At 43.2% G+C, this 144179-nt stretch overlaps 7 protein-coding genes across 10 annotated transcripts in view; 5 read left to right on the top strand and 2 right to left on the bottom strand.

Annotated features, from left to right (window-relative positions):
• Positions 1-5456: 5456 nt before the first annotated feature.
• On the top strand, positions 5457-18804 carry rgn (regucalcin). The gene is made up of 8 exons (XM_079511689.1): positions 5457-5585; positions 6657-6820; positions 7930-8115; positions 8406-8506; positions 8945-9059; positions 14557-14688; positions 17480-17634; positions 17912-18804. Exons 2-8 carry the CDS (start codon positions 6658-6660, stop codon positions 17960-17962), a joined length of 903 nt encoding a protein of 300 aa, XP_079367815.1. The 5' UTR covers positions 5457-5585; position 6657; the 3' UTR covers positions 17963-18804.
• A 3870-nt stretch (positions 18805-22674) lies between these two features.
• Positions 22675-32970, top strand: eif4e1c (eukaryotic translation initiation factor 4E family member 1c). The gene is made up of 7 exons (XM_079512722.1): positions 22675-22834; positions 24277-24407; positions 27655-27750; positions 29201-29264; positions 31240-31353; positions 31467-31606; positions 32475-32970. Exons 1-7 carry the CDS (start codon positions 22817-22819, stop codon positions 32587-32589), a joined length of 678 nt encoding a protein of 225 aa, XP_079368848.1. The 5' UTR covers positions 22675-22816; the 3' UTR covers positions 32590-32970.
• An 8240-nt stretch (positions 32971-41210) lies between these two features.
• LOC306931315 (transmembrane protein 150A) lies at positions 41211-58463 on the bottom strand. Of its 2 annotated transcripts, XM_079512660.1 has the most exons (8): positions 58354-58463; positions 50761-50831; positions 47741-47788; positions 47554-47619; positions 47357-47424; positions 46895-47025; positions 43452-43629; positions 41211-42452 (listed from the first exon to the last, which is right to left on the bottom strand). In XM_079512660.1, exons 2-8 carry the CDS (start codon positions 50823-50825, stop codon positions 42244-42246), a joined length of 765 nt encoding a protein of 254 aa, XP_079368786.1. In that variant the 5' UTR covers positions 50826-50831; positions 58354-58463; the 3' UTR covers positions 41211-42243. The 2 variants fall into 2 exon arrangements, with proteins under 2 accessions (XP_079368786.1, XP_079368785.1); XM_079512659.1 differs by lacking the exon at positions 58354-58463 and having other exon boundaries at positions 50761-51047.
• On the top strand, positions 57591-62260 carry LOC306931314 (NFU1 iron-sulfur cluster scaffold homolog, mitochondrial). The gene is made up of 8 exons (XM_079512658.1): positions 57591-57711; positions 58122-58213; positions 58378-58513; positions 59239-59305; positions 60081-60192; positions 60555-60618; positions 61293-61467; positions 62105-62260. The coding sequence occupies exons 1-8, from the start codon at positions 57644-57646 to the stop codon at positions 62171-62173; spliced, it is 783 nt and encodes a 260-aa protein (XP_079368784.1). The 5' UTR covers positions 57591-57643; the 3' UTR covers positions 62174-62260.
• A 1728-nt stretch (positions 62261-63988) lies between these two features.
• Positions 63989-111841, top strand: ccar1 (cell division cycle and apoptosis regulator 1). Of its 3 annotated transcripts, none has more exons than XM_079513360.1 (27): positions 63989-64128; positions 69297-69483; positions 72313-72479; positions 72580-72789; positions 75181-75213; positions 75361-75447; positions 76339-76535; positions 77438-77564; positions 78204-78323; positions 79907-80099; positions 80559-80703; positions 81180-81335; positions 82290-82515; positions 84836-84949; positions 88886-89052; positions 89954-90164; positions 91477-91560; positions 92343-92531; positions 92719-92910; positions 93784-94077; positions 95832-95961; positions 98106-98191; positions 105509-105655; positions 106335-106458; positions 107487-107663; positions 109271-109476; positions 109914-111841. In XM_079513360.1, the coding sequence occupies exons 2-27, from the start codon at positions 69369-69371 to the stop codon at positions 109998-110000; spliced, it is 3984 nt and encodes a 1327-aa protein (XP_079369486.1). In that variant the 5' UTR covers positions 63989-64128; positions 69297-69368; the 3' UTR covers positions 110001-111841. The 3 variants fall into 3 exon arrangements, with proteins under 3 accessions (XP_079369486.1, XP_079369487.1, XP_079369488.1); XM_079513361.1 differs by lacking the exon at positions 63989-64128 and adding an exon at positions 64357-64560; XM_079513362.1 differs by lacking the exon at positions 63989-64128 and adding an exon at positions 68861-68983.
• LOC306931218 (kinesin-like protein KIF14) lies at positions 65208-68603 on the bottom strand. The gene has a single exon (XM_079512477.1). It carries the CDS (start codon positions 67749-67751, stop codon positions 66168-66170), a length of 1584 nt encoding a protein of 527 aa, XP_079368603.1. The 5' UTR covers positions 67752-68603; the 3' UTR covers positions 65208-66167.
• Positions 111842-133901: 22060 nt separating the features above from the next.
• Positions 133902-144179, top strand: part of stox1 (storkhead box 1) — a 39258-nt gene continuing 28980 nt past the window's right edge. Inside the window, exon 1 of the mRNA XM_079511561.1 lies at positions 133902-134653. Coding sequence (XP_079367687.1) covers positions 134245-134653 — 409 coding nt within the window. The 5' untranslated portion in view covers positions 133902-134244. The remainder of the gene's footprint in view (positions 134654-144179) is intronic.

The following is a 144179-nucleotide window of genomic DNA, read 5'->3' on the forward strand; positions in this document are numbered from 1 at the left end:
CTGTATTTAGAGGCCTCTATAAGCCATTATTATTATTATTATTATTATTAGGGACCAAGAAGTCACGCAGTGACTTTGGTCACTTAGGTCACTTATTAGGGACCAAGAAGTCACGCAGTGACTTTGGTCACTCTTTGTTTTTGTGTTTATTTTTCTTCTTCTTCTCCTTCTTCTTCTTCCGCCAAAAATAGCTGTTCTGACTGAATGGTGCAGTCGGTTTTCGCGAAACGCGGTAATCTGGTAGAGGGCCATGCCAAACGGTGAATATGCGACGCCCAAGACGATTGGCCAAATGGTGGCGCTATAGCGCTCAATTGAAAATGCTAACTTTGAACGTGCATAGCTCATGAACCGTTTGACCGTTGGCAATGACACTTTGATACCCATATGCGTATCCTCGTGCTGAACAACTTTCGTGTTCTGACTTTTGACCTCTGACCTTTAGATCACCCGCCATTTTGAATTATATGATCAGTACTTTATTTTATTCTCCTTCTGCCAAAAATAGCTGTTCTGACTGAACCGTGCAGTCGGTTTGCGCAAAACTTGTCAACATGATAGAGGACCATGCCAAACGGTGACTATGTGAAGCCCATCATGATTGGCCAAATGGTGGCGCTATAGCACTCAATTGATGCAAAACTTGCAAAACTTGCAAACTTTGAACGTGCATATCTCATGAACCGTTTGACCGTTGGCAATGACACTTTGATACACATATGTGTCTCCTCATGCCGAACAACTTCCGAGTTCTGACTTTTGACCTCTGACCTTTAGATCACCCGCCATTTTGAATTATTTGAAAAACAGTTCAAATGTAACTCCTCCCAGAATCTTTGCTCAAAATGCACGAAAACTTCTACACGTGAACTTTGGACCTATACGGACAAATAATCGTAGCACATTTTTGTTAAGTGAAAAAATGAAGTTTTTATGAGCCAATGAAAATTGCTGTTTTGTGAAAATTATTCTTCTGCCTCTAATACACACACATGCTTATGTCACTTTACTATGCGAATCCCATCATGATTGGCCAAATGGTGGCGCTATAACACTCAATTGATGCAAAACTTGCAAACTTGCAAACTTTGAACGTGCATATCTCATGAACCGTTTGACCGTTGGCAATGACACTTTGATACACATATGTGTCTCCTCATGCCGAACAACTTTCGTGTTCTGACTTTTGACCTCTGACCTTTAGATCACCCGCCATTTTGAATTATATGAAAAACAGTTCAAATGTAACGTCTCCCAGAATCTTTGCTCAAAATGCACGAAAACTTCTACACGTGAACTTTGGACATATACGGACAAATAATCGTAGCACATTTTTTCTAAGTGAAAAAATGAAGTTTTTATGAGCCAATGAAAATTGCGCGCGCACGCACACACACACACACACACACTAAAGTTTATACTGAATGATGTTACTGTTTAGAATGAGTCAACTGACTGTGTCTGCATAGCTCAGTTGGTAGAGCTCTCGCCGTTGGACCACAAGGTTGTGTGTTCAAATCCCGGTAAAGACAACTCAGTGTATCCATTGTGTGCTGCAAGATTTGTGATGACTCAACTATATAAATATTGAAGTAGATTACATTTGACCCATCAGGCACTAGGACATGGCATCACAATAATAGAGATACTAGTAACTGAAATAGTGTAATAAGTGTAATAGTGTAATTGTGTAATATTGAAATAGTGTATTGAGTCAAATTTTTTAATAGTGTAATAAGTGTGTTTAGTGTAATAGTGTAATAGTAGTGTAATAGTGTAATAAGTGTAATAGTAGTGTAATAGTGTAATAGTATAATAGTGGAATAGTGTAATAGTGTAATAGTAGTGTAATAGTGTAATAAGTGTAATAGTGTAATAGTAGTGCAATAGTGTAATAGTATAATAATGTAATAGTAGTGTAATAGTGTAATAGTGTAATAAGTGTAATAGTGTAATATTGAAATAGTGTATTGAGTCAAATGTTGTAATAGTGTAATAAGTGTATTTAGTGTAATAGTGTAATAGTAGTGTAATAGTGTAATAGGTGTAATAAGTGTAATAGTGTAATAGTAGTGTAATAGTTTAATAGTAGTGTAATAGTGTAATAGTGTAATAGTGTAATAAGTGCAATGTGTAATACCGTACTGTACTGTACCACACTGTGCTGTACCGTACTGTACCATATGGTACTGTACTGTACTGTACTGTACTGTACTGTACTGTACTGTACTGTACTGTACTGTACTGTACTGTACTGTACTGTACTGTACCGGGACATGTTATGAGCATGTAGATCTGCTAATTTCTAAAAGTTTGAGTACTGCTGAACTAACACTGAATGATTTTCCTGTTAACAATGGAGTAACTGATTGTCTCCGTGTAGCCTATAGTCAGTAGAGCTCTTGCCCTTGGACCGCAAGGTTGTTGTTTCAAACCCGGGTACAGACAACTCAGCTCGTCAGTCTCATTTGTGCATATTGTTCTTATTGCGCATTGTTCTTCTTCCATCTTGGTCCCGCTTTATCGCTGCTTGCAGCTATATTTGTTTTTGTGTTTATTTTTCTTCTTCTCCTTCTTCTCCTTCCGCCAAAAATAGCTGTTCTGACTGAATGGTGCAGTCGGTTTTCGCGAAACGCGGTAATCTGGTAGAGGGCCATGCCAAACGGTGAATATGCGAAGCCCAAGATGATTGGCCAAATGGTGGCGCTATAGCGCTCAATTGAAAATGCTAACTTTGAACGTGCATAGCTCATGAACCGTTTGACCGTTGGCAATGACACTTTGATACCCATATGCGTCTCCTCATGCTGAACAACTTTCGTGTTCTGACTTTTGACCTCTGACCTTTAGATCACCCGCCATTTTGAATTATATGAGCAGTACTTCTTCTCCTTCTCCTTCCGCCAAAAATAGCTGTTCTGACTGAACCGTGCAGTCGGTTTTCGCAAAACTTGTCAACATGATAGAGGACCATGCCAAACGGTGACTATGCAAAGCCCATCATGATTGGCCAAATGGTGGCGCTATAGCACTCAATTGATGCAAAACTTGCAAACTTGCAAACTTTGAACGTGCATATCTCATGAACCGTTTGACCGTTGGCAATGACTTTGATACACATATGTGTCTCCTCATGCTGAACAACTTTTGTGTTCTGACTTTTGACCTCTGACCTTTAGATCACCCGCCATTTTGAATTATATGAAAAACAGTTAAAGTGTATCCGCTCCCAGGATCTTTGATCAAAATGCACGAAAACTTGTACACGTGAACTTTGGACCTATACGGACAAATAATCGTAGCACATTTTTGTTAAGTGATTATGAGCCAATGAAAATTGCTGGTTTGTGAAAATTATTCTTCTGCCTCTAATACACACATATGCTTATGTCACTTTACAGTATAGTAGAGGGTCATGCCAAATAGCACTGAAAGCGTACAAAGAGAAGTTTGCGCGCACGCACGCACGCACGCACGCACGCACGCACACACACACACACACACACACACACACACACACACACACACACATACACACACACACACACACACACACACACTTTAACTGTGCGTGAAAACACACTGTAGTAATGGATAAAGACATGTCCAAAATGAGGACACACCTTCTTTTTACCAAATCACTGAATGGTTTTACTGTTTACAATATAGTCACTGATTGTCTCTGTGTAGGTCAGTCAGTAGAGCTCCCGCCTTCGGTCCACAAGGTTGTGAGTTCAAATCCCGGTACCGACAACTCAGCTCGTCAGTCTCATTTGTGCATGTTGTTCTTATTGCGCATTGTTCTTCTTCTATCTTGGTCCCGCTTTATCGCTGCTTGCAGCTATATTAATTTACTTGTATTGATCCAATGATCCGATGAACAATTTAATATAGGTCTAGTTTTTCCACCGATTTTGGAGCTCTGGCTCATGGACTAAGAACCAAAAAGAACTGAACCGGTTCCCATTGGAAACCAACCGGTGGAAAGGGGGTCCTCGTGTGTGTGCTGGGCTCCGCTCTTCAGGCTACAAGCAGCAGCCAGCACTGCATACAGCAGCAGCAGTCAAGCTTGAGCACCACGGCGAGCGTTGCGACCGCTTCCGTCGGTAAACCAAAAAAAGCGGTTTGGTCGGTTTAAATACATTAAAACGGTTTACTAGTTGAAACCGGATTGTACCGGTTGAACCAAAAACCGTCACATGCTTATAGGCTATGCACATTTTACATTGATGCCATACACGTAATTGTATTTTTTCACATGACATTTGAGCCTTTTGTAGATGGAAAGGTAGGATACTCAGTTTTGGTTACTTTATAGGCTACACTCTTTACCAAGATATATGAATATGTCTGAGGAGAATGTAATGTCCCTATGCTGTGCTGTGGAAATCGCACTGTGGAAATCGCACAATCTCTCTCTCTCTCTGGACGCATCCTGATGTTGTTTCCACACACATTAAATACAGATGGTCACAGATATTTACATTTCATAGCACAATTCTGGCAGCAGCTCGTTATTAATTCATAATGTATGAATTCTTGTTTTTTTTTTTTAAACTTGGAAATAATATACACAATCAGTTTTACTGTCTTGTCTTTACGTCTTGTTAATATTAACCATTTTAAACTACTACTAGAGTTTCTATTAAGAACTTCTAAATGGAAAAACTAGTATACGGTAAGCAAGCATGCATTTATGGCTGCATTTATTATTCATTCAGTCCTTCATGCGGCTCAGCGGCTGTCAGTGTCTCTGCTCTTTATGCTTTGTGCTGACGGTGTTGAACTGAAATCAGTGACCCAGTAAACTCTGGGCGCGTTCGGAAATAGCGCACTGAGCGCACTGTGCAATGCAAACTAATAGGCGAGTGCGCTCCCGGTGCGCAATTCCGAACGCACCCTCTGTGTCCAGAGCAGAGGGGATCGACGGATACACCGAAATCTGTGACCTGTGGAATTCCGGGACTTTTGAATGGGATAGGCCGCCCTACACTGTCTGATTTCTATTAAACTAATGTGTCAGGACGGACAGGACAAAATTGTAGCCTGGCATGACCAGACTAACATTATCACTGCTTATCACTATTTTTAGTCCTGTGTTTGTCTGGTTTCCCAAATTCCCAGGCTTGCTGGACTAGTCATTTTGATTCCCCACAGAGTCTAGATTGAAAGAGTGACGATCCCTTTTGTGTGTTGCAATGTTCCTTTTATAATGGTGGTGATGATGATGATGATGATGATGATGGATTAATCATGAATGAGTGAACGAATGAATGAAATAAAATGCCATTCTCTTTAACCACAGGTGCGTCACGGAATTCGATAGAGTAGCAATGTTGGTGAAACACCAGGAAGTAACCGTTTGGGGGTGGTAACCTCCTTTATAGCTCTTTGGTGGTACTGGTAACGCGTGATCAAGTCAAAATAATGACCAGCGACTGACTGGTCATTATTTTATTGACACCACAGATTGTTAGCCAGTCCGACACTCAAGTGACTCCGCCTGAACTTTCATTTCGTTTCCTAAATTCAAGTAGGCCTACTTATATTAGTTGCAACTTGTTGAGCTGACATCTGCGGTTAAGGTAGGACATCATCGAGTCTCTCATATAAGTTAAAGTCCGTAGAACTAACATAAACAATAATGTTGTAAAATTTAAACAATAGCTTCAGACAACACACCAACATCGAACAAGTCAAAGACTTGTAGCTTATTGGTGTTTGCATAGTAGTAGTATTTCAATGTAATGTTACTGGAGTTGGATTGTAATAATTAGAACAAAATAGTTTTATAATCCAGTGGTTTTCAAACTTTTTCATGTCAAGGGCCCCTCATTAATATGTATTTGGTTGAAAAGATGCTGTGCCAGGGGACCCCCACAGGGGAATATTCGTGTTATTTTTGTATTGTTTTTATTTTCAATATTTTTCATTTATTTTCAAGATTTAAAAAAATATATTACTCAAAATTGAATAATCTAATGATATTAAAAATAAATTATTATTATTATTATTATATGGAGATCCCATTTTTAAATATATGTTTATTGTTAGCAGGTTTCAACAATTTAAGTTTAGTTTGAACATACCATTTTTTTCCCATTTTCTCCCCCCACAGTTATCGTCATCATTAAAACAATATAAAAACAACAACAGTAATAATTGAGTACAGGATGTCATCAATATTGGCCAGAAACTCTACATCTGATCTGACCTCAAACCCTTAGATCTCCACATGGAGCTGACCTGTTCTAAACTTCTGACATTCCATATGTTGATCCTTCCCCATCCATCCTTCCTCTTCGATGTCTCCCTTTTGACTGATACCTGTCCATTTAAACTGTAGACGGTCACAGGCCTGCCCCAAAGTTATTAGTGCAGCTACGCCCAGCAGCCGGCGAAAACTAGAATTCTCAACAGGCCCGAGAATTAAGGCCCGGCCCTACCTGGGCACTCATCAAACCCTGTACACTCAAGACACTGCCCCCGCTGACATCCTTAGATCTCCATATATGGAGCTGACCTGTTCTGACATTCCATATGTTGATCTGACCTCATCAAACCCTGTACACTCATACATAGTGTAATATGCATAGTACATTTGCATGAAATATGTGCTTGTCTTTCAATCCCCTCTTACACACACACACACACAGCATGTCTTCCGTCAAGGTTGAGTGTGTGGTGAAGGAGAGCTGTGAGGTAGGGGAGGGGCCAGTGTGGGAGGAATCCGACCAATCGCTGCTCTTTGTGGACATCACAAAGAAGAAGATCCACCGCTGGAACTCTGCAGCCAATAGCATCCGGTCCATGGACACAGGTCAGCCAATCAGAAGCTATTCACAAAAGTAGCGACTGCTCTTATTTTTGTGTTTTATTATTCTTAATTTACGTTATTATTCTTTATCATCTGCTGTGTAGTTTTAGGGAGCCCGCAAATAGGCTCTATGGCTATGCGCACATGAATAACTCTTCTCCCTTCCCTGCTTCCTTCACAGGTGTTATCGACGATACTATTAATGAAGTCTCTGTTCTATTTGGTGTACAGTGGTTCTCAACCTTTTTAATTTCAAGGACCCCCTAACTCTGAGAGTGTACAAATGGACCCGTGACCGTCCATTTGGTTCCATTTGTACACTCAGAGTTTCACACCCATTTGGAACCCACTCAAGGACACATTTGAGAGCCACTGGTGTAGCAGAGTGTTTCCAGTGAGCCAACATGCACAATATCAGCACCCGGACTCAGTTTGACCAGAATGGAACAGATCCTTCATTAGTATCATCATCGGTAACACAGTAGGGAGGGCGCCCGGAAGTAGGAAGAGTTATTCTGTGTGCATAGAGCAAGCCCCCAGAACGGCTCGCCAACGTTGAAGTCGTCAGCCCTACTGGTCAAAGGTGGCACTGCAGGCGGGCTTGTGCATTTAGCACAACTAACATTGAGCGCTCGTTTGCACTTCCGCAAGTAGAGCGTTCTTCCGGGTGCTTCAAAACGCCACTGAGCAACTTCCATTGAAATGAATAGCGGGGGGGGTGGGGCTGTCGCTCCCGGTCCGCCCTCTATCCTTTATAACTCACTAACTCAAAGAGTTATAAAGGCAGCATAACAGTTACAAAGGACAATATAAAGTAAATAAAGTTATAAAGGACAATAGAGCCTATTGTCTGTCTGTCTGTCTGTCTGTAATGTTTTGACACAGACACAGAAAACCCGTTGGCTCATTCAATTTCAACATGAGGGGACAATAAAGTGTCACTAATGTCACAAGATCCTCACTTTACACTGTCAATAAACCGACATATCTCTCTTGTCACTTTTATTTGCACCCTGTTATAATAAACTAAGGGCCTAAATCGTCTGAGCTGCTCCAGTACCTTCTTGTTCGCAGACATATCTCTCTCTCTCACTCGCCATCTTCCTCGTCAGGTGACATGGTGGGCTGTGTGTTGCCGCGGCGATCGGGTGGTTACGTGGCGGGGGTGGGGCGCCACTTCGTGGCAGTCGATTGGTTGGCTCAGAGTGTGATGTCATCATTGGCCGAGGTGGACCAGGACAAGCCCACCAACCGTTTCAACGATGGGAAGGTGGACCCCGTCGGTCGCCTGTTCGCAGGTACCTCTGCTACCATGGGCCTCGTTTAGCAGCGTAGCAGTGTTGATTTTGACAGGAACATTTGAATCTAGTTTAATTTAGTCCTACTAGTCTTTTGAATACACTGTCACAAGCCCTGAAAACATACCCCTGCTTTTATCATCAAATGTAATTTAAAAGGTATTTATTCTTTTGTTTTGTTTTACTCAATCCAAATGTCCTTTTATAATGTGTTTTCTTTGCCTACTGTTTAATTGTGAATTGCCCTGCAGTTGAAATTGTCTATACAAATAAACGTGCCTTGCCAATAGGTACGATGGCCACAGAGACGAGTCCTGCTGTTCTGGAGAAGAACCAGGGATCCTTGTTCTCCCTGACCTCTGACCTCAAAGTGGTCAAACACTTTGACCAGGTACACACCTCCTCTCCTCTTCTCTCCTCTCCTGAATCATGGTGATTATTATTATTATTAGTCAATTTATGACAAAAATGTAATTATTTTTCATTCAAAAGACTATGACTACAACTAAATAGAAATCAACACTGCCTGCCACCTTCTGTTTCAATGACGCTAGCACTGGCAAAGATATATTAATAAGTGGTCACTTATTTCGTGTTGTCTATAAACAGGTGGTTTATTGTTTACCTGTATCCTATAGTTTCAATGTACGTATTGTTTGTTGTTTCCATTGTATATTGTAGACGGATACTACTGTAGGGTCTTGTTCTTGGTTTACCTGGGTTCCAAGAGACACTACAGTAGACTGTCTCTGTGCATTATTGCAAGTCCCTCTGGAAAAGAGTGTCTGTTAAATTTGTCTTGTAAATTGCTGTGTTGTCGTGTTGCAAGGTATCCATTTCCAATGGGTTAGACTGGTCCCCAGACCACACAACATTCTATTACATCGACAGTCTGAGGTTCTCTGTGGATGCCTTCCACTACGACATACACACTGGAACTATAAGTAAGACACACACACACACACACACACACACACACACACACACACACCCCTTTCATTTTAAGGGGCTCTAGCCCCTCCTATATCATAGTGTCTGAGCAAATTGGCTTAGTGTCTATTTTTGTCCTACAAACAAAGCATTTTACGTCATAGTGTCTGAGCAAATTGGCATAGTGTCTATTTTACGTCATGATGATGTATGATGATAAGAGCGCCCCTCACTTCACACAGGTGTGATTTTTCAATGTAGTTATTTGGCAGACATTCATATGCAGGGAGACTTACAATCAGCACGGTAAATAATCATATGCAGTGCATAGAATGCTGTGTGTGTAGGATACCTGGTCAACCATGAACGTAGCATCTGGCTAAACAGCATGCTATCTAATCTGTACATTGAAACTGTAGGACGGCAGGTAAACAATGAGGCTAGTCTAAACAATATCTAAATAACAATCTTTGCATTGAAACTAACCATGATCTATAACCATGAACCTAGCATATGTCTTTAAAATAATGTTGGTGTAGCGTCAGTCCTGAACTGACACCACGGACTGGTTACTGAAAGCGAGATCTAGTTTAGACGTGTATATAATAAAAACCAAAAACTGATGACCAAATAAACGTTGACTTCGTTTGAATTCATTTATTTACCGTCACTCCAGCAGGTTAAACAATGAGATTATCAACAGCCTTTGTTCTCATGATACAGTCAACAAACTGTTGCCTCTTTCACTTCAGTAGCACTTGTGCCTTGTAAGCCACTCCCTCATATAGCCTAGACAAGGCCAACACCTTGGCCTTGACCGTGACGTCAATTATAGAAATAAAATGCATAGAAAAGAAATGGATAGAAAATAAATGGCTCTTACACACCAGCCCCTAATTGCTACTGGTAGGACAAAACAGAGCAATTCAAAGACAAAAAAATACAAAAGAGCCATAAATCAACCCAAAATAAAAAACCTTTAAGTATCCAATACCAGGGCAATATTCCATATTCATTATTGCCATAACAAAACTCAAAAGTTTAATCCGTACCCTCACATAAGGCAGATTTTAGTTAAGGGCCCTCCTCTTCAGTCCACTATTATTTTCTTCTCAGTCTCTTTAGATTGGAATCCTTTTCCAAATTAGACTTTGTTCCTTCATTTCCCTTTTGTCTGGCCTTTGAGCCTTTTCTTTCTCAGCCATTTTCCTTTCTTCCTCTTTCTTGAGGTCTTCCATCTTTCTTTTTTCTCCAGCGGCAGTTCTCTCTTGCCATCATGGTCGGATGTTGTTTCCTTTGGGTGATGCCTTTCTTTTACCACTCTATGCAGCCTTTTAGCAACAGCCGCTTCTGCAGTATCCTGCTGCCTTGCTTGCATCTCCTTAGACTCAGATTTGATCGCCACTGGGCTCTTCCTTTCCTTCTTCCTCTGGCCTTTTTCCACAGAGGAATAGAGCACTTCAACAGGTGGTACCTCATCTGCATCACTTTGATCCTTGACCTCACTGACAGTCACTGCCTTCCGTTTCCTTTTCTTCTTCCTTTTGGTGACAGTAGAGTCTGCTGCTGGTTCACCACCATCTTTTGTAGACTCTTGGTTTACCACTGTGCAATTAGCAGTAACTGTGGGGCCACTCCCACTATGCATGCCATTGGTTTGTAAAGGACCATTGATTACCCATCCCAGTAGGGTTCTGACAGCATAAGGTCCCTTTCCATGGCTGTTAATCACCTCCCTCGGTTCCATTAACTTTGAGGTATTGGTACCAATTAACAGGTCCACATTAGCTGCAATTCTAGGGATCTGGATATCTTGGAGGTAATGCCACTTATCCAGCTCCTCTTTACTGATCAGGTTAGCAGTAGACACAGGCATTTCCTTTTGGGTGAACACATCAGGAAGTTCGAAAAATAGCTTGCCGGTAAATTCAGATACTTCCAGGCCATTAACCATGCAGCTGGGTACCATCTTGCTATGACCCATGGTGCGCAAATGGACTTTGGTTCTTTGGCCTTCTGTGTTCAGTTTGTTCACCAGATGTTCTGAACAGAAAGTACCGGTGCTTCCTGGATCCAGAAAAGCATAGGTCTGGATGACCTTGCTGCCCTCTGAGCATCTCACTTGTACAGGCAAGATGGGAAGAATGCCGTTACTGTTGCCAGCCCCTGTATGTCCACAAGTAGTTATAATGCAATTCTCAGATTTTATAGTTTGCTGCTCATTGGTAGCTCCAAAACTCCCCATTTCATGTCTCTCCATATGCAGAACACTGGGATGTCTCTTGTTGCAGTGGGAGCAATTCATGCGGCTGCCACAAGTCTTGTTCAAGTGCCCTGGGCACAGGCATCCAAAACACAGGCCTTTCTCCCTTAGAAAGTCAAGCCTTTCTTGATGTGCCTTCTTCTTCAGTTGCGGACACTGCTCCAAAGCATGATCACGTTCACAATAAAGACAGGATGGGCGAGAGTCTGTTTCAGATTCATCAGAAAGTTCAACATGAGTTGCAAAACTGTTTCTATACAGTGATTTTGTTTGAGGTTGAGGTTTGGGTTTGATAATTGGTTTACCCAGAGGACTGTCCTGGATATCACCGAAAACAGGGTCGGAGGCAATTCTGACCTGCTGTTCGATAAATGTCACAATGTCTGGGAAACAAGCTCTTCGGTCATGTCTGTCAAGGATGTCACATGCCTTCCCTCTCCACTGGTCTCTGAGCTTGTATGGGAGTTTCTGTATGAGGGCCTTCATGTTAGCAGGCATGTTAAGCTCCTCCAAGTACTGTAACTCCCCCATAGCATTTGCACACTCTCTCAAATAAAGTGCATAGGATTTGAGACCTTTAAGATCCTCCGTTTTGACATTGGGCCATGTCCTGATTTTTTCCATGTACGCTGCTGTTATTTTTAATGGGTGCCCAAAATGTTCCCTGAGAAGTGCTTTGGCAGAAGGATAACCCTCTTCAGGTGGCATATGAAGGCAACTGCGCACTAGGTCCCTTGGCTGCCCCCTAGTGAACTGCTCAAGATAGTACAAACAATCACCAAAATCACCAGTTTTAGCCTCCACACAGTGCTGAAAAGCCTTAATGAATGATTGGAACTTTAGTGGGTCACCATCAAAAAATGGAATTTCCCTGTGAGGCAAGTAGTGAGAGGTTTGGGTTTGAACCAGGAGTGATGTTATTTCATTTTGCCTCTGTAATATGTTGTACACATCCCCTGATACCTGGTTATGGACTTGAGATGGCAAAACTGGTTGAGGTAATTTTTGCCTTGCTTGTGTTTTGACAGGATCCAGAGTGGCTGTGTGCACTGATTGTTTATGATGCTTGTGATGTTGAGAAGTGACTGGGTTTTTCATTGATTGACGCTGTTGAGTTGAGGATTGCTGTGTGACGATAGGTTGGCTTTTTGGTTTAGCACCTTGTCTGAAATAGGACTCCATTCCATTTGACTTTTTGCTAGTGACACTGCTGCCAGCCTCCTGTAGGACTGCTATTTTGGCAGTAGAGGCTGCTATTTTGGCATTCAACTCCACTTGCTCTTTTTTCCTCCTTATAGCCTCGCCCTGTTCCTCCAAAGCATGTAGCTCTTTTAGTGCTGCAGCATGAGCCACAAGTGCGGCCTTATCCGCCTCTGCTTTGATGCGTGCAGATGAGGTTGAGGATCTTTTGCTGGACTTTGAAGCACTGCTTTTATGACCATCTGACACATTGGAAGTGACATTTGAAATACTGTCATGTGGCTCAACATCAACCACATCACTGTCACGGGCAGCAACAGAACTCTCAGTTTCAATGTTAATATCATCACCTTTATTGTCGCCTGTGGCAACAAAACCCTCACTCCCAGCATTTACATTTTCATCATCATCAACATCATCATTGTTATCATTATCATCATCATCACCTGGAACATAAAACCTCTCACCCATTTTCTTCATAAATTTATCAAAATTAAGCATTTTTGCATCATACCAGGTTTGTTGTCTTATGGCTTCATCAGCCGGAACAAGCCCCAACAGTTTTGTGTGAACACCAATTGTTTCATCATATAACACTTTGAAAATATGAAATGCATCTTTTGCCTCGTTTTCACGTGTCTCATCCCACAAGGCAGTAACATTTTCCCTCAGAGTTGTCAGCTTGCTCAATTTGGCCTTTCTTTAGGTGCTGCCACACGGTCAAAAGAGCTGCGCACGTTCTCGGCTGCGCGTAGCTTAAAGCTTGAGTTTTTAGACAGCTGGTGGATGGAAATTAAGCTCCACCTCCGCCGAATACTTGCGCGACGGCCAGATTCCCGGAAACGCTCTCCTCCGCTCAAGTCTTCCGCGGAGGTGGAGCTTAATTTCCATCCACCAGCTGTCTAAAAACTCAAGCTTTAAGCTGCGCGCAGCTTAAGAAGTGCGCAGCTTAAGAAAGTTTTGCGCTATGGTGTGGAGACGACTTTTCCCTGTGCAAGCTTTCAAGTTTCTCACACAAAGCCTTAGGAGTCATTTTGACCACCCGTTTTCCCATGGCCATTTCCCCAGACTCAAGTTCAATTTCAACTTCATTGTCATCACCAGCGCTCTTTAGCGCCTCCACTTGATCCATGTTAATTCGACCTTGTTTGTTGTTCAATAATGTACTTGTTGTTCAACTTGTTTTTAAGTGTCGGTGCTGTGCCGCTAAAGCATTTAGCCTACCACATGCACGTTGCTGAACGCCGTCAGCGTTGATGAGATGCGAATCATGCGATCCCGATCGCCGTGCGCCGCGGTCCGGTCCGGTCCAGTCCGCTGCTGTCAGCGGACAGCTGCGGCGGTCGTGGCTGCCGATGTCCCCGTAGCACCCCTGTAGCTTGGGTTGACACCGCGCTGCTGTGTCCGCCGTGGAAGATGATCCCGTCCCGTCCGCCTTCACAAACACACGCTGCTCTGCGGCCCGTGTGATGTGTCCTCCTCCTCCTTCCAAACGAGCCTCGCCGGTTCGACTTGCTTCCCAATGGCAAGCGGTCCGGAACCGAGGCAGTTTGTTGACCAAATGTAGCGTCAGTCCTGAACTGACACCACGGACTGGTTACGTCACTCCAGCAGGTTAAACAATGAGATTATCAACAGCCTTTGTTCTCATGATACAGTCAACAAACTGTTGCCTCTTTCACTTCAGTAGCACTTGTGCCTTGTAAGCCACTCCCTCATATAGCCTAGACAAGGCCAACACCTTGGCCTTGACCGTGACGTCAATTATAGAAATAAAATGCATAGAAAAGAAATGGATAGAAAATAAATGGCTCTTACAGTTGGTATCTAAATTACATTATTATAAATGTACCTTATTGGTCAAGAAAAAAACAAATCTATGAAACCAAACAATGAGAACGAGTGACCAAGATACACCTGCATAGTAGTAGCCATATCATGTCAGTTGGTAGCATCAATCGTGAGAGGATTCTTAACTCTCTTATTCAATACTACTAATTTGTGTGTTGGCTGTGCGTGTGCGTGCGTGCGTGTGTGTGTGCGTGCAGGTGAGCGCCGTGTGGTATACAAGCTTCAGGAGGATGAAGGCATCCCAGATGGAATGTCTGTGGACGTGAAGGGCAACCTGTGGGTGGCCTGCTACAACGGAGGACGGGTTCTGAACATTGACCCCAACACTGGTCAGTGTCCTGATCTATTTACTGAACATGACATGGCATGCCACATATACCGGTCCGGCATACGGCGTATTATGCAGACAGGCGATTGTCTGTGTGTCCGTGATGGACGAGTGTTCAATGGACTGCAGCCCAGCTATTGTTGTCGGGGGAGGCATTACATTCATTCCATTTCTTTGACGGCACACTTGGGCATTTCAGGCGGCACGCTAAAGTGCCGCGGCACACAGGTCGGAGAAACACTGCCATACGCCATGCCATATGTCATGCAATTATACTATGCCATGTCATGCCTTGCTTCCTTTCGTTATCTTACAATAAATGCACCACGTCTCTGCACGTGTGTATGTACGTATGTTCGTCTGTAACCACATAAATACACGGTTGTCCAGAATCACCACGCAAGGCTCTGGTCAGCCCCTGCCACTGCACCTAATGAGCCGTGCCCCCTCACCTGTGGAATTCCCAGCCTCTGTCTCGGCCAATTGATTTCCATGGCAACTCCACACCTGCCATTTGATAACCAGTCCACTTTTCACAATCAGTTTTCACTCTTTGCACACACGGGCAGACAGACAGATACAGAGATCTCATCATTCAGACGGTTAAAACGGGTGCTATGACAACATGTATTGCATACTACTGTCAATGTTCCTCCTAACGCACGTGCACGGCTTGGGAACGTCCCGCGCAGAACAAATCTGTGTAGCACACAGAGCGCACATTAACCACACCAGAGATCTATTTGTGTATTGTAATTGTAGTTGGGTTGCTTCTGTTGCGAGTGCGTTGGTCCAGCTGCCGCTGGACCAACGCACTCGCGAGTTATGATTTTCACCAACGCACTCGCTGCCGTTGGTCCAGCTGCCGCTGGACCAACGGCAGCTGGACCTACAGCAGGTTGCACCTGCTGTAGGCTACTAACAAAACAAACACATTGTGTCGCACATGGAAAGCGACTGAAAAAAGACCATGGATATAATTAAACACATGGTTCCCCTGGCTGTGCACAGCAGAGATAACGCACGTACTCCTCCAGGTACAAACTAAAAAACTGACTGAAGCTGAACATCCTCAATTCACATTGTATTTGTTGTGTTGACATATCGACAGACAATGAAGGAGAGATAATCTCATTTCTCACTGTAGTTCACCTTGATCACTACAATGCCAGTCTAGCCTATAAAAACCTATATTTATGTTATTCAATATATTACTTCTAAACCAAGACCTGTTGTTATAGTCTACAGTTTAACCAAGTGCTTCTCAGCCATTTTAATTTCAAGGACCCCCGGAAATTAAATTGATATAAATTAGCCTAGGCCATTTCATTATGATTTTCATCTTTGGACTGGGACCCTCTGATGAATTGAAAATGGTGGACCCTATTGTAAACAAGTGTAATGGTGTCGTCCATAGACAGTTTTTGTAGCCCTATAGAGTTGTGCTTGAAATGTACTGTAATTCTGCAAACTGTTAAATACTTCAATAAATCAAGCCCAATCTGTTAATTTAACTCGGAGTGTAGGCTAGTAAGGCTACAAATGGTAGGCCTATAAATGCTCACATCATATAGACATCATAATGCATGCATAATGTCTTGTATTAATCATAATGCCTGTCAGCCAGGGCTAACCTTTTTTAGGCATCTGTCAATCAGTATGTTAATGCATTGTTTTGTTGACTCATTTAGGCCTGTTGTTTATGTACACACCATTTTGTCAACATTTATTCCTCTACATGTGTTCAAATAACTATAATACTGAATAATAATGGATATGCTTTTTTATTGTTTATGTAACTGCCACTACATTTTATCAAAAGTAATGCAACTGTTATTCTATAGGTTTGAATAAGCCATAACATGACATGAGCGTAATGTACAAAGTGCGCTCATCATATAATTATGTTGCTCAGCAACATAATTGAGTGTTTGCTCAGACCGATGAGAAATTAGAGGGAACATTGACTACTGTAGGTTCCCAACTTGCATTGTTCCCAAGTAGGCCGGTGGTCGACGGGCACAGGTCTAGTAGTTCAACTCGTCCTAGGCCAGCATGTACATACTGTATGCTGCATTCTTGGATTTTTGTCAAAATCTTTGTCGCACCTCAGACGTTCGAACAACCTTACTCTATATTAGTGGTTCTCAAACATGTTGTCAATGTCAAGACCCACAAATTGATGTTTGATGATGATTTGTGTTCGTCTGATCAGCCAACGCAGGGAAGCTGGAAGTACCCTCAATAAAAACGCCGGGACAACGCTCCACACGTCCCAAACTCTTCTCCCTTCTGGCCCCAAAACTGTGGAATGCACTTCCCGTTGCAATCAGAACTGCAGCATCACTCCCGATCTTCCGCCGTAGTCTGAAAACCCACCTTTTCAGACTCCATCATGGCCCATAGCACTTACCCTACCCCCCTTAGACAGCACTTCTTAGACTTATATAGCATTTGAAACAGACTTATAGCATGTCATGTAGACAGCACAATAAGTGCATTGTATGTAGTCATAGCACTTCATAGTATATATGTACAGCATAGTATAGCATATATGTATAGTTTATATGTATAGTGTCATTATATAGATATGTTCTAGTTATAGTTTATATGTATAGTGTCATTATATAGATATGTTCTAGTCACGTTCTTAGCTTACGCATGTTTCGCGATAAATGCATTTTACATATGTGATGTATTCCCATGCTTTTTGTTCTTGCTTAATGTAAATCGCTCTGGATTAAGAGCGTCTGCTAAATGCCTAAATTGTAAATTGTAAATTGTCTCTCCAGGTGTGCGTCTCAGTACAGTCCTGCTTCCCGTAACGAAGACCACTTCCTGTTGCTTTGGGGGCGCGTCCTACAGTGACCTCTATGTGACCTCTGCCTCCCTGGGTCTCACCGCCGCCGAGAAAGGCCAACAACCCCAGGCTGGCTGTGTGTTTAAGGTGAGGTGTGTGTGTGTGTGTGTTTGTGTTGGGCAAGGGGGGCAAAATTCATTAGCCCCAGCTCTAAATAGCCAGCCCCCCATAGCACCCCCAGTTTCTGGAACCGTCGCTGCGTCTGCCTGGCTACATTCAGTGCATTGGCAGTGTTTTATGTCCTCCACAAGGCGTTCTTGTACCTCTGTTTATGTGGATAATATTTTCCACATAAACGATATGGTTTAATAAATAAATATTTCAAACATGTTACTGACATGACATGCGTGTGTTTTCTCTACAGGTGACAGGTTTGGGTGTTAACGGATTTCCTCCAAACTCATTCGCTGGTTAGCCCACAGGAGGCGGGGACCACAGCCTGCCAATCATTCCACAACCAGTAAATGGAGTACAATTTAGGCATTTAGCAGACGCTCTCATCCCGAGAATAAGAATAATAATTTAAACAATCACATACTGTACATATAACATACCAGATAAAAGCACATTATCTAAGTCAGTGGTTCCCAAACCTTCTCATGTCAAGGACCCCCAAAATAATACTCATTAGCCTACAGACCCCCCATTTGAAAATATAAGCCAAGGACCCCCATAAGAGAGGATTTGTATGGCTCTAGCAGTGATTTTCAACCATCGGTTTGACTTGGATTAGCCTACGGTCCCCTATTTAAAGGCGTTTCTATCTCTGGGCTCCCAATGTATATTGTAAAAGTTATTTTTGAGTGGTGTAAACCACTCCTACAACTGGCTTTTGTGTGCAGAAAAAAATGAGCATGGTTGCTATGTTCAAAATAATTTCTGACGTAATTAAATCACACCCGGGTGAACTGGATGACCGTAGCAACCATGGTCATTTTCTCTGCACAAAACAAGCCAGTTGTGAAATCACATCCAGGTGTGATTTCATTACGTCAGATCAGAGCTGATCAGGCTATATAATACCTTGCCTTATATAATACCTCACATCGGACAAAAACTCCAGCTGAATCAACTTCATGGTCACAAATCATCACATCAGAAGACGAGTCTACCTAGCCAAAGATCTTTAACGTCAGACATTACGTCAGACCACAGCTGATCATGCTATATAAAACCTTACACCACTCAGTTCACACGGGTGTGATTTTTAACTCTGAGAGTGTACAAATGGTTCCATTTGTAAATGGTGATATCTGATCAGAGCATAGTAATGTTTCTACTCTGAAAATGCTGTAATTTGTGATGTTTTGGGTTATTTAGTCAAATTAAACTGAACTGTTTATGTTTTTACCAAACTAAACTTTTATAATGAAAAAATAATTAAAAATGCACGATTTGCCACAACCTTTTTAATGTGTATTTTATTTAATTGCATTTCTTATAGTTGTCAGTGTCTGCATTGAAAAGCTGATGTGTCACCACGACTCACCAGCAGGGGTCAGCAGTGTTTTGTGTCTACATCAACATTGTGTTCACCATCAGTGAGGACGTGAATTGTGATTGGCCGGAATGAGATGATGTATGATGATGAGACACACAGGTGTGATTTTTATTTTTTCAGGGCTGGTACGGCTGACTTTTACCAATTTAGACATGAGGCCAATTCTAAAAATGCCTTCTAAATCCTTACCAGTTACGGTTTTGAAAAACTCATCAGCCAATCAAATCATCACATTCCATGCTACAAACACACAACGCTGTGCATAGCGCCCCTCAAAAATTACAAAAAAAAAACATACGTTGCTATTGTACATGGCAAAAACAAGCCAAACATGGGTTCCCGTCTTGAAAGGTATAGTTTCTTAATAACTAACTAATAACAATAATGTAATCATGTAAGCTGAGGCCCTGAACAGCATGACCAGTGTATGGAACTCCAACCACCCCCGTCAAGTCAAACTCAGCGGCTAACGGTACATACTATATGGCATGTTGGACCTGGAAGCTACACCAGAATGTTGCGTGCAGTACTTAACATTGGCACATAGGCACATTTTCATGTGCCAATTCTACGCAACGGTAGAGTCTGTTCTCCTATACGGCAGTGAGTGCTGGACCCTGAAGCCAACCCTGCAGAAGTCTCTAGACGGGTGCTACACCAGAATGCTGCGTGCGGCACTCAACATCAGTAAGAACACACATGTTACCAACACACCTCAGTATAATGGAATGCCAAGGGTGAGCCAGAAAATAGCAGCCAGGAGAATGAGACTAGCAGGACACTGCCAAAGACACCAAGAGCTGCCAGCCAGCAAAGTGGTGCTGTGGGAACCAACACATGGTCACGAGGACGTCCCACACTGGATGTATTCAAGAACGACGCAGGAGTGCAAAGCACCAACGAGCTGGCCAGATGTATAGAGATTAGAACCGGGATGACTGGAAGCAACGATGGAGGGCTCGTCTGAGGACGACCTAGAGAGATGCCCTACATGGGGCCCTGTTCCCATCAGGATAGCATTATGTTCCATCGTAGGATATAATAGTGGTGATTGCCTGACCAGTGTATGGTCAGCCCGTTGCAGGTGGACACAAACCATCCTAGAAAGATCACACTCGTGCAAAGTGAGCGCCGCCTTTTATGATGTATGTATGATGATGATGCATTGACCCACATGACATCACAGGGGGTGGAATAATAATGCATAGACACACAAACACACAAAGCCACACGTTGGAGCCACATGGAGCCACCAGTGGCCCTCGCTGGCTGTGGGAGTCAGGCTTTTCAGGCCTGTGGTGTATGCCATGCGGGTAGGATGGCTCATCTGACAAGATGACTTTCTTCCACGTCTCTGTAGTAGTCATTGCCTATGGTTTGCGCACCACTGAACTCTCAAAGTCTCCATGTGCGTGCCTCCGGCCCCATCACCTCCACCTTGGCGGCCACCTTTGGCCAATCCTGTGAGGCTGCGTGCACGCCGTGGCCCTGAGCTGGGTGGACAGGGCGGTTTCCGATCTCTCCGGCGGCATAAGGGTCAGAGTACAGACGCTGCTTCTGGGAGAACCTGGGGATGGGTTGATCCTCCATGTGTTCTCTGAAGGTCTGCCCTGTGTGAGGCTTCCATGCTAATTCCCATGCAGATATTTGCTTTGTGTATTCAGGTTTCCTCATTGTTGGAAGTCCGAGAAAATGGATTTGCTCTTAACTACTCTACGTCGCTGCCTAGCCGACCTGTTTCCTGAATGAACTCTCAGAATCTTACAGTTTTCTTTATATGCACCGCCACAGTGACGTATCATGACGTATGACACATACGTCATGGTCTACCTCCTGCGCGGAGGAGGACAACTCAGGAAGATGCAGAAACCAAGTAAAAGAATGACATACAACAACAATTAGCTTAATCCTCTATATTACAACCTCTTTATAACGTCTATATTACGTGGCTGCGTGCCATTTTTTAATTCATGACGCATCTATTCATACAGTATAATTAATACATGATTGTATTGTTTCAGTGATGAATAAAGACAAGAACAAAAACAAATCTGACATTTTGTGGGAGATTTTGAAGAACGTATTGTGACACATTGCAAGCAAAAAAGAAATCCCATGGATAGGTGATAGTCTCTCTTCATATATGAAGATGGCCATATATGGTGGCGTCATCATGAGGCGTGACCATATATGGAGGTGTGATGTCACAAGGTGTGACCATATGAAGATGTGATGTCACACACACACACCAACATTGTCTCATCATGATTACCTCACCTTCTGACGTTTGGCAAATACTTCAATTACCTCAATTCTTGACGTATTTCGGAAAAATATTACGTCATGGCGTGACTTAAGTGTAAAAAGGTCACGCTCTGACGTTTTTTATTTTTCTGTCTAAAATAATCTGAAGCTATATTATTATTCATGTCATGTTAGAGCAGGTCTGAAATAAATGTCAGAGCTGATATCGACATATAAATATGAAATAAATGCTTAAACATGTCACTATGTCTAATGTTATAACCATAAGGGTTAACCAATGCTAACAGCTTCCCTGCTAAAGTATGCAAATTCCGCTAAAATCCGCCTTTTTGTACACAATCGTTTTGGAAGATAATACTAGTCTTTTATTAACTGGCTAACAGAAATAGCAGATAAAGAAGTATTAACACTGATGGTTTGTAAAAAGTGTGTTTATTTTGGTCCGCCTAAAGCTAATTCATGCTAATGTTCCAGCTGGGGGCACTGGTGGAAAATGCGGAAATGGCTTCCTATTTCCAATAGCAGAAGAAGAAGACTCGAACGAATTTAGTGTAAACATTGTAACATTATGTCACCATAACGTGGTTATTATTAGTTGCTTTGGAATGTACCTGCCATGAAAATTAAGGTCATAATAACGCAGATCGCATCGATATGTAATATAGTGCGATAATGTACTTGTTTTAGGCAGCTACAGGATTGATATAGCTAAATGTAGCTAACGGCTATCGTTGCGGCGTTGCCAGTTTCTGCGAGAGAAATAAGCAACCCGCCCGGTATATGAAAACAAGCCCAAGCCCCCCAAAAACGTAGTCTCTCAAGACCGCTGTTTTCCCGAATATCTGACGATGGGATTCTCAGATTGCCAAAAATGCAACCTGCAAGGCTGCAACTACCAATAAGCTCAAAGTCGCTTATAATAAGAGGACTTGGCAACCCTCGCTACAGGAAGTTGGTTCTACATGTTTTTATTATTATTTATATTCACCCATAGAGTATATAGTATTCACCGAGTAGTGTCAAATGACTTAACTTCCTGTAGCGAGGGTTGCCAAGTCCTCTTATTATAAGCGACTTTATTTATTGAAAAATAAAAAACGTCAGAGCGTGACCTTTTTACATTAAAGTCACGCCATGACGTAATATTTTTCCGAAATACGTCAAGAATTGAGGTAATTGAAGTATTTGCCAAACGTCAGAAGGCGAGGTAAAATTAGTCATTAACATGACTAATGTTACACACACCCTTTGCGTTGGGCAAAGTAAAGGTTTGGGTACCAGTTGGCTGGCCACTGGGCCCAAGTGAGTTTTCATTTTTTGCGTTCGCGTTTTTTTGGGTGTGTGTGTGTGAACCTTGGGGCTTCCGTAGATGCGTGAGTGGCTGGCTGGTGACGCAGCAGGCCAGGCCAGGCCCTCTGGGCCAGGCAGCGCACACTGAGCGACGCGCAGGCGAGCGAACACACCAGAACCACACAGAGAAGAGAGAATCTCTTAACAGTCAAGATGGCGACATCGGAGCCGGTAAGAGAGCCAGCCGCTGCTCACACCTCACATATCTGCCAACAACACACACGGAGAGAACCAAAAAAACCCACATTTGACCAGTTCGATAGATAAACGCCGCGTGACTGACTGGAGTCATATATGTGATATTCGGGGGCGAATTGTCGCGCGTTTTGGCTGCTGTTGTGTCACTTTAATGTGGATGGGTTAGCTTAGCTACCGTTAGCACAGCAATGTGATGGATGGGGGGGTGGATGGATTTTATTGCTTGACTTTGTTGGAAGGGAGGGACTGCTGGGCATCGTCTGAGCGTATCTCCATTCATTGATTGATTTTTTTACTCTTATCTCTCGCTTTGTGTGTGAACCCTTTGATGTTGATTTTACAAAACAACACACCCCGCCCGGTGGCTTAAAAAAATGAACGATTGATATCGATATCACGAAATCAAATAAATTGTGATACCTGGGAGGACACGTGTGTGTGTGTGTGTGTCTGTCTCTCTGCGCTAGCTAGCGTCAGCTAGCACAGCTATGTATTTTCTTGGTTGTGGTTGCCGGTTGGTTAGCTTACATTATAAATGTAATGTATTTATTGCCATCCTTCGTGATCTATCTAATCGGGGGGCGCTGAAACGTTACGTGGATGAATTTAGTAACTGGAGAAGCCACTGCCTTAACAGTTGACTTTACTGATTGACACTGCACTTTTTGGGCGAATCCTTAAAAGCAGTGAGACTGAAATAGGTGACTGTAGTCATCAACAGGAGAAGAGATGGATGGGTTACTCTATAATTCAGTGGTTTTCATTTCAACCAGTGGTCCTTGAGGGGGTTCCAGGTGGTCCCCAGTTCAATTCAAATTAAATGATGGAGACCAAATCGACCCTTGTACATGTAGAGCTTTAACTCTTGAGTGTGTGAAATGGCTCTCAAGAGTTACATTATGGTTAAACAGACTTCATTACTTTAATTTACAAGAAGTCTACACAATTCAGTGTTAATTCTTTCAGCAGATTTAGTCTGAGTCCTATTTAGTCTTCTGACATTGTTTTGTCTAGTCTTAAGACGACTAAATGTCAAAAACCTTAGTCAACAAAATGAACACTGACACAATTAGAGAATGTTGAAGAATGTGCCAACATTTGCCTGTTATCTATCCTAGGAAAGATAACAGGCAAACGTTGATCAAAAATAACAATGGAATGTCGCATGAACCCCCCCCCCCCCCTACACACACACACACACACACACACACACACTATTGTGTTGGGTGGATCTATGGACCCACCCAACACAATCGTCAGTCGGGATGGTGGTCCCTGGGTCAAAATCTGTTGAAAACCACTGCTCTATATCCATTTGAATAGTCTTTTTGTTATGATTTTCTTTGCTGTCTCTAACGTGACGATGAATCAGATGGCCACTGGCTGCTGTTAACATTTAATTTTCTCCCCAACAGAAAGCAGCAGCTGACACTGAAGAAGCCCCAACCATAGACGTAGACGACACCCCCCCTGGCCCTGACCCCGTGGCCCCCCCACCTGTGGTCGCTAGTTCTGAGGATTATGTTAAACACCCGTTGCAAAACAGGTACGGATCTGGGATTCACAGCCTTTTTTTTGTTTCAAGTACCCCAGGTCTGTTTGTTTCCATGTTGTAGAGTTACAGACCCATACGAGTCCATTTGGACCCCTGTTGGTCCCCAGACTCGGTAACGTGTCATTGTTTCCGACTTCCGACCGCTCATTAGCCCGACCCATACTAACCCTATCCCTAACTAACCACGGGGTGAGTCTTAACCGTGGTAGGTTTTTGTGTGGCCGGTTAAGAATCACCCGTGGCTCCCCACATGCTTGGCTGTTTAAGACATGCGTGGCCGGTTAAGATTCATTCATAGCCGGTTAAGACTCACCCATGGCTGTAAAGGAGCTGAAGGCCCTTCTTGATGTCAATCAAGCTGTAAAGGGAGCTGAAGGCCCTTCTTGATGTCAATCAAGCTGTAAAGGGAGCTGAAGGCCCTTCTTGATGTCAATCAAGTCACCTTAATTCAAGTGGCAGATGCCAAAAAGACAGAGTTTTGTGGGGGGTTTTTTGTTTCTAATTTATTTAATATTTTAATTACAAATGTTGTGTGGAATATCTTGTGTTCTACCTGCACAGCCTTTATTTGTGATCTACTGGTAGATTGTGATCTACCTTTTGGACACCCCTCATCTAGCCTGTGGTGCTGCTTGCATACATACAGGCAGATCAGTTTGCCATACTAGTATTGTTATAGTATTGCCACAGGAACTTAATTAACATGGGGGGGGGGGGGGGGGGGGGGGAACTGCTGGCTTTGCTAGTCGGTTAGTTGCCACACCTGATAGTTATCTCACTGTTGGCATAAAATTCATCCTCATTGTCACTGAAAAAGGACTTTGTCATGCTAACGTAGTGGCTCTTTACATATGCGCTGTGGAGCACACCTCTCTAACGGCCTGTGCTGCACCAGGCCTTTCAAAGTGTGTGTGTGTATACATACTTTTAGATACCAAATGTAAAGTCTGCGTATGCACTAGGGCTCGCGTATCCGCGTATTACGTGTAAAGTAGCACTGTAAAGTAGCAATGGTCAGTAAACAGGTTTTATTTGATTTACGACTTCCTGTGATTATTTAAGCTTAAAGCTCCAATCCTGTATTTCTACACGCCTCCTCAACGGATCTGGTGATGTGACCCTGTATATATTATTTACTGAAGTGATGACATTATTAGACACTAAAATAGCATATTGTAATGTGACAACAGGCTAACGGTCATGTAGACTTCTAGCTGTGTATATAATGTGTGATTGGCCAGCCTGATCCAACATTTACCAATAGCAGAGTATGGAGATTGTCTCCAACCACAGCAAATGGGCCTGTTTTTATCATATTACCACACGCCATGACACAGATAAAATGCACTGTTAAATAAATTCCAGATTGGGGCTTTAAAATGCAACTTACAAGCAATTGATTATTTGCCACATGGTGGATATTATTGTCTTGTTGAAATGTGGCACAGAAAAGACTGACAGGCGACAGCTACTAAAAAAAAAAGATGCATATGCTCATCTGAGAGAAGGTTGCATTTCTGGTGGTAACATTTCAAAGAGGGGTCAGTATAAAAGTTCATGGCCTACTGATCGATTTACACACTGTTGCCGTTCACAGGAGTCCTTTAAAATAATGTTAACTATAATCCTGTGTTGGTGACAACTGACAACCAATTCAGCAGTACTGTAGTGGAGCTGGAAGGGAAATGCTGAGTGGACGGAGCCCTGCTTCAGTGGGACACTTCTGGGCCTTTCTGCTTGTTCAGCCTCTCAGATGAAGGTTGTCCTCAACTGTTCTAGCCTTCACAGTGTAATCCTAGCATTAGAGCTTCTGCTCTTTCAGTTTCTTTTGGTGGGGGGGGGGGGGTCATATTGGGTGTTAGTGTGTGTTAGTGGAGGAGGTTGCACCATGAAACTTGTCTCTCAGGCTGAGGGTGGGGAAAGGGAAATGTTGAATCCACTCTTGTGTGTGTGTGCCTTTTGTCTGCATTGTGGTTTCACCTGAAGGAAGTCTTGGGGGAGGGGGTTCCAGATGGCCTAGAATTGCCTTGAGTCGCAGTGTGTTGCGAAACTGGTTTACAAATGTGTGTCATAACTAATCTCGTGTCAGTGTTTCCTTTTGGCATCTCCAAATAGTAGTGATTAATCCCAAAATGGGTCTGCCATTCATTGGCTTTACGTCGGCTGACATATATGTTCACACGCATGGCTGTCTGTGTGTCTGCCCTCGGGCTGGGTTCATCAGAGGAGTCACGCCGCTCTGCACCACCGTTGTGTAATATCTTGTGTCACACACTGGTGGCAGCAGACCCCCACCCTGTGCTTGGCTATGATGTGCTGCTCATATGGTAGTGGTGATAAGTACACCAGTCTTTTTAGGGCATTATGCACTGGCTAAAAGAGGGAGTCAGTTCATGCCCCCTTATGCCCTCATAATCCCTCCCTTATTAGCCCATTAAGACCTGAGGCCAATTCTACAAATGCCTTCTGAAAATCAGTAGTTGGAAAAACGTTTTTTGTTCCAAGGAAGGGCCACAGATCCCCCTCCATCTGAAAATGAAGAAGAGAAGATTTGTGTGATTTAAAAAAGAAAATTATTTAAAAAAATTCAAATGCTTTCAAGATTTTTCATTTGGTTTTAATGTTCTAGACATACCCTTCCTGAGAACTGAAGACAAATGCCACCCCTCAAAAACAATGGATGTGTGTGTGTGTAGGGCAGATGGCTGCCTGGCTCCTACTGATATGCACGCCACTCTGACTGGATGTTGTACTGTGGTGAAACATGATTCATGACCTAGCTTATTTGGTGTATTTATGTTTTATGGTCTCAACTCTAAATGTGTTCTGTTGTTTTTTTTTTGAGGGGCGCTCAATGCATGGCTTTCCGAAATTACATCATAGGCCAGGCTATTCTATGGACTTCTAATGTTTGTTTAGAGTAATTATAAATTACCCGTCCCAGCCAATGTCTGGGCGTTTGTTTACAGTAAATATAATGTTTAGGGTAAATTATGGTAAGGCATCGCTGATTATACATGATTATACGCTGATTATAAATATATTTCATTTTTATCTGCTCACTTAACACAAGTGTATATTTATTATGTACATCTCCTGCTCTTGTAACATTATTTATTATTATTTAAATGAGAGATTATTTTCTAAGGCAGAATACATTAGTTATTCTGACTTTTGTATTTAACAAATGCTTTAAAAGAATTGTATTAACTGTTCTTTTTATTTATTTATTTCTTAGATGGGCCCTGTGGTATTTCAAAAATGACAAGAGCAAAAGCTGGACGGAGAACTTGCGTCTCATCTCCAAGTTTGACACAGTAGAAGACTTCTGGGCGTAAGTGTTTCTCAACAACTCTGTAATGATCGGTACAATGTTGTAACCGTGGCTTTATTATCAATATGCTGAATGGAAAAGCAAAGACCATGGACGGTCCATAACTGCCCTCCCATTCAAACGCAGGGGAGGGCAGACGGGAACAGAACAGACCCCCCGGGGCTCCTCCAGCAGCTGAGTCTGCAAGCGCGTTTATACTCTGGTAGTAGACCACGAGAGAACATATGCCCAACGACTCAGAATGTCTGTGTGAACGTCTGTGACTACAGTGGAGGGTGGGCTTCACCAGAGTGTGAATGGGAGTAATTGGTACTGTACACCTACCTCATATTATATCACATTTAACAAGGTTACAGCCAGGTCACCGAAGTAGGTCCTGAAGTAGGTGAATAATCACAGGTAGCATTTTCATATTTCCCCCACAATCGGAGCTTGGCGCTTTCAGAATGGGTAAATGGTGCATTTATACAGAGCTTTTTTTCCCAGCAGTTTACAATGTGCATTACATTCACCCATTCACACACCGACGGGTTCAGTGTCTTGCTTAACCCATTTTGGGCGGGAACCCCTTTTGGTATTTTAATAATTCTGTTCTACTTCAGCTATTGAAAAATAGCAGATCTACAAGCTCATAGCGTGCCACCAAGTGGCACGCTACGAGCTTGTAGGTCTGCTATTTTTTAAAAGTCGTGAAAATGTGGCGCAAATCTTTGAATATATATTTCAGTCAGAGCGAACATTTCAACAACTAAAATATTGGCTTCTGGGGGGTCCCTGGAACTACATATTTTGAGATGGGGGTCCGTGGCCCAATAGAGATAATTCTGCGGGTCCTTGACATGAAAAAGGTTGAGCACCACTGACATAGAAACATGGGTTTTTCAGAAACATTTTAGGATTTAGAAGCCTTTTTTTTTTATCGACTTCATTCGAAATATGGGTTAAGGACACTTTGACAGTAACACAGGGGGAGCCCGGCATGGAACCAGGAACCTCGCGATTCCTAATCAGCCGCTAAATTCCCTGAGCCACTGTCGCCCCTTCATAGGCCAATATACTAGAAACAGAAACGGGTCACTTCTCAATAACTGAATAAAACACTGGAACACACAATTTACATTGTTTTATAAATTAGGTGCAAATGATTTTGGCTGCCGACCAGCACTGTATCTGTGAATGTCAATAATCTAATTGTTGTGGTGTAATAACATGGCAACTTGGCGGGGGCAAATTCCACTATGCTTTACGTTGTCATTATTGAATTATCTCCGCCAGGGATAGACATTGTTATTATGAAATAATCTTTATTGATCCCTGGTGGGAAATGCAGGTGTCAGCAGTAGGATTGAAATACAGGACGGCTGTCACAAATTATTTGTCCTTTTCCCACAGATTAAAATGTTCTATACACTAGTAGTGAGTAACATAATCTTTCTCCTTCTTCTTCCAGGTTATACAACCACATACAGCAACCAAGTAAACTTGGCTTTGGCTGTGACTATTGCTTATTTAAGGTAAGGGCCTTCCACCAACCTGAGCCCAGTATACTATGTCCTAGTGTTCACTGGTGTTGAGCTAAAGCTTGGGACCCTTTAGGATTTGAACGATTCCGGTTCCTTAAATGGAACCCTGGTTGATAAGACTTGACCCCCGCTGGTCAAGTAAGACAGAAAAGCAACTCGCTTTTCCGTTTGTGACGACGTCGTGCATATGAAGAGACGAGTTGAATTCATAACGTTTCCACCAAAACTTTTCCCCTGTTCATGGGGGACATTTTATAGTGCCTTATTTGACCAGCGGGGGTCTCCTTTTTCATTAGAAACTGTAGTAGCATATACAACTTTGTATACGTTGCAATGCACTACTGGGTAATTTGGTTGTTTGTTTCTCTGAACAAATAGCATAGCGATAGCGTGTCTGTTCAGCTTTTTTAGATTAGGGTTTGAGTGGTTTGGCCGAGCGCAGCCCAGACAGAGACATTGCTGCTACATGGTGGTAAAACGACCTAAAACGAGAAGGACAGCGAGTGAGAACCGCAAGCACTGCAGACGAAAGATGCTCTCCTCAGGCTCCTGGCTGGTAGCCTACTACTGGTCAACCCTCAGGCTCCTGGCTGGTAGCCTACTGCTGGTCAACCCTCAGGCTCCTGGCTGGTATCCTACTGCTGGTCAACCCTCAGGCTCCTGGCTGGTAGCCTACTGCTGGTCAACCCGCAGGCAGCCTCAGGCTCCTGGCTGGTAGCCTACTGCTGGTCAACCCTCAGGCTCCTGGCTGGTATCCTACTGCTGGTCAACCCTCAGGCTCCTGGCTGGTAGCCTACTGCTGGTCAACCCGCAGGCAGCCTCAGGCTCCTGGCTGGTAGCCTACTGCTGGTCAACCCGCAGGCAGCCTCAGGCTCCAGGCTGGTAGCCTACTGCTGGTCAACCCGCAGGCAGCCGGTGTCTTCCCGGTTCTCACTCGCTGTCCAGTGTCCACCACCAAGCTCAGTCTTGTCCTAGTACACCACCATGCAGCAGCAATTAAACTCTGTCTGCGCTCGGACAAACCACTCAAACGCTAATCTAAAGGCTGAACAGACAGACACGCTATCGCTATGCTATTTGTTGACGACAAGTCAACGAGACGAGTGACGTCATACATGCACCAGACACTGTAAAATGGCGCCCCTCTTAGGATGAAATATTAACTATTTTTAAAGCAAAGAAGATGTGGCATGTGTTTTACATTTGATATTGTTATAGAGGGCAAGTATAATGTTTAAAGGTCTGATTCCTTAGCGGTTCCCTTCTAACGATTCCTGTGTGTTCCTTTATATATTCCTCGCTAGTTCTTACAGTAACCCAGAGGGTCCACTGTACCCCACGTACAGTGGACCCTCTGGGTTACTTCAGGGGGTTCCAAAATGGACCCTTAACAGGTCTGTAACTCTTGAAAGTGTACACATGGAACCAAATGGATCCCTCACGGGCCCATTTGTTTCCATTTGTACACTCAGAGTTATGGTGGTCCTTGAAATTAAAATGTTTAAGTAGAAGGGGTTGGATACTTATTTTCGACAAGACATTTATGATTTGACTTATGGGAAAACTGGCAGAAAAAGACATGCCATTTTGTTTTAGACTCCTTCGACCAGGGGTTCTCAACGTTTTTGGCTGGAGACCCCTGGAAATGCTTTGGCCATGTCTCCTTAATTTGTCATGCAGCGAGCAAGTCTTTTTCTGCCAGTTTTCCTTTGTTTTAGACTAGAAACCTGCAGTTTCTAGTCCGTCAGTATATTGGTTCCCCCATCACTGACTCCCAACGTTAGCCGAAATCTTCCCACCCTTTTATCTCTGAATCTAATCCCAGATTCAGATTCGAATCAAAACAACCTTTATTGACGGCCGGTCACGTCGCTAGCTAGTCTCGGTAAAATAACTCATGCCTCGGGTGGTCCGTGACCCGAAAAGTGTTAAGTGGTAGTGCTTGTGTGTGTGCGTTGTGCTTCAGGATGGGATCAAGCCCATGTGGGAGGACGACAGGAACAAGCTGGGAGGACGATGGCTGATGACCCTCAGTAAACAGCAGAGACACAACGACCTCGACCGCTACTGGATGGAGACGGTAAGGCTACCATGCACACGCTGCTTCACAATGGCACTCACTCGCCTATTATTATTATTATAGTCAGTTTTTGGCGGAACGCAACGCCAATGTCACCTGGTGTGTTTTCGTAGCTGTTGTGTTTAGTCGGAGAGTCGTTTGACGAGGCCAGTGAAGACGTGTGCGGCGCCGTGGTCAACGTTCGACCTAAAGGCGATAAAATATCCATCTGGACCAGCCAGTGCCAAAACAGGGACTCCATCATGACGATAGGGTAGGTGTACCTCATGTTTTTAACGTCGTTTATCATCTAAAAATGTTATCTGACCCCTTTCGGCATGTTAATGTTTTTTATTGTTTTATATTGTTCACTCACTGTACAGCACTTTGTAACTTTGTTTTTAAAGGTGCTTTATAAATAAAAATGTACTTTTTATAAATAAAAATAGTGCTCTGTGAGTTTCCTGTTCAAGTTGATTTTCCTGCAGCTTTGTTGTGATTGGCTCAGAAGCAGATTTGAACACATGACATGTGAAGTTGTCACGTGTGTCTGTGGTTCAAGCCGAGCCAATCAGACAAAGCTATCAGAAAATGAACCGGAACAGAAACTTCTAGAAACCTGGGACTACAGTTATGCATAGAAGGCTGTTATAAGTTGTACTGTTACATCATTTTGACCACTGGATGGCGCCACAAAGTCACTTTGAAAAATGTAATTTAGCACTTCAGCATTCTGAAGTTTGATACTTTGAAACAATTTGCGTATGATACTAGAACCAGAATCTCACTCTTAACAGCCTCTCTATCTCTCTCTCTCTCTCTCTCTCTGTTGGCAACAAAACATAAATTATTTGAAACACCTAAATCCTGACTCAAGTTTTCTGCAAAAACGTTTCTTGGCCAATACCGAATATGGGAAACAGTTGGCCGAATAGCAGAATATGATTAATATTATATAACGTTTATTATTATTTTTTACCAGTCTTTGTACCATTGCTGCCATGACCGAACATGCATTTTTTTGCCACTATTCGGCCAAATAGTTTCAGTAGCCGAATATTCGGTTCACCCCCAATTTATATGCACTGTCCCGTTGAAAATATAAACGTAATAAAGTAAAGTACATCTTCCTCTTCCTACAGGCAACAGTATAAAGAGCGCCTGAGCCTGAATATCAAAGCCTTGCTCGGCTACCAGTCACATGACGACACGTCCAGCAAGAGCGGATCCACCACCAAGAACATGTACACCGTTTGAACAGTGTCCCCCCGGCCCCCCCTACTTAATATCTTATAGATTTCAACAATTACCCACCTGGATTTTTTTTTCTTTTTTGCTACTGTAGAGTCTTTTCCTTTTTTATTGAAAAGAGAATTGTTACTTAAAGTGTATAAAGTTGGGGTTTAAACGCTTAAAAATCACACGATAGCGTCACTTGGCTGAAAAGAATGGATTTTCCGTGTTAACTTAATAACTTGAAAATCTGTTTTTTTTTTGTTTTTGTTTTTTGTTTTGGCAAGTGACGACACCCGTCGTGCGGTCGAGTACAAACAAGGCTTCCCGCTCTGAACCCCCGAATCATGAAATGACCTTCAGTTACTAACGGGGGGGGGAGAGGGGTACCATAGAGCGTCTTCAGTTACTAACGGGGGGAAATAGGGGGGTACCATGGAGAAGTGACCATGGAGCGTCTTCAGTTACTAACGGGGGGGAAATAGGGGGGTACCATGGAGAAGTGACCATGGAGCGTCTTCAGTTACTAACAGGGGGAAAGAGGGGGGGGGACCATGGAGAAGAGACCATGGAGCGACTTCAGTTACTAACGGGGGGGAGTAGGGGTACAATGGGAGAGAACAGCGTTAGCTGAAGCTGTTGCATCCGAGATAGACATGATTTATTTTAGAATTTGACGTCTGTGATTAATACCAGTTACTGCCCCTAGCTTAGCTGAGGAGGACCGTTTTGCATTACGTAAGGCTCGGAGATGCGAAGAATTAAAAAAAAAAAAAAAGTCAATAAATACAATAACGTTTTCTTAAATGTAAGACCCTGCGTTCTTTTCATGCAAAGTTGTCACTCCATATGAAAAGTGTTAGTAGCCTCATGGCAAAAAGATGATAGGCAATTTAATTAATTCACAGAGCAAGATTTTAAGGGCAATTTTTAACTTGCTGGATCCAGGTTAGGTGGGCTAATGCCTGCTTAAACTCTGAAGTATCTTAAATGGCTTGTAAAGGATTAGGTGTGGCCACACTCCACAAAAATATGGGATCTGGGGTGGGGGGGAGAAATGCCACTTATTGTTTCAGCTATGCTGGAATTGTGGAATATTGCTTGTAGTACTATTTTTTTGAAATTATCCCCCCTACCGCCTTTCTCACTCTCTCTCTGCCCCCTTTACTTTTATTTATAATGTATGCATTGCAGTTGAACTACTACCATGAGACACGTTTCTTCACATTTTGTTTCTCAACTTTTCCCCTTTTTAAAAATAAATAAATGTGGAGAATAATGTGGACTACTGCTTAATATAGAACATTTGTTTTATTTTCCTTTCTTTCTTTATTTTATTTTCTTTTATTATTATATATATTATGTTTTTTACAGTTTAATGCATTAAAGATGCCCGAACAGACCCTTTATACAGCAGATATTTTGGTAGAACACAGCTGAAGGTAAAGGGGTTTAATTGTGGGTGTGTTTTCATTTAGTTGTTTTTGTGTACCCATTATATGAAGTTAAGTGTCCACACCCAGCAATTGAATATGACCACCTTCTGCTGTGTTTTCGGCTCTGCTGTGATTTGGGGTTTCCATTAGGTGTTCTCACCGTTTTCACCCTAACAAAAACTGTAGATATTGTCGCGCCACTCCTCCGGGTGTCCGCGAAAAAGAGATGATATTCATTGTGAAATGATTTTTTTTTCTCTCATAATGTATCTTTATTATCTGTAATTCCAGGATGTATATTACCTTCTTTCAATTAAAGGGTAAGTGCTTTGCATTAAAACCTGCGGTCACGTATTCTTCTGTTTGCATCTCATGTACATGGCCGACTTCACCACTTTTCAACCTATCGTTCATATAATTGTTTATTGTTTATTGAATGGATCCCCATTAGCTGACGCCGGGGCGACAGCTAGTCTTCCTGGGGTCCATATAAAATACATACAAAAAGTACATAAATACATAATTACAAATACATTCAACAAGATTAAATACACGAAAATACATAATTACAATTTATTCTATAAAATTAAATGCAACATAATAAGAATAACATTATGGTCATGTGGTCAGCTGTAACAAGTGTTCCTTTAAAGCATATTTGAAAGATAATTTATTTTGTATTATATTAATGTGAGGCGGTAACATGTTCCAAAATGATATTGATCGATACATAACTTTGTTTAAGGAGGTTCGTTTTTGGAGCAGGGAGTGTTAAATGACCGAGGCTGGCAATTCTGGTGTTATGATTACGTCTGTCACTTGATTTTAATAACTGTTTGAAGAAGTAATCTGGTGTTTGTTTAGAAATTATGTTTCTAACAAACATGAGAACACTACAATGGAGTTTGTTTTTAACAGATAACCAGGACAGGCGTTTATGCATATATTCAATATTTGTGCGAGTAGAACAATGAAGTGCCAGTCTAGCAGCTCGGTTCTGAACAAGTTGTAGGCAACAGTGTAGTCCACCTGAGGGTGGGGAAGCAGAGCATCAGCCACCGTGGACAACGGCCTCCAGCTGGAGAACCCACCAACAAGCCACGATCGTGACTCCACTGGTGAGCCTCCTCCCAGCCTGTCCAAGCAGCCCCTGCAGCAGCATAAGCCCAGAACCACCTCTGCAAACCTGGTCGGCAGCCCATGCCTCTGGTCTCCGGGAGTGAGGGGGAGGGTGGGGCTGGACATTGGGGAGGGTGGGGCTGGACATTGGGGAAGTGTGTGGGACAATGTTGTTTGAGGGGTTTTATTATTTTAGGTATAGCAACCCTGTTTCAGAGTCTGTTGTTGTTTATGTTAGGAATGGTAACCCTGTGTCAGAGTCTGGTGTTAAGATTTTTGTTTTGCTTGGTATGGGGGGGGGGGGGGGGGGAGTAGGTTTCGGCTGGGGATTCAGCCTCAGTTTAACGAGGGGGGTATGTGAGAGGGAGGATGACTGAGTTAAGCAGTCACACCTGGCCTGAGTCAAACTAGAACTGGACTCAGAGCTGGGTGTGGCTGCGCACCTGTTGTGCATGGACTTGATCAAGGCACAACAGGATAAATCAGTCATCTCCACAAACACTGAGAAAAGAGCTTCTGTCCGGACAGTGGGGAGCTATCTGCTTTCCTGTGTAAAGTGTCATATGTTGTGTTATTCCTGGCACATGGAGGAATAAAAAGGTCAACTTAAGGAAGCTGCCCTGTGTTGTGTCCTTCCTTGCCCTGGGTAGTGACTAGTCGGTCACAGTGACAAAACACCAATGACTGCAACACTTGACCCATGACTGAGGATGTCAAGTATGTGGAGCACTTCCTGACCATGGCTATACCTCTACCCATTTTAGTTACAATGCCATCAATATGGTCCGACCATGATAATTCACTGTCCAGTAAAACTCCAAGTAGTTTAGTGATAATTGGTCCTCATATTCATGGTCCTAATGTTCATGATTAATAGTTGGCCAAATTTGTGACCTGTGGTCTACGATCACCTCTGTTTGTTCCAACCCAACTCCATTGGAAAACTTTGTGACAGAAGCTGAAAGTGAAAACGTATATGCAGGCAAACTCAAACTAGTTTTTCTTGATTCTGAATCCATTGTAAGGGAAACTGGTTTAGACTAGTCATTGGTTAGACCAGTCATTAGTCCTACAACTACAACCTATTTCAAACCCTCACCCTAAACCTAACCTCCCACAGGGCAGCACACCTAAACCTAACCTTAACCCATGTCTAACCAATAGACCGTGAGCCAGGGGGGTTGGTCTGTACCATCTGGCTGAATAAGGCTCATAGTGATTTTTGTGAAGGTATACATGTCTAGAGTTAGAAAATATGTGATAGCATTGCACCAGTGGTAGCTTTATGAGTGCTATCATGCATTTTATTTTATAACACTAGGCGAAAATTGCATGGATCAATATGAAAAAACATAGTAATACACCCTCCCAAAAATTATAGAAAAGGTTTTTCCAATTGGTTCTGGTACCTCTAGGCATGTTTAACAATATACTGAAAATCTAGGAAAATATATGTTCCGGAAAGGCGTCATTTTCAAGATGGCGTCCAATATGGCTGCCAGGAGCTTAAAATGGCTAACTAATACTAATTCATCATTATTTGGGGTTTTAGGGCTAAAGGAATGTGGCTGAATCAGTGAAAGTGATCAGTTGATTATAGGGATGTGCCGATGAGACATTTTGGCCGATATCGATATCCGATATAATTAATTGCTGTTAATCTCATGTGCTAAAGGTCAGGTTAATGTCTATCTCATAAGCAGGTGTGTCCAAGCATGCAGCAGATACAGTATGGTCACTGGTTGCACAGTATTCACCTTACCATTGATATGCACCTATTTTTTGTTGTAACCTACAGCAGGGGTATTCAACTAGATTGAACTGTAGAATGATGGTGTGTGGGGGGCCGCACAGCGTGCACGCTTTACTGAAAATGTGGGGGTTCTCAAAATACATTTTGTGCTCAAACACAAAGATGTATACATTTGTGCACAGTAATGAGCAGGATAATATGTCTATACAGCTATATGCTAGCTAAGATATATGTAGACCTATTTGACAGTGCATACATATAATTGCCTTGACATTAACGACCTTCAATGAGCAACACACACCCCTTCTGCCCCACCCACCCCCTCTGCAGTACTCTAGTCTAAAGTGACTGTCTCATTTGAGTAATTTCTCTCCAAAATCCCTTGAATATGATGGAATATGATTCAGGATTACTGTCATTATGGTAATCTCACACTTAATATTGCACACACCATACCTGTAACTTTCATTAGCAAGGAAGAAAGGAAAAAAAACACCTTCAGTGTCAATGATGGATACTGCATTTGGTCATGATGAGGCAGGCAGGCATCATATGTCCCCGACGCATGCTCCGTGAATAAACTGATGTGCTTGCCTTGTTGGTGTATTGAGGTGTATCGGGTGGACCTACAGTATACAGTACAGAGCATTAGAATGGGACAGTCCTGTGCAACCTCATATCCATGTGCAAAGGCAAGATCGGAGCACAAAATACTGGCAGGGAACTCCCCAGACTACCCTGATGTGCTGGGTGAGTTGGGTGTCACAATGTAACAATCTGTTGCTCCTGTTGTACCACGACAGTTGTACTCGTATACAAGTGGAATGTGGCAGACCACCAAGCTCAATTTGAAAGTTCGGGTGATGTCACACAATTTGGATGGGAGATCCACATTTTGCTGATGAGATGTTCAAGCTACAAATGAGAAGTGATGTTGATAATAAAGAGGATATACTTTTGACGATGAGGTAGACCAGGATTTGGGTAAGATATTGCTGCCAATCAAGAGGGCTAGGGGGATGTGGTGGGTTGATTTTATGATCCTGATTATGAGTTGAAGCTTACAGATATTGAATGTAGTTGCAAAAGATAAATATTATCATATTTTCTTATGCTATTATTACAAACACCAGTTCTTGTGATGTTATTGACAGTTATTTTTTATAATTTAAGTTGTTACTGACACGATTGTCAGTAAGTGTTTTGAGAGACTGGTGAGAGACTACATCTGCTCCATACTGCCTGCCACGCTGGACCCATGGCAATTTTCTTATCGTCAAAATCGATCAACTGACGATGCAGTTGCCTTGGCCGTATATACACTCTGCACTCTCCCACCTGGACAAGAGGGGGAAGAACAGATGTGTACGGATGCTCTTTGTGGACTACAGTTCTGCCTTTAATACCATCATACCAAACCAACCAGACTGGACACGAAGCTCAAGGACCTAGGCCTGCACTCGACCATGTGCAGCTGGTCGAGTGCCGGACGGCCAGACTTTCTGTCCGGCCGCCGTCAGGTGGTGAGGATGGGCAACATCATGTCGGACCCCCTGACCCTCAACACAGGAGCCCCCCAGGGCTGCGTGCTGAGCCCTCTACTCTACTCACTGTACACACACGACTGTACAGCCACGCACAGCTCCAACGTCGTGATCAAATACGCGGACGACACAACAGTGATGGGCCTGATCGGCGACGATGACGAGACGGCCTACAGAGCAGAGGTTCGAACGCTGACACAGTGGTGCCTGGCTCTAAACGTCAGCAAAACCAAGGAGCTGATCGTGGACTTCAGGAGGCCAGAGAGAGAGTGCTGCAGTGAAGCAGGTCAGCGACTTCAAATTCCTCGGGATACACATCTCGAGGGACCTGAAGTGGGCCACACACACAACCAAAGTGGTGAAAAAAGCCCAACAACGGCTCTACTGCCTGAGGTGCCTGAAGAAGTTCAGAGTGAGCCCCCCCCCCCGCATCCTCAGAGCGTTCTATAAGAGCACCATCGAGAGTATTCTGACGAGTGGCACCACTGCCTGGTTCGGGAACTGCACCGCTGCAGAACGGAAAGCACTGCAGAGAGTAGTGCGAACAGCACAGCGCATCGTGGGAGGGGAGCTTTCCCCACTCCAGGAAATACACGAGAGATGTTGTGTGGCTAAGGCTGAAAACATTATCAGGGACATCCATCACCCCAGCCATAGCCTGTTCAAGCCACTGCCGCGCCCACGGCCGGGCAAACGCTACATGAGCATCAAGAGCAGCACCTCCAGACTCTGAACAGTTTCTACTTGTCAACAGTTAGACTGCTGAACAAGAACTAGGACTGGTGACGCCGCACAGACTGAACTGAATTGGTCTCCTTTTAGTAGAGACTACTTTATATATACACAGGCTACATCACTGTTATTTATTTTTTATATATGCATACATATTGTACCATGTAGATTAGTCATGTACTATGCACTTTATGTCTTCTTTTAACTGCAATGATGAGCCTGCACAACAAGAATTTCACCCATGTGATGTGACAATAAAGTTTGATTCTGATTTGTTGTTCTCCCATAGGTGAAATTTAGCATTGACCAGACCTTTAACATGTGAGATTGACCTGATATAAAAGAAAAATAGCTTCAGGAATGCATTCTACACATATGAAAATCCAATGAGCTCGCCGCTGCGGCCGCTCAGTGGCCTTTTTGGATTATGCCAATTACCAAAGTTTGGGCAACCAAGCTAAAATTGTCCCCAAATACAAATCAACAACAAAAACTTCATATGAAACAGCATTATTAGGTTTGGTATTGAACAGATAGAAGTGTCAAATGGACTAAAAGGTGATATTAATGTAATGGTGAACGGAAAGTTATCTTATGCATTACTTACACTGTACACTATATTTAGTTCATTGAATTTCATAAAACATTTCCTTAGAATTTATGTTCTAAGATGGTTTTAAATATTTACAGTTATTTACAGAAGGAACATTTGTGTTACATCTTTCATGAAAACAGAAGTACGTCTCATGTAATATATAGTCACTATATGTTGTCTCTAGTCTCCTGTAATAGATAACATTTCTAGATGTGCTAATTTTAACAACTTTTCAGATAAATATATAGTCTGAGCTGTATCCCAACCATTCTTCAAAGATATATGATCAATAATAGGAGAGAACCATCAGTTTGAAGTAGAATGCTCCATTCGGATTTGGAAAATTGTGTTTTGGCATGTGGTTATAAATGGAGTGAAACACACAGAAAGCTACCACAGATGCAATGCTATCACATTTTTCCTAGCACTAGGGATGTATACCTTCCCAAAAATCACTTTGAGAATTATTCAGCCCTTTGGGGTCCTGGCTCACGGACTACAATGACTATAGTCTAAACTAAGTATGCACCCCCATTGGGAGCATTTGTTTTGCACAAAAAGCTATGGATATCTGTACGTTAGTGTGGTAACATGGTTTTAAATATTCAGTCCTTTACACCAACAGTGGAGGAAACATGCAAGGAACCACGGTTCAACCACCCTGCTCGGTGGGGGGCAGTTAGGTTTAAGTGCCTTGCTCAAGGGCACATTGACACAAAGACGGTAAGAGCTGGGAATCAAACCCAGGACCCTTATGATTCCAAGATGGCCTCCAGAGTCACTGCTGCCTAGTGTGCAGTTTAGTAAACAATTTGTTGCAAGTAGTCTATATAGCAAGCCATTAACAGTCATTATTTAATTTCAAGCTTTCTCCCCCACACCACAGGTATTAATTAAAATATATATATTTCTTTACATTTGAACTTGAAATATTTAACAATGTTTAAATACATTTAACAAAGGTCTTATTTATTTGTATTACATTTCAAAGCATTCCCCCCATTGGCCATCTGCAGGCCTAATTTTACCATAGACCATTGGTTGAGAACAAAAAGTGGGATGCATAAACATAGTATGCATACAGGGCTGGACTGGCCACCGGGCATACCGGGCATTTGCCCGGTGGGCCGCGACCGTAGGGGGCCGCCATGATTTTTTTCTTTTTTTTTTTTTGACAGGCAGGCAGGCCAATAGGCGGCAGGCCACCAGAAAAGGTCCGGGCGTGCTGCCATTCTGGGGTAGCGCCCCCCCTGACCCCCCCCGGCGGTGCAGTGCAGGGGGGGGGCACATAATATTATGTTGCCTATCTGCGCGCTGGTTGTGGTGGGCCGGTCTGGGCCAAATTCACGCGAAAATGCCCGGGCCGAATTTTTGTCCCAGTCCAGCCCTGTATGCATATCAAGAGTTTCAACTGATTGTGACCCAGGCGCCACCACCCTGACTAAGAGAAAACTTCAAAGACCCCGTGCCATGACCGAGGTGTTAACTTAAAGGACATGTTCCTCCTATTAATACACAATCTAAAGAACCATAGGGCTGACTTGACTCCTAGCAACCTCATAATGGATAACATAAAGCCAACACCACCCATGTGTATTACTGAACTTAGCTGGAACAGTATGTTGCTGGTGAGTGCTTTAGCGTCAAGACATTGTGTCCTTGTACAACAGGCAGCGAAACAGGATTCTCTGATCCAATAAGTATAGGTGGCTGGACACGCCTGAATATTTCAACACGTCAGCCGTCATACATGAACGACGGTTGCGAAATCAGATAAGACGAACCACCTTTCAAGGTGGTTCACGTTCCAGTGACGTTAAAAGTCGGGGTGAAAATATGTCGGTAATGTGTTTTATGAGAGTGAGGAAGCTGTACGTAATGTATCCGTCCAGTTCAACAGCTTGAGACAACTATCTGTGACATGTTATGTATCTACCGTTTGAGGACACTAAAAATCCATTCGGTATGTTGACTGTTAAGCAAAAACCCTGAGCTAGAATATCTAACTTAATTTGAACAAAAGGCATAAAAATTCAAATGACATTTTGAATAAAATTTGAATATAATTGTTATACTAAAAAAAATATATCATTGTTACAACATCTGCATCATGGCTGGCATCGTATGCCCATAAAAATGTAGACGGGAGGTATTTGAGGAAATATAAAAAATATCTAGCCATTAAATAATTTATGTCAACATATTACATACAGTTACCATCTAAATTCCCTTGATTTCAGTATCTGTGCTTTCAAGGCAGAAAGTAACATGATTTCCCAGAACCACCAAAGGAGTGCATTGAACAATTCAAATAATATATTCATTGTCAACGGTATTGGGACTTGTGTCGCATAAATCCATCGATGTCGTTGACGACGCAGGCCCAGCTATCTTTCCGGTGTTGAAGATGCAGACATCACCAACATAGTCATGGTCCAGCCATTTACTTCTCACATGTCTCAAACCTGCAGCCGACTGATGTGCTCTTGTAGATTCATGTCAGGATATTCCCATCGGCTGCTGATTCAATATCAAAGGTTTGTCTTCCTCTTGGCTCGCCAAAAGGTTTGCAATCATGGCCGATGAAAAGAAAAAAAACTCCACACTGTAGGTGAGCTCAAACAGCTCCAGGTTGACGCTGAGCATCCATTCGAACACGGCCGACATGTGCTGGTACCAGTATTCATCCTGAGAGAACAGCACAGAGTCTGGGGGAACCGGGTTAAGGATGTAATACGACAGCTGTTGGTGCAAACCAAATCTGAAGACATATCCTGAACCGATGAATAGATCGACATGGATGACATCAAGCCTATAGACAAGTACCTGGCTAGAATACCTATTCTGAGAGGAACTTTAGCCAAAAAGTGGTTTGGAGTGTAGAGGGGAAAAGGAGCAGACCAAGTACAGAGCCAAAGGTCAAGTTTACTCAGTATTGAGGGATTTACGTGGTTAAATGTATGAAATAAACAAACATAATTACACAAACACTGATGATAGATAGTGCTGTCAAGTCTATGCAGCTATCTATGAAAATCCAATTAAAGGTTTAAGCTCCAATACAATTACTGGCGGTCTCTGCTTCATCCGATCTCTCAGCTAAAGGGTCCTTGGCCTGAAAAATGACCCCCAGTCTAGAATATACCTTTCCTGTACCTTTCATGTGTCATGCCTTCAAAACAATGCAAATGTGCAAACAACTTATTGAATGGCAGCTTACGAGTAGGTGGTGGGCAGCCTTGATGTTTTCTAGCCACTGACCCCATTGCACAATATTGATAATTAATTTTATGGTGGGTAGGGGTGTCTTACTTGACTAGCCCTAGACCTGAGGACGATTCTACAAATGCCTTCTAAATCCTGACAGTTTTCTGAAAAACCCATGTTTCTATGTTAGTTGTTCTCAAACATTTTCATGTCAAGGACCCCCAGAATTATATGTATTTGGCCGCCGACCCCCATCTGAAAATATGTTGTTCCAGGGACCTCCCCAGAAGCAAAGATTTGAGTTAAAAACGTTCGCTCTGAAACAATATATATTCAAACATGCATTTGCGCCACATTTTCAAGACTTTTCAAAAATAGCAGACCTACAAGCTCGGTGCCGCGCTACGAGCTTGTAGATCTGCTATTTTTCCAACAGCTAAAGAACAACATAATGCTTAAAACACCAAAATGGGTTAATAGGCTTGTTATAGGAAGGATACAGCAGGAGGTAACGATGACCTGGAGGATGGTGGAAACGATGCGTAACGGGTAGAGGTACTTCTCGAATCCCGTGAGCACACACTTGCCGGTCAGGGCGGTGAGCAGGGTGGTGTAGAAACAGACGCACGTGAAGCTGAGAGCAGCTCCCATGTAGTGCAGGAGGGCTAGGTAGCCTGGCTGTGGAGGACAGGAGGCAAATAGCATTTCATTAGCCAAAGCAGTGGTGTTAAGTAAATACTTTTACTTACTTGTATACTGTACTTTAGTACAACTAGACTGGTAACGATGGAAGTTGGAGATCCATGCCCCACCCCGGCTATGCAATACCCGTTGTACCCGTGTCAGAGTACCCGTTCCACCCATCTGTCTGTGTCCCTTTAATGCCCATATATGGAGATTTCTGTATCTGTCTCTCTGTGTCCCTTTATTCCTATACATGGAGTTCTGTGTCAGGCATGCCCAAATATGAAGTGTTGTGATGTCAGAACAGGCCAGCTCCATATATGGAGATATAGGGGTGATCAGGTCCGGAGCCCGGGCAGAGGCTTTTGTGCTGGTTCTCGACAGTGGTGTATCTGACGGACTCGACACCGGGCACTGCACTCCCTGTGGGGGTGTGGAACGGGTGTGTCAAATTTGAAGTCGGTGGGGCGAACTGTTCTTGAGTAACGTGGATTACAGACATACGACTACACACGTACATACAGACTTGGTGCGAGGTATTTGTACTTTACTTGAGTGTAACATTTTAAGTAATTTTATTTCTACTCCACTACATTTCAGGGTCAAATATTGTACTTTTACTCCACTACAATTATGACAACTTTTGTTACTATGTAGATTTTGATTATTAGCCTATTACAAAACATACATTAACCACATCAGCCACATTTGGGCCATTTAAAAATAGCCGATCTAGCTCACAATGCATCGCATTGTGAGATCTTGTCAGATCTTGTAGATTTGAAAACGAGTACTTTCTACTTTTGGTACTTTAAGTACATTTTGATGCCAATACTTGCACATTTTGAATTCCGGACTTGTACTTGTAACTGTTTCTACATTGTTTCAAAATCTTTTCTACATTGCAGTATTGATACTTTTACTTAAGTAAAAAATGTGAGTACCACATACCATCCCTGGTTAAAATCTAAAATGACACAGATGCTTTCCTGATTTTAATGGGTAACATATGTACACCTTGAAGTGACCGTCGGCTAGTTATGGGTTTTTGCAGTCATGGATACCCTACAAAAATGCACCAGGAAACATATTAACGTACATAATTATACAAACTCCCTGTTTGTGCCTTCACTGAAAATGCAGGCCAATACATTACCACATACATACCACTATTTCTTAACTTGACTTTATTAATAAAAAAAATATTTCTGACTATAGGCCTTGGCCAGTAATAAGGTTAACAAGCAGATCATTTACTAGGGCTTGAATTGCAGTCCTCCTAACAATGGTAACTCTTCAGTCCCTCCTGTTTGAATATGGGCATATGGCTAAACAATGGCATGCCTTTATCTTCCTAAGGTGAAAGCGCTGACACGATGACAGCGTCAGGCGCTCACAGTGACGCGTTCAGGGTGCCAGGGCCTGCTGCAGTGTCTGTCTCTTTGTGTTGCAAACTGTCATTATTTGGTAGCAAAGCAAATATGCAGCCAGATTGACTTCAACAATCATGGACCTCCCAAATAGTATATGACGTTGTTTCATTGTATTGACAATTCCTACTTGTACTGCTGAGAGTATAGCACCCCAGGTGTGTCCTAAAGAGTGTCTTTAATTCTTTATTGTTACCACACCCTCCTTATCCAAATACCATACATAGTACTGTGTACGTGTGTAATATAATTGCCTTTGCTGGGGAAATTCTAAAGGTATTAAGTCATTGAGTGTGTCAGGTCAACTTGCTCAACTTGTTAAGCATGTACGTCATGTGATGACGAGACAAGATGACTATGAACTGGAATATCACGTTAATACGACATAATGACAAAATCAGATCTCACTTGAACTTGAACTTGAACAATGGGATGTGTGTTGATGAGAATCTGTAGCCTTCTCGTTCTTTAGCCCATTTAGGCAAAACGCAGCGTTTCAAACTTATAGATCTGCTACTTTAGGTATGTTTGTGTGACGCTGTTGTATGATTAACTAGGGCAACAATTTATGAAAAAACACAAAAAGTTAGGATTTAGAAGGCATGTCATTGCTGTCAGGCAGAAACCTCTTATCTCCATTTTCTAACTGTTTTGTTGAAATCCTATGTTGTTATATAGGCCTACCTAAAATCTACACAGATGCTTTCCAGGTCTAAATTGTTTCAAAAGCGGCCAGGGTTATTTAATCCATTACATTCATGCGCCCAGTCGATTTATAAACACAGACCTCTTTTCCGGACGGACCGGCGGAAGTGGTTGATGTGTGTGTAGCAGCTAACAATAGCCACACCACTCTAGAGTCGATCGACAACAACGGGAGACAAGAATAAATCTATCGAGACTAGCGACTGGACCGCGGAGCGCCGTCTAACACAGGATCTTTTTTCATAAAAAGACGGGATGATTTGGATCGCGAGTTATGAACGTTTTAAGATTTTCGTTTTCATCAGCTAAAAAGGGGAGGGAGTTTTTCGATGACGTCTCACTCTTGCGCGTCACCGAGGATTGCCCAGCAGGCGCGCCTGGGCTATACAGCCATGCGTTCTGTTCTCGTATCAATAAACTTCGTCTTTTGGACAATACTTCGTCCTGAGCGTCGGGCGTTACTAATAGAAAGGACAAAAAACTTCGTCCTGGGCATTCAGGGTGTTAAATCTGATCTAAGCTTTCTGTGCATGTAACTCTGAAACAAGGTCTTGCTTTCTTTGGTCATGCTCTCGGCCTCAGCAAACAGTTTCCACCTTTGTTTGCTTTTCAGACATGTACTGTACAAATGGAGGCCTCTTTACTGTATTGCTTATCTTACAGGATACAGGATTACCCCTTGATAGCAGAAATTGCTTGCAGTTTCGCAACTGCAATTATGATTTCCCATATCCTTTAAAAATGCTTATTATTATTTGATCGATTCATTCACATTTTTTTATTGACAGAGCGTCCATGTACATGACCACGTATATGTACATATACTGTATCCAAAAGGATAAAACACAAAAAAAAGCTAGAGAGCTGTTTTACTATTGTGGTGTGTGTGTGTGTGTGTGTGTGTGTGTGTGTGTGTGTGTGTGTGTGTGTGTGTGTGTGTGTGTGTGTGTGTGTGTGTGTGTGTGTGCGTGTGTGCGTGCGTGCGTGCGTGCGTGCGTGCGTGCGTGCGTGCGTGCGTGCGTGCGTGCGTGCGTGCGTGCGTGCGTGCGTGTGTGGGTGGTTTGGCTGTTTGAGGTCAGTCGGTGTGTATGTGGATTGAACCATTTCAAATATGAGCTACTCACATTGCAGTTTCCAGCTACAAATGCCCCAATAGATGACACCACTCCGAAGGCCAGCGCAAACTTGCTCAGCATTCCATGTGCAGCATTTCGCTCCATGATGTGGGCATGGTGGAAAATACTGAACACCAGAACTAACACATAGAATCAAAGTTAGTTTTAATGCACATCATTCATATAATGGAGTATAGCCTAGGGGCTCCATCTTGCGCCACCCTTATCCCTTAACCCTAAACTTATTTGCCATTTATTACTATTTTGAAAATCATTTTAAAATAGTTCAACTAGCCAATCTACATCTACATGTTGTGAGCTTGTAGATCAGCCATTTGAACTATTTTAAAATGTTTTTTAAAATAGTAAAAAAATGGAAAGTAAGTTTAGGGATAAGGGTTAAGGGGTGGCGCAAGATATAGCCCATATATGTCTTTGTTTTTTGTACATTATCTTTAGTCTTTTACTCACAAAGGAAGGCGCCAGCACTGATGGAAGCAGTAAAGAGGGCATTCTCTGGTGCTTTTTCTCCACTTGAGCTGAAACCAGTAATTTGATAATTTATTAAAACAATTATGTCCACGTTACAGTGATCAATTCCAAGAGGAAGTGAGGTGGCAGGTGAAATGTTTTGGTGCTTATTTACTTCTAATTTACAGTCTAATTACCTGATCGTGGGGACTTTGCAACATCCCACAGTTGCATTTGTTCTGCAGTCATATGCAGAAAGGTCCCTAAAACAGAAAAATGTGTATTATTATTATTTTTTCGGTAATAGCTCCCAACCCCATCATTAGTCCATTGAAAGTCAACTAACTATCCACTAGATTTCCCATGAAAGAAGTTGGAACTCACCAGTTACCAAGGGAGCACACATGATTGTTTTGGGCGGCCAGGCCATATCTACGAGAGAAACAGAAGTACAAATCCAGCAAATTAAAAAGCTAATATTTCAACCTAGTGTTTTTCATTGGGATATTTATTATAATGCAGAAACAGATTCTTGAAAAACAAAACAAAAAACATCATCTTCCCTATAATTAAACAATGGAGCAATTTAAAAAAAAAAGTAGGACCTCAGAACTGAACTGGAATTACCATTGACTTTCTGTGGACTCTTAAAGTATTGTATATGGTATACATACAGTATAGTGCACTGGTTCCCAAACACTGGGTCGGGACCCATGTGTGGGCCGCGGATGAATTTTTATGGATCCCTTTATTTTGTGTTTCCTACATTTTGTTTTAATTATTATCATTTCAAAACATTTGACAAAAACATTCCCAGAAAAAGCAAAAAGATTTTTTATGAAATTTAAAGGACAACTTTAGTTTTTTTCAACCAAGGTTCATGTTTTAGGTTGTTATTAGAGAAAGTAAAAGATGAGTGTTATTTCTTTTTCATTTGCTGCTTTCTTTCGTTTTAGGGATTTTAGCTGTTTTTGTCAGGGGCATTCGAGCATGGGGCTAAATATGTATTTTTTTACAAAATATTATGGCGATTTCTTTTTTTATTATTTACTATAGTCCTACTAGAAATTACATCTGGCCACAAAAGATCACGAGATCTACTGAATGTGTCAAACTGCATATTGAGCCTATGACACACAGTGTGGCTCCCCCCCAGTCGGCCTCCTTCAGATTCAGTAGATCCTGTGATCTTCTGTGGCCAGATGTAATTTCCTGGGATCTAGTAAGACTATAGTAAATAATAAAAAAAGAAATCGCCATAATATTTTGTAAAGAAATACATATTTAGCCCCATGCTCGAATGCCCCCTCCCCCCTGTCAAAAACAGCTAAAATCCCTAAAATGAAAGAAAGCAGCAAATGAAAAAAAAATTAACACTCATCTTTTACTTTCTCTAATAACAACCTAAAACATGAACCTTGGTTGAAAAAAACTAAAGTTGTCCTTTAAGTTGCGAAAATAGCCGATCTACAAGATCACAACGTGGCGCGAAGCTGACAGGGCAAACGTATGTCTAATTTCTTTTTGGGGTCTTGAGCTGAGAAGTTGAGGAACCATGTGTGTACTATAACTAGAGTACTATGGAGCAATAGTGGAGCGTGCCAGTGATTTAATCACAACAAATTATCTTCCCCAGTCATGGAAAACATTATGCAGCAGCAGCTTGAGGCACACAATACCCCAACAACACAACACAACACAACACAACACGGGACCTGCGTGTAAAAACAAGCAACTGCATGGGTGTGGTTGACAAGCAAGAGAACACAATTGCAGAACTATGAAGAAAAGTAGCACCTAACTACCTATACTTTATCATCATAGTAAACCAGGATCTGTCTTTACAAGCAACCAACCGGAGGCAATAAGGAAGGAATTCGTTTATTGGGCAGTCATTCAATAATAATCACGAACTGGTTCAGGATTTATTGTCTGTATAATTCAAGTTGGCTATGCAGATTATGTGTTGAAATAAGAGCCAGGTTTCGAAGAAGTCTGTAGAGTTGTTTCTATAAGGCTGTGTCATCATTCGCACACCCTTCTGTGCAATGTGCATCATGCCAAACATGTTTTGTTATGCAAGAGCATATTTTCACATGGACCTAATTTACAGGTCAAATAACGAATCAAAACTTTACAATTATGGTTACAGTTCCCAAAAGTACTGCACATGGCTTACACATTTCCAAATTCATTCCAAAACCTGTGAGATTGGGGCAGTTCAACTGTCCCCTGTAAATAGGTTGAATTTGTCGATGGTTCTCTGAATTCCCAGGATTTTTCCTCTCACATTTGTTTTGAGAAAAGAAAAGAAAAAATATATTCTGTATAGTCAAAATTGTGAGAAACAAATTCCCAAGCCAGGTCCTTCTGTTTGTATTCAGTGGTGGAAATTGGCTTTCATAGTTCTTATTGGAATGCAGACAGTAAACTTCCCCTGTGTATTCAGTTACAGGCGTTGGCAGATTGCTCTATCCTGTCAGACCCATGACGGAAAATATTATGATTAAAATAGAACCCCAAAACAAGAAATAAAGTCAGCTTCTGATGCTCTGAATTCAACAATAATAAATGAATAGAATTCAGACACCACTTTACGCTGTATGTTTGTCAAGATAAAAGTTCGATAAAAGTATGAACATTATAAATTGGTAGAATAAAATCGGTGGGAGCGTACCTATGTTCCCCAGGTTCTATGTTCCCCACCATGCAAAAAGGTTCTTTGTTCCCCACTTAGAATAAACCTAAACCAGAAACCTAACCTAGTAATTTTAGTAATTCTAGTAAGACTAAAAGTATTTTAGCAACTTAGTGTTACTTTTAGTAGCAAATTCTGATTTAAGCTCAGTCTTTGAACAATCCATTGAACTTTAGGCCTGCCTAGGCTACTTAAACTATCGAATTAACACTGGCATAAAATACACTAAAACATAATTGCTCAGACTCTTCAACAAAGATGGCAAAAACAAACATTCTTTGTTCTGTACTTATACAATTGTATAGTACAAAACACTGAAGTCATTAAACCAGAAACCTAACGCTAACCCTAAACCCTAAGGTAAGTGGGGAACATAGAACCTGGGGAACATAGGGATGACCCCACATTTTTTTAATCTATTTAATTTTATTCTACCAATTTATAATGTTTTATCAAGCAAAACTTTTCATCCCCCGATTGATGAATCCCACTGATTCATGCCAAGTCTCTGTCTGTCAAGTCTCTGCAGTCCAAAAATCATTGTTTGTTTGTATATGAAGGCTTTCTTATTTGTACTACTCCATAATTATGACAAACATACAGCCACACACACACATGCACGTGAACACACACACACACACGTGCACACACACACACACACACACACACACACACACACACACACACACACAGTCTTAGTACTTACACGGTCCACGTTCCAATGAAGGAAGTCAGGGACAGAGAGATGGGGAGGACAATCCAGACGACCATGTCCAGCTGGAGAATGTAAAACAGCAACAAACAAACAAAAAAAGTCAAATATCCACACGTTGATAGTGTGTTTTTGAATTCTCTGCTCTGGGAGACTTCTTCAGATGTAGTCTCTGTGATCAGTCACGGGAGCAGCAGCACAATAGAAGAAAGTTACATAGTTCTACTGAGTCTTCTCCCTCCCACACACTGAATACATTTTATCTGAGGTTAGGCACACTGTAGGCATTCCTCCTCCTCTCACTGTCTTCGTTCTCAGCCACTCATAATGGAGCCGTCAGCACCACCTTGTTTTGTTAAGTGACATGTGAGGAAACACACTGCACAGGGTGGACCCTATTTTTTTCTTGACTCACTGTTTGCTTAATATGCTCCACAGATTTACTCTAAAGCATCTTAAGTCCACGCTTGCAGTCTTTGTGCCACACCACTTCTTGTGTTTGTTTTGACGAATTTGGGCAAACAAAATGTGCATCTGTTTGGATGCATGGGTTGTCAAGGCCAGAAAGTAGTTTTTTGCCAGTCAGTAGGCATTCCTGCATAACCTGGTTTGATGATGATGTCACACGCATACCCTCTATAGCAGTTCTGTATGGCCATTGTAACTGTAATCAGCCTGAAACTGCAACTTGTTCCTGTTCGCGGATGACTCGGCACTGCTGGTCACAGACTGGAACAAAGGAACTGGAACTGCAGGTTGACCCTCAGCTCTGAACTCAGTAGAATCTGCACCTGGCTCGCTTATAACAAACTGTCTTAACACCTGGGATAAATTGAATCCATTCTCTTTGGATCAAATAGCAATCTTAGCAAGGCAGACAAAATCAACCAAAGAACAAGATTACTGTACAGGATCTCCTCACTGGTCAACAAAAACACCTTGAAGACCCTAACAGGAGCCCTTGTACAAGGTTCTTTGACTATCCATGTACCATCTTGGTACCACAGCACCTCAAAGGCCCTAAAAACAAGGCTCCAGACTTCGCAAAACAAACTTGTCAGGCTACTTACTTTACCTCACTCCCCGAACCCACCTCACCCCTGCCCACTTTGACAGGCTGGAATGGCTTAGGGTTGACGACAGAGTACAGCATCTTGCAATGGGTCTGGTCCACAAGATTCGCTACACCACCAATATAGATAGGCCTACCCATGTACCTGTCTAAATAAATACTTCCTTAATAAATGGTAAATGGTGCATTTATATAGCGCCTTTATCCAAGGCGCTTTACATACATTCACATTCACATTCAGTGCATTACATTCACCCATTCACACACACATTCATACACCAACCAGCACATCGGGAGCAATTTGGGGTTCAGTGTCTTGCCCAAGGACACTTCGACATGTAGCCAGGAGGAGCCGGGATTCGAACCGCCGACCCATGGATCATTGGACGACCTGCTCTACCTCTTGAGCCACAGTCGCCCCAATGTCAACGAAGTCCACACTCACAACACCAGAGGGAGTTCAACAAACCATGTGCAACCCAGATTCGGCTCAAACAAGGAATTCAATAAAATTTGCTCCTATGCTACTAAAATGTGGAACGCCCTACCAACAGCTGAGCTATTATATGTGAATTTGATTTGTAGTTTTGTCTCTAAATGTTCTTATGAATTGAAAATGGTAAGTGTAATGCTTAATCCATAGTAACAGTTTTTGTATTGGCTGTCGTTTGAAATGTACCCATTCTGCATAAACTGTGAAATACAAATTTCAATCAAACAATCAATCAATCAATCAATCAATCAATCAATCAATCAGTGTGTCTCAAATGTTGATTTTTTTAAATTTACCTAATGATTTTTATTTATTGATGTAATGTAACTCCTATATATTTGTCATTTATCTTTTACGTTGTTAGTTATTAACAAAAGGGGATAGTAACTTGTACGAGAACTCAATCACACACACACACGCGTCACGACTCAGAGACATAAATCTTTTTTTGACTTGTAAAGGTCCACAGGAAACCACTACTGTTGCTGTAAACACAATTGCCCATCAGGGACATTAATAAAGACCTTGAACCTTAATAAAGACCTTGAACAGGGAGACAGTCAGTCAACAAATCTGGCAAGGAAAAGACCCAGGTTAACAAGGTAAGCAGAGATCTAAAACACCAAAAGAAGATATATGGAAAAAGGCTGGAACGATTGACACTGCACACAAAACTGCCATTGGAAGGGAACACAGACTAGGAAGGGAAGGATTATGAGACACAGGTCGACAGGTGATGAGGTGAAACTAATCGGGTGGGGTAGACAATAACACAGGTGGGAAACGCACAAAGTCAGAAAAGCATCCAAAACGGGATAAGGAGGAGAGTATGTCAAAAATAATGTTGTTGGTAGTCGGTAGAAGTCCCAGATGATGAACCACCAGACCAGGGGCCTAGAGGCAGGAACCAAGTGACTCTCCCTCACAGGTTTGGAACGTGAGGTGAATCCTCATGGATCTGGGGCCACATGGCCACCAGATGAATCACCTTAGAGCTTAGAGACTGGGACAGGCGCCACAAACCACAGAGCCAGTTTGCAGGATTCCTCACGCAAGCAGCGGGAGGAGTTCATTGGCCAATCTCTCTGCCTATACGCCATGCAGCATCCTTTTGTAACCGGCCAAGCTTCTGATCAGCCCGGAAAAAGGAAGCCTATCGTAAATTATGCATTTATATAGGGCCTTTATCCAACGCGCTTTACAGAGATTGTGCATTACATTCACCCATTCACACACCGATGCCGGAGGAAACCATGCAAAGCACCAACCTGAACATCGGGAGCAATTAGGGGTTCAGAGTCTTGCTCAAGGACACTTCGACACTAACTCTGGGGGAGCCCGGGTTCGAACTGGGAACATTACGGTTCCCATCCGGTCACTCTACCCCTGAGCCACTGCTCAGAGGGAAAAGGGGTGACCTCCATCTCCAGTTTAGGTGGCTGGTATAGGTGCACTGAAAGAGAGACACACTAGTGGCACTAGTGGCTCCTCCTGTCTATACATGTCGAAGTGTCCTTGGGCAAGACACTGAACCCCACATTGCATCCAGTGGTTGCCACCATTGGTATGTGAATGTGGGAAGTGAGGACGCTGGCGTTGACTGTTCGCCGCTTCAACTCCCAATGTATGAATGAATGGACCATTGTAAAGTGCTTTGAGTAGGCACGTAGTGCATAGAAAAGCGCTATAAAAATGCAATCCATTATTATTATTATTATAGATAATAATCGAGAACTAGGACATTATTGTTCGGATTCCCCAAGGAATCTGCCTTCTCTTTGGTGGAGGGAAACTTAGGCTGCAGGCAGAGGAAAGAAGTGAACCATTAATCTTTCCTCACCCCCCTTCTTTCACTTTTAGGCGTGCCCCCACCCTTAAAGACAAGCTGGTCAGGAGCTACCTGCCACCCACCCCTCCCAACCAGTCTGCTTGGCCAGTCTGCTTTCTCTTTTAGGCGTGCCCCCACCCTTAAAGACAAGCTGGTCAGGAGCTACCTGCCACCCACCCCTCCCAACCAGTCTGCTTGGCTACAATGTCCAGAGGGCAATTTCAAGTGTGGTAACTGCAACCACTGCTCCAACGTAATTAAAACAAAGAGCTTTGAGGATGTCTTCAATCAGAAAACCTATCAGATTAGAGGCTTTGCCAACTGCAACACTACTCTACTCTACGTCTATAGATTAGAATGTGACTGTGGTTGCTTCTATATAGGACGAACTAAGCGGCAGCGCAGACTAAAAGATAGGCTAGCAGAACACAAGTATGCAATACGGACTGAAAACCCTGATTATCCCATGGCGGTACATTACAAAGAGGCTCATCATGCCAACCCAAGTTCTTTAAAAATCATTGCTATAGAAATCATCCCTAAAACTGTGAGAGGCGGTGTTAGATTAAAGCAGTTGCTGCAGAGAGAAACGTTCTGGATTGTTACCCTGAAAGCTACGAACTTCCCTGGTCTTAATGATGAAATTGATTTTTCCCCTTTTCTCTAAAGGTTTCCTTCTCCTCACACACTATTCTTTCTTTTCAAAATCGTTTTATTCAGGTTTTTGTAACAGTAGCCCAGCACACATATTCACAACCTTTTTTGGTATTTGTTTGGGGGATTCTGTCTTTTTATTTTTATTCTATTATTATTTTTGTATTCTCTTACAAAACTTCCCAGTCGTTTCTATACCCACATATCTGTAACCATATGGACTTAACTGTTATGATGCATAATATGCGGACATTGATGTTCTAACATTTATTATGCTGACATGTATTAGACTGACAGTGACACTGATTGCTGTCAAGTGTTTTCAATCATGATGGTCGCTATATAATGACGTCCTGCTGCATGTCATAACTATGGGACCCTGAAGAAGGCTGAGTGCCGAAACGCGTTGGTCTTTTTGTAATGCTCTTTGCCATGCCTTAAACCCAATAAAAAAGGCTTTTTTTCACCTCACTGGAACAGAGTGCCTTGGATCCTCTTCTTTTATGAACCATTAATCTGTTCTCTATTGTTATTATCTTCGAGGTCAGGCCAGGGGCGATGGGGAACAGGGAGCAGGCGCAGGAGATCAGGAGGCAGGTGTACACAAGATGAGAGGAGGAACAGGAGCTGTGAAACAAATGTATGGCCTGGGAAGGATTGGAGACAGGAACAAGCTGCGAGAGGGCTGCCACGAAGACAAACAGGTTCAGCATGTCTCAAAGAACGTCATTCACCAGGGCCTGAAACACAGCTGCCTGCTGAGTTCATAGTCTTGACCGGTTTGTACTGTGACTGGTAAAACAAATAAATAAGTAATGTATGACTCAGAGACAGAAATCTTGATTTAAAGAAAACAGCCTTAACTGGCTGGTTATGTACAAAGGGAGTTAGTCAAACAAAACTGGAAAGGAGAAGACAAAGGCAAGGTCCAATTACACAAAGCATATAACAAAGACACGGGAGAACTAGGAAAAAGCTTTAACTAGGAGGTGAATATAAAAAATAAATACATAATAAATAAATCACTTCACTGTCATTCTGGGAATCCCGCTGGGGGTCCTGAACCCACAGGTTGAGAACCACTGTGCAGTGGCGTGCACAGATAGACACTAGGGGGTGCTAGAGCACCACCTGCCCTTACCCTCTGGACAGCAATGTATGTGCCCTTTTGAAAAAAATGGCACAGTGTACAGTATGTGGACCATGGTGACATTGATCAATTCTTGATTAAAAAAAAGCTTCTAATATATTATTTATGCCCCAAAATCTATAAATCTCACATATTAAGGCAACCGGCCGGTTCCACGCGCTGCACAAGGTGCCCTTTTTTCACTTGCACCTGCCCAATAAATGTCTGAACGCCACTGCCACTGCGTGTAGCCCACCTGCCTCAAGGTAAGGTTTGACAGGTTTCAGCCAGCGCCAGGGCTGCTCTTCTGCATACGCAGAATACCTTGGTTGTAACGAGTGTATTTGTAGTTACTGTCGCCTCGCTGTCAGCTCAAACCTGTCTGGTCTCCTCTGACCTGGAACTGCCACCCACTGATTGATTTAATATTTTATTGACAATGTTTACGGTAAAGCAGTTTAAAACATTGTTATGAGACATAGAATCAAATAATATATAAAATACCATTACCAAAATAGGCAGTTATGATAAAAACGTAGCCCACTGAGCATTTTTTGGTCTAATAGACGTCTAATATTCGTCTAAAGGGCCGTCTAAAAATGGGATAAAAAACGTCTAAGCGGTTGAATAGACGTCTATATATAGACGGTCTATATATAGACAACAACCGCTAATCAACGTCTAATCTAAGAATGGACGTCTAAAAAACTTTCATTTTTAGACGTTTTTTATCCCATTTTTAGACGCACGTCTAATAGCCGGCTATTGCTCAGTGGGAGGTGTGAGGCCGTAGGTGTGAGGCCATACGAATACATGGCCTCACCAGACGTAGACATGTATAGATACTTTATTAATCCCCGAGGGGAAATTGAAGTGTTACAACAGCAACAATGACATAGCAGACATTAGCAGATAAGTCATAAGAGGTCATGAAGGAGTGTTTAGAACCCTGGGGGGGCAGGCAGGCAGGCCGGGGAACCGATTGTGCTATTACAGGGTTCCCCAATTAATTTTCCTCAAGGGCCATATTTTGACTAGGGAACCAGGCTGGGGGCCGAGTCCGCACGCGCGAAAAATTGGGTTTTTTATTTTTTCATTAATTAATTAAACATTGTTCTCAACCAGTGGTCCGGGGACCACCAGTGGTCCTTGAGGGGGTGCCCAGTTTGACATGCATAGGCTACTGACCCCCATTTAATGCCATTTATATATGGGACACCCCCCCAAAACAAAACAAAAAACTTTTTCCCCCCCAGGGGCCACAAGGGGGCGCTCCGCGGTTGCAGGAGTCATGCTTTTAGGTCTGCTTTCAACTTTAATGGAGAATTTAAAGATTCCCGGACTCGCAGAGCATTCGAAGCAAAGAATGGTACTACTATATGCAGCCACGCACGCACGCACGCACGCACACACACACACACACACGTTCCATGTTCCATGTTCGCAAATGCTAATTTAGACCAATGTATTTAATTTCATTATATAAATTGAAATTGTTGTCATTATCAAAAGAAAATATGAAACTTTTTAACACTTGACATTTTTACTCAAATAATTTCTCTCAAAAACATGACTTCTATTTTGGAATTATATTATATAGTCCAGAAGTTCTAAACTATAATTGTTCTAAATAAAGTATAATCATCACATCAGGATATACCGTGTCTACCACATGGGGTCCTCGTTTTCAAAACAAACAAAATGGCGGCGCACATTAGATGGGGTCTTCACCAGTTACTAAGATCAAGAACAAGTCCTTCTCAATTTAGGTTGTAATTTCAGCAGCCGTTACATTGCACCTCATTTAACTATCTAGAGTGTTTCGCTCAATATAACAACCCGTTCGACCATGTATGGTGTTAACAATTATTGCCAAGGTTATCATCAGAGCTAGGCTAACGTTTCAAGCTAGCGTTATGTCCACTCAGTTGTTATGTTAATGTTATTATACTAGTCATCATATTTTATTTAATTTTAAACGATATTCCCTATACTGAACAATTTCCCATTGGCTGTATTATTTGTAGTGATAATCTTCAGTAGATCACTGACTGGTTTCCAGAATTTAGCAGAATGTCAAACTTGAATTAACGAATATTGTGCTAGACTACTCATACTCTATTTAAATATACCCATACACTGAGATAATTGACATGTCTTATCCCCATAATGCTATAAGGTTTGCAGGCAAATCAAGAAACCAATACCACACGCAGTGCGCTGGTACAAAAGATCAACTTCTACATGTGATAGGAGCTACAAACTTCACATGTGAGAAAGTCTGATGAGTCTCAATATGTTATGTTATATCTAATGATATCTAATGTTCAATATTGTTGGCCTCTAGCTGTTACCTTCATTCAGAAAATAAACAAACAGAAACAAACAAACAAAACATTACAAATAAATACCTGTTTGTTCAAATAATGTTTCAGGGCGGCACTTGACCATTCTGACACAGGATACTCCAAACCCTAGCAGCTTGAAGTTTCTCCCTGGCAAACCTGTCTTAGGAACTGGGACGCTGGACTTTCCTTCTCCGAAGACTGCAGAATGTTCATCTCTAGCCAGGTGCTGTGCCCTTAACGTTGCATTTGAATGTTTCACAACTCAATTTGAATTCTGCCTGAGATAATGATGCATGTGAGATGGTTGAACTGTGCATAATCGTAATGACTGTGTGTAAGTGATAGTACGGCACAGTGTGTCATATTGGTGTCTGAATGTAGTATTTCTACTTACGCAGAAATGTGCAGATATGTGTTACAAATGCGAATAAACAAAATTAACACAGAATTAAAGGACCATACCATTAGTCTGGCATGTTTGCTCTTTGACTACAACTCAATGGTATACTTGAGGTGTTGTAGTAATGAGTCGCATTGACCATTTTCCAAAGCATAGTGTGGTTTTCTAGATTGTCAAGGATTCTGTGTGTTAGAGTCACACTTTCAGAGACTAACAGGCTAAATTTCATTTCACAGTTTTTTGTCAAAGCTTGGTTTGAAAAGCCTGATTTGCTAATGAAATTTAAACATCCATGACTCTTTTGTCACACTGATGGTTTCCCAACCACACTGATGGTTTGCCAACATTGACTCATTTATTTAGGTAAGCACATGTATAAAACCATTAACGGATAAATTGTATACAGTATCTCTTCATGTATGATATATTGAAGTTGTGAAAAGACAGTGATGTATGATGGTGGTATGATCCTCTAACATTGCCGTGGAATGTTTTTACTTGTGTCGAATAACATATGATATTGATAACTATACGTTTCCCACCCACAGGGACCTCTTTGAAATTGAGGGAGTAAAAAGTGTCTTCTTTGGCCCAGACTTCATTACAATCAACAAGGTATACCTGCATGATTAATTTCATATGCAACATATCTGTCCCAATATTCAAAGCGATGTTTAACTTCTGCCTATAACCATGATATGAGTCAAAATATTGTTGCTCGTCTTTATGTGTTGCTACTGTGCTCTAGGATTGAGGAACTGGATTACAATTTACAATTTAGGCTTTTAGCAGACACTCTTAATCCAGTGCGATTTACAGCAAGAACAACACATGGTAATACATCAAATACATATAAATATATGTCATCATAAGCAAGCTAAGAACCTAACGGTAGAATATCTGTACAATAAAACTATTTGAGTATACACTACAGAGTCAAATGCTATGTCTACATAAAATGATATTGATTGATGATTATTGAAATCATATCATTACGACCACATAATAAAGTGTAGGCTAGTGTCAGTTTATAAACAGATGCTTCTTATTTACGAGTAGCCATTTTCTCTCTCTGCAAAGTTAAGACAGGAGTTGTAGCCTAGTGCTGCATTCACACGGGCAGATGCAAAAGATGAAAAGATTCACAGCATATTTGTCGCTTTGTATCTGAAGTTGAAGTTGATGTGATATTCCGCTTAAGTGGTTAAAAATAAATCTGTTTGTTGGAGTTTGTTTACATTATGTGCTTATCATGTCACTCTTAGGTAGTTATACCAACTACCAACAACTGCTTGTACTTGTTTAAGTCAGTGACAAATACAACCTTCTTGATTCTTCCTTCTACACACCCCATGGTTCAACATTGCATTTATATTTTAATACATTTTAGGCAGATGAGGATGTGGAATGGACTGACATTAAACGTAATGCCGTGGAGGCCATTTCCAAGTTCTTTGAGAGTGGAGACCCTATAACAACCGGGGTGGCGCACCATGAAAGCAGTGAGTATGAAACATGCCTACTATAGAGGGTATGCGCGTGACATCATCATCAAACCCGGAAGTTATGCAGGAATGCCTACGGAGTGGGAAAAAACTACTTTCTGGCCTTGATAGCCCATACATCCAAACAGAAAAGTCCTATCTGATTGCATTAAACAACGTTATACAATGTTAAACTCACTTTGCATGTTGCTTTGCCACTCAATGTGCCATTCACATTCAGCATGCACATACCCTCTATACCAAGCTTCTCTGAAACATGCAGTGACACCCAGTCCGGTTGCCGCCCTCTACTGGACATGTACCTCATTTACCCATCCTGTTAACAGACATTATTGTATTTTGTCTCAATTGTACTGTAGGTTATTCTGAGGATGATGATGAAGTTGTATCTATGATCAAGGAACTTCTGGATACAAGAATCAGGTACAAGATGTACTTGTTGAGATCAGCTATGTATTTGCAAAGTACATTTTGTCAATAAAGAGTTTGGGTAGAGCACTCGCCTTTGGACCACAAGGTTCTGGGTTCGATTCCTTCCACCACCAACTCTGCGTTGAGTAGCCTGGTGCTATAAATACTGGGAACTGATGGTAGGTTTTGCGCTTCACCTCAGAATCCATTTCCCAGGTGTCTAGCGAGCTGATAGACGCCCTCACTCTCAGCTGACACCAAGAATAAGCCACTCCGACCAGAGCTTACTTAACTTTCAATAAAGGTGCCAATCATTCAAAAGCATATGGAGCCTGTGGAATAATGGATTCAACCGTTAACTGCTCAGTTCGATCCCGGGCTCCCCCAGGGTTAGTGTCGAAGTGTCCTTGAGCAAGACGCTGAACCTTTAATTGCTCCCGATGAGCAGGTTCGTGCCTTGCATGGTTTCCTCCTTGCATGGTTCCCTCTCCTCAGTGTATGAATGGGTGAATGTAATGCACAACCTATGTAAAGCGCTTTGGACAAAAGTGCTATATAAATGCACCATTTACCATTTTACCTTACATTCTTTCTGACTCTCTCTCTCTCTCTCTATCTATCTATCTCTCTCTCTCTCTCTCTCTCTCTCTCTCTGATCTTTCCTGGTAAACGTTCCCCTCCTCCAGACCCACAGTGCAAGAGGACGGTGGCGATGTCATCTTCAAGGGCTTTGAGAACGGCACCGTCAAGCTGAAGCTGGTGGGCTCCTGCACGGGCTGCCCCAGCTCCACCGTCACACTGAAGGGCGGCATCCAGAACATGCTCCAGTTTTACATCCCGGAGGTGGACGATGTGGAACAGGTGATTCACAATGTCACATATCAACACTCTTTATGTCCACACCCAAGTCTTATTAACACATCAAGACCTGAGGTTGATTCTAAAAATGACTTCTAAATCCTAACAGTGTTCTGGGAAAAATCAGTTGTTCTCAAACTCTTTTATTTAATTATATTATATTTGGCTGTGGACCCCATCTCAAAATATGTTGTGCCAGCCAGGGAGTCAGGGACAGCCAGAAGCAAAGTTTGAGTTAAAATGTTCAAATTAAATATATATATATTCAAAGATCATGTATATATTATGTATGTATATATATTTATTTTCATTCCATTACTACTACCTACCTATTGGAGATTTTTGAGGGGCGATAGACCCTCCCTATGTCCAGCTTTTGGTGTATGTGCATTGTGCACAAACTTTGTCCTACACAAACATTAAATAAATCCCATTAACAATGAATGGACAATTTTGAGTGTAAACACAAACATTGAAGACGAAGGTGAGGACGCAAATTCTGATTGAGATGATGTATGATGATGTACATTGTACAATGATAAGATCGCCCCTCACTTCACATGGGTGTGTGATTTATTTTCTACTATATGGGGTGCAAGATCAGCTACACCTTAATTTGATTGTGTTTATTTTCCTCCAGGTGGAAGATGAATTGGATGAAATCAGTGCAAAGGTGTTTTCTGAGCTGGAGCTCAAATTAAAGGAGTAATACCTGCCTTCACCCACATACCAATACCCACATAATCCCCATAATATAGGAAATGCTTGTATATATAAACAAAAAACCTGTCTTGCACTACTTTCCCTTGGTACCATTCTGTAGTGCAGTCATTTCTGTGAGAAGCTAACCTTCTGTGTACCTTTGCAAATGTAGTGTTCAAGCTGTCAATTTATGTACATATTGTATGAAGCTGTTATAGTGGAAGAGAGATATTTGCGAATGCCGGCAACTAGGATATAAGATGGAATATTCTGCCCTGCTGATGACTGTAAATGTTGTATTTAGTATTTACTGCTCTTTTCATATTCCTAATGTATGTTTTGAAATTAATAATTTTGTATGGTGGGGAAAGCTTTATAGAAAAAGGTCGATGCACACCTCAACAGGTTGGTGACAGGTGCGTAGGACAAAAGTGCATTAAAAGGTTATCTGTGAAAAACAGAAAAGGACCCGCACACTTTCCGAAAATATCCAAAAATGTTGCTGTAAAAAACAACAACAAAAAAAAACATTTTTGGCAAGTTTCCGACAGTGTGCGGGTCCATTTCTTTGTTTTTCAAAGATACCCTTTTAGAGTACGGTAAGAAAAAACCTGTGTGAAGTGAGTGGTGCAACTCCGTGTGGGGGTCCCGGGGGAGGGGTGGCAGCAGACCCACAGGAACGCACCCAGGGTGCCGGCCCGATTCCGGCGAGCCACCCCACGTCCGAAACAGATGAGAAATTACAGAGTTACCGTGTGGGGGTCCCTCTACTGTATCCTCTACTGTACTGTACTGTCACTGTACTGGCACACCCAAAATCACCATATATATATAGTTAATTTGTGTGTGTTAGGTTGTGCACAGGTGGTGAAAAACAACCATGTTGTTTTCGTGCTCAGACGCACCCACCCAGCCACCCACCCACACAGCCACCCACATGAGGCTTTTTGAAGCTGATGGTGTGTGCTGACAATGCCCAGAATGACTAATTAGGAATCAATGGAATGCTATTTGTTAATATAACCAGACTATTAACTGTGGAAAAAGTGTACACTGTAGTTATACACTATAAGATCATTAGGTTATGTATGGCTGTACTACATCATGAAACAATAAATTAAGCATATGCGGCTATGCGACCCACTGAAATAATGTTTTTATTTTTACATACTTGAGGATCTTGTTTTTGCCTGAAAACTACATGTGTGAGAAAAAAGTGGTAAAAATGTACAGATGATGCCAAAATACAAACTAATAAACAAATCACAAAATATAAGCTTGTAGCTCGATTGTTTTAACTGTTTTTGCATTTATGTATTCATTTGTGGATAACAGTGGTGGAAAGTAAGTTCGTTTATGTAAGTACTGTACTTAAGTAAAATTGAGGTATTTGTACACGATTTCCAAATCTTTCACTTCTACTCCACTACATCTCAGATCAAAATATTGTACTTTTACTCCACTACAATTATTTGACAGACTAGTTAATTTGTAAATTTGGATTATTACATACAGTATAACCACTTCAGCCGTATATATACATTTCAGCTATTTTGAAAATAGCCAATCTACAAGCTTCTGCTATTCTAGGTCTGCTTTTTTCAAAATAAACATTTGAAAACTTGAAATTGGACATCCTGCGGAACCTGCGCAATTAGCTACTTTTACTTTTGGTACTTTGATACCAACACTTTTGTACTCTTACTCAAGTACATTTTGAAAGTCTGGACTTTTGCTTGTAATGGAGTATTTCTACATTGCAGTATTGATACTTATACTATACTTATACTTATACTCAAACTACAAAATGTTAGTACTCTTGCTACAGACAGACGTACAGGACATTTGGGTGCTTTGAGGTCGTGTGGTGGACTCTCGGGTGGACTGGTGGTAAATGTATTCCCTCACTGCCTGCCGCGCATGCGCAGTGTATTTCTTCTTCCACCGGTGCAGAGCAGTAGGGTAAGCAAGCAGAGATGAATGAGGACGTTTTCGTATTTTAATTAATCTAAAAGCGAACGTCGCTCACTGCGGCGAGCATTTTGCATAAATATCACATCTGTCATGTCGTGCCAAATATGTTTCGCAGTGGGGTTCGAAACTCGTGCTGCCAGAACATTCATTTAGGCGTTTTAGAATCGGCTGAGCAGCAGCAGCAAGTGAAGTGCTAGCTGGCTAATGCTAACGCTAGCCACTGGGCCTCGTTGTGTTGATCAGCTCGTGCAGCTTTAATCTCGCGCGAGTTTACGTTGAATTTGATAACAAAAAGCCACACTAGCTTGTGTTTATCACGAGAAGCTAAGCTAGCTTGCATGATCAGCCAACCGAGCTGAACTCAACTATTACGGAACGACGTGGTGTTTTTTAAAAGATCGAGCTAACGTCAGTGACCACGTTAGTATGGTGTTACAGTTCTGGGAATGCTTATGTCATTGTGTCTAGCTGTAAAACACGTTAGCTAATACTGGCTAAGCTAATACGTAGCTAGCTGCTAGCTGTCCACTAGACCAAAGTGCTGATAATTAGCTCTGCTGTGTCATCAACGCGTTATTATGGAAGTAACTGCAATAAATTGCTATTTGTTTTTAAAAAAGCGTTATACCCTGTGTATAGCATGTATAATATAACGACGCAATGTGACATGTCTGTTTACAAAATGCTCTACCCCCTTCCAACTGTATATACTTTAACCCATTTTCAACTGTTTTTTATTATATTTTGACAATTCCTTCGGCAATGTAAACGTATGTTTACTCATGCCAATAAAGCTCCATTGATTTGCAATTTTGCATTGAATTCCCACCCACCGCAGCTCTAGGCAAACCCCGCTGTGATTGGCCAGTAGTCGCTGTGAATGACATTTGACAGTTCTCTTTAACCCTAATCTCACTCAGTAAAACTGTGCTTAAACCTAACCTCAGTAAAACTATACATAAACCTAACCTCAGTAAAACTATGCCTAAACCTAACTTCAGTAAAACTATACCTAATAAACCTAACCTTAACTTTTTGAGGCGAACAAAAATAAAAGCCTGGGTACTGTGACGGCCAGAGTCACAATGGACTCTTAATTGACTCTTAATTGACTAATTGACAAGCCATCACCACTCAACGATGATTGACACCTGGCGATCTCCTTGCTCACCACTGAAATTGCCACAGGTGTGTGTGAATCAGTGTGGAAAAAAGTGTTTGTATGCTGGCAGCAGCTCTTCATGACAGTTGTCCAGCACTCTACTCAACATTCTTTACCCAGTATACATTTTATTTTATCCTTGAAGTAGCTCAAGTTGGAGCAAACTACCTAAACAATATATAATTCACTAACTGGAGAAACCGGCCTGTAGATCTTCAAGCTCCACTGCGTTTGGAATCCAGGGAGAATTGGAGCGGAGGAGTGAATTCAATTGTTTGGAGCAGGAGTTGTCCTTCAGGATTTTCTTGGATTTGCCTGGTTTGAGTTAACAATATTCATAAGGAACATACAGGTAACCCAACTCCATACATGGAAAGTAGGCCTACTTAACTGAGAGCAAGAGGAGTTTGCTCCCCATTGCCTAAACAGCAAGAGGATATTTCCCATTAACATTAAAAATTGAAGAGCATCGTTTATTTTGTTTTATTTGAAGTGGACTGGTATATTTCCTGAAGACTCATTTTGCTTTATTTTAAGGTTGAATTATTCCAATTTGGAAGGTTTTTTGAGTTGAACATTGAGTGAAAACTTTGAGTCTATTTTGGTAGGGGCGTATGATTGGCTCTGGAAGTGAATTGAGACAGAATTTTGATGCTATTTATGTTTGATGATTTTGTTTTATTTGAAATGCCAATGTAACCTAACCCACCCCTGGTTTCAATACAAAGACTGTTCCAATCCAACACTTAAGGGTTCTTTATCTTTTATTGAGTCCTTTGGTCGTTTCCTTGACACCACCTGGCTACACAAAAAAAGGAGAGGCTAAGTTCCTCTCTGGTAGGTACACGCCTGCCTGGCACCCCAATTAAGCCACTGAGGAAACCGTTACATAAAAATGGCACCCCAGATGGGACTTGCATTTGCCCACCATGGTCTGTCCCTCTCGGACCATGTAGAGCAGCATCTCAGACAGCTGGGGGTCCTCGTTCAGGTTCACCAGGTTAGGAAGACGGTTGTCCACCTGGAAGGTAACGGCCGCCCTCTGCAGCTCCTCCGCCTCCTCCCGCTTGCGAACCTCCGCCTGTTCAAGCTTCTCTCGCCACGCCCGGCTGGACTCGGCCATCTGTCTCTCCTGGCTGAGCAGTCTGCTCCTCAGGGCGGTTATCTCCTGTTGGTAGCCTCTGACCCTCTCTGGCTCCACACCCTGGGAGCTCATCTGGGCCGAACGCAGCTTCTCCACCTCTGCCTTCAGGTCTCGGATCAGCTTGGCGTTTGTGTCCTCGTTGACCTTGGCGAGGTTGATGATCATGCGGGCCTGCTGGGCGTAACGGAGCGTGCTAAGGGTCTCCTCCGTGTTGCTGGCGGCTGGACTCAGCGTGGCGATCATGGTGGTCTTCGAGTTGCCGCCGAGACTCTCCTTAAGCAGCCAAGTGAGGACAGAGTCTCGGTACGGGATGAAGCATTTCCTCTTTGTCAGGGCCTGTTCCGACAGCGCGTAGATCACCTTCCCCAGGGTCAGCAGGGACTTGTTGATGCTGGAACCCTCCCTGAGGCGGTCTCCACTGGTCTTGGCCGTCTTACAGCGCTCGCTGCCTGCCAGATCCACCAGGTTGATCCGACTGGTGATCCGGTGGTCGTGCTCTTCACCCTCTACAAACTCCGTCTTTGTCTGGGTCATGATGAGGGTGAAGACGGAGTGAGATCTGGAACTCTTGTCATTCATGCCTGTAGCAGCGGTGGCTCTCTGCTTGTTCCCCAGCTCCAGCCAAACCTGAATGTCCCTGTAAGAGCTCACCACATGCGCAGACAGTTCCTCAACGTAGGGTCCATGGACAGGATGCTCCCTCACCCTCAAAGGCATCCCCTTCTGGCTTTGTTCCTCCCTGGCCACCAGCAGGTCATGGATCTTCTCATTGTAGACCTCGAAGTAGCTCATCTCCAGGTGACATGTCACCTCTGGGTTCTGTATAGCGGACAGTCTGGAGAAGAGCTCTTCGCAGAACCTGGGGATGACACCTGCCTGTTCGCCAAAGCCCATCATGGTGTAGGACTTTCCAGAGCCAGTTTGCCCGTAGGCAAACAGGCAGGTGTTGAAGCCTTCAAAGGCTCTCTCCAGAAGAGGCCTAGCAAGAGTTTCATACACAGTCTGTTGGCTGGCAAACTCTGAGTCGCTCTCGTCCACTGAGCAGAAGGAGAAGTCATAAGCAAAGGTGTGGGTCTGTTTGGAGACTGGGTGGTGGATAACCGTCTCTTTGTTCTTCATGAAAACAACCTGCACCGCTTTGTCTTTCTTCTCCATCCTGTTGAATGGACGGAGTCGGACTGCTACAGTAACTGCACTGTTCTCCAGGTTCTGGGAGTGCTGCTGCTGCCCCAGGACCTCGTGAGTTCGCACCAGGGGCTCGACACTTTTCTTTAAGTTAAATATTGTTTTTAGCAGCCAAGCCATGTCATTATTTTCGTTGCCTGCCAGGAAGCATACAGCCTATTATGACCACCTCTTGGGCATGGCAGCAACGACGACTGCAGCCAGAGAGCATCAGGCTCAAAAAGCAACTGGTACGAGCAAAAATGACACAAGGTCAACAGACTCCTCATCGGACGACAGCAGATCATCGGTGGATGCAAGCAAACAAATTAACAGGACCTATGTTATCCCGGTACCGTCTCAGAGCAGTGGCAGTGCCACGCCTACCCGTGGTCGACTGACGCTGCAAAAGAGAAAAACCGGAGCAGACAAAACGATGACCGAAAATGTCCAAATCACCGCCTCCACCTCCACCACCACTCCCATTTTTATGTAACGGTTTCCTCAGTGGCTTAATTGGGGTGCCAGGCAGGCGTGTACCTACCAGAGAGGAACTTAGCCTCTCCTTTTTTTGTGTAGCCAGGTGGTGTCAAGGAAACGACCAAAGGACTCAATAAAAGATAAAGAACCCTTAAGTGTTGGATTGGAACAGTCTTTGTATTGAAACCAGGGGTGGGTTAGGTTACATTGGCATTTCAAATAAAATAACAAAATCATCAAACATAAATAGCATCAAAATTCTGTCTCAATTCACTTCCAGAGCCAATCATAAGCCCCTACCAAAATAGACTCAAAGTTTTCACTCAATGTTCAACTCAAAAAACCTTCCAAATTGGAATAATTCAACCTTAAAATAAAGCAAAATGAGTCTTCAGGAAATATACCAGTCCACTTCAAATAAAACAAAATAAACGATGCTCTTCAATTTTTAATGTTAATGGGAAATATCCTCTTGCTGTTTAGGCAATGGGGAGCAAACTCCTCTTGCTCTCAGTTAAGTAGGCCTACTTTCCATGTATGGAGTTGGGTTACCTGTATGTTCCTTATGAATATTGTTAACTCAAACCAGGCAAATCCAAGAAAATCCTGAAGGACAACTCCTGCTCCAAACAATTGTATTCACTCCTCCGCTCCAATTCTCCCTGGATTCCAAACGCAGTGGAGCTTGAAGATCTACAGGCCGGTTTCTCCAGTTAGTGAATTATATATTGTTTAGGTAGTTTGCTCCAACTTGAGCTACTTCAAGGATAAAATAAAATGTATACTGGGTAAAGAATGTTGAGTAGAGTGCTGGACAACTGTCATGAAGAGCTGCTGCCAGCATACAAACACTTTTTTCCACACTGATTCACACACCTGTGGCAATTTCAGTGGTGAGCAAGGAGATCGCCAGGTGTCAATCATCGTTGAGTGGTGATGGCTTGTCAATTAAGAGTCAATTAAGAGTCCATTGTGACTCTGGCCGTCACAGTACCGACTACCGAGGCTATCCAAACATTGGAACTATCCCATTGAGATAGAATGAGCATGGGAGTCAACTCTAGTATCGTCACTCTCTTACTAGATTACTCTGACTAAACCTATGCCTGTGTGGGAGCCAATCAGACGAATCTATCCTAGAGCTGTGGTGGGAATCAATCATGCACGTCAACAACTGTTTTTTTAACCGTTGCTTTTCGTCGTCAGACCAGACTGAGTGACTGACAACCCACCACCTGCCGAGAGAAGACCGACCCCCGGCCCCTTTCAGCCAGAGTCATGGCTCAGTTCGGGGGACAGAAGAACCCACCCTGGGCCACCCAGTTCGCTAGCACAGCGGTGTCTCAGCCAGGCCACACAGGGCAGTCAGGCCTCGACCTCAACAGCCTACACTGTGAGTAGCAGTTCATTAAGTAGTAGTAGCCTTGCCGAGCCATGAGGCCCATAGTGTACACCCCCTGGACATGACGCTAGTACAGTATGTCGCAGGGACTTACCCCCAATCCAACCCTTGATGCTGAGTGCCAAGCAGGGAGGCACTGGGTCCCATTTTTAGAGTCTTTGGTTAGTTTGGTACGACCCGGTCGGGGATTGAACCCCGACCTCCCAGTCTCAGGGCGGACACTCTAACCAGAAGGCCACTGAGCTGTTTTCGAGTTCATTAGAGGCACATTTTTATGGGTCCCCAACATTCCCCAAAAAAGCTAAGATTTTCATGAATTAACTCGAAAGGTAAACAGTGTGTGCTTGTTCCAATGTGTACTAGCGAGTGTGTGTGTGTGTGTGTGTGGGGGGGGGGGGGGGGCGTGCAAACACTCCGTCTTTTAAAGTGAACGCGTATGGTGGCAATGGGAACTGGGGTTTATGCTAACAGCTAGCCGTAATTATAGAGTTCTTCAGTAATTTCAGGAAGAAATCAAAACAATTCAATAAATTAGAAAACAAATGTTTAAGAAGTAGTGAAAATAGCTGATCTACAAGTTCACAATGCGGTGCGAAGTGACGAGTTGTGAACTTGTATATCTAATACTTTCACTAGTTTGAGTCCTGGGCAAACGTCTAATTTATTTTTTGGGGGTCTTGAGCTAAAAGGTTTGGGAACCACTGCATTAGAGGGAGTCCCAAGTCCATGCTGTGTGTTGTTGTGTTGAAATGAAATTAATGTCCCTACACACAGGCTGTGCAATTTGTGGTTGTTATTCTCATGTGGTCTGCTACTCTGCTTAACTTGACTTGTGTTGAGGTCTAGCTGTGGACGATGTGCGATATCTCAGCTGTCAACAGGGTGCCTGTGTGCACTGTGCAGCCAGTAGGGTCATATTTAGATTAATTTAAAAGATAACATAGTTGGTTTCAGAAAAAAAGGATGCCAGCCAGTCTAGCAAATATTAACTTGGGTCAAGAGAATATTTGTCAAGTGTCTATGCTAGAAAGCTCATAGGTTAGTCCCAACTCAACCTAGCCGTAAGCAACTCTTAGATCTAGAGTTCCAATACCAACCCTTGACAGACCATACATCCAAATAGAAGAAACGTCTGATTGTATTAAACGTTAAACTCACCATTGCAGCTGTACAGAAAGATTGAAATTCCCTATTTCTATCTGCAAAGTTTTCAGTGCATAAAAATCCACCATAGATATGTCATGACCTACTTTCTGTCAATTAAATGAAAGTGTTTGAAGCAGTCTGGAAGTACTCGTTGGAAATAACTCGACGGCCCTGCGTGTCACCTGTTTCGGAATTGCACACAATGCAGTAGGCAGCAGGGGCGTCCGTTAGCCTAGTGGTCCAGGCGCATGCCACATATAGGCTCTGGCCTGACAGCGGGTCGCGTATTCGAGTCCCACTCATGACGACCTTTGCTGCACGTCTCTCCCCTTCTCTCTCTCCCTCTTTCCTGTCTATCTTCACTTGTAACTATCAAGAAAGGCAAAAAGCCACAAAAAAACCCAAATGCAACAGGCAGCAGGACGCTGCGTTATTGAAAACGAGCACTTCTAAACTCCTAACACTGACATAACATGTCTATGGTTGATTTTTATTAAACAAAAACTTTGTAATTTGTAAACTTTGATAATTCAAGATTTCCATAAAGCTGCAATTTTGTCTGTCAAGGGTTGGTATTGTAACTCTAGATTCCAGATATTAAAAATAGGATCTAAGTTGCTTGCGGCCAACTCGGCCTGTTCGTTCTTTACTTCTCACAGCTGCAATGCAAAGGAGAACTCTACAAAACAATACAGAAATACTTTTGTACCTGCAGCCATTGCACTGCTAAACAAAGCTACGAGAGATGTATACCATAGAATGAATACCATTCTTTCCTTCCCGATACCGTTTCTGATAACTTGTAGTATTATTCAATGCTTCCAGTCTACGCAAACTGTTATTATATCCGGAAATCCCCCCCACGCACACACACACACATACACACACACACGTCGTGCAAACGATCTCTGTGGATCTCTCTGATATTGCAACGTTAGCTAGCTTGCTAAGTTGCTATCCTAGCTATGTTGTGTTGATGGCTGTGTTGTGTTGATAGCTTTAGCTGCTATCGCTAACAGGATGACAACAACACATAGGCTATGTATGCGGGCTTGGCAACTGTTGGAAACTTTGGCTCTCCGTGTTCATCAGATTCTTTATCTTACATAAAGAAATACGAGCGACCAGCGACGTTAAAGAAGTTAAGAACACAACGGGAGCATAGGAGAAAAAGTGTCAGACCAACACGACAGTGTATGGTGAGCGACTGAGTGAGAGAGTGGAGGACTCAGGCAGCCCCTCCCCTCCCTCAGTACTCAGGAGGGAGGGGGCTGGCTGTCTGTGTACGCTGGGCAGGAGCACTCAACCAACGGGAGGACTGTAGTATCGATACACCGATACCATGGAAAAGTCATATTGAACCGTTTTTATTTTTCAGAATCGATATTTATCGATATCGATATTTTCGACAACACTAATATTGTCACACTGTCACTGTTTACTTATAGTTTCATTGTACAGATATTCTAATGTTGGATGGATGTTAGGTTCTTAGTTTTCTTATGATCCTGGATGACTATTTCTGTGTACTTGATTTACCTTGATGTACCTTGCTTCTTGCTTACTGTAACTCGCTCTGGATGTAAGAGCGTCTGCTAAATGCCTAAATTGTAAATTCCCAACCCCGGTTAATAAATAATTCCCCTTCTACGCCTCTCTTCTCGGCTCTTACAGCTCTAGGAGTGCAGCAGCCGTCTCTGTTGGGATCGCCCTCCATGTACTCCCAGCAGGTGGCCTCGCTCAACAACCAGTCTGCCGCCGCCAACTACCAGCTCTCTCAGCAGCAGACGGCCGCCCTGCAGCAGCAGGCCGCGGCCGCCGCTGCCGCAGCACTGCAACAGGTCGGCTACAGTAAACGGCTGTCTGTCTGTTTTATGGTCACGCGTAATCTTGTCTGATCAAAGCTCACGTCTAATATCATGTTCTATGTGGTGTGTTTAGTCGCAGATCAATTCAGCTCTCCAGCAGTATCAGCAGCAGCAGCAGCAGCAGCAGCAGCAACAGCAGCAGCAGCAGCAGCAGCAGCAACAGCAGCAACAACAACAGCAGCAGCAGCAGCAGCAGCAGCAGCAGCAACAACAGCAGCAGCAGCAGCAACAACAGCAACAACAGCAGCAACCCCCCCAACAACTGTACAATGTACCTCACCAGGTGACACACCAACTCCTCCATCTGTTGCACAACATGAACCTGCCAATGTCCATTTCTTGGTGCATTTCCAACCACATTTCTACCAATTGACACCCCCATTTCATTTTACGGTATTTCATCGACTTATTTGTTATCTGTTGTGTCGTTATCGCATACTTTTGTCGGTCCATGTTAAGTCGGAATGTTGGCTCGCACAACACATTGTGGCGTAAGGCTGAACGATTTTGAGAAAAAATCTAATTGCGATTTTTCTGACCAATATTGCGAGTGCGATTTGACTCGCGATATTTATTTTTAAAATCACACCCATGTGAAGTAAGTGGTGCAACTCCGTGTGGGCGTCCCCTTCCAGACCCACAGGAACACGCCCAGGGTGCCGGCCCGGTTCAGGCGAGCCGCCCTGTGTCCGAAACGGTCGAGAAATGACAGAGTTATTACTGTACTGTACAGTCACTGTACTGTAATGTCACACCCGAAATCATCATATAGGGCCTATACAGTTAGTATGTGTGTGTGTTAGGCTGCGCAACAGTGACACTTGGTTGTGAAAACCAACCAAATGCTATTTTCGTGCTCAGACAGACCCAGCCAGCCAGCCAGCCACCCACCCACAGACACACAAAGCTCCGTAATGAAGTGGTTGCACCATTTAAAAAGTAAAGCTTCAATTTAGTATTCACTGTGTCCATTTAAAAAGTAATGAAACATTACCAAATGGCATACCATTCATTTACTTTACCAGGCAGTGATGTCAGGATTCACATGATGTGAGACAGCTCAAAATAATGTAGGCTAACCAAATTGACCTGTGTTTAATTAACTACAATAAGAATGTGTGTTAAAATTGTAATGTTAGAAATAATTGTAAACAGCTCTCTGGATACAGACCATAAATGCAATGTAATTTCCAGACTTTCTATTTAAGTGCAATTGCTATTAGGCTACAGTTATCTAATCATCAGAGCACAATATTGTGATTCTCATTTAATATTCACATTTAGATATTATGTAATGTTCAATTGATTTATTTGTTTTTGAGGGGCACTATAGCCCCTCCAATATCCAGCCTTTAGTGTATGGTTACAAACGTCCTACACAAACATTAAATTCCCATTATGTCAGTGTCTGAGCAAAGACATAGGCCTAGTGTCTATTTTACGTCATGATGATGATAAGAGCGCCCCTCACTTCACACGGGTGGGATTTTTTTAACCAAATAAAAGCATATGCATTGCATACGTGTAGGCTACATTTTGACAGATCTGATGACATAATTAGGCTATCAATTATTAGAGATAATTTTGTCTGAGGTTTAAGACAAGCTCATAACTTTAACTTTAATGTTTATTAGCTTGTTGGCCGGCTATTTCCCCACCACGGGTCCTGGTGTAAGCTCTTTTTCAATGACGGCTCTACTCGGATCTCGGTACAATTTCGCGGACCTCGCTCAGACAAATCATTACAAATGTACATGCACCACAATGGAGATCGGTTCACCAGAATCGGGGACGACGACGACAATGTAGCATTAAAATAAACAGGGGACAGACAGGACAGCGCCATGCCATGCGAAGTTGTGGTGTTGCCGTGGGATGTTTTTACTGTCGCTGCACCATGACAGGTCTTGCACAAAACTCTCTTGTTGGACGTCTGTAACGTCAAAACCAAAATAATGCCATATCCCCGAAGTGCCTGATCTCTTTGAGATTAAATTGTGCGGACTTAAGAAAGTTTATTCGGGCTCCGCAGACGCTATGCTTGCATCTGCTCCTCAGCTGCTGCTGACTTCTAGCATGGTAGCATTAGCATCAACGCACTGAACGCAGAGCAGAGTAGACGTAAATGATTACTTTGTTTTTGGCACTGGGGGAGCGTGTACACATGCACTGCAGTCACATGCACTGCAGGGACACTTCTGATTGGTTAGAATAGAGAGCACAGTACAGCCTTGTTGTAAATACTGGATCAGACGCGCTCCGGGTTGAATATTATGATAAAAAAAATCGCAGCCTTTGCGATTTGCTAATCGTGTGGTTTCAAATCGCAATTTCAGTTTGAAAACGATTAATCGTTCAGCCAGCAAGGTTGTAGAACAATCATAAACAGAAAGTCCTCTGGCAAACCAACATGAGTCCATTTTAAAATGTCCCGTGCTTCAATTTCATTGTCTTTTATAAATCCTTAAAAATTATTAACTTTAATTGCATGACCACCAGTTGGATGACTTTTTTTTTTCCATTGGTTGACTTCTCAACCAACCTATCTATCCTGTATTGCCATGACACTGTCATTTTCAATAAGTACACAACACAACTGATGAGTTAAAATAGAAAGGAGTATTTTTTTTACAGTATTTAAAAATTGACTGTGTACTACCCTCTTTCTCCACAGCTTCCACAACCACAACAGGCACTGCTTTCCCAGGTAATATGTCAAACCACAGTTAGGGCAGATTCAAACTGTTCCCGAATACGATTGCCTGGTCCCCGCTGGCCATGATTCACATTGGCCTTGATTCTTCTGTACCCGAGTACACTTCGTTCAACTGTATTCAATGCTTTCACATTGCAGCGATCCGTATCCGATTACACTTCAATCGGTCCCGAGACTACCTCCATGTGGTCCCGAGAACGGTTGGGTGATCCGCTCCCGGGAACGGTACGCAGCATTCACACTAACCACAACATCTGCCAAGTGGTCCCGAGTGCGCACCCCGGGACCATAGTGTGAATCTGCCCTTAGACATCAACAGTATTGGCTGGTTTGATTGGGACAGCCATACTGACCATTAAAGGTCATGCGTGTGTATGTGGTGGGAGAGCAATCTGTCTCTTTCTCTCTCATGTGGAGTGTCACACTGACCATGCGGAGTGTCACACACTGACATGTCAGGTCTGACATCTCTTCGTTAAGACTGTTGGCACATATCACCCTTACATGCCTGCCATGACAGTTCACTTTCATGTACTGCTTGTGTAGATGAGATGCCATTGACATTACAGAGCTTACTACTTCCTCTCGCAAAATAATGTGGCGCGTTGAAAAAGAAAACAAAGCACTGCATGCCAAATCACAGCCTTTTGACTGGCTGTGACCGGCAAACTGTCATAAGGACTGCAGAAAACAGATGCATTTGAATGACGGACATCGGAGAGAAAGATGGATAGCGATTAGACAATGAATGTGTGTGTGTGTGTGTGTGTGTGAGAGAGAGAGGGAGCACTCAACAGATTGTAGTGACAATTATGGGTTTCATGAAAGGCACTATATACATTCAAGTAATATCTTATTAATGTAGAATTAGTAAACAAATGCTGTGCTTCAACGGCTGTATGTAGACATTTCACTGCATACATTGTTGTCATTACTAGGGCATGCCTCCTCCTGACATATTTGTGTTCTACCACACCGTTTTCTGATCAATACTGAGAAAAATGTGTCTTGTTAAAATGACTGTAAATTAGTTATTGCTCTCTTTTTTTTATCTGTCCTCTGTTGAGGTAGTTATTTTGAAACCTCCCCTCGGCTCTGCTCCTTCCTTTTCCTCAGCCGCCCGTCAACTTGCCCACAAGTATGAGCCTGTCGAATCCCCAGCAGACGGCACAGATCACGGTCTCCTACCCGACCCCGCGCTCCAGCCACCAGCAGCAGCCCCAGCCCCAGAAGCAGCGTGTCTTCACCGGGGTGGTCAACAAGCTGCACGACACCTTTGGCTTCGTGGATGAGGACGTCTTCTTCCAGCTGAGGTGAGAAGAAAGGCCACAACAATAGACTGGATGGATGGATGGATAGATTGGTCCAGTCGGTGGTTCTCAGCATGGGTTTCGGGGTCTCCCCCAAAGTATTCCAAGGACTTTATAATACCTCACAAAAAAGGAAAAAAAAGAGAATTACTGCATCAAAGGTAATCGACGACAAACTACTATAACATTAAGGTGAAACATTGACCAAATTGTCAAATAATATGAAAAAGATCGGTTATAATATCACAATATTTACCTGTGGAACTGAGTCAAACTAAATTGAATGCATCAATGAATGCATTTGTCCCCAGTTCAAATATGATTATTTTGCGGGGTACATTGATGTGAGGGAATTACAGTAGCCTGTAACTTACCACACTAACCAGACCTACTTACTTAAGGTCCTTCCAGGCGGGGAGTCGGTGACGCAGGCGTTGTCACCTGGCTCAACGACAGGTCTGCTCCAGATCTGCTCATGAGGAACACGGGATGCATAGCATAAAAAAAAGCTAAACAGAATCCAGGTCTAGTGCTGTGGGCGTGTGCACAAAACGACCACGCGCGTGACAATTTCACGGGACTGCGCCCACGAAAAAGTGTTTTACTAGGTGAATTACTAGGTGCGTCAGTCGTTGCCCAATAGAACGGACCTTTACATATCTAACCATAACTGGTAATGTTGCTGTACCTATCCACAATTTGGCATGAATTGACAGAGCCTGTTTCTGAGATGAGGAAGTTTGTCTAGCCGTGTTAAGCAGTTTTGTGGTCCTATGTAGATTTACCCTCTCGTCCTGTTAATGTCCAATTGTGGCGCTGACGTTCATATCACATTTTCATTCAAACGCTGTAGTTGACAACAGGAAACTGAGCCGGTATGTTGCTTTGTGTTCTGTTGTGTTCAGCGCTGTGAAGGGCAAGACTCCTCAGGTGGGTGACAGGGTCCTAGTGGAGGCTGTGTACAACCCCAACATGCCCTTCAAGTGGAACGCTCAACGCATCCAGACGTTACCTCAGCTATCCAACCCGTCGGTGAGAAGAGAACACTCCCCCAAGCAGTCCCAGCACAGTGTATTCATCGCTAGTTTAACATTGAAGTCTTGCTACCAAATGTTTTAGAACACCTCCAGTATGGGCCTTTTTAGATAACTTGATGTCAATGATAAAAGTATTAAACGAGAACGAATTCTGGACCAGAATTACACACTACCTACATAGCGAAGAAATGTAGAGTCCCTATATTCAGTATAACATTATAACTGACATTGATTTCAGTCATTGGCCATACATTTATTCCTGGACATGAGCCTATATTGTCAATTAAGGAGCTGTGTCCACCAAGGCGCATGCTGCATTTTAAAATGTTCACAATCGGAGCGCCGCATTTTTGGCAACGCCATTGCGACGACGCGCTGAGCATTGTGAAATGTGTGGCGTTATGGCTTTGGTGGACAGGACCCGAATCCTGAGCAACTTTCATCATGCTCTGATATTTTACATTGGGCAATTATTTACACATTCCAATTTCCTGTGGTGGTGTTGTGCGTGTTTTGGTGACGTGTGTGAGTGTGATCAAATTTGAAATGATCCTTCAGTATGTTTTCTTTTTATGTATTGCTTTTCTGTTCTCGATTTATGTACTGATTGCTGTGTTCTCAATTCCCCTCCTAGCATCAACAGCAGCCTCAGCCTTTACCTCAAGCTTCTCCACAGATGGGCAGTTTTTACAATGATCCAGGGATGCAGATGCGCTACTCAGACATGCACTCCTCTGTGGACAACAGACAAAATGTAACCCCCTCACACCATGGCTCTCACACACAAACACACGCCCCTCTATTCCCTGTTCTTATTTTATATATCCTCTTTGTTTTCCCGGGTTCTTTCTCTCAAAGAAGTCTAACCATTAGTAAAGGAGTGAGTGTTCATTTGGTTTGCAGCCCATGCGGACACTTGACAGAGGCAGTTTTGGGGACAGGAAGCAATGTCAGTTTGAGTTGCAGAGAGAGGCAGGCAGTATATTTGATCCAGTCTTCAGAATGTCGTTTGCATTTCTGAGGCATCACAGTTCTGTTAATGCTTGTAAATTAGGGTTCCTTGATCTAGGACTTGTTTGGATTTAGCATGGACATAATTAGATAGATAGACAGACTATCTATTTGTCTTTGTGGAAATTTGTTTTGTGCCAAGCAGTCATCAGGATACGAAAAACACATATACAGAATACAAACCGATCGCACAATACAAGAAGAAACAAAATAATCCTATTCTTTTTACAAATGTATTTATAACGCCAATTGTGCCTAATCAATAGATCTAGAACACAATTTCTGGTAGTTTATTAGCCTTTTCCTAATGTTATTTATTATCTTTAATGACTGTTGCCTGATCTGTTGCTTTTATTTCATAGGTTGTTCTTTCAACTTTGAGCTTCAAAACTTTGTGGAAATTGATAAATGTCTTTATATTTCAGGGGACATGGCAGTTTACAGTGACATTTGAAGGTTTCTAATGGTGCTATCCATAAGATTACCTGCACAACACCTTTTTAACTGATGAGTGATGCCAAGAAATATATATACATATAAAAATACGGTATAAAGAAAAGGTCATTTTCTTGCCGAAAATAGTTGGAACTTCTGTAAGGCGAGCTTGTAGCTTTGCTATTTATGGTGAATGTTCGCCCCCAGAATAGGGACACTAGGGTTCAAGTGGTTAAGTGGAATGCATTTCAGATTTTCGTTTTTTGTCTAAATTATATTTCTGTGGTTTGAGTTGGTTGGCAGAATGATTTCTTGGGGAGTGCACCCTTATTTCACACGTTTAATCTTTACTTTTTATTTTTATTTTAGTCAATTATACTTAACTTTTCTTTTTTCATCCAAAGAACATCCACAAACACATTTTGTGTGTTTTGCTTTACAAATGAATCAAATTTGTAAATTGGTGACGATGTTTTCTGAGGTGGTGAAAACTAAAGCGTCTTCAATCCCTCTAGATTGATATTGACGTTTGTCCTATAAGCGAGGGATGGGTGAAAATCAGGCTTTGCAGAGAATGCGCTGGATATTCTTTGATTAGAACATCAATTGACCCTGTTGTCTGTTGCTACGGTGCCCCCCCCCCCCCATGCATTCCTTCACTCATGCAGACATCCAAACGTTTTCCCCCACTTCGTTTCTCTCAAGGAGCCAATATTGCAGTTGCAGGTGGAAATATTGTTCAGTTGGATGTAAAAGGAGTTCCACACTTTTAACACACCACGCAGATTAGACAGATCAGCAGCACACAAAGCTAACTTCTGCTACTGTGGCTTTTTTTTTTTACTGAAGGTATCCTGATCTCTTGCTTTCTTTTCTTTCTTGTTTTACCAGAACCAGTCTCAAGTACCTCCACCCAACATGATGAAGCCGACGGCCGCCATGCTGCAGTCCTTGCCCCCTCCCACCACCTTCAATGTTCAGCCACAGGGCCCTCCACCCTCCTTGCTCCAGGCCCAGCTGTCTGCCGCCTCCCTGGCCCCGCTGCTCCAGAACCCTCCTCAGCCCCTGCTGCCACAACCCAAAGGTGAACTCTTTCTTCACACTGTGCTTGTTTGGATCAGTGCCTTTTAACACTTCACTTGTTTCTTGTCTCCAAAACATCATTCAAAAAATCTGACCTGTCTGAAGTGAGTGGTGTAACAGTGCCCCCTGTTGGTACCCTAAACATACATAGGGAGGGAGGGACGGACAAAGCTGGGCATTGGAGTGACCCTATGGTTGCACCACTCGATAAGATCTGGTTGCAAATGGGGTGAAGTGGCCCTTTAAGTGATATTGTTTGGTTAAAGCGAGATGTTAAAACAGTAAAGCTATATCTATATCCTGAGAGTAAACATTGACTTATTTGTTCATTACCAGAGGTCTCCCCATCGCTCCGGCTCTTAAATAAACAGAAAATACATTTTCAGGCGGGTCTGACCAGTTGATGTGTTTTCATCCACCCACAAACGGTTGTGTTTTGTCTGGGTTCATTTGTGCGTAGATGTGTTCTCTGGCGGTCTTCTCCAGCCCCCGGTGAGAATGATGCCTCAGCCCCAGCCGGTCCGACGGATCGAACCCCCGCCTCGCTTCCCCAACCGCAACGACCGCGGCCCGGAGCTCATCCTCAGGACTAAAGAAGAACGAAGGTCAGCGGTCATACCCATGCAGGGTTTCTACTGATCTTAAATCCGTGCGTGCGTGCGTGCGTGCAAGGCTGAGGCTAATTTAAAAAAAAAAATCTTCTACGGTTTTCTGAAAAACGTACATATACATACATACATATACTTAGTTCGTTATTTTTATGAATTCATAATTTCTATACTAAATCCATCCAGTGTACCATCTTACAAGCTCACAGCGCGTCATGATGCGGCACGTTGTGAGCCTGTACATCGGCTATGTCTGGCGAAGAATATGGATGCTTAGGGTTCAAGTGGTTAACATTTAATTCTCTTATAATAGGCTTAAAAGTCTTAAATCTAGCTTGCCTAAACTGCGATTGTTTACTGAGAAAACTGGAAGTGTCTGGTTCAGAGAGGACCGTGATGTGCTTGTTCCTCTTCGAGCGTCTGTGGCTTTTAAGTTTTAACGTCTTGTCTTCCTCTCCTCACCCGCCATGTAGCCGTGAGAGGGACCGTGAGCGCAGGCGGTCTAGAGAGCGCTCGCCGACTCGCAAGCGTTCCAGAGAGCGCTCTCCGAGGCGTGAGCGCTCCCCCCGCCGGCCCCGTCGAGTGGCTCCCCGCTACACCGTGCAGTTCTCCAAGTTCAGCCTGGACGGGTAGGTAGAAACTATCATAGCTTAACCCATTCAGGCCTGACGTCGAAATTTAAAAAATGTCTTCAAAATCCCGACGGTTTTCTGAAATCCCTTTGTCAAGGACCCCCAAAACTATACTGTATGTAATTGGCCGCCGACCCCATCTAAAAACATGTTATTCCAGCCCCCCCAGAAGCATTTGAGTTAAAAATATATATATATTTTTGACTGATTTTTTTACTCCAATAACTGGCCTAGTTCCTACTTCCTATGTATGTATGTCCGTTTGGAGTAGGAACAGCTGCAATACCGATGGGTGACCTACCTTCAAGTGGCTCTGTTGAGTGTCATTCACACTGCACTATAACTATTACAATAGTACAGTACAGGAGTACAGTAATTATCATAATACAATTATAGTTGCACCGCTCAGTTCACACAGGTGTGATATTTCTTTTATTATACTAGAACATTTTAAAACAAAATAAATGTGATATTTGAATGAAGTGAAATCACTGAAGATCCATTTAAAATTGATTTTAAGAATGGTAGCATTTAAAAACCACGATATTTGAGCGAATCTATTTATTTATTTATTTTTTCCAGCCCTAGTATAACTTGTATTGCTCATACAAGGCTTCCACCTGATGCCGATGATTATAACCAGGTGTGGTGGCAATGTGGCATCATGCCAACGTATGTGAATGAATGAAATATTTATTTTCGTGTAACGCCACTTTGGCCCATCCCATATGGGATTATATGACATATTTGACAGAATAAATTGAAAACTGACATTACAGTCCTTCCTGTTCATATTACATCCTGCATTATTAAATACATGAATACATATTTGTACAGTATTTGAACCAAATAAAACAAAGCCATTTTGTAAATGGCCCTCCTCCTCATTGACCTGTGTGTGTGTGTGTGTGTGTGTGTGTGTCTGTGTGTCTTCCATGTTTTCCGCCGCAGCTCCAACTGCGACATGATGGAGCTGCGGCGGCGCTACCAGAGCCTCTACATCCCCAGCGACTTCTTTGACGCGGTGTTCACCTGGGTGGACGGCTTCCCACTGCAGCGGCCCTTCCACTTTGGAAACTACTGCAACTTCCACATCCTGCACAAGGAGGTGGACCCGCTGGTGAAGAACACCGCCGTGCTCGACCCGCCCGACGCCAATCACACCTACAGTGCCAAGGTAGGCCCACGGCTGATTCAAAGTCATATACTGTATAACCCGTTAAACACCTGAGACCAGATTCTACAAGATGTCTTCTAAATACTAACAGTTTTCTGGAAAAAAACGTTTCTATACAGTATGTGAACACTGGTTCTATATCAGTGGTTCTAAAACTGTTTCATGTCAAGGACCCAACAATTATCTGTAATTGGCCACATTGGATTTTTTTTGTACCAGGCACCCCCCAGAAGCAAAGATACGAGTTAATTCTTTTCCCCCAAAAAATAGCAGATCTACCAGCTCGTAGCGCGGCACTCGGTGCCGTGCTATGGGCTTGTGTATCTGCTATTTTTCAACGGCTAAAGTTTAAAATAATGGTAAAAGCTAAGGTCTAAATGGGTTAACAGAATTAGCTTATGAAGGATCAGTTCTTTCAAAACTACAAAATGTTGTTTTTTCAAACTAGCTATGTTAACATCATTAAAACCGGGGAAGAGTGTGTGAGTGAGTCCGTCCGGCTGTTACAAGCTAATCTCCGGCTGATGCCAAATTTTGCACACACACTCCCTGGATGCCAACGATGAACCTCTGCCCAAAGTTTTCCAGAACAGCCTGTTATAGCACCACCAGGAGGCTGACTTTTGAAAAACACATTTTTGGATATTACTCCTCCAGATTGTGTCTAAAAAAAATCCCGCAAATCGTTACACACTATCTCTATAGTCTTGCGTTCAAGACGGATCTGTCTGATATTTCATATTCCATCCTAATTGGCTAACATTGGCCTTCAAAGTTTGCAGGATTGGCCTGTTATGAACAAAAAGCCTCAAATCATGAACGCAGCGTGCAATTTACTTGAAATCTTTCACAGACTTTCCTACTAGGCTGAGGAATATATCCCACCACGCATACCCCCCCAAACACACACACACACACACCCAGAGTACCAAATGGACACCATAAACGAGACTTGAGACTGAACGACCTGCAGGCTACACTCTGTGTCAGTCGTCCACCAGGACAGTGATGTGACTCATTTTGAGCTTTGCTACAGAACGAGTCCAGACCCACTTCATTTGGCCTTTCCTCTGCTATGGGAGTGCTGCTGATCAGTGGACTGGCACATATTATAAACTGCATTGCTTATTAACAGTTTTCATTTCATAGACCTGCCTCGTATACCTTTTGCTTACACCATTCGATCCGCATGATTCTGTTTTTTTGGCCTGTTATAGCGCAAAACCTATTTTGGAACAAAATGCCTCAAATCATCCAATTGCCGTCCAAGTCGTAAGAAGAAATGGCACCCTTTTCACATTGGCCTATTATAGAGCCACCATGGGGGTAGGGATGCTCCGATACAATTATTTGGGGCTGATACCGATATCCGATATTTTAATAATTAATCGGCCGATACCGATATTTTTTAGTATTTTTTAAATATATTTTATATATTAATTACTTGGCAACCCGCGCCCCGCGGTCATATACCGCTGACCTGAACGGGGCTCCCTAGCCTGCTGGGGGGGGCTCACAGCCTCAGAGAGAAAAAAAAGGAAAAAAATGCAGTCTACCTACCCAATGTCCACACTCCTCGTCCTCATTTCCCCAATAATTCCAAAAGTAGTGTGAATACCTCCACAGCCTAATTACTAAAGGATAAACTATCATATCTTTGTTGTTCAGCATGTGTTGAGAACAGCATGTAAACAGAAGTGTGCCGTGTGTCACACCAAAAGTGGTGACCTATTAGAAGAATCACGCTGCTCGCAATCATACAAACTGCAAAGCATAATAATAATAATAAAGCTATAGAGTGAAATGCCCAGGCAGGCTCATCTTACATAGCTGCTGGCTGCCATGTGCCTGCTGGCAATATACTTATGCACATTTTTGTGTCTGGACACACTAACCATGTGGATTATAGTTTTGCTTTTTTTAAGACATACTAAGTTTAGTAAAACCATTGAGGAATGAGGAGAAGACTAAGCTCTCTCTCTCTCTCTGTCTCACAGCCCCCAGACGGTAGCAGATCTAGCGTTTATTTTTACAATGAGTGTGAGCTTGGCTTGTTGCTAACGCGACCCCATCCTCTCTCTCTCTCTCTCTCTCTCTCTCTGTGGCTGTGTGTGTGTGTGTGTGTGGGGGGGGGGATTAGTTGCGCTGCCCGACCGAAAGAGTGATGTGATATACTTCTCCAGTACGCGGTGAAGAACCGAGAGAGTGACACATTATTTTGGATGTAAACTGTGCAGCTTTTAGCCTTTTTTTATCGGATTTGCGGATCGGTGAATTTGTGTGTGTGTGTGTGTGTGTGTGTGTGTGTGTTTTTTTTCAGGTGATGCTGCTGGCCAACCCCAGCCTAGAAGAGCTGTACCACAAGTCCTGTGCTCTGGCCGAGGACGCCCAGGAGCAGAGAGACTCCTTCCAGCACCCTGCTAGACTCATCAAGGTACGCCCAACACCCACTGGGGCCCCCCAGTGTTGATTTTGAGCTTGTCGATGGGCTATTGTCTGGGAGTGATGCCTGCACACAACCAGTTGGTCCCTCCCTAAAATTTTAGTAGGGATGCACGATTAATCGGTAGCATAATCGGAATCGGCCAGATCGGCCATAAAAATGCCGTATCGGATCGGTCTCAAAATAATACAGATTATTTAATCGGTTTTCACCAACAAATTGTTTTTTAAATGAAAAATGTAAAAAATCATCAATGAGTTCAATATAAATCAAAAGTGTCTAGTACCTCTAGTCTAAAACAAAAGGCAAATCAAATATGATATGAATATGAAAATCTTAATTAAAAATAAACTTTACATTTTTCTACATTTCATTTGTTTGCTCATCTCATTCAGTAGTCATTCAGTTGTGAAAACAGACACTTTGAAAAGAGTATAGGCTATTTATTGATTGATTGAATACTTTATTAACAGGCTTTGGGCCAAGCCCCTACAGCCTAGGATTGTTTTCATTGTGGTCTTCCTATGACCCTGCAAATAATCGGAGATCGGATATCGGTCATAATTTCATAATCGTGCACCCCTACATTTTAGTCTAGTTTTTATATTTGTTTGACGAAATTGTCAGTATATTTATTTATATAGCTACCAAATGGACACCGTAAACGAGACTTGAGGCTGAACGACCTGCAGGCTACACTCTGTGTCAGTCGTCCACCAGGACAGTGATGTGACTCATTTTGAGCTTTGCTACAGAACGAGTCCAGACCCACTTCATTTGGCCTTTCCTCTACTATGGGAGTGCTGCTGATCAGTGGACTGGCACAATATTATAAACTGCATTGCTTATTAACAGTTTTCATTTCATAGACCCGCCTCGTATACCTTTTGCTTACACCATTCGATCCGCATGATTCTGTGTTCTTTGAAGAACCTTTTCCGCTCCAATGCATGGCTTTCTGAAATTACGTCATACGCCAGCCAAGTCTATGGACTTTTAATGTTTGTTAAGGGGAAATTATGATGAAATTCATGCCAGCCAAGTCTATGGACTTTTAATGTTTGTTAACACTTTGATTGCTACAGAGTCTCCCCAGGCCTATTTTGATGTTGCTACCGTTTAACATTGCACAAAGGCCTTGTTCGGGGGCCCACAGCAAAATGTTCTCTTATAGCGAGAATCACACGCATACATCAAAAGAAAGCTGAACTTGTCCACTTCAATTTAAAAAATACATTTTGATTTTACCATGTTCCATTCTGGAGATATTGACCTTTTTGCAACACCTGCATTTGCCTGGAAGTGGTTATCTTGAACAGCGAGCAGAGTTATGGATGGTTTAAAGTTAGAGACATTGACAGGCAGATATAAAATTGAACCCAATAAATATCCTATACATCCTATACACCGAATGAAAGCCCTGAATGTGTACTTTTACGAGGAAAACAGTACACATTGATCCCATCTACAGTTAGACAGTAATTGGTTATTGAATGCAGCTTGTGCCCACCAGATAACTTCAGAGAAGACATGGACGTGAACTCCTCAATATTCACAAAATAAGGCCTATAGCGACATATAAATACTATATACCGTATGAAACAGAAGACTCTCTGCTTTCATAAGAAAAAAATCACACCCGTGTGAACTGAGTGGTGTAAGGTTTTATATAGCATGATCAGCTGTGGTCTGACGTAATGAAATCACACCCGGATGTGATTTCACAACTGGCTTTTTTTGTGCAGAGAAAATGACCATGGTTGCTACGGTCATCCAGTTCACCCGGGTGTGATTTAATTACGTCAGAAATTATTTTGAACATAGCAACCATGCTCATTTTTTTCTGCACGCAAAAGCCAGTTGTAGGAGTGGTTTACACCACTCAAAAACTTCTACTGTAGTAATAATAAAAATCACACCCATGTGAAGTGAGTGGTGCAACTCTGTCCCATATTCTGTTCTCTGCTTATTCAATACAGCTCGCTATATACGACTGAGGCAGAAAGTCATGTAAACCTTTTATTTACAGTTTGGTCTGTAAACTTCTACTGTAATAATAAAAATCACACCCTTGTGAAGTGAGCGGTGCAACTGTTCTGTACTTATTCACTACAGCTCGCTATATACGGACTGAGACAGAAAGTCATGTAAACCTTTTATTTACAGTTTGGTCTGTAAACTTCTACTGTAATAATAAAAATCACACCCCTGTGAAGTGAGCTGTGCAACTGTTCTCTACAGTTGCACCGCGCAACTGTAGAGAACAGTTGCATGGGTGTGATTTTTATTATTACTACAGTAGAAGTTTTTTTCTTATGAAAGCAGAGAGTCTTCTGTTTCATACGGTATATAGTATTTATATGTCGCAATAGGCCTTATTTTGTGAATCTTGAGTTCGGGTCCATGTCTTCTCTGCAGTTATATCTGGTGGGCGCAATGTGCATCCAGTAACCAATTTATGACAAACTGTACATGGGATCAATGTTTACTCTTTTCCTCGTAAAAGTACACATTCAGGGCATTCATTCGGTGTATAGGATGTATAGCATATTTATTGTGTTTATTGTTATATCTGCCTGTCAATGTCTGACTATAAACCTTCATAACTCTGCTTTCTTTATGAGGATGATGATGATGATGATTGCCTCGCCTCGCCTACATTGGGGGGGGGGGGGGGGGGTCATGGGCACATTGGGCAGCAAAAGTCTTGATCCGTACGGCTATAAAAAGTCCCATTCCACCGTTCGGTTCAGAACTATAGTATAACGGTGAGACGCGTTGTCATCATCAGCTGATTTTGTTTTTCAAGCTAGTATAGGGGAACATGCCTGGGCATGCAGTTTGGGGGCGATGGAGAAAAAAAAAGCTTCACCGGAGTGTCCAGACTCCAGAGAGGTGCTAAGCCCGGCTGTGATGTCGACGACAAGGAAAAAATGACTTCCACAGATCACAACACCACGGTTTAGGACGCGGAAAAGTTCGTTATACATTACACCCGGGTCGATTACGTCCCCGACGCGTTCATTGCGGTCTTATCACTACAATTATAATGAATAAAAAAGCGTTACAATCACACGTCCGAGCGATCTCCGATTATGACGGCTCTGCATGGCGATACGTGATCCACCAACGGAACACTGTCTGTTGTCGTGGCGGCCCCTCGATACTGTGGTTAGTTCGTAGTATTGTAGGCTCGGGGATCGTTTGGTCGCTACAGTATGAAGAAGGAAACATGCATCTGTCCATGTGTGTTGCAGACGTTATGCAATGCCGATCCGGTGCATATGTGTTTAGGCAGCGTTCCATTCATCATGTTTTTTTCCGAGAGACAGAGCCCCCATCTCGCAAGATCCTCCTCCTGGAGAAACAGGAGGGGAGGGGGGAATCGAGTATTATAGTGTTGGGTGAAATGTCCGAGGTGGGGGAAAGCCTGGTGAGGCGAGGTTAGGTGAAATTTGATTCTTTTCACACACAGACTAGATCAAGGCATGGGCGCGTCCATTTTACACTGGCTTCTACACGTAAAGCGGCCCGCCCTCCTGTTTTCAGGAGGGGAGGGTTTTTTTTTTTTTTTTCTGATCACGTGAGCGGGACTAAGCAGCAATGACAGGGGGATGGTTCTTCATTGTCCGGGTGGGTAAAAAGATGAATGAAAGTATGCTATAAAAAAGTGATTAAAGCGTATGGATACGTGGTTAGCACCGGACGTTTGATTAATTAATAACGTACGGATACGCGATTAGCGTTCCCTGTGTTAAGGGAAAATTATGATGAAATTCATGCCAGCCAAGTCTATGGCATACAACATATAGTCAGTCATGAGATTTAATTTCATTTAAACTTTAATCAATGCGTTCATGTGTCCTTCCTCTCCTTCATCCAGGTTGTTTCTCATTGTGTTTTCCCCTACGTCTCTCTCTCTTTCAGTTCTTGGTGGGCATGCGAGGTAAAGACGAGGCCATGGCGATCGGCGGTCACTGGTCTCCGTCTCTGGACGGCGCCGACCCAGAGAATGAGCCGTCGGTGCTCATAAAGACAGCCATACGCTGTTGCAAGGCGCTGACTGGCATAGATCTGAGTCTATGTACTCAGTGGTAAGTACTGTACCGCCACCCAGCTCCCCCCATCCATCCATCCCAGTCTTTTTGCCTCTTAAGTCTAAACCGACCCAGTTGAGCCTCGAAAAGAAACAACCTCCCCCAAAATCCAGAATGTGCCATCTTTGCTGCATGGTTTTACTGCCTCGGCAACTAAATCTCTCATGTCTGACTCATTGGATGGGTTCCTTTTTTTTCTTTTTGGTTTTGTTTTGTTTTCCATATTAATGATTATAAATCTGTGTTTTTAATTTGCTACTTCAATTATTTTGATTGTGCAATGTCCCTTTGGCCTTTGTGCTGTTGTCCTGCCTCTATACATTTATAGATGTGTATGTGTGTGCGCGTGTATGTGTGTTTGTGTGTGATGAATGTATTGACTTCGGATAACCAGTGGCCTGGACCAGAAGACACCACCATTACTTTGTCGTTTGATTCTCTTGTTAAATATCTTACATATTTAACTTGCTTTCACTGTCTTGTTGATGCTGTCTCTTTTCTCACGCCCCCCAGTGTAATGGGGTTTTGTAAATGTATCCTAGGTTAAACGCAGAATACTCACCCAATTGGCTGATGGGGAAGGATAATAGGGGCGGGGGTTTTGGTGGGTACGACTTATTGTCTGTCATTGTCTGTCAACGTTTCTCAAAATGGCTGCCGTAACCTGTGACAACTGTTGGAGAGCTGCAGACTGATTCCATTTGTTGTTGTCGGTGTTGTTGTTGTTGTTGTGGGGATGAAGCTCACTGCAATGACGCCTGTGGTCATTCAGCGACCTACTGGGTGGGACTAGTTGTATTGGGGGGGGAGGCTAGCCCTAGCAAAAGGCTCGCCGTTTTTTTTTAATGTGTCCTGACGAGAATGTTTCTTTCCAATGCACCTTCTTCCTTTGCGACAGGTATCGTTTTGCAGAGATTCGCTATCACCGGCCGGAGGAGACTCACAAGGGGCGGACAGTCCCCGCACATGTGGAGACAGTGGTTTTGTTTCTCCCGGATGTTTGGCATTGTCTTCCTACCCGCTCAGAGTGGGAGGGGCTGTCGCGACGACTCCGGGAGCAGCTGGCTGAGAAGCTGTCGGCCGAGCGAAAGGAGGCGGATGGAGAACAGGCACTGAACCGCTAATCCCTTCTTCTTCTCATTTCCGCTTCTCACAGGAACAAAAACAAAAGCCCAGATACACACACTGAACACACAAACACCACACCACTCACACCACTGCACCAGACAGGGGCACACACACACGCACACACACACGACCCTCGTAGCCCTTCCCAAACCCAACCCACCCCACCCTCCCCCTCCCCCACCCCTCCTAAGTTTGTTCTGTTTGTTCCTCCACCCTTTACCCGTTCTGCTGTGTTCCAACCGGTCCATTCCTCCATCCATCCACCCACCCCTCCTCCTCCCACCCTCCCTCACATCCAGCCAACACACTCGGTGGAAGCAGTGAGTGTAGGTTTTTAACTGGAGACACTGTTGCAACTGATTCTACAGCTTCCAGCTACTAACCACTAGGGGGTGCCAATCTGGGTATAAACCACTCAATCTTAATTAGCATTGTGTGTGTTTGTTATTATGAACCAAATACAAAAGTTTAATTTGGGTTACCTGCACGCAAGTTCCAGAATTGACTCAAAAGGTATTGTTTTAATTATCGGGCTTGAATCCAATGGGGATTTTAAATGCTGTGCTGGAATCTGTGGTCAGTTGCATTTAATGTCTGTCCTGGCATTGTCATTTATTTTCATATGACCTTTCATGACTATTTGATTTCGGCTGACTTCAAAAAGGCAACCCCCCCCCCCCCCCCCAACCACCTAAAGTCTTGTTTCTTATCTGTTTCTGTTATTTGACTTCTATACTCTGATTTGGGGCGACATGTAGAACTTGGTTTTCCAGGGCAGTTGGTTGGTACAGATGTCTTCTTTATGACGTAGATCCTTAAATACAAAAATATGTATATTTGGCAAGAAAAGCCCAGTTTCAGGCCACGCTAGGGCTGCCCAGTTCGTGCTCCATTTGGAGACCAGCTTGAATTCACCTGATGTACCTGGCTACACACACCTTTTGGAGGCACCTGTCATTGATTTTTACCTTTTTTGTGTTCCACAGAACTGCATTGATTGGCCGCTGGGTTTGGGGCTATTCCGTGGGTTTTTGTAAAGAGCTAGAGAGCATTTCCCTGTGTACACCCCCCCCCTCCCGTCCCCAGTCACAGTGGACTATAAACACTGCCGTGAGCTCACTAGGACAAGGCTATGAAAGGCAGATGTGACCTTGCTTCTTGCACGGATCAACTTTTGTTTCTCACAAGCTGCACTGGTTCCAGAGCAAAGTGCTAATTGTCTGCTGTCCTGCCTCTGTCTTTCTCTCTCTCTGTCTGTCTCTCTCTCTCTCTGAATAATTCCCTTTTTTGAAGGAGGAAGAGGAGAAGGATGAAGACGACTCAAAGGAGGTCACCACTCCCACTCACTGGGCTAAACTTGATCCGAAATCAATGAAGGTACGATTAAAGCTCCGATGCAGACCTTTGCATATATTCAGGATTCCCTCACCTGCATGTGGGAATGTCTATTTGTTCAAATTGATTTAAGTGATGTGGGAATGTCTGATATTTGTTCAAATTGATTTCAGTGACCTCAAGCGTTAATAATTATCCACACACCCATATTGTAAAGCTCCTTAACGGATGATTTTCTGTGGAAGCCCATTTCTGCCATTGAATAAAATGATAAATGTACATTTAAATAGTGCCTTACATTCACACGCACACACACACACACACACACACACACACACGGTAGGAAACCATGCAAGAACACTTCAGGATGTTTTTGAAAATGAAAACCCCTGAGTCGTGAGTTCTCTTTCTCGTTGCTCTGACTTCATAATCGTATCGGCATTCTGTATGTTAATCCCACAATTCCAAATTTACACCTCAGAGAGAGCAATTGCTAGAAATGGGTTTTCATGGGCTGGAGTGGCTCAGGGGTAGAGTGGCCGGTAGAGCAGCTGGTTGGGAACCATGAGGTTGCCAGTTCGATCCCGGGCTCCCCCAGAGTTGGTGTCCTTGAGCAAGACGCTGAACCCCTAATTGCTCCCGATGTGCAGGTTGGTGCCTTGCATGGTTTTCCTCCATGCACAATCTATGTAAAGTGATTTGGAATGAAAGCGCTATATAAATGCACCATTTACCATTTATTTGACCCTTTCTTTTCTGTATTTTACAACAAACCCTTGCAGTTAAAAATGAAAGTGTCCCTTTTGTGCTCAAACCATTCCAAGGTGAATGACCTGCGTAAGGAGCTGGACTGCCGCTCGCTGAGCTCCAAGGGGTTGAAGTCGCAGCTCATCGCCCGCCTCACCAAGCAGCTGAAGGTGGAGGAGCAGGTGGAGGAGGCCAAGGAGCCCGAGAAACCGGAGACCAAGGCTGCGGAGGAGGAGGAGCCGCGTAGCGCCGAGGAGGACCGAGAGGTAAAAGCAACCAGAGAGACCTATATGCAGAACAGTGTTGATTTCGTCGACTAAAACTAAAATGTTCGTCGACTACCTTTTTTCACTGACGAAAACTAAGCTATGGTGACTAAGACTAAATATACTGACAATTTCGTCAACAAATAAAAACTATAATGTATGTTGCGTGGCGTGTGCTCTGGTTCAGGAGGAGGACCGGAAGCGGCTGGAGGAGCAGGAGCGCCAGCGGAGAGAGCGGCGCTACGTCCTCCCCGACGAGCCCACCATCATCGTGCACCCCAACTGGGCCGCCAAGAACGGCAAGTTTGACTGCAGCGTCATGTCCCTGAGCGTGCTGCTGGACTACAGGCTGGAGGACAACAAGGAGCACTCCTTTGAGGTTACACTGACACACACACACACACACACACACACACACACACACTGTATACAGGCCTCGTTGTTGTCTTCACAGCTACTTCTCTGCCTTTCTGTCGAGATGAAAGCAGCGTACAATGCTAAACTTACTTTAGAATTTTTTACTGAACTTTGTCTTCCCTTATTCTTTCTTTGCTTCTTTATTTTCATTTAGTTCTTTTTCGTTTATTTGAATCTTTCTTTTTCACTCCCTTTTTTGCACTTTAATTTCAGTTTTCCTCTTTTGCTTTCTCTTTGATCCTTTATTTTTTCATTCTTTATCATTCGTTCTCTCTGTTTCTCTAATTTATTTCTGTTCTCTTTTGGTCTTTTCTGTTGTTTCCTTTCTCTGGGAACTGCACAAAAACGGATTTCACCCACTTTTTGAGTGGTGTAAACCACTCCTACAACTGGCTTTTGTGTGCAGAAAAAAATGAGCATGGTTGCTATGTTCAAAATAATTTCTGACGTAATTAAATCACACCCGGGTGAACTGGATGACCGTAGCAACCGTGGTCATTTTCTCTGCACAAAAAAAGCCAGTTGTGAAATCACATCCAGGTGTGATTTCATTACGTCAGATCAGAGCTGATCAGGCTATATAATACCTTACCTTATATAATACCTCACATCGGACAAAAACTCCAGCTGAATCAACTTCATGGTCACAAATCATCACATCAGAAGACGAGTCTACCTAGCCAAAGATCTTTAACGTCAGACATTACGTCAGACCACAGCTGATCATGCTATATAAAACCTTACACCACTCAGTTCACACGGGTGTGATTTTTTACTTGTAAAACTGTGATTTGACAATAAAGTTGATTCTGATTCTCTTTGTCTGTCTGTCCAGGTGTCCCTGTTTGCGGAGCTGTTCAACGAGATGCTGCAGAGGGACTTTGGCTTCCGCATCTACAAGGCGCTGGCCTCCATCCCCGCCAAGGACGAGAAGAAGGAGAAGGAGAAGAAGGCCAAGAAGGAGGCGGAGAAGAAGGAGGTGGTGGTGGTGGTGGCGGCGGCGGCGGCGGCGGAGAAGCCGCGAGAGGTGAAGAAGGAGAAGACAGACGAAGAGGGAGGAGACGACCCACCGGCAGCCAAGAAACCCAAAGAGGACGAGGAGGAGGAGGAGGAGGAGGAGAAGAAGAAGGTAAGGACGGCAGCTAGACTACACTAGAGCAGGGGTTCTCAACGTTTTTGGCCGGGGACCCCTGGAAATGCGTTGGCAATGTCTCGGGACCCCCGCCCCCTCCCGGCCCCCAATATAAATTGACTGCTACAATAACCTTAATAATAGATACAATACGCCATAAATAAATACTGAACCCAGATATAATCATTAGGGAAGGTGTATGCATGTGTACTATATGTAAACGCTTCATTTCCATTTTCCATTCCGTTTTTTTTTTTCATAATTTGGGGACCCCCCAAAATAATTTGGCGACCCCCCCCCCCCCCCCCCTTTTTTTGGGATTCCCGTGGGATTGCCGCAGGATGGGATTACATTCTTTATTAATCCCATGATTGGGGCGGGAGTGGGAATGACATGTATGTATTACATTACATTACATTACAGTCATTTAGCAGACGCTTTTATCCAAAGCGACTTACAATAAGTGTATTCAACATAGGTAGGGAACAAAAACTACTAATCACCAGAAGTCTTTAGTGCATTTTCTGCAAAAACAAGCAACCAAGAGTATACCTAGCGCTAAGGTAAAAGTGCAATATATCAGCTACCTATTTCCTTAAACAGATGAGACAAAATAGCTAAATCAAATGAGCATGAGCTAAAACAATTAAGTGTATCGACTAAACAAGATCCAATAAGCAATACAACAATAGAAAACAAGCGTTCGTACAACTAGTTAACAACAAGTAGGTCAGGCAGAGAGGAAGGGTAGTGTTTCCTGAAGAGGTGGGTTTTCAACCTGCGGCGAAATATGGGCAGTGACTCTGCTGTCCTAACATCAGTGGGAAGTTCATTCCACCACTGTGGGGCCAGAACAGAAAAGAGTCGTGACCGTGTGGATCGGCCAGAAGGACCCTTGAGTGACAAGGCAATCAGTCGCCCCGAGGTGGGAACCAGGGTAAAATTACTTAATTTGTGAAGCGTAAATTGTCTGTCGGTGTCAAGTCGTGTCTCTCAAACAAAATTGCTCGCATGTGCAGCCAAGACTTGTTCTCTTTAGTATAGACTTTCTCTTTAGGATTTATTACGATATTTATAAGATATGGAGGCGCCATTCCTGTGTCAGCCTCTACCGTACACATGGCTGTCACCATCATGTATTATTTTATTGTCATCCTCATAATTTTTCGACCGCGGTCGAGATCATGGATTTTACAATGCCACGCCAGACTTTCCGGTCCTTCATTGTCATCCCCAGTTCATGCTTACTGATGCCTGTGTCCCTAGCGATGACATCAGGGAACGACAGTTTTCTACCTCTGGTCTGCTTTGAGGCAGGACTCCAGAGAAGAAGGGAAGATATAACCTCATTGTCAGCTCTGTAGCAGTGGCCGGCAAACTGTTCTTCTGGATTGGACTAGTGAAAAAACACGGAAGGTTGCCGTATATTAGATCAGTCGATGGGTGGCTCTTCCAAGACAGATTTTCCATGTCTCGGAGCCATAGAGTAGAATCGGCTCAACGGTCGTCCTAAATATTTTTTACTTTTAACATCTTACTAAGCTGGGATGACCAGATCTTATGCATGTCATTGCAGGCTGACCAGGCCATACCCTTCCTAGTTTGAAAGTCCTTTTGGGAAGAAGATATATATATATGAACCCAAATACTTGTAGTCATCAACCTGTTTCAGATTTTAGTGTAGTTAATTGTCACAGGCCTACCGAGTGGCACATCTTCATCGTGCCGTGTTTTGTTTTGTTTTCCTTCAGGATGAAAACGAGAAGGTTCTGAAGAAGGAGGAGTCTCGGGATGAGGATGAGAATGAGGACGAGGGAGGCAGCACGGCCAACGCAGAGGAGTACGACCCCATGGAGGCAGAGGAGGCCGAGGACGATGACGGTACAAACCCATTTAGACCTGAGACCAGATTCTATAAAATGTCTTCTAAATCCTGACCGTCTTCTGAAAAACCTGTTTCTATATCAGTGGTTCTCAAACCTTGTCATGTCAAGGACCACCAGAATGATACGTATTCGGCCGCCGACCCCCATCATAACATTTTTTGTGCCAGGGACCCCCCAGAAGCAAAGATTTGAGTTAAAAAAGTTTGCTGTGAAATCACAGACAATATCCAGTCTAATATCGTGATGTTTTTTGGTATGATTCCCGATTTATTTGAAAATGACGTGATGGCCCCGATTTCCGATCACCCGATCCGATCAGGACAACCCTAGTTCCAGGTCTTAATATGGCTTTAACCCATTTATACCTGGAAAGCATCCGTTTCATTTTAGATTTTAGCTTTATGTTTAGCAACCATAGGTTTTTCAGAAAACTGTTAGGATGCTGCAGGCATTTTGTTGCTCTCGGGTAACTATTTCATTTTGTTGACACTTGATCATGATATTACAGCATCACACAAAAGTGCCTAAAGTAGCACAAGCTCGAAATGCGGCGTGCCGTGAAGCGACGTGTTTACTTTCTAGACATGTAGGCTGTTTCTTTGTTACAAAGTAATCAGGTCTGTGAAGATAAATCATGCACCACGCTGAGCATGTGATGGATAACATTTTCCACGATATCTGAGACCTCCACGGCGAAAAGATTGTCCCCCGCTTGTTCATAGTAAAAGAGAGCCGAGGTACAACTGTATTTGGACCGCTTTTCCCCCTTTTAGTCTACACTAAATCTCTTAAAAATGTAAATGGCTAATCTACAAGCTCACAACTAGGGATGGAGCTCGATACCCGAAAAAAAAAGCCTGATAACAAGCTTATTGAGTACCCGGTATCGATAAGCTTTGGCCTTATCAAGCCTGTTATCGAGCATAGCGGCCCATGACATCATCATGTTTAAACAATCAAGACAAGAGGCGATCAAGAAATAAAAGTTGTAATCCATGCTGGCACAAACATGTCGGTCTATAAAAGTGTATTGATGCCTGCCAGCCAGCGCTGTCCAGGTAAACAAAATTACTTTTAAAGTGACGGTACACATATTAACCAGTTAACACCCCCATCGCCCAGGACGAAGTTCTTTGTCCTTTCTATTAGTAACGCCTGACGCCCAAGACAAAGTTTTATCCAAAAGACGAAGTTTATTGATATGAAAACGGATAGCATCGCTCCACAGCCTGGGAGTGCCTGTTGCGCAATCCTCGATGTTGCGCAACAGTGAGACGTCATCGAAAATGTTCCCCCCTTGTTTAGCCGACGACAACGAAAATTACGAAAACTTAAAACGTTAATAACTCGCGATCTAAATCATCCCGTCTAATTATAAAAAAAGATCCTGTGTTAGACGGCCCTTTGCTGTCCAGTCGCTAGTCGCGATAGATTTATTCTTACCTCCCGTTGTTGTCGATCGCATCGAGAGTGTTTTGGCTACATTTAGCTGCTACATCCACATCCGGCATAACATCCGGACCGTCGGTAAAAGTGCTCCGTTGCTATAAATCGACTGGGCGCTATAATTTAATGGATTAAATAACCCCGGGCAATTAGGTGTTAACTGTATTTGAAGGACCTAGTAAAAGATACATTTTTTTTGTCGTCTCCCGTCTATCCACGAAATAAAAGAAAATGCACAATAGTGGGCTCGATAAGAACCCGGCTCGATAAGCCTGATCAATAAGGTGCTCATTATCAATAAAATCACACCCGTGTGAACTGAGTAGTGTAAGGTCTTATATAGCCTGTCTGACGTAATGAAATCATGTCTGACGTAATGAAATCACACCCGGGTGAACTGGGTGAACATAGCAACCATGCAAATTTTTTGAGCACAGACAGACAGACAGACAGACTAACAAAGCCAGTTGTAGGAGTGGTTTACACCACTCAAAAGATTAACAAGCTCCATCCCTATGTCACAAAAAACAGGGGAGGGGTTAACCAAGCGTTACCTACTGTAAACTGTATTTGTGTGAAATATATCAGAAAGAATGTACTCCACATTCGTACTTGAAAGGATTTGACTGCCCTTAACATGTGGATTAGTGTACCGTATCTCTGTCTTACTCTGTCTCGTAATCTGTCCCTCAGATAAAGATGACGACGATTCCAACGACAAGAAAGACGAACGCAAAGATGATCGCAAGTCCTCCAAAGAGAGATCCTCCAAAGACAAGGTTGGTTCAAGTTGTCCAAAAACGTGTTTTTAATCGCCAGTTGTCACTAATTATTAACCAAAATACCACTATGGTATATTGTACATCATTCTTTTTGCTGTGTCTGTTGTAGAAGGAAGGCACTGGAGTAGACTCGGACAGTTGAAGCCTTATTTATTTAGCAGGGTGAAAGTCAAAAGAGACAACGTTTGGATGTAACTATAACATCATCGTCAGGTCATGAACGTGTCTGATATCAGGTTGTTAACTCTACAGGTTTTCCTTCAGAGGAAAGGAAACGTAGTCTAGGTGCTACTGGAGGGGAATGCACGTGTCTGGAGATGCACTATATGGACACAATTCCATACCTATCAATAGTGATAAATATATACTAACAATGGGTTCACACTGACTAATCTTATATCTTAAGCCGTGTTGGGCAGTAACTAGTTACATATTACTGTAATATTATTACTTTTCCCAGTAACGAGTAGTATTACGAAATACTAATATAAATAAAGAAAATAAAGAACTAGTAATACTAGTCCTTACCCGTTCTGAATATATGAACAGCAAATGATGTGTCAGTGTGTGTAATGTGATGTAATAGATCACATTACTGATAGGGGGGGAATTGTTTACAGATGGTCTTGGGAAGTTGGGTTGGGCACAAAAGTAGGCTGTAGGCTAGTTTCTTTTGCAAGAAAATGCTGCAGTACAATCATAAGTACACCATTGATGTGTGATGTAAATTTGGTGATGATATTCTGCCTATAAATGGAAGTTATTGAATATTTTCACGTTCGGTGTTGCACTTTGTAGACGGTCCCTAACCGCTCACCGTCTGATATAAGATATTAAACGGTGAACGCGGAGGTTGGCTTTTTGGGCTGCAAAGCAAGTTGTAGTTTGTTCTTTATATAATCAGGTTAAGAATGAGATGTTTTGTGTGATTTCGGAATGTGTCGTTCGTGAGCTACTGAGCCAGCGTTGGTCATTGCATATGTTTATGTATTTTTGTCATTGTGTTGTTCCGACGGCACGGGATCTGTCTTCCCCGGATTATAGTATTCATATGTTATGATCTGTTGCGTGCTAACGGTAGACGGTTAAGAAAACGTCTCCATTCGGCCACCCCGAGTCCCCGACAGATAAGCATTCCGTTATGATGGAGCTGTTCAGTGTGTCACGCAGCCACGCTGTGTGCGCGCAGGGCTGTAACCTGTCGAGGTGGTAATAATAATAATAATAAACTTTATTTATATAGCACCTTTCATACATAAATGTAGCTCAAAGTGCTTTACAGAGCAGAAAAGATAATAAAAACAAAAGCAAGAAAAAACAGCATTAAAACAGGCATGCCGTTAAAACAATAGTACAATAACGCAGTGTCAAATCAGGCAAAGGCAGTGGTACAAAGATAAGAACAGATATTTTAAAACTCAACTAAAAGCAAGAGTAAAAAGGTGAGTCTTAAGCTGTGTAGAGGAGGGAGCGGACAGTGTGGTGTCGAAACAGCGCGTGTGTTCACGTGAACATGCCCCGTCCAACTGTCAGAGCTGGCTTTCAGGTGCCTGTGCCACGCAACCCTCGCGTTGGCCGCGATGCTTCCCCAAAGAAGAAGTTATGTCGACGGATGCAAGAGTAAATCAAATCAAATCAAATCAAAGTTTATTTGTATAGCACATTTACATTGACCGAAGACAAACCAAAGTGCTGAACAAGAGCATGTAAAACAAGAACAGAGCAACAACAAGAGCATGTAAAGAAAACAAAAACAAAACAAAAACAAAACAAAGCAACAAGTGAGACCGGAAGTATAAACAGACATGGTATAAGAAGGGTACGAGTTTTCAGGCAACATTAAAAGCCAGGGAGAAAAAGTGGGTCTTTAGGAGAGATTTAAAAACACCCAGGGACTGGGCAGAACGAATGGGAAGGGGCAGGGCATTCCACAGTGTGGGACCGGCCACAGAGAAGGCTCGGTCACCTCTAGTGACACATGAGGTTCCAGGCACAATCAAACGCAGTTGGTCAGCTGACCTCAAGGGTCTGGCTGGGACGTATGGTTTAATGAGCTCGCAGAGGTAAGGGGGGGCATGCCCATTTTGGGCTTTGAAGACAAACAATAATAATTTAAAATCTATACTAAAGCGAACTGGGAGCCAGTGTAGGGAAGCAAGGACAGGTGTAATATGATCGCGCTTTTTCTTTCCGGTAAGGAGGCGGGCAGCAGCATTTTGGACGAGTTGTAGGCGTCTGATAGCAGATTGATCGATTCCAAAGTACAGGGCATTGCAGTAGTCAATCCGCGAGGAAATGAAGGCATGGACAACTTTCTCTAGGTCTGAGGGAGGTAGATAGGCCTTGATCTTGGCCAGCAGCCTTAGTTGGAAAAAGCTAGCTTTGACAACGGCACTAATCTGCTTATCAAATTTAAATTTGTTGTCAAAGAGCACTCCTAGATTTTTAACAAAGGGGCGAGTGTTGATGCTGAGTGGGCCAAGGTCAGCGTTGGGATAGCTTGGGGCATGATCGAAAACCAGCACCTCAGTCTTTCCCTCGTTGAGTGTTAAAAAATTTGAGGCCATCCAAGCCTTAATATCTGAGAGACAGTCCAACAATGGTTTAGTTGAATCACTGGTTTTTGTGTTTAAGGGTAAATAAAGCTGTACATCGTCGGCATAGCAATGGAAAGTCATATTATGTTTTTTAATGATTGTCCCTAATGGCAGAATATACAATAAAAACAGAAGAGGGCCGAGAATGGAGCCCTGGGGGACGCCACAGTTAAGGGGGGCAGGACTAGAGGAAAGTTCACCAAGCTTGACTGTAAAGCTCCTGTCGGTGAGGTAGGACTTGAACCACTGCAGAGCAATGTCAGTGATGCCGATGTAATGTTCTAGTCTGGATAGCAGGGTTGGGTGGTCAACAGTGTCAAATGCCGCTGTCAGGTCCAGGAGCACCAAGGCAGCGGGGGAACCAGTGTCAGCAGTTAAAAGTAAATCATTGAAAACTCTGAGGAGGGCTGTTTCAGTGCTGTGGCCTGTCCTAAAGCCTGACTGAAAGGTTTCATGGATGCCGTGGGTAGTTAGAAATGATTGCAACTGGGTATAAACTAACTTTTCGAGAACCTTGGATAGAAATGGGAGTTGTGAAATGGGTCTAAAATTTGAAAGAACGGAAGGGTCAAGATTCTTTTTTTTTAAAAGAGGCTGAACCTCCGCATGTTTAAAAGCAGCAGGGACATGACCAGAACTGAGACTGGCATTCATACATATTAATACACTGTTACCAACAGAGTCAAAAACATCTTTGAGAAGATGAGACGGGATGACATCAGAGGCACATTTAGTAGGACGCAACTGCATTACAATGTCTGTAAGCAGGGTAAGAGAAACAGGCTCGAAATGACTAAAGGTGGCACTTAAGGTTGATGAGATGGGGACAACAGCAGCGGGTGAGTGAGCTGCCCTGAGGGCAGTTATCTTATCAGTAAAAAATGTTAAGAAATCTTGGCATAGGGTGAGGGAAGGTACGATGGGGGAGACATCTCTAGGATTAATAATTGAATTGAGGATACTGAAAAGAACCTGGGGTTTCTTGCTGTTTTTGGAGACCAGGTCTGATATAAATCTGGTTTTAGCAGCTTTGACCGCTTCCTGGTATTCTGACAGGCACCCGCGAAGGATATCAAGAGAGACATGGAGTCCATCTTTTTTCCATTTCCGCTCAGCGCGTCTGCAGACGCATCTGAGGGCACGTGTAGAGCTGTTTAGCCAGGGCTCTGAGAGTGCCTTGGCGCTTTTTGTTTGCAGTCTAAAGGGGGCCACTGAGTTCAGGATCATGGTGCATGTGGAGTTAAACATATCAAAAAGTTCATCAGCACTGGAGGTGCAGTGATCAATTGGGGAATTTAAAATGGAGTTGTTGAACTGAAGTGAAAACCGGGAAGCAGTCTCAGGCGTGAGTGAGCGCTGGCGACGAGCAGGGGCCTGGGGTTTGACAGATGAGCAGGGAATTGAAACGTTGAACAGAACAGGGAAATGGTCGGAGATGCGGAAAGATGAGCGGATCTCACTAACAGAGACAGAAAGACCATGTGATAAAATTAAATCTAAGGTGTGACCCTTTTCGTGTGTCGGGCCACTTACCGATTGGACTAAATTAAAAGAATCGAGAAGATTACTAAAGCTCTTGACTAATGGGCGGGACTCACAACAAAGATGGACGTTAAAATCACCCGTAATCAGACTGTGATCATATTTAACCATTATGCCTGATAAAAAATCACAAGTCATGGATGAAGCTAGCATTATATTTGGGCGGACGATAAACTATTGCACAAAACACAGGAGATGACAAATTCAACTGAAATTGCTGAAGCTCAAAGCTAGGATAGCTGACCTCACATTGGGTCAGTTGACACTGTAGGTTGGACCGGAACACAGAGGCTAGGCCACCTCCAGTGCTGGTCGTTCGGGGGGAGCTAAAAAACGAACAGTCAGGGGGGAGGAGGTCGGAGAACGGTGTACAATCACCAACCTGCAACCAGGTCTCGGTCAGGAACATAATGTCCAAATTATTGGATTTAAAAAAGTCATTAAGAATAAAGCCTTTATGCACTAAGGACCTGACATTTAATAAAGCCATAGAAAGAACAATTGGCATGGGTAAAGATGCAAGAGGCATGGGGCATGGGGGGATTGATGTTAGATGTGATGGTACTGCAGGACCCTTGAGATAATTACTGTTTAACCTGGGAGTAATTCTAACAGGGATAGAATGTGCGTGTAAATATAAATTAATTGGGCTCATAACTGGAATATGAAAGGTACGAGGGCCAGTTGAACAGCAGGGGGGGCTAGCGGTACATGATGTGGGGAGTGAGAGGGCTGTAGAAGAAGACAGTGGCTGACCGGAAGTGACGTGTGTTGTTGTTGTGGGCTTACAGCCATGTGGATCGACAGGTGAAGAAGAAGTAGAAGGTCCGTGCCCAGTGGAAGAAGGGCTAGGAAAACGAAACTGAGTGGAACTAATATGCTGGGACTGGGGGCCAGGACCGGGGGGATGTCAATAACTGACGGACGAGGTGTCTGACAGATGCGCAACGTGATGTCGAATGTGATGATCTATGTTGGCCGCTAGTGCTTGGCAGCCCCATCTATTTGGATGGAGCCCGTCACGACTGAAAAAGGAGGAGCGCTGCCAGAACAAATTAAAATTATCGATGAAATTAAAATCGTGAGTGTGACACAGGCGCTTAAGCCATGTGTTAAAGCTGTCGATCCTGCTAAAGCGCTCGTAGCCACCGCGGCTGTGGCGAAAAGTAGGAATTGGTCCGGAAAGAAAGAAAGGTAGACCAGTAGCTTGTAGAAAATCAATGAGGCGCAAATAATCCAAAAAAAGAGTAGCTGTAGGCTACTATGGGTCCAAGTTGTTTTCATCATGCCTGCCTGGGGGCGGTGTGGAAAAGGGGAGGTGCAAGGGGAATGTGCGGAAAACGGTGTCCCAGTATTAATCTGTTGCCGTCCCAAAATGCATTTCACTGGTGACACGTGATTTCCGGGGAGATGAGTTGTTTTTGACGCAAATTAATATAATTAAGATGATTGTTAGAATGTTTGACGTGTGTAATGCGGGGCAGATTGGAGGACAGGGCTGTGTGGCGCTAGGTTCCGTGAGGCTGTGAGGAGGCGCTTTGCTCTATGTCCGTTACAGACACACACAGCGGTGCTTGAATTATTAATAGGATAATAACTATTTACTCTGCCAAAACACGCTTCATTACAAATGATTTTTGTTCATTCGTTCAGTTATGCACTCATAGTAGATGGCTGTTGCATGGCATGCAAAAATAGAACAGATCTACAAGCTATCAACGGGTAAAAACGGATGCGTTGTAGCTTGTAGATCTGTTTTTTGTTAGCCTTCACAGCCTGTGCAGAGTTATGATGTGACCGTCACACTCGCAGACAGTCGTTTCGTTCCAGACAGAAAGACGGACCATGCCAGAGAAATGTATCGGTATTATTTTGCATTCTTGTCTGTCAAAGATTCCAAGTATATTAATGTCCGTTGTAAACTTTGTGTGCAAAAAAAACACTTTGTCGACTCTATAAACGTGTTGAAGCATGGTTTAAAGCACGAGAAACACAGAGCCCCCCCCCCATGCAGGCAAAACAGACTGGCTCGTCGCTGGGTGAATTGTTGTAGACGAGCCGAGAGGTTAACCCTCACGCACAGTTGATTCGGCCTCATTTAGATCCATCATGGTCCATCAAAATACCTTTGAGGTTCAATGTCAGGCTGCCTCCAATCTGAGAACACCGGCAAAATAAAGGAATAGCAGCGCCCTCTTTTTCCTTGAAATTGGACGTGAGTCAACAGTGTCTTGAGACTAGGCTGCCTCAAAAAGGTCAGACTGTTGCTTTGTTTGTTATTTATGTATACAATAATACAATATACTGTCCGTTTTGAGATGCTGCAGCCATGTGTGTGCAGTTCAGATTGTTGATGTTGAATTCCAAATGTGGAATATGCAGCAGAAAAAGACTGAGAGACTGTTGACTATTTTTGTTTTATATCCTGCAATTATTCAGTTTGGTTGATTGGAGACAATGAATTGGATTCAGTTGTAAAAGGAGCTGGCTAAACAGATTGTGTTCTTTTGTGGGTGGAAGGGGCCCGGTTGAAAAGTAATATAAAGTAATATGTAACTATATATAGCCTATTCTGATTCTGGTGTCGCGCGTCACAAATGGCAGACCTACAAGATCACATTGTGTTGCGTTGTGATCTTGTAGGTTTTCCGTTTTAAACTATACATTTGGATTGAGGCTGAACGACCTGCAGGCTACACTCTGTGTCAGTCGTCCACCAGGACAGTGATGTGACTCATTTTGAGCTTTGCTACAGAACGAGTCCAGACCCACTTCATCTGGCCTTTCCTCTGCTATGGGAGTGCTGCTGATCAGTGGACTGGCACATATTATAAACTGCATTGCTTTTTAACAGTTTTTTATTTCACTGACCTTTATACCTTCTGACATTTCGGTGCTGTCAGGCAGAAATGTCTTTATCGCCATATTTTAACTTGTGTTTTTTCTGTAAATGAATGCCCTACTTCTTGATCATCATACAACTACAGCATCACACAAAAGCATTTTAAGTAGCAGATCCACAAGATCGAAACGCGCCGCAAAGCGTTTTGAGAGCTTGTGGATCTGTTACTTTTGCTGTTTTTGAACTGTAATCCGGAGAAGATATGAGGTTTCCACCCGACAGCGACGATTTTATACCTTAGTCTGAAAGACAGTCTTGTGTGCGTCTGTCCAGGAGAAGGAGAAGAAGCTGATGGTCACGTACAACAGGGAGCTCCTCATGGCGTTTGTCTACTTTGACCAGAGCCACTGTGGCTACCTGATGGAGAGAGACCTGGAGGAGATCATGTACACGCTGGGACTGCACCTGTCTCGCGCTCAGGTACACATGCAACGCAAAACATTTCACCCAAAAAATGACTTATTTTCCTATCAATTACACACCTCGTGAAGCCTTGAATTCATTGAGATTTGTGTGTTTTTGAGCCATTCCTGAGCCAATCATTTGATGACCGGGTCATCGTTCAATGGGTGACATCAAATGAATCTCCATGAATTCAAGGGGTGTGTAATTGATTAGAAAATAAGTGATTTTTTTTGGGTGAACTACTCTACTCATTAATACATTTAAAATTCACTCTCATCGGCTTATCAGTTGTCCACAGATTACACCAAGTCTCTCTCTCGACAAGTCCGTAAAAAGTCCCGTGAGACGTCGTTCATCTCATGTTGATTCCTATCAATTACACACCTCGTGAAGCCTTGAATTCATTGAGATTTGTGTGTTTTTGAGCCATTCCTGAGCCAATCATTTGATGACCGGGTCATCGTTCAATGGGTGACATCAAATGAATCTCCATGAATTCAAGGGGTGTGTAATTGATTAGAAAATAAGTGATTTTTTTTGGGTGAACTACTCTACTCATTAATACATTTAAAATTCACTCTCATCGGCTTATCAGTTGTCCACAGATTACACCAAGTCTCTCTCTCGACAAGTCCGTAAAAAGTCCCGTGAGACGTCGTTCATCTCATGTTGATTCCTGCTCTTTTTGTTCCAGGTAAAGAAGCTGTTGAACAAACCTGTGATCAGAGAGTCGACGTGTCACTACCGTAGACTGACCGACAAGGGGAAAGACGAGACGGCGCCTTCTGTCACCGAGCCCCACATAGACACCCTGCTTGGTGAGCCAGCGTGCCTCTTCACTCCATGCTGGCAAAAGTGGCCTAGACGGATATCAAAGATTGAACCGTCCCACTCTGGCCTCCAGCCCAATGGATCTCATCAAAATGAGTAGACTCAAAATGAGAGCCACAATTCTACAAACATGTCTTATTATACAATGTATTTTGAATGTTTTAGCTATTAACATTAAATGATGCCCAGGACGTGTCCACACGTCTTCATAATTACACCCGTAGGAGGCCCAGGATGTGTGGACACATCTTTAGGTCCTTTGTTATAATTATATAAAACGCAATCTCTAAAATATATATTTTTTGACAGCGGCCTGTTTGCTCTGCAACGCCTTGCTCGTCCGTCCAGGAGCTGTTTGGCTGCGCACGCAGCCATTCACTCAGCAATCTTCCTTATTTACTCTGAATCTACGGTGCCCGTGGTTTTGATCAGAACACCCAATGTTCTGTCCTAATTTCTAGTAATGGAAGATTTCACCTCCCGGTTTTTGGGGAAATGGAAGGTGTGGCTTATCAGACTAAAATCTGCCTCATGTGCTTGGCACTCCAGCACCATGTCTTAACCCATTCAGGGCGGGAACCCCTGTTGGTGTTTTAAGCATTATGTTATGCTTTATCTATTGAAAAATAGCAGATCTACCGAGTGCCGCGCAACGCTATTTTTTTGAAAAATTGTGAATATGTGGTGCAAATCTTTGAGTATATATTCTTTCACAGTGTTTTTAAATCAAATCTTTGCTTCTGGGGGGATCCCTGGAACAACATATTTTCAGATGGGGATCGGCGGCCTATTACATATAATTTTTGGGGTCCTTGACATGAAATATTGAAAACCACTTGAAAACCACGTTTTTCAAAAAATGGCATGATTTAGAAGTCATTTTCAAAATGTCGACGTCGGGCCTAAATAGGTTAAAACATTCCCCGGCATAAAAAGTATTAAAACCACAGTTACACATTGCATTAGAAAAGGAAAATGCACCACGGCTTTAGTCCATCCTTCCTGTGTCTCCCAGGTAACCGAGCGCTGCTCTCGTCTTCGAAGGCCGAGTCGGAGGTCACCGAGTCCGGCAGCCTGATCGTGTACAACGGTGCCATGGTGGACATCGGCAGCATGATGCAGAAGTTGGAAAAGAGTGAGAAAGCACGAGAGGACATCGAACAGAAGCTCATCATTCAGGATGCCAAAATAGGTACGACCTTGTTGTCATAGTTTAAGTTGGCATATTGTTGCCGGGTAGAAAAGCCTTATCTCCAGTGGGGCACATAACTGGTGCCACATACTACAAGTGTCTTATCTACGTCCTGTAAGTACACTTGGAATTAAAACTAGTTGACTAGTGGCTCTTATTTTGAAGAGGAAGTCTGTTTCGGTTGTTCGAAGTGCTAGTCTAACCAAGTAAGCAGGAGCCCACGTGGATTTTCATGGCTAAAGATTTTAGCCATGAAAACCATGCATCTGTGAGTTAAACGATGTATACCCTTTGGAAGTATGTTAAACATGGAACCTCCGCATCACTAGATGAGTAGTTAATTTTATCTGTCTCGTGCTGGATAATGTAACGTTGTTGTAACGAGTGTAGAGACGTCCGACTGCAGTCCACCAAACAACGTCTCAAGGTGCTCCTCTGAGAACCAGCCCCAAAAGGTTGTGTGCATCCCTGCTTATCTTTTTTTCGTGAATGAATGCCCTACTCTTATCATCCGGTACTCGTGGACAAAGAAGCGACGAAAGACAAAGTGTAATGTCGCTCAACGTCACATTGTTACATTGACTTAACACTGAAATCGCTTTGCTCCAACAAATAATGTCTCATCCAGTGTGAATGCATCTCTAAGCCCCAATTCATACTTTGTGGATCATAAACGAGGCTTGAGGCTGAACGACCTGCAGGCTACACTCTGTGTCAGTCGTCCACCAGGACAGTGATGTGACTCATTTTGAGCTTTGCTACAGAACGAGTCCAGACCCACTTCATCTGGCCTTTCCTCTGCTATGGGAGTGCTGCTGATCAGTGGACTGGCACATATAAACTGCATTGGTTCTTATTAAACTAATGTCCCCCATGTGTGACCCCAATGTACAATTTTGTGTTCATTTCATTCAAGTCAGAGTTTGAAAATGCAACCAAATGGACCCGTAAGGTTCCATTTGCACAGTCTCAGAGTGATAGTCCCATAAGCTTCCACTTGGACTTGAACCTGTGGTGGTCCCTGGACCACACGTAGAGAACCGCATCATCTGACCACGTTGCTTTATCCGTGGTTGCTTTAGCACTCTGTGCCGCACTATGAGCTTGTAGTTCTGCTATTTTTCAATAGCTAACGTATAACATAATGCTTAAAACACCAAACGGGGTCCCGTCCAGAATGGGTTAATACTGACCAACATAAATAAAACGGCATATCAGTGAGCCAACATGCACAATAGCAGCACCATGACTGTGTTTGACCAGAATGGAACAGAGCCTTCATTAGTGTCATCGGTAACACCTGTGAAGGAAGTGGGGAAGGGGCCAAAGTGCTTTCCAAAAATGCATTTGTGCATATAGCCCATTGGTTTAATATCAATCTCCAGGATCATCCACTAGGATGCCCCTAGATGAGCAAAGGATCATTTGCAGATCTGGTTCCTACATTTAACGAGGCGAAGATTGGCAATGCTGCCATGAGTGAAAATGCCACGGGCCTCTGACCGGCGTAAAAAGAAAAAAGAAATCGATGGAGCTTGCACAATGAATTTCACCCACCCAAGGTGAAAGCTGTTCTAAAACACCTGCTGTGCTTGTTGTTCTCCCAGATGAAGACGTGAAGCAGATGAGCCAGCTGGAGCAGGCCAACAAGACTCAGAGCAGGGAGCTGGTGGAAGTGAAGACCCACCTGGGCCAGACGGAGGAGACCCTGAAGGCCACGGAGGAGCAGAAGACGGCCTACCACCAGCAGCTGACCCGGACGGTCGACACGCTCAACGGCACCGTCAAGGACCTGCTGGAGGTCCTCAAGAAGGTAACACACAAACCACTCTTCAAAAGTAGGCCTGTCACGATTACAGATTTAAGTTGGCGATTAATTGTCGCACAAATGATTGCGCTTTAATTGTGGGGTTTTTTTTTGCACTGAGGGTTACAATTTGTATTTCTGTTTGCCTTTTAGGCTTCGTAATTGTTGATCTACAAGCTTACAACACGTCACAATTTGACGTGTTGTAAGCTTGCAGATCTGCTATTTCTAGTCTTTAAAATGTAGTGACATTTTTCAACATGGACAATTATGCAAAGATGATTGAGATTATCTCAAGTAATTGCGATTTGGCAATTCTGTAATAATTGTGACAGGCCTACTTAAAAGTGAGAATGGCCAATTCTCCCAATTGTTCTAATGTGGTTGTTTTGTCATCAAGTTTTTATTTTACATTCAAAATCAATATTTCTTTCCCCACCTAGAACCAAGAACCAGAGGCTCCATCTGAAACACTACCTGATGACCAAACTCCCACGTCTCAAACAAACGGCGCAGAGACGAATGAATGATGCAAGTAGATGAAGTCCCATCTGTGACATTTTCTTTTGAAAAACAGACAAACATGTAAATATGCACCAAATGGGTATAATTTGATTCCGTTTTTGCTTTTTTTGGACCTATTGTCTCACAAGGACATGTATAGATCTTAACCATTTATGAGTTTGATTTCACTTTTTGTTTGCCCTTGCCTAGGTTTGTTTATAAACATCGTAGATGTACCATGTATGTAGGCAGTGATGCTCTCATTTCGAGCATTTCACACAAGTTTTTCATTACTTCGGTCGGTTGAATACCTTTCTCTTTTCTCTCATTTTGTTTTGCCCTGACATTTTGCCATCAAAGAACCACGTGTAGATTTCTGCCAGTATGTGTGTGCAAACTGTGCTTCTCAGAGTTAACTTTTTTTTTTGTCTAGCAATAATAATGCTATTTATGTGCAAGAGAATTAAAAACGTATATATCAAATATTATTATTATATTATAATTTTGGACAACTATGGGTGGGGTGGGATCCAGCTGATTCCATTCATTGTAAACATGCTCTTCATGTTCAATTTAACTGACAGCTGTGTTCGCTGGCTTCCATTCTCATCTACAGTTGGGTGCCACCGATATTGTCCCTTATCATTTGACCCATTTAGGCCTGACCTCAAAATTTTAAAAAATCCTTCTAAATCCTCCAGTTTTCTGAAATAAATATTTTCACGATTTTTCAAAAATAGCAGACCTACAAGCTCGTAGCGCGCCACTCGGTGGCGCGCTATGAGCTTGTAGATCTGCTATTTTTCAATAGCTAAATTATAACAATGTTTAAAACACCAAAAGGGGTTCCCGCCCAAAATGGGTTAACTGTCCTTTTGCGCAGATCACGCAAACCTCAGCAAAAAGAAAAGGACAATATCGATGGCCTCCAACTGTACAGTACAGCTCATGGCTGTGCATGATTCTTCCTGTGATCAATTGCAACATCTCGTGGAACATTTACTGTTTGCACCGCTTGGCTGAATCCTCGCTCTGCCACTCATGACTGTACGTTGCGTTGGTTCTCAAAGTCGTGTCTGCGGACCCCCAGGGGTCCTTGAGGGTGTTTCCAAAGGACCCCACCAGCAAATTGAGTTGATATAGTATCAAAGTCATACGAAACGTTGTATAAATTTGAAACATTTTTACAACGCAAATTGTTGAATGGTGGCATTGGCGCAAACTAATTTTTTTTATTGGGGTGTGTGGCCAAATGCATGAATTTGGGGGTCCTTGACATGAAAACCCTTTGAAAAACCAGTGTTGCTGCCCAGTCATGTGTTTTCTGTTTCACTATCTGAAGAATAGCATCCACCTTTTGTTTTTTAACAAGGGGAAAACATGTTCCCAAGGTTTAGCTGTATTACGGCTGGGCATATGTCCATATTATTTTGATATGGTGATGTGTGAAGACTAGATATTGTCTAGGATTATGGATGTGGTTTTTTTTCTGGGTTTTAATCGCTTAAGCCCTATTTTATACTTTTCAAATTCTGTTGACATTTTCCCAAATGGCAAAAATATCCAATCTACAAGCTATCGATGTGGTGTGAGTAGAAAAAGAAAAATATCGTCACCATATCCCAGCCTGAAGCTGAATGAATGTTTGTAATCATGTAATGGTGAAGGAATCAAAATAAATTAGTTTTGGGTTGTTTTTTCCCCCCCCAAGTCCAGGTCAGAATTCTGAGCATCGGTTGTTTTGGGTTTGTTCCAGAAAAGAGCCAAAACTAAAATTCAGCTCCAAAGCAGCCAGTTTTATTTTTCTATGGACGGTAAAATCTATGGGTGTCTTGTGCAAAAATAAAAGTGGTTCATTTTAACACTATGGGCTCTCCTTTTCATTCCTTGTGTAAATCAAAGATTGTTTGGCACTTCCTATGGATGTTAACAATATCAAATTGTTTAATCAACGTTAAGAAATTCTTTAGACTTAACAGTTAACAATGAATCGAAAATTCAGCGGTTCTATCATTGGACAGTTTTCTGTGAATGTAATGCTGTCTGCGTGCACTGAGGAACACGTGGGCCTGTCAAAAACTCCCCCCCCAGGCAGCAGGCCCCCACCTTGGTAGCCACAGAAACATCTGTGCTTTTGCATGTGACGTGACAGACAAGACAGTGCACTTTTAATTTGATTCCTCATGGAAGATACCATTGCCTGGCCCTGTATCTCATTGTCAAATATCTGATTAAGGAATATAATATGCCGTTTGTATTCTTTGTGTTTATCAGCAAAATGTAGATTTTTATGTTCGACATTGAGGGAAATTAAGATTATCATATATATTACAAAAAAAAAAAGATTGGCTATATAGATTAAGATTAAAGAGTATTTGAAGTGGTCAAACTAGCAATAGATGCATGTTCAGAAGCATTTTTCATAAACATGAATGGTCTCAGATATTTCATAGAAGCAAAAGGTTAAAGCCTCAATTAGTGATTTCCTCAACTGGTTGATTGTATGTAGAACATCAACATGGGTTTAGATTAGAATGATATTACTTAAAGCATATTATATTCTGTGTTAATTGTAACTTTAGGAAACGGGCTCCTTTTGATGTGGTTTCGCAAATCCCAGATTGGGACTTGGCCTAACAATATTGGGTAAGTAGTGAGTTTTTACTTTGCTTTATTCAGTTAGAGTTGTTGTCGAAGTGTCCTTGAGCAATTCGCTGAACCCCTAATTGCTCCCGATGTGCAGGTTGGTGCCTTGCATGGTTTCCTCCTGCATCGGTGTGTGAATGGGTGAATGTAATGCACATGTAATGCACAATATATGTAAAGAGCCTTGGACAAAGGCGCTATATAAATGCACTATTTACCATTTTATTCCATGAACTTTCTCACTTTCGATGGCATTGCCATAAATGTCATTCTTTTCATTTTTATCAGTTGGACCACAAGAACCCAGACTCTGCCTGCCTGTGGTGGTGTGGTGTCCCCTTCCCGTTCCCCATCTACACTAGGAGAGTCCAGAGACTCCTGATGGCAAGTCTTCTATACACAGTGATGGAAAGTAACTACTGTAAGTACATTTACTTAAGTGCTGTACTTACAGTAAGTACAATTTTGAGGTGTTTTTACTTCACTTTAGTATTTCCAGTTTCCAATATACTTTTAGTTCTACTCACTCCACTACATCTCAGAGGCAAATATTGTACTTTTACTCCACAACAATTTTTTGCAATCTTTAGGTACTACAGTTACTTATGTAGATTTTAATTATTATTACAAAACATACAGTAACCACTTCAGCCGCTGCCCTATATACATTTCGGCCATTTGAAAATAGCCGATCTACAAGCACACAATGCGTTGCGCCGCATTGTGAGCTTGTAGATCGGCTATTTTCAAAAGTTCATTATACATTCGAAAACTGATTTTGAAATGGTATATTCTGCACAATTAGTACTTTTACTTTTGGTGCTTTAAGTACATTTTGAAGCCAATACTTTGGTACTTTTACTCAAGTAAATGTTGAATTCCGGACATTTACCTGTAATGGAGTAATTCTGCATTGCAGTATTGATACTTTTACTTACAGTAAGTAAAACATTTGAGTACTTTTCCCACCACTGTCTGGAGTCTTATGCAATACTATATTTATACCAGAAGGGGGCAGCAGTCTTACACAATGTATCACAAAAGATGATATTGGAACAGGTTGATATAATACACTGTATTTCTACCAGACAAATTGAAGGAGGTGGAAGTTATTTTTATTCTGTTAATGTAAGCGTTAAAATGCTCTATGTTGTGATGATAGTAATTACTGCTATAGAGTTAAAATGCTCTATGTTGTGATGGTAATTACTGCTATAGAGTTAAAATGCTCTATGTTGTGATAGTAATTACTGCTATAGAGTTAAAATGCTCTATGTTGTGATAGTAATTACTGCTATCCTACTATAAATGTGCCACGTCTCTGCGTGTGTACGTGCGTGTGTGTACAGTTGTAATGCACGTAACTCGAGAACAGTTTGACCCACCGACTCACATTCGGCACACACGTTCCACACCCCCACAGGGAGTGCAGTGCTAGTTATTGAGTCAGTCGGACCCATGGTTCTCCAGAACCACCACAAAAGGCTCTGGTCAGGCTCTGCCAGTGGGCCTAATGAGGCCAACTCCTTTCACCTGGGCCAGGCTCTGCCAGTGGGCCTAATGAGGCCAACTCCTTTCACCTGGGCCAGGCTCTGCCAGTGCGCCTAATGAGGCCAAGTCCTTTCACCTGGGCCAGGCTCTGCCAGTGGGCCTAATGAGGCCAACTCCTTTCACCTGGGCCAGGCTCTGCCAGTGGGCCTAATGAGGCCAACTCCATTCACCTGGGCAATTTCCAGCCTCTGCCTCAGCCAATTGAGGCTCAACCAATCAGGCTCTGCCAGTGGGCCGAATTGATTGCCAAGTACACTTTTCAGTTTGGCACACAGGCACATACACAGATCTCCATGTGGGACACCGGCTGACAGTTAAAACGGGTGCTATGACAACATATATCATTAGGTTCCCAAGTTGCATCGTTCCCAAGTAGGCCGGTGGCCGACTGTGACGGGCACGTACAGGTCTAGTAGAGTTAAAATGCTTTTGTTCAGTAACAGGGCTCTTCCCGTCTCCTCAGCTCTTTAGTAAACATTGAATAGATTTTCTAGTCAGGATTTTCTAGTCATTTCATCCAATCAGGAGAGGGAACTCATACATGAGACATAGGGCGCGTTCGGAAATACCGCACCGGAGCGCACTCGCCTATTAGTTTGCATTGCACAGTGCGCTCAGTGCGCTATTTCCGAACGTGCCCATAGTAAACAAGTGAAAATGTTATTTTTTTTTAATAGGTTTTATGACCTCAATTACACCCAAAAAACCTGAACTTTGAATATTCAGTGGATTTTCTGTTGGCTGGAGTTTTCTCTGGGGTTTGGAAGCCTTTTGAGCTGCAATGAAAACAGGCAAAACGGTGACATCTGCTGGCAATTTGCAGACTGTGACATCACAAACAGCAGGAAAATCAGAGCACTTGTTTGAGCCAGTAAACCCCAGACCACAGAAAATCTACTGAACGTTAAAAATTGAGCTCAGAAAACCTAAAAAAATTAAGAAATTACAAACACTTTTTTTTATGTCACAATCCCTTTAATAGGCTTGTAAGTCACATATAACTTGATAAGGATGTTCGGTTCGCCTGACTCCATTTTTCAATCAACTGCAGCTGGCCCTGTTCTTTCTGTTCTCCACCCAGACAGAGACTTTCATTAAGATTAATTACAGTCTCCTAGTCGTCCCTCTGACTCATCTCTCAGTACGACACACATTGTTCAATGTCTTTTAAATTGTCCAGCTGTTTATGTTTGGATATTTTTGCACGGCCTCTTGATCGAAGGACGGATCTGAACAAAGACCCTGACATTAAAGGCACAATCAGTGATAGGCCTACTGTAGTCTATGTACTAAACACAATGGTAGCCCCATCATCAAATACATACATTATAAAACAGTGCAGACACTTTTGTCGTTCTGTAAGTGACTGTGTTTTGGGCAGTAATTGGGTTCTTTGCATGTAAACATGGGAGTAAAACAGAACAATAGTTAGATTTATAGTGGGTCAGAAAGTTATAGCATGTTTAAATATACAGTATATGAATACAGACCTATTTTATACATGTTCAAAAACAATCCTGGACTTTGCCTTTAACCTGGCCTTCCTATTCTGGGCAAGGCAAACATTTCCTAGAGGGGCAGTTCTTGGACCCTCTGCCTAGACCACGGGGTCTTCAATGCTTTTCAGGCCAAGGACCGCCTTAGCTGAGAGAGAGAGATGAAGCAAGGACCCCCACTATAGCCTGGTATGGCCAGACTATAATGTCACTGTATAGTTATTAGTCTGGAACTAAGTTGTTTAAGATTTATTTCCAAGGGGCGGTTACAAACGTCACAGCAAAAAAGTCTCACTTTGAACATTGGGCTCTGATTGGTCACCCACAACTCTGTGGTGAGCGGAATTCAAACTGAGGAGTGCCAGACCCAATCTGCCCAGCAGTGGCGTTTCCAGGAATTACATTTTGGGCAGGCAAGATGTCTTAATTGTCGTCGTCCCGCGCACAATCGGTAGCACTAAAGGTTTTCAAAGAGATATACATGCCAGACAGTAGGATACAAAGGCTGAAAGGCATGCATTTGCATTCCAATGGGTGATTGAGGGTCGTGCTCTATACGCGCAACAGCCAATCCGCTGTCCACTAATAGTTCTCAGGTCTGGTTTTTGTCCTCAGTGTATGGATTTTGGCCAGGCAGAAATGGATTTGGATTTATTGTAGATATGCCACTGCTGCCCAGGGCGTTTTTTTCCTGTAGCAAATTCGTCTTGTTTCACCAACTTAAAAACTGTCTGGGATGTTCACATAAGCTGCCCTGAGTAGACGATGAAATGACCAAAACGATTTTTTGAAAGTGAAATATCCCTTTAAGTTGTCTAGGAAAATAAAGTATGAGAATGATAAAAAGGATGATATCACAATTGATCAGATATAGAGCATTGCAGTCCCGCCCCCTACCAGGGCCCAGGAAATGATTCCCTGTTCATTTTCCTCAGACATTTCAAAAAGTATTTATTTAAAGACCTCTTAAGCGTCGTACAAAGCCAACTTGAGTTGTGAGAAATCATGACAGTAAACACAATGTTTTGGGCCAAACAAAGAATTAGAAAGAAGAAAAAAACGGCAGGTTACAACACTTTTTTTGGTTTTTATTCTTTGTAATTATTTGTTTGGTCCAAAATATTGTGTTTGTTGTCATGATTTGTCACAACTCGAGTTGGCTTTGTACGACGCTTATAAGGTCTTTAAATAAATACTTTTTGAAATGTCTATGGGAAAAATGCATTCGGAATTATTTCCTGGGCCTGGCGTCGTCATGAAAGGGGGCGGGACTGCGACGCTCTATAGTATCCCTCTGACTCAAGCTGAATCTCAGGTTAGTATCATCTTATCCCTCTGCTTCAAGCTTCAAGGTTAACATGTTGCACAAAGTTATAGCTAACTCCCACGTGTAACATCATTGTGAAGCACATAACATATATTTTTTAATTACAAGCTCACAACGCATCGCATTCTCAATGCGTTGTGAGCTTGTAGGTCGTCTATGTTTGCTATCTGCCGTTCAGGTACAGTATATAAGGGCTGAACTGAAGTGGTTAATGCGTGCGTGTGTGCACATGTGTGGAGGTTTTTGGGTAACTACGCAAGTAAGTACGTTCACCCTCACATTATAGAGTGGTTTAAGAGGGTGATCGCTTCATAAAGTATTTCTGTAGGTTTAGGTCCCGACTCCACTCCTGCCGGGGATCTTTTGGGTCTGGGAAGCATTGCTCCAGGAGCTTCCTGGCTCTCAGCTACTTGAACTTTGAAGCTATTGTTGTGTGTGAGAACTTTCATGTCTGAAAGCCTGGGGTGTTCAAAATGTTACTGGAGGAAAAAGTACAAAGGTATTTGTATCAGAATATGCTTGAAAGTACCAAAAGTTTAAATAAATAAATAGAAGTACGGTACTCGCTACCTATGCAGAATGTCCCATTTGTGGCTTTGGTATTTGGTAAGTTCTTTCAAACATAAATAATTAATTAATAATTAATGAATTGGATTATTAATAATTAATAATCCAAATATTTAGACAAATTATAAAATAGGGCTTAGTTGGCAGTGTATTGAAAAAACAAAAATGACACAAGTAAAGCAAAAGTACCTCAAGATTGTAGCTAAATACAGTACTTGAGTACATGTGCTTAGTTACTTTCCACCACCGCTCTTTGACCTTTGAAGCTATTGTTGTGCGAGACATGACATGTCTGATGGTGTGCGCGTTGCGTGCGTGCGTGTGTGTGCGCGTGTGCGTTGCATGCAGTGTAGTGTAGTGCCCCTGGCTTGTTTCCTCTCCCACCACACCCTTCACTTATAAACACACACATAATCGCCGCTGTCAGAACGCGTTTGACCTTCACCGACCCTAATGTGCCACCCTCAGGGTGTCGTCATCCAACACATATTACTGAACAGATCATACTCATTCATATATTGTATTAATTTATTGATAGTTGGCCCAGGGCGGCTGGCGTAGCCGTCTGGGCACCTTGGCTGGTAATCCAGTCTGGCAGTGTGCCGCGGGTTCGACTCCTGATCCCGACGGCCTTTACTGCGTGTCTCTCTCCCCATTTCATGTCAGCCTACTGTACACCTATCCCTCTATAAAATTAAAATAAAGGCGAAAGCCACAAAAATATCTTAAAAAAAAGAAAGAAGGAAAGAGAGAGAGAATTTATTGATAGTTATATCAATCTGGCTTCATCGTTTTTAACACATTTTAATCTCTCCAAAGTCTTTCCCGTTTTCCTCTCTTAACAGAATGACTTGATAAGGTCCTTTGCCGCAGCATGTGAATTGTTTTCGTCTCACAATTGTGAACGCAGGTCAGAGGAAAACGTGTGACAGTTTACAACACTGAAAGCGACAACGGAAGAATCCTGCAACGACTTGCAGGAAACTTTTCAACAGCCTGTTCATGTCATTTCCTTGTGAGAACAATGGCCTTCTGTCACCATGCACAGCTGTGGTGGTATTATCACTTACTGTATGTGACTGACTGTCAGGTCACTGTCATTATCACATACTGTACGTGACTGACTGTCAGGTCACTGTCATTATCACATACTGTATGTGACTGACTGTCAGGTCACAGCCTTTTTGTCCTGCTGTGTCTATGATTATGAATGGATGACATACAAACCTCATTCCTCTATACTCGCTCGCTCACTCACTCACTCACTCACTCACTCACTCACCAACTGACTCACTCACTCACTCACCAACTGACTCACTCACTCACTCACCAACTGACTCACTCACTCACTCACTCACTCACTCACACTCACCAACTGACTCACTCACTCACTCACCAACTGACTCACTCACTCACTCACTCACTCACTCACCAACTGATTCACTCACTCACTCACTCACTCACTCACTCACTCACTCACTCACTCACCAACTGACTCACTCACTCACACTCACCAACTGACTCACTCACTCACTCACTCTCACCAACTGACTCACTCACTCACTCACACTCACCAACTGACTCACTCACTCACTCACTCACTCACTCACTCACACTCACCAACTGACTCACTCACACTCACCAACTGACTCACTCACTCACTCGCACTCACCAACTGACTCACTCACCCACTCACTCACCTACTGTCTCACTACAACTCAATACATCCAGAACAGCGCTGCTATAGGATGCTGATGAAAGTGTGCACATCCGATCATACTCATTCTCTACTCACTGCACTGGTTTCCCAACTCCTCACGGACAGAATTCACAATCTCCCTCTTGAGCCAAAACTTCAGGTTTTAACCCCTAGGTTTGCATTGCCCCCCCCCCCCCCCCCTTGATTTTTATTATATATATATATATATATATATACATATTTTTTTTATGCAAATGTTTTTTATTCTGTACTGTAGCTGTGTGTGTCGCTACAGTGTAGAACTTTGAGGTTTGTTTCAAATGTAAAGTTCAATATGCATTGGTGCATGGTGCATGTGTGTGTGTGTGTATATGCATGCACATGTGATGTGTGAAATTGGACCCTTGTGCAGAGAGTGGAGCAGGTAACCCCACTCCCCTGCTGCAACAGAGGGCCTTTTGTGGCCCTCCTCTGCCCCTCCCCTTGAAAAGTTGCCCTTCGGTCTGTGGACAATCAAGGCATTTCAATGCACGGCTGATGTTTTCAAGGGCTGGGGGGCAGTCAAGGTTAGTAACCAGTGAGTTGGGTTTTAGTAAACCGATCACGTTGATGCTTTGCTTTCCATGAAAATAAGGCGGCTCCTGGAGTCTTGGGGTGGGGTTCTGAGGCATGGAAAGCATGTGCAGATGTTGGTGTAGCGTTACACTGCTGTCATTGTTTAGGTTGAGATAATCAGAAAAATGATCTTGTAAAGTGTCTCTCATATTCCATTATGCATTAGCACAAAACGACGGAAGCACTTATTTTATTGTGTGCCGGTAGGTGTACATGTGTTTGACTTGTCATTGTAGAGGCTTTGGCCTGCTTATCTCTGCTAAATATCTCGGCACATTTTCAGTTTCATGGGGACTGCCTGCTGGTTGGGAGCATCCGTCCTATAAGCCGAGGACCAAAACAGTTTCATCTTGATGACCTCCGATTCACGCAAATTGGAGTCACTATTGCCGACATCTGTTTTTGTAGCGCATGCCGACAAAAGTATGCTGAAGCCTACTTATTTGATAACAGAATGTTTGAAAGTAATGTCCAAACAAAGACACACATGCATGGATGGTGCCTGCGCTGTAGCTTCTCATGCTGTGTAGCTTCAATTTGACCACACATGTGCAGTATAGGCCCTATACCGGCCGCAGGACAACGGTGACATCCTTGGTATCTGCAACCAGGTCAACTAGTCTATGACACTGGGCAGGCGCCTTGGTGGCTGTGCACCTTCTGGGGGCAAAGTCTGACTTTTATCAAAGTTTAAAAATTATATTACATTTGAAAGCATGAATAGCCTGTTCAATGTCCCAACCCATGACGTACGCCTCTGGTTTGCCATGTTGACGCAAACACTAAAATAGTCATCTATGGTTCATCCCGCCTCCTCATTGTGACAACTTAAGTAATGTCACATTCAGCAAATCAGCCTTTTATCCATTATGTCCTAAATTCCTGGCATTCTATATGGATGTAAAAAGTTCAGCATTTGAATTATCATGACAAAAACCTGCCCCCCTTCCCCAGCCCACTGGCCTGGTGGTCAGGAGGAGTCACTGTTTGCTTGCTCTCTGCATTGTTTGTTGACCTTCTTGGCAATAATGGTGACATGACTTGGCAGTGACATACTATGCTGCTGCTGGTGTTCATTGAAACGTGCATGTCCAAGCCAAAGAAAATGTCCTATTTGAGTGCTTGTGCACTGAAAAAAAAGAAAAGGTAAAAAGAAAAGTACCCAACTGAACCTCTGCAGTGTGGTTACACATGCCGACTCTTGGGGTATAGAGCAGTGGTTGTCAAAGTGGGGTCTGGGGACCCCGGGCGGTCCTTGAAAGGGTTCCAGGGGGACCCCAGCAAAATGAGGAACATGTTGCAAGTTATGACAGAAATGGTTGCCATCTTATGAGAATTAGTGAGGACCAATCATATGAAGAAGAACGTATGAAAATGGTGGAAGAAGTGACTTTGATCGATTGATTGAAGAATTTATTAACAGTTTGCGGAATTGCAGTAGATTTCAAGCACAACTCGATGCAAAAACTGTTAACTGTGGGACGACACCATAAATCATTACACTTGTTTACAATAGGGTCCACCATTTTCAATTCATCAGACCGGTGGAAGTTGACTGGCAGCATAATACCACACAGAAATGTATTGCCAACGAGCTTGTATTGCCAACGAGCTTGTACTGCAAACGACCCAGGCAGCTTTCTTGATGTCATCTCTCTCTCTCTCTCTCTCGGTGTGTTTGTGTGAACCTTCCTCTCCCATCGTCTCTTCTGAGTTTGGCCAGAAGACCTCCGTCCACCACAGTCAAACAAACAGAGCCGACCAGCCTCTTACATGTTGTTTGATACTTTAAGTAACTGATACATGAGAGGCTCCATTGAGTGGCTCTGCCCGGGCTCACGCCCGTATCCCCGAGATCCTGGGCCCCTGCTGGAAGAGAGGGGCCCTGTTTTCGGGCTGCAGGAGCCCGCTGGCTGGCTGCAGAAAGCCCTGTTTCCTCAGGAGCCAGGCCGGGGGAAGAAGCAAAGTGGTGCAGTTGTTGAGGAAATGATCCTCTCTCCAGGCCTTTCCCTGGGAATACTGGGTTACAGTGTGAGAAAGTTCCACGCTTGTTTTCTTGACAACACGCCTCTCGTCTGGACGTTCCCAAATGCAGGAGCACCTCACCCCTGCGCTGCCTGTCTGGAGCAGTGGCTCCTCAACCTTAGTTTAGTCCATGGGGGGCCCCCTTGAATCCACAAATTACAATACATTTTACAAGGAAACAAATATAACGGGGTTGACAGTTCATGTTCACTTAAGGATACACATGGCACCTCCTCCTCCACACAGACAAACTGCCTATAACAGCCGAAACAGAACAGTATTTGGCAAGTTGTTTGGCTTTGCTCTTTGTCATGCCAGCTATTCTTAGGCCACTCATGGTTAGTTTATGCACATGGCCCAGGCTTCCGAATATCGGTATGGCAAATCTACAGCGATACCCCAGGTTTGTTATACTTCCAAGTAATGGTTGGTACTTAGAATGTTTATCTTGAAATGCCTGGTCCATGTACAAATCAAAGACACAGCCCACCTCCAGAATCAGGACCTCCTTGTGACTGGTGTCAACAAAGACAACATCAGGTGTATTTGGGATGTTAGCAAAGACATCGCATGCACAGCTAAAGCAATCTGGTAACTCACTCACTCACTCACACACTCTCTCTCCCCACACACACACACACACACACACACACACACACACACACACACACACACACACACCCGACACTCACACTCTCTCTTTCTCTCTCTCCTGTGCTTCTCAAACATGTTAACCAAGCCCAATATACTTCCCGTTTTATTGTTCCACGGTTTATTGTTACGACTGACACCTCAGAGGAAGAGTGCAGGATGCCTGAGTGTAGGTTAAAGCGAAAAATGTCTTAGACTTGCAAAATCAGATGGCTATAATTCCTGAACTTCCTCCGTGGAACTGGACACCACAACAATTTGAAACAAGGATCGCATTCCGCTGTTTAACAATAGTTACGCAAAGCATGAAATTCTTCTTGGCTTAGCATCAACAACTTTGGTGCAAAGGCACATTTTCCCTGATTGCCTTTGCATGTTGCCCCGGAGGAAAGCATGTCACTCAATAGGATAATCATACAGTGGGAGCCAATGATTGCCAGTACCAGCCTGCAATTTACAAAAACAAACATTTCCATTGTGAAATTGCATAGCTAGCTTTTGCGTGAGGCACACAACATGGGTGAAAACATCTACCCAGCAACAATAGAGGGTACAAACGGGGATGATTTCTATTCAAGCCAGTTGGCACAAAGATTCTCTTCCATTCATAACTTTGCAGACTTTATGCTGATGGAGCCACCAGCAGTGAGTTTTTCTTTGTCTGTCTCATATAGGGCTGATGAAGGCTGATCTCCATTCTGTATTTCCTTCCGGTGCATTGTGTTAAGTCCTAACATGGCACAACAGAAAAGAGACATTCTGAGGCTTCGTACACACATAAAGAACAACTGTTCTGTGCTCTGCCTGTGTTTCATGGCCGGAAGTCACGTGGATTGACCAAACACTTGTTTGATTGGGGGGAGGAGGGCAATCAAACACAAGTGTTTGGTCAATCCACAGAGCACAGAACAGTTGTTCTTTGTGTGTGTACGAAGCCTGAGAGAACTGTCTTCTCCTTTGATTCAAGGCTTCATGTGGTCACTGGTTCTCAATGTGTGGGCCGGTGACCCCACAATGGGGCAGAGGAGTACCAGGGGGTCCCCATGGGTATTTAGTTACCCCGAACCGAATGAACCGAATGGACATTTACAGGTCTGTCACTGCAAGAGTTCATTAACACTGGAGATTTTACAGTCAAGATTGGAGACCCAGAGATTTGGCCTAGTCCATATCAAAGATCTTTCAAATTAAAAGTTTGAGAATCACTGTGTCGTAATCCAAAATGGTGTATAAGCCTAGCTGGAGGTGGAGAGAGGTCTCTTTGACAAAAAAACTCTCCTGCCTCCCACCCCCTCCGCCCGCAGTTCCGCTATTTCCTGCCTCTCTTGAAGTGCAAAGCTCTAAAACAGTCCAGGAAGTCACCTTGAGGCATATCCTGCCTGCTTTAGAGGTCACCTTGGAGCAGGGAGGTCACTGGGAACACCATAGGAGGCAAGTCCTCCTAACAAGTGTCCTCTGTGCACACACTGAAGACACTCACGTACGTACGTGTGAGTGTGTGCGCGCGCATGCGGCGTGCAACGTGCGTGTTATTTTGTGGGCCCTCCCCTGACTGCAAGAGCAGTTATTCCATTTTTTTTCTCCCTCCGGACCCTTTTCGTGTACTCCGCTAATGAAGCTCATATGCTATGTCTTTGATGTCACATTGACTGTAGCCGTTTTCAGGCCCTGCGTCGTCAGTTCAAAGCCGTGGCCAGTTAGATCTCTGGTTTAATATGGTTAGTGCGGCTGTCTGGATGTTAATTTGGTGACAGGTGATACATCACAGACCCACAACAGCCTTCATGTCGGTGAAGCCGGCCAATCAGTCTTAAGATATTGGACTCCGGTTGCAAAGAGAAAACACGGGGCACGCGGTTAAGTAGACCAGGACGTTGTCCACCTCCGCACAAAGAGCTTGAAGACAAACACGGTGTCTTTCTGGCCCAAACACTGTCACTTTTTCAATGTTTCCTGTATCAGCAGACAAGGACATACAATATCTGCCTTTGATATTGTGAGTTGATTTAGTATCTCGATCTGCAACCGCCCCCATACACATAAATGTTATGAATATTACTCATTGGTTAAGATTTGTCTAGCATCTGACATCACCTGCCTTCTAAGGATGTTTGTCAATAATCAGGGACCCCTCTCATCCAGCCAGTGCACTCTTTGCCCCCGCTTCCTTCAGAAAAAGGTTTATGAAGTATTAGGACAAGGAGTAGGCTACTTGTTTCCTTAACAGTACGTATCCTGAGGCATAATCCTCATCAGTTCAGGACATGAGCTGATGACGATTTGAGATTTGTTATGCACCATTGACTTATTTCTTATATATTTATGCGGGTGTGTATTTGTATTGGTTTGTCTGTACTCACACCAAGACCATTTCCAATCAGTGTTTCATTGATATGGTAATACATGATTGAATCTTGAATCTTTGTCTTCTGGGCCGAAGAATTAATCATTTCTAATCCCTAGGCCTAGAAAATCGTTCTAGGGTGTGTGATACTGTGACCATAGAATTGTCTCATTATGTCAATAAAAAGTATAAGTTTGACTAATTAAATAATATCTTTAACAACCCAAATCCAAATGTGATCCACTCGGATAGAGTTTAAAGGTTTGGAACTCCTGAGCCCATGAGTTCAAGGCTCTCGGCCAATTCATACGCAGAGCTTCTGTGATGTTGGCAAACCTTTATTGTTCCCTGGGGGGAAGAGTTCAGGTGTCATGGCAACAACAGCAGTACGAATGAAGCACAACAAGGGAGGTATTAATTAGCGGTCTATTTATTGATAAACATATGCGGGGAGGCACTGAGGGGACACTGGGGAGGCACTGGGGGGACACTGGGGAAGCACTGTTGGGACACTGGGGGGACACTGGGGAGGCACTGGGTGGACACTGGAGGGACACTGGGTGGGGAGGCACTGGGGGGACACTGGTTAGAGAGTAGTGTGTTAGAGTGGGGGGGGCACTGGGAGGGACACTGGTTAGAGTAGTGTGTAAGAGTGGGGGGGCACTGTTTAGAGTAGTGTGTTAGAGTGGGGGGGCACTGGTTAGAGTGGGGGGGGGGCACTGTTTAGAGTAGTGTGTTAGAGTGGGGGGGCACTGGTTAGAGTAGTGTGTTATAGTGGGGGGGGGGGGGCACTGGTTAGAGTAGTGTGTAAGAGTGGGGGGGCACTGGTTAGAGTAGTGTGTAAGAGTGGGGGGGGGGGGCACTGGTTAGAGTAGTGTGTAAGAGTGGGGGGGCAATGGTTAGAGTAGTGTGTTATAGTGGGGGGGGGGCACTGGTTAGAGTAGTGTGTAAGAGTGGGGGGGGGGGCACTGGTTAGAGTAGTGTGTTATAGTGGGGGGGCACTGGTTAGAGTAGTGTGTAAGAGTGGGGGGGCACTGGTTAGAGTAGTGTGTTATAGTGGGGGGGGCACTGGTTAGAGTAGTGTGTTAGAGTGGGGGGGCACTGGTTAGAGTAGTGTGTTAGAGTGGGGGGGGGGGCACTGGTTAGAGTAGTGTGTTATAGTGGGGGGGGCACTGGTTAGAGTAGTGTGTAAGAGTGGGGGGGCACTGGTTAGAGTAGTGTGTTATAGTGGGGGGGGGCACTGGTTAGAGTAGTGTGTTAGAGTGGGGGGGGGGCACTGGTTAGAGTAGTGTTAGAGTGGGGGGGCACTGGTTAGAGTAGTGTGTTGTAGATCTGTTAAATACAGATCTACAAGCTCAAGCTTGTACATCTGCTATTGTTGAGATTTTTTTGGAAAAACTCTTGAAAGTGTGAGAACTACTGATGTTGAGAATGTATAGAATGGACCTAGGTCTTTAACAGTATACGTCCCACTGAGCTATTAGACGTCTGTCTAAACCAGGTTATAAGTGGTCTAAAAGTTAAAGTCTCTATATATTTTAAGTCTATATATAGACCGTCTATATACAGACATTTTAGCTGTTTTTTTAAGCGTCTATTTATAGCTGTTGAGCCTAGACCGCTAAAAACCTTTTCACTTTTAGACCAGTTATAACCCAGTTTTAGACGTCTAATAGCCTGAACAATGCTCAGTGGGGTAATAGTAAAGGTCAAGAACCAAACCAAAAGATAAATGAAGAATAAATTCCCAGTGTATTCCTGTTATAATTCCCATGGAACGTTTCCACCTTGGAAGAGCCTTTGTCTCTATTGTAATGTCTACTGAGCAGTGAGAAGAAGCAGGTCACACGGGAACAAGGATGGTGCCTCTTGATAGGAGAAAGTGAAACTGCTTTATGGAGGTCTATGTTTGTTGAGAACAGGTTGCACCTGTGTGGGCTCAGTACATGTATGAATGGGGCTTCCACAGTGAACGGTGCAAGGACAGGACGGGGTAGGATAAATGCCTGAGCCTCATCGCACTCTCATGCTGCCTCAAAGTGCAGCTGTAGACACCTCTCACATGACTGTGACCCACAACGGCTGCAAGGGACTCTGAGAGAGGTGTGTGTGCGTGCGTGCGTGCGTGCGTGCGTGCGTGCGTGTGTGCGTGCGTGCGTGCGTGCGTGCGTGCGTGCGTGCGTGCGCATGCACGCACATGCCACGCCACTGTGGGTTAGCACAATGATAGTTAAAGAAACTTTCCATTTGTCTCAGGGATAGGCCTTATACCTTACAAAACGGAATGAAGACTGTGCCCTGGATACCTCCTCCACTCCACCGTTATTAAAACAAGATGACCCAATTAAGGTTTTGACTTGAGCAATCAAGTTTTATGGCAAAACCACTCTCATTATGCTTGTCTGGAAGCCTGTTCACTCTGCGAAATGGACGTCTCCTGCAGGTTTGAGTTAGGAAGCCCATTGATTCCTGCTCCTAAAGCACTGGAGCATGCATCTGTTACTGTCTTAAATGTCAATACACACCACTGAGATTGAACACAAACCAGCCTCCTCTTCCTTTGATCTCAGCTGCAATGGCAGAGGAGCTGAAATAATTGAAATTGAAATAACAGAGTAGCAGTGCTGGCGCTCAGACATGTTCTCTCATGCATATATCTAGATTGAACCTTGAGATGCATGAAAAGAAAAATAGAATTTAAGCAAGTATGACCGATGAAGGAATGACAGAAATGTTGATCAAAGAGAGGACTGACTTTCACATGGAACATTTTGTTAACAACTCACACATTATTTACAAATTGGATTCACTTGGTTGAGACTGGACTCACTTATTTTTATTTATTTTTTCTCAGGGCTTTTCATGAGTCTACGATCGTCTTGTCCATCCTCTGAAATAAGATGAAAGAATGCTTTGAGTTCCCACTGCCCATCCTCATGTGCATGCAGCATTCTTTGAGAGGATTTAAGCCTTCTAAAGAATTGTTTCTCAATGTGTGGTCCAGGGACCCCCAGGAGTCCTTGACGTGTCACCCAGTGAAATGAATAATGGTTTAATTTTACTATCATTTCACGGTCTAGCTAGACTTTAACCCAGTGAGACAATATAAGGATGATTACCGTATTCAGATAATTTCACTCTCTCCACTGTTACTGTATCTTCTCGCCAATAGTAAACTGTAGAGAGAAACAATGCATTCTGTACTAAATCTAATCCAACAACAAAAATATTCTCTTATGGGGTAACTGGCTCATAATCCTGGGGGTGCTCACTTTGTGAAGTTGTGTTGATATATTAATGCATGTGTAAAATGTTCGTTTGAATACATGCTTTTCTCTCATAAGATTGTGTGTATAAAACACAAAGCATTAGCGTATTCCTGCTCATTTTCCAACACATTTATTATTTGTTGTTCATGGAGTTCATGGATTTGTTTTTAATATATTTTAATTTTGTATTTTTCCTTTTGTTAATGTATTGTGACTTTACTGTGCTTAAAGAAAGAATGTCCACTGGCACTGCCATAAAGTAACTGTCATAACACCACAGTAAATAAGTACAATTACTCAAGTACTGTACATGTGTGTACGCGTGCATGCGTACGAGCATGTACTGAGATTATGGTTTGGGGATGATTTGGGTCATATTTTCTCTTGGCAGGGTAGGTACTGTGTAGAGGGGAACCCCTCTGGGGGTTCTAGTCAGAATTTGTCCCAAGAGCCAAGATTTTGTAGCAGTAACAGATGTAAGTACTGTACATGCAGTGTACAGTATGTATAGATTCAGACGTCTGGGGCAGTGTTGTGGTTCACTGACATTATCTTGTGTAAAATGCACCGCATGATACAAATCATGGATATTTGTGCTTGAGAGACAGCAGATACTATCTTGAAATTGCTTCAGTGCAGATTTTCCTGGCACGTGAAGATGCATGCACACATACAATGTAGGCTACGCGTGCGCGCAGGCGCGCACACTCACTCACACGTGCGTGCGTGCGTGCGTGCGTGCGTGCGTGCGTGCGTGCGTGCGTGCGTGCGTGCGTGCGTGCGTGCGTGCGTGCGTGCGTGCGCGCACACACACACACACACACACACACACACACACACACACACACACACACACACACACATGCAGAAAGAGTGAGCAGAATGAGCAAGAGCGATGATGATGTACCAAACCTTGTGGGGCGACAGTGCACTATTTCATATAATTACGGTAACTTGGTGAACTTTGCTTCATTATAATCAGTTCCACCCGTACACAAAATGAGTCCTATTGTGCTCTGCAATCTGTGTGTCTGCCAAGTAGCCTTTATCTCTTCTAGAGGAAGTTAACTTCATCTAACAATGAGGGGAGGATACACTATAGCAAAAATGCACACATCAACACCATCACAATCAACTTTTCTTTTTTAATGTAATGCTCAGGTCTTGGGGTTTGTTACACTATAGGTGTGTCACAACTCACAAATAAGCGTGGGATTGTTTTACTGAAAGGAATGTGCAAGCATGAAGAAGAAAGAAGCCAAAAAGTAATTAAGCATACTTTTGTTTGTAATTACATTTCAGTGTTTGAGCACAAGTGAGATGTGTTCTGAATTACCCCGTGTTTTATAGAGGCTTTAAATTTTTAGCACCGCACAGAATCTGTTGCCACTCCTCGCCCTGCCTTGAAACACAATTACCGCTCTACTCAACTCTTTTTATTTATTTTTTAGCATGTATATTTTTAAAACAACATATTACATAGTGACAAAACACAGCACACAATAGATTGTTTATTTTGTTTTATATAAATGCTGCATACATAAATTAATACTTCATAATCTTGAGAATAATGATAAAGAATATGTACGCTTGGATCATTTAACATACTGCATAAATGGTGCATTTATATAGCGCCTTTATCCAAGGCGCTTCACATAGATTGTGCATTACATTCACCCATTCATACACCGATGGCAGCGGAAACCATGCAAGGCACCAACCAGCACATCAGGAGCAATTAGGGGTTCAGAGTCTTGCTCAAGGACACTTAGACACTAGCTCTGGGGGAGCCCGGGTTCGAACTGGCAACCTTGCGGTTGTTTAAATAAAATAAAAACATATATGCCCCGTGGATCAGCTATTTTCGACTAAGAGATTTAGTGTATTGGGAAAAAAGAGGGGGCCATGTTCAGACCCCTGGGGTCAACAAAATCAAGTATATAGAGTATAAGTGGTTAAATGGTGCTGTCGTGTTCATTTCAAGTGGTACTCGTTTCACCAAAAATGCCATTTTATTGATATGTGGGAGTCCTAGCCCCCTAATTTCTTTCAGGGTCTGACATTCTTTAATAGGCTCAATATGTTCTTAAAAGCCATAGTTAGGAACATAGCGTAGACATAATAGTTACATTTCTTACCAATCCTCATCTTAACATCATTGACTTCCCCCCTTTTAAGCTTAATTTTCATACTACTGGGCCCTGCTTCCCCCGTGCATGTCTGTGCATAATTCATCCTGTGTTGAGACCAAGGTGATGTATTCTTTTCATGTACAGAGGAAGCGCAATATCCTGTTCCCGCACCAGGGGCCTAATACCACAGCGAGGCGCGCTGGGGCCCCAGGGTGGGCCCCCCTCTCAAGGGCCTGGCTGAGTGCTCCTGAAACCAAAGACACAGGTCATTTTGACTGTGTGATATATGACGTGTCTGTCTGTCTCTGTTAAACCCTGAGTAACAACATACAGCACACCCCTTCTTTGGGTCCATTTGTACACTCTAATGGCTTCATCTTGCGCCACCCTTATCCCATATCCCTAAACGTATATTTTTTACTATTTCGAAAAACATTTTAAATTAATTCAACTAGCCGATCTACATCGAGACATTGTGAGCTTGTAGATCGGCTATTTGAACTATTTTAAAAGGTTTTTTTAAAATAGTAAAAAAATGGCGAATTTGTTTAGGGATAAGGGCTAAGGGGTGGTGTAAGATATAGCCCTTAGAGTCAAATCAACACTCAGGTTTTTTACTGTGTGTAGCCTAATGGGGAGCTTTGCTTTGATAGGGGCGGGAATGGTTTTCATTTGAGCAGCAATATGTTGCCTGCGGCAAGACTTCCCAAAACGGTTATTAAACCAACATTTTCTTTTAGCATGTCACATGCTCCCTCACATGGAATCTTTCAAGTTTTGTCTCATGTTAACATTAATCCAAGCAGCGAAACACATTAATTCTCATTAGAGAAAAAGAAACGGGTTCAGCAGCATCCTTTATGCCAAATAGTTGAGCTATATGGGAAGCAAATAACCATGAAGACTGGCTAGGCACGGAAATAAGTGGTTCTTATTATTATGGGTCAGTACAATTCAACAAAGGTTGTTTTCAAGCTTTGTTGGAACCTCCTTCAAAAGGGCTCTTTTTCGGACGGAGGGCCATTTATATATCCCCCCCTTTAAACAGAAAACAGCTTTTACAAGGCATTCATGATTCTGGTCTGAATCCAGACCTTTGCTATATTGCTTGTGAGGGCTGAGCAAACTGGGCTTGTGGCACACACACTACCTTTATACAGTATATATTTTGACTGTCTTTATGTCATGAGATCAAATTAATGTGTCTTTCTTTGACTTCTGGGTATAGTCTGTCTGTTCCCCTCTGACAGTTAGTTCATGGCATGTGTCAACTCATCTCAGACTCAAATATAATATGCAAACAACATCTAACATTCAAAATCAACACAATGCTTGTTGATACAACTATCCCTCATTAATATTCTGTTTATTAAATCAATAATAAAAGCACCTGCTTGGGAGCCAAACAAATGCCAATCAACGCGCACGCGTGCGTGCACACACACACACACACACACACACACACACACACACACACACACACACACACACACACACACACACACACACACACACACACACACACACACACACACACACCTGTGAAGAATAGGAGTGTCGTCTGGTCTGTCACAGCTGCCTGCTGAGCCCGCCTCTTTTCTGCTGTTACATGGAATCCGGTACCATATTTAATTATGTGACACCAGGGTCTGCTGTTTTGCATTTTGTCAAGTGGTGTGAGGATGGCGATGGTGGGTCACAGGTCACTTGATATGTGGCACAGTGGCAGAGTTTGTTTGTCTGTTGTTTTTGCGACGGCAGGTCGCATTTACTATGAAATCGTATGTTTTTTGTCCGTCAGTCAGACAGTCAGTGTATGACTCAAACAGTCAGTGTATCACTCAAAATCCCCATACATGGGGAAAGCCCCCATTAGGCCCATATATGGTGCCCAGGTCACGTGACATCATCAGTGATGTAGATCCCTGATGTCATAGTAAATGCGACCTGCTGTCGCAATTAAGCCCATATATGGAGATCCTGATGTCATCAATATTGACCAGCAACTCTACATCTGACCTCAAACCTCAAACCCTTAGATCTCCATATATGGATTGGATATATGTCAGAACCTGTTCTGACATTCCATATGTTAATTGATTCTTCTCCATCCATCCTCCCTTTTGACTGATACCTGTCCATTCAAACTCTAGTCTAGACCAGGGGTTCTCAACCCGTGGGTCGCGACCCCTCGGGGGGTCGCCAAAATATTTTGGGGGGTCCCCAAATTATTAAAAAAAAAAAAAAAAAGATTTGCAGCTGAATGGCTGGAAAGTGGAAATGAAGAGTTTACATATAGTACACATAGTACATGCATACACCTTCCCTAATGATTATATCTGGTTTCAGTATTTTATTTATGGTGTATTGTCTCTATTATTAAGGTTATTGTAGCAGTCAATTTATATTGGGGGTCGGGAGGGGGCGGGGCGGGGGTCCCGAGACATTGCCAAAGCATCCCCTGGTCTAGACGAGCCTGCCCCAAAGTTATTAGTGCAGCCGCACCCGTCAGCCGGCGAAAACTAGAGTTCTCAACAGGCCCGAAAAGTAAGGCCCGGCCCTACCTGGGCCCTCATCAAACCCTGTTGTACACTCAAGACACTGCCCCCGCTGCCACGCTTTGCTCTCCATATATGGAGCTGACCTGTTCTGACATTTCATATGTTGATCTGACCTCATCAAACCCTGTACACTCAAGACACGCTCCATATAATATGGCCAGTACAGAATTCATTCCATATGTTAATCTGACGCAATGTGCTTCAATGAAATAAAAATCACACCCGTGTGAACTGAGTGGTGTAAGGTCTTATATAGACTGATCAGCTGTGGTCTGACGTAATGTCTGACGTAATGAAATCACACACGTGTGAACTGGGTGACCATAGCAACCATGCTCATTTGAGCACAGACAGACAGACACGTAAACTAACAAAGCCAGTTGTAGGAGTGGTTTACACCACTCAAAAATACAATAGAAATAAGGGTAAGAAATACATCATGATACAAAATGTGTAATTAAAGAGTTATTTATTTGTACACACTCCAGTCCAAATCTAACTGAAAGCTTGTGAAAATAGGTAGGTCTTCAGTTTTAAAGAAGACAATAATGTCTTCCTTAATGTCAATGAAGTCCAGACTCAACACCAGAGGGAGTACAACAAACCACGTGCAACCCAGATTCGGCTCAAACAAGGGATTCAATTAATATAATTTAGCTCCTTCAAAACCGCTGTCAAGAGCATCAGAGTCCCCCCCACACGGGCACACACAGTCTTTCCCATACTGTACATGTTTTTCCCTTTTTTTTAAAACTTTCTTTATATGATGATTACCTGTTTTTCATAGAAGTGTATATTTGTACGTCTTTAAATTGAAAATGGAGGACCCTGATGTAAACGCGTCTTAGTGCTTTTCATGGTTTCGTCCTCAGTTTTTGTATTGACCTAAGTTTCGTTTGAAATGTACCCATTCTACATACTGACTGTGAAAGTGTGAAATAAAAAATAAAAAATGTCAATCAATCAATGGTAATAAACCTTTTAGATGTATCGCTAAACGGCGACCCCTGGCGTTACCAGATTCAACAGGTCCCCCCATGTCTGTGTAACACCACCGTCGTCACTCACTGTTACCTTGGAAGCAGAGAGAGACTGTGTGCTCCTGCTTCACTATCATTCACACGCTGCTGGAATGTACGGCAGCAACAAGCAGCAGCGGCGAGCGAATACCTATCTATCTATCACCCTTTCTCCTGGAGTTTCAAAAAGAAGAGCTAATTTTAAACAACTTCAACGTGTTTCCATTTGTTTTTATTTTTTTAATGTATATTGTGCGGGCACTGTCTGCTACTAGTAGTAGTAGCATGACAGGTTTTTATTGAAGTCGTAAAAAAACGGAGATTGCAGCCAGCAGCAGCAGCAGCAGCAGTGCAGCAGCACCGCAGGCATGTCTCAACAGCAGCGGCTCGTTCAGCTCTCCGCCGCGTCTCTGGCGCTCGTCTTCAGCCGAGACGAGGAGGAGGAGAGCCCCGGTGGTGGTGTTGGAGGTCCAACGTTCAGCCACAACAACAACCACCACCACGCCAACAACACGGCGGACGCGACGGCGGCGAGCGGCGGCAGTGGCAGCAGCAGCAGCGGACACGACATCTTCTTGGACTTCAGGGCGCAGAACCTGCGCAGCTTCTGGAACAAGCGGCTGGTGAGAGCCGTGGCCGAGGTGTCCTTCCAGGGCTGGATGCTGGACAACCTGGTGCTGTTCGTGCAGGGCAACGCCAACCACCTGGAGGTGCTCAGAGAGGCGTGGATGCGCCGGGCGCTCCGCTCGCCCCGGGGATATGTCATCAAGGCAGTGGGTAGGTTCATGTCATATCTCAGAGCCATCTGTTCTATGGCTCTGGTTCATGTTAATGTGACGTTCAGACAGTACTCTGAAATGACAATCATTGTATCATGTTGTATTGTACACAGAAACCAGGGGATATGTCATCAAGGCATGCAGTGGGTAGGTTGAGTTCATGTTAATGTGACGTTCAGTACTCTGAAATTACATCTAATGACAATCATTTTATCATGTTGTATTGTACACAGAAACCATGGGGATATGTCATCAAGGCAGTGGGTAGGGTAGGTGGCAATTTTGGATACTAGGAAGAATATTGTGGTCTGGATACCTTAAATGACAGTTGTGGTGGATTATGGACCAGTCTAGCTATTAAATCAAGCCGTTTTAGGCTTGCCATAATGAATTCAGAATGACACTTAAACAGTGGTGGAAAAAGTAGCTACTCACATTTTTTACTTAAGTAAAAGTACTGTAAAATAGAAATACTATAATAACTATATATATATAATATATAAGTAAAAGTCCGGAATGCAAAATGCACTTAAAAGTACAAAAGTATTGGCATCAAAATGTACCAAAAGTAAAAGTACTCATTATGCAGCAGAATGTACCATTTGAAGTTTTACAATGTCTACAAGTTGTTTACAATGTTTTGTAATAATAATCAAAATCTACAAAGTAACTAGTCACTAAAGTTTTCAAATAAGTGTAGTCGAGTAAAAGTACAATATTTGTAATGTAAAATATTGGAAATACTCATACTTAAGTAAATGTACTTAGTTACTTTCCACCACTGCAATTAATGACAATCATGTTGTATTGTACAGAGAGAGAGAGACAGACACTCGGTAGGCTACACACATGGATAGATTCTATCTATCGATCTATCTAATATTTATTTACACACACACACACACACACACACACACACACACACACACACACACACACACACACACACTGTTTATTATACCACATGTTCCCTCCTGGAAGTATAGTGTAAAAAGAGAACGGGGAGAGAGTCTTGGGTTTACTGTGTGCCTCTGAGAAAGTGTAGTAGACCAATAAACCCTCGAAAGAGAAGGAAAAAAAACATCAAAGACACTAGCTGACAGGAAGACATAGATTTAAACCATCCTCTGGGGTGCTTCTTAGGTTATGATTCTATGTTTTATCATTGGTTGTTGTTACTTGTTAGTATCATGATGTTCCGACTAGGCTGTTTAGAGTTTGAGTCCACCATTGTCCTCTATGTCAAGCTTGCCTTGTCTGTATATTCTTTGTCCAAAAGTGGGTGAAGCGCCACAAAAGAGACAAAAAACATCTTTTGTCTCTCTGAGAAAACTCCCCTGATCTCTCTCGCACGCGCGAACGCGAACACACACACCCGCGCGCGCACATACTCATTTAAGTCCTCTTCTTGACTGCCCAGCTCCCTCCTACGTTTTATTGCAGCTTGGCCCTAATGAGCAGTGCACAGGCATTCCATTACACATGTACCTTAAAATTAGTTGAGCCATAAAGCCATCTGTCCATGTCATGAAATGTTGAGTGTTGACTGGTCCTTTTAGAGTAGAGAGAGAGAGAGAGAGAGAGAGAGAGCAGCCCTGAGCCCAGCGCAGTCAGAGCACAGAGCAAGAGTATGTCTGAGAGATAGTTGTCTGGAATGGAATGGATGTGTCCAGTCTGTCTTAATGCGTTCACACGTGATCCTGTCTGTTAAAGCTTGTTTACAAACTTCTGCTTTGTAACGCGTCTGTCTGTCTGTCTGTCTGTCTGTCTGTCTGTCTGTCTGTCTGTCTGTCTGTCTGTCTGTCTGTCTGTCTGTCTGTCTGTCTGTCTGTCTGTCTGTCTGTCTGTCTGTCTGTCTGTCTGTCTGTCTGTCTGTCTGTCTGTCTGTCTGTCTGTCTGTCTGTCTGTCTGTCTGTCTGTCTGTCTGTCTGTCTGTCTGTCAGTCAGTCTGTCTGTCAGTTCAATTTAATTGGCTTTATTGGCATGAGACACATGTTTACATTGCCAAAGCAAAAAGTGGAACAATACAATATCTCTCCCCCCCCCCCCCCCCCCCCCCCCCCCCAGGTGTTTGTATTTGGATGCAGCTTAGAAACGGTCATTGGAAACCTTTTCCATACCTTCCTGTAGCATCATGATCTCATGGACTGTAAATGTGTGAGAACGACCTGCTTGCTGCTAGTAAATAACAGCCTGCATTTCAGAGCCCATCATGATGATGACAGTATTCTTAAGAGCCTTGTACGACTGGCCATTCATTCACAGGTGTTTTGTTCTTCTGCGGAATAAACAGAACAACTGTGTGTGTGTGTGCGTGTGTGCGTGCGTGCGTGTGTGTGCGCGCGCGTTGGAAATACCACCTTTTCCACCGGAAACAGCCAGTTTCCTTCCAGTTGCAAGTATATGATGAAATTCTGAAATCATATGATGTAACAGTGCTATACCGTGGTGTGCACGGATTGCTGCATTAATAATGCTCTTGAGCGCGCACAGACACACGCACAGATGTTTGTATTACTATACTTGTGAGGACATCAACAATTCAGAATGCCAGTTTTATCATCCTCCTCACAATGTATTTGTGGGTATACATTGTACAGTTCGTATGCACGCGTGCACACACACACACACACACACACACACACACACACACACACACACACACACACACACACACACACACACACACACACACACACACACACACACACACACACACACATAGCATGCACATGCACCGCACGCATGCGCACGTACTTAGAGGATCTTCCAAAACCAGATGTTGAGATGGCTAAACCATTGCTGAGGCTGTGAAGTTGTTGTGACAGATTGTTATATTTTTTATTATCATTAATATTGACAGTCATAGAGACACACGTGTTGTTGGTTGCGTCCAACCTCTTCTTTGTGTCTTTTGGTTTTACGTGTCTGTCTGACCAATTGTTTGGCATTGCCGTCGTCTCTCGGTGCGAGGAGAGACCCCCCCCCCCCCCCCCCCCCCCCTAGATTGAAGAGGAATGTTTAGGGTGAGGAGGAGAGACCACACAGGGAGGGGAGGGGAGGGGTGGGGGGGTGCAGAGGAGGGGGTGGTGGTGGTGACTGTCTGACACGTCGTCCCTCTGTGTTACTACAACAACAAGCCCCGGGCTGGACAATTAACAGAATATTTCGGGGAAAAAAACGATATTTTGGAACTGATAACCCACTTAATTTATAACGGACTAAATGGATCAATCATCAATGTTTCTGTAATCGTTTGATCCACTTAACGCCACGGGGCCCATGACTTTTATCATTTCCCTATTGGCCAGCTTTACACGTTTTCCACCTCATGACGGGGACGTTATAGGGTTGGATTTTGAGAGGATTTTACTATTCTGATTAACCATTTAACAATTTACAATTTAGGCATTTAGCAGACACTCTTAATCCAGAGCGACACAGTAAGCAACAGTCTGTGTTATACTTCGTTGTACAGTGGTGGTGTACAAAAGTAGCGAAAGTAGCCGATCTACAAGCTCACAGTGCGAGTCACATTTATGCGCCTCCCTGTGTAACAGCGAGTCGGCTGTGAGCTTGTGGATCGCTCATTTTATCGTTCATTTATCATAATCGAGGCGGACGTTTGAAATAATTCTGATGTTGAATTCATGAAGTCATATTAATCGCCCGGCCTGACTGCATGCAACCCTACACTGTACACAGTAAAATCCTCAGTATCAAATGAATTTATCCACATGAACCCTAGGCGTCGCCTATTCTGGGACGAACAAGGCAAAGAGTTTTGCCGTAGAAGGAAACAATGAGATGGGGCAAAGATAGACCCCTCAGGTCAATGCAGTCAATGCAGTACACTGTATATGTCTGATGAGGTGGGAGTTGGACTAGGCCGAAACGTTTGCATTCTCGTCTGGCCAAATTCAATCTGGCCAAGTTCAATTGGTGAAATTGAGGCAGTGTATGTGTACCTGACCTATTCTAAGTGGTTGAGTGCTACCATACATCCTTGGATGTGTTTTTGGAGTTTAGAACCATTTCATTTTGAGTTTCATTCTTATCTGGGAAGGCAAGGCACACATCACACGTGCCCAACCCCTCCATAAGAAATATTTAACTTTGCCTTGCGTTTGGAGCTTGTAGATCTGCTACTGTTTCTTTTGTGTGACTATGATCAAGTACAAGCAGGGCATGAATTTACAAAACAAACCCACAAAAAGTTAATATAGCGGAGAAAAGACGTTTCTGACAGCAACGCTATATTTTCATTCTTGTGCGGAAGGGAACAGCTTTACACTGACGGATGCGTGCACACCAGAATCGTGCAAGGTGAAACGTGTCTGACTGTGGAGACAAAAGTCACCTTGTCTCTCATCCCTAAGAAACTGGCCGTCTCATCACACCACCCAGCCATTTGTATGGAGATGAGTCCCCCAGCAGGTTGTCGGCATGTTTTACTGCCCTCTCAGTCAGCAGTGAATCACTGCTCAACTGACCTGTACTGCCCAGGCCGTCACTTTTAATGTCCCCCCATTTCATGGCCAGTCAAGGCCTATAGAGGACACTTCCTCCCACCACTGGATCTCACACGGGGACAAAAAGGCCTTGACTTTGTCCCCATATAAATTTGTTGGCACATTGTGAATTTAAAGCGAGGGCATTTCAGCCCTCAAACTTGGAAAACGATTTGGAAGGTGACATTTCCAGCGTAACAACTGAAAGCACTTTCATATGGACCAAATGCGTGACCAAATCTCTTTGTGGAAAACAGGTGATACCATTTATCACAGAGAGTTTATTTTGGTCATGCCCAGAGTTGGGACGCTAGGGTTCAAAATCTTCAAATGGTTTTGTGTGCATGTTTTTTTTCTACTAAATGAAAATGTTTTCGTAAATAGCACATCTGCACACTACAAAACATGCCTTGATAAACTCCAGCAGGTGTGGGTTCAGTGACTCAACTATGTTTGTTATTAGCAAAGACAAAGAGAGACGGTGAAAGCGGAGAGGAGGTGACGTTGGGTCATTCTGCTGCCCTGGTTATCAGCGCTAATGGGGTGAGAGGAGACGGACTGGGCCAGTGGGCCACCGTCGAGCCCCACTTAGAGACGGGGAATATACCTAGGAGGAGGAGGTTTGTGGGAGGTGGGGGCTGATGGAGGAAGGCCGGGCGGGGATTGCGGTGAGGTTAGAGAGAGGTAAACAGAGCAGGGCGAGGAGTTAGCATGAACAGGCTCCGTTGTTATCCTTATGGGAATGGGCCCCGCTGGTACTGGGCTTGACCTCTGGGCTCCAAGTCACTCACTGGAACATCTCTGACTTCTCCTTCTTCCACAGTCCTCGGGAACAACTTCACCCATTAATACGCAGATTACGCACTGTGAGCTTGTAGATCCACCATTTCTTTTTTTAATATCCACCGCTAAAACATAAAATGACGAAGTTAACCATCCTTTCTATTAGTAACACCCAGCGCCCAGGACGAAGTTTTATCCAAAAGACGAAGTTTATTGATATGAAAACTGATCGCATCGCTCCACAGCCTCCACAGCCTTTGCAGAGTCACGTAATGAATGAGTGGAGCTCAGTCCAGTCGACACCATTGTTGCAGACATATAGCCGCCTTGAGTCAAAGGCTTAATCCCAGATCTCCAAATATACCTACCACCACTCATCCAAAGGGGAATCCTTTCTTGGGAAGGGAGATATTAGACTTGACAATGCCTCGTGGCTGTTTTTTATTTATTTATTCAAACCTTTTATAGATCTGTTAACCCATCCTGGTGGTACCCCTTTTGGTGTTTTAAGCATTATGTTATACTTTAGCTGTTGAAAAATAGTAGATCTACAAGCTCATAGTGCGGCACCGAGTGCCGCGCTACGAGCTTGTAGGTCTGCTATTTTTGAAAAATCGTGAAAATGTGGAACAACATATTTTTAGATGGGCGTCGGCGGCCTATTACATATATTTTTGGGGGTCCTTGACATGAACATGTCAAGGACAGAAAACTGTCATGATTTAGAAGACATTTGTAGAGTCGTCGTCAGGCCTAATCCTAAATGGTAATGTGGGAAAAGGAGCACTCATGTTGTTGTCCCGCTCTTCTGTTGAAACCAGAGGCGTCTCTCTCTCTCTCTCTCTCTCTCTCTCTCTCTCTCTCTCTCTCTCTCTCTCTCTCTCTCTCTCTCTCTCATGGTCATGGAGCACGTTAGTTAGCTGATCCTGCATTATTCACCACCTATAGCGGCGTTTCTTTCTGCTATAGCGAGCCGAGCACGGATCACCCAACTATAAAACATTTATAGTGAAGACAGCCAGCGGTGAGGTGTCCTGTATCCTGCGTCGTCGTCCTCACATCGCCCTCTTGTTTGTCTTCAAGGGGGCGTCTGAGGCGTTGACCTTGAATGTGAACGAAGAAGAGCTCCCCCTGATTTTCATTTTCCATTTTTTTGTTTTCTTTTTAAAAAGATGTATGCCTACTGCCGTGTACTCTATGGTCAAGCTAACATACCACCGACCGCTCTGTACATTCTAGGCCAAGTTTCCTTTTTGAAATGGTATGTTTTATTTAACTCATCGTAAAGGCCGCGGTGGAGCATTCCCCGAATGCTTCATTTACCCCTGAGATCATTTCCTGTGCACATGCAGGTTTTTTTGCCCTTCACTTTTCACTTGAAAGTGTCGTATTATTTATTTTACACAAGGGCTCTCATTTCACGATGGGTGTTTTGTCAGAGTCTCAGAGCTCAGCGCTAATGGTCATAAGTCTCCCAGATGTGGGCTTATTACCCGTGACACCCCCCCCCCCCCCCACACACACACACACACGCTGGCCGTTACGTTACTGCACGGGGGTCAACGGCCCACCCTGTGCTGACTAAGCAGCAAAGGTCAAAGGTCATAACCTCTTTGCTAACTAGCCCCCTTGAGGTATTTTTTTTATTTTTTTGTCTAAATTTGAATGCAGTAATGCATTCATTGGTATATCCGTGCTGGCATGCATTTGTATTCATTTATATTTGTGACATATGTGACTGAGCAATTTAGATTTTCACTAATATTTGTACTCAAGTACTGGAGTTGAGTACTGATCTCCAGCCAGGTGTTTCTCGCTCGGCAGCAGCTGTGTGTGTGTGTGTTTGCGTGTCTGTGTGCGTGCGTGCGTGCGTGCGTGCGTGTGTGTGTGTGTGTCCTCTGAGGATGAGGGTAAAAACCCCATAACTTTTATATGTGCCCACAGTGTCATAATTGAGCTGCCAAGCAGTATATTCTGTTACCACATGGAGACTGTCTCTTAAATCATACTTTGCTAAAGAACACATTTCTCTCCACGCCTTTCGCTACTTCTGGTACGACGGCTAACGTGTTACACATTTGAACCCGAAGCGGCGCTGTGGTTTTGGTTAAGGTCAAAGTTGTACCCTGAGCCTTGTCTGGAGACGAGGCCCGGGTCCTCCTAGTTCTGGTTTCTCACAAAAACAACGCAGGAATGTTTTGGGAGAAAACCATACCCTGTCCGTCACTCCACTCCACCGCTGTGTGTGTGTGTGTGTGCGTGCGTGTGTGCGTGCGTGCGTGCAGCTTCTATCGCCCCTTGACTTTATCACAAAATTCCTTTGACCAGAGTTTCCCCTTAATGTAATTTAGCCCAAATAAATAGACCATGTGAATTATTGTTCTACTGTAACATAAAATGCTTTTGTGCTTGCTTTTATGATTTATACGTAGCATGGTGGAATTATTAAATTGCTCAAGCGTGTTATTGTTTGGGCCTCACTGTAAATCAGCTGTGTGACAAGCTGTGGTTTTTAGGGTAATCTAGGTTGTACGGTCTTATTTCCCAAGCTTCAACGTTCTCCGTATGTCATTGTCCCAGGAGGTCAGAGGTCAGGGCTGTGTGTCTTGAAAGCTGTATCCTGGTCATTATTTTCCGGCAGTAGATTGCTGTCGGGCAGCAGAAACCTCCTATCTCCATTTTTTAACCGTAGATCCACAAGCTCACCTCAAAGCTTCTTGAGCTTGTAGATGTGCTACTTTAGCTATTCTTTTGTTGTTGGCGGTAACTGTGTCCAACTTTGAGGGTCTGTGTAAACACGAACATGGAAGACAAAAGTGTGTAAACACGAACATGGAAGACAAAAGTGTGTAAACACAAACATGAAAGATAAAAGTGTGTAAACACAAACATTGAAGACAAAAGTGTGTAAACACAAACATGAAAGATAAAAGTGTGTAAACACAAACATTGAAGACAAAAGTGTGTAAACACAAACATGGAAGATAAAAGTGTGTAAACACAAACATGGAAGACAAAAGTGTGTAAACACAAACATTGAAGACAAAAGTGAGGACGCAATTTTGATTGGCTGGAATGAGATGATGTATGATAAGAGCGCGCCTCACTTCACACAGGTGTGATTTGAAAAAACGTAATCCTGAAAAGTAATAATTTTGGACATATGTGACCGAGGCTAAGTGAGACAACAGCAAACTGAAGTGAAAGCAGGGAATCATAGCTTCAAATTGACATTGGTTGTTCAGTTTGACCCACCAGTTTTGGAGATATATTTTGGAGAAAACAGCGAGTTGAGAAAACGGGCTTGAAATGTTCACTTCTGTGGTCTTTAAGATTACGCATAGCTACACAAGCATTTATTTCATATTTACATGTCGATTTCAGCTCTGACATTTATTTCAGACATGCTCTAGTATGTGAAGAGTCTGCCTGCAGCTATTAACTCATTTTGGATAAAAACAATAAATCAGTTGTTCTCCTCTCCTGAACAGTTAGTTAGTCTTGCCGCCATGACTGTCTCTGTATCAAAAGGAGTCCCATATGAGGTTTCCACCCGACAGAGACGGCGGCATATTAATAGACACAGGTACAATAAAGAAACCTTGCCCTCTGGTCTCAGACATGACCTTTTTGCAGCGTCGCCGTGTCGGTATGCGTGTGAGAGACTGAGAGTCTGAGGTGTGCGTTTGTGTGTGTGTGTGTGTACGCACGTGCGTGTGTGTGTGTGTGTGTGTGTGTATGTGTGCGTGCCTCTCAGCACATCATTTGTTAGCCACATCCTCTTCCCATTGGCCAGGAAGCTAACCCCCAATGCGAATCAGGCAGGCCGGCCCATTTATTGACCCACACATTGAGCTCACCCATAGCAATGGCTCGCTGCCAACAATAACAGACGAGGAGGTTCCTCTGCACACAGAAATCCCCCCACCCTGTGTTCGGTTAACTCGAGAGGGTGTGCGAGGGTCCGTTCCGGTCCCGTCCGCGCACTCGGTGGAGTTCTATGAGCGCTGAGGATTTTAGGGTGTGTATTCCTCAGCTTACTCAAGCCGTGTGCAGTGTGTGGACCTTCCCTTATTGGATTTAGCCCTCTAGACTCCTATGGTCAACACAGATGTCACCCGATATCACATTAATTCTGGCATTTCTTAATAATATTACTTGTCAGTTTCCCACTGCAGCAGTGCATGCTGTCTCTTGTCTCGCTACAGCGGTACGATAACCACAGATCTG

The sequence above is a fragment of the Electrona antarctica genome (assembly GCF_951216825.1).
Source record: "Electrona antarctica genome assembly, chromosome: 10".
NCBI classification, from domain to species: domain Eukaryota; kingdom Metazoa; phylum Chordata; class Actinopteri; order Myctophiformes; family Myctophidae; genus Electrona; species Electrona antarctica.

What these genes read in the sequence shown, in the direction of transcription:
- eif4e1c (XM_079512722.1), top strand. An exon ending in AAACACCCGTTGCAAAACAG is followed by an intron (nt 24,408 to 27,654) that starts GTACGGATCTGG and finishes TTTATTTCTTAG; the next exon opens with ATGGGCCCTGTGGTATTTCA. An exon ending in GACTCCATCATGACGATAGG is followed by an intron (nt 31,607 to 32,474) that starts GTAGGTGTACCT and finishes CTCTTCCTACAG; the next exon opens with GCAACAGTATAAAGAGCGCC.
- rgn (XM_079511689.1), top strand. Translation starts at nt 6,658, where the DNA reads ATGTCTTCCGTCAAGGTTGAGTGTGTGGTGAAGGAGAGCTGTGAGGTA. An exon ending in CGTCGGTCGCCTGTTCGCAG is followed by an intron (nt 8,116 to 8,405) that starts GTACCTCTGCTA and finishes CCTTGCCAATAG; the next exon opens with GTACGATGGCCACAGAGACG. An exon ending in AGGCTGGCTGTGTGTTTAAG is followed by an intron (nt 17,635 to 17,911) that starts GTGAGGTGTGTG and finishes TTTTCTCTACAG; the next exon opens with GTGACAGGTTTGGGTGTTAA.
- LOC306931315 (XM_079512660.1), bottom strand. Translation starts at nt 50,825, where the DNA reads ATGGTCGTCTGGATTGTCCTCCCCATCTCTCTGTCCCTGACTTCCTTC. An exon ending in TTGTAGCTGGAAACTGCAAT is followed by an intron (nt 43,630 to 46,894) that starts GTGAGTAGCTCA and finishes TGTCCTCCACAG; the next exon opens with CCAGGCTACCTAGCCCTCCT. An exon ending in GGTCATCGTTACCTCCTGCT is followed by an intron (nt 42,453 to 43,451) that starts GTATCCTTCCTA and finishes CGGTTCCCCCAG; the next exon opens with ACTCTGTGCTGTTCTCTCAG.
- ccar1 (XM_079513360.1), top strand. Translation starts at nt 69,369, where the DNA reads ATGGCTCAGTTCGGGGGACAGAAGAACCCACCCTGGGCCACCCAGTTC. An exon ending in TCCAAGTTCAGCCTGGACGG is followed by an intron (nt 81,336 to 82,289) that starts GTAGGTAGAAAC and finishes TTTCCGCCGCAG; the next exon opens with CTCCAACTGCGACATGATGG. An exon ending in AGAGATCCTCCAAAGACAAG is followed by an intron (nt 98,192 to 105,508) that starts GTTGGTTCAAGT and finishes GCGTCTGTCCAG; the next exon opens with GAGAAGGAGAAGAAGCTGAT.
- LOC306931218 (XM_079512477.1), bottom strand. Translation starts at nt 67,751, where the DNA reads ATGGCTTGGCTGCTAAAAACAATATTTAACTTAAAGAAAAGTGTCGAG.
- LOC306931314 (XM_079512658.1), top strand. Translation starts at nt 57,644, where the DNA reads ATGGCGGCGCACATTAGATGGGGTCTTCACCAGTTACTAAGATCAAGA. An exon ending in ACTTCATTACAATCAACAAG is followed by an intron (nt 59,306 to 60,080) that starts GTATACCTGCAT and finishes AATACATTTTAG; the next exon opens with GCAGATGAGGATGTGGAATG. An exon ending in CTTCTGGATACAAGAATCAG is followed by an intron (nt 60,619 to 61,292) that starts GTACAAGATGTA and finishes CCCCTCCTCCAG; the next exon opens with ACCCACAGTGCAAGAGGACG.